General features: G+C 38.3%; 6 protein-coding genes across 8 annotated transcripts; 2 read left to right on the top strand and 4 right to left on the bottom strand.

Moving 5' to 3' along the window:
• Positions 1-25,781: 25,781 nt before the first annotated feature.
• On the bottom strand, positions 25,782-33,575 carry LOC114666029 (small integral membrane protein 26-like). The gene is made up of 2 exons (XM_028820733.2): positions 33,394-33,575; positions 25,782-26,113 (listed from the first exon to the last, which is right to left on the bottom strand). Exons 1-2 carry the CDS (start codon positions 33,527-33,529, stop codon positions 25,950-25,952), a joined length of 300 nt encoding a protein of 99 aa, XP_028676566.1. The 5' UTR covers positions 33,530-33,575; the 3' UTR covers positions 25,782-25,949.
• Positions 33,576-48,050: 14,475 nt separating this feature from the next.
• On the bottom strand, positions 48,051-69,967 carry sec23b (SEC23 homolog B, coat complex II component). 2 transcript variants are annotated; one of them, XM_028820116.2, is made up of 20 exons: positions 69,811-69,967; positions 61,243-61,467; positions 61,092-61,149; positions 60,919-61,005; positions 60,481-60,717; positions 58,623-58,705; positions 57,834-57,978; positions 55,413-55,571; positions 54,968-55,083; positions 54,587-54,710; positions 54,099-54,179; positions 53,834-53,923; positions 53,574-53,680; positions 52,397-52,550; positions 51,603-51,680; positions 50,395-50,556; positions 49,992-50,078; positions 49,593-49,748; positions 49,397-49,462; positions 48,051-48,394 (listed from the first exon to the last, which is right to left on the bottom strand). In XM_028820116.2, exons 2-20 carry the CDS (start codon positions 61,461-61,463, stop codon positions 48,305-48,307), a joined length of 2,301 nt encoding a protein of 766 aa, XP_028675949.1. In that variant the 5' UTR covers positions 61,464-61,467; positions 69,811-69,967; the 3' UTR covers positions 48,051-48,304. The 2 variants fall into 2 exon arrangements, with proteins under 2 accessions (XP_028675949.1, XP_028675950.1); XM_028820117.2 differs by lacking the exon at positions 69,811-69,967 and adding an exon at positions 64,067-64,147.
• A 10,535-nt stretch (positions 69,968-80,502) lies between these two features.
• LOC114665890 (cystatin-like) lies at positions 80,503-85,331 on the bottom strand. Its single transcript, XM_028820546.2, has 3 exons — positions 85,094-85,331; positions 83,935-84,033; positions 80,503-80,755 (listed from the first exon to the last, which is right to left on the bottom strand). The coding sequence occupies exons 1-3, from the start codon at positions 85,289-85,291 to the stop codon at positions 80,669-80,671; spliced, it is 384 nt and encodes a 127-aa protein (XP_028676379.1). The 5' UTR covers positions 85,292-85,331; the 3' UTR covers positions 80,503-80,668.
• Positions 85,332-94,563: 9,232 nt separating this feature from the next.
• LOC114665805 (cystatin-like) lies at positions 94,564-98,292 on the bottom strand. Its single transcript, XM_028820425.2, has 3 exons — positions 97,934-98,292; positions 97,760-97,864; positions 94,564-96,241 (listed from the first exon to the last, which is right to left on the bottom strand). Exons 1-3 carry the CDS (start codon positions 98,108-98,110, stop codon positions 96,155-96,157), a joined length of 369 nt encoding a protein of 122 aa, XP_028676258.1. The 5' UTR covers positions 98,111-98,292; the 3' UTR covers positions 94,564-96,154.
• Positions 98,293-108,190: 9,898 nt separating this feature from the next.
• LOC114666013 (cystatin-like) lies at positions 108,191-124,053 on the top strand. Of its 2 annotated transcripts, none has more exons than XM_051919322.1 (5): positions 108,191-108,283; positions 114,690-114,739; positions 115,826-116,036; positions 116,108-116,209; positions 123,411-124,053. In XM_051919322.1, exons 3-5 carry the CDS (start codon positions 115,827-115,829, stop codon positions 123,495-123,497), a joined length of 399 nt encoding a protein of 132 aa, XP_051775282.1. In that variant the 5' UTR covers positions 108,191-108,283; positions 114,690-114,739; position 115,826; the 3' UTR covers positions 123,498-124,053. The 2 variants fall into 2 exon arrangements, with proteins under 2 accessions (XP_051775282.1, XP_028676545.1); XM_028820712.2 differs by having other exon boundaries at positions 108,196-108,279; positions 114,687-114,739.
• Positions 124,054-129,123: 5,070 nt separating this feature from the next.
• LOC114665780 (cystatin-like) lies at positions 129,124-143,173 on the top strand. Its single transcript, XM_028820396.2, has 4 exons — positions 129,124-129,470; positions 140,266-140,473; positions 140,548-140,649; positions 142,696-143,173. Exons 1-4 carry the CDS (start codon positions 129,421-129,423, stop codon positions 142,780-142,782), a joined length of 447 nt encoding a protein of 148 aa, XP_028676229.1. The 5' UTR covers positions 129,124-129,420; the 3' UTR covers positions 142,783-143,173.
• Positions 143,174-144,179: the final 1,006 nt, after the last annotated feature.

Raw genomic sequence — 144,179 nt, 5'->3', positions numbered from 1 at the left:
TAATGTCTTGTAGTGGACATGTTGCCTACTAGAACTAAGTCTACGGTGTAAACCATGTGACATACAAGTGCAATCCCATTTGTTGTTCAGTAGAGCTCCTCAATCACAGAGCTGCAGAGGTCTGCAGTTAGACCCTTCTCAACAACATTGTAGAAACAGGAACAAAATGGCATCACAGGAAGATGTTATAATACTGTATTATTAAACAAAAATTTAGATGAAAATCTGTTGTCAAAATGAGATTCTACTCAAGTCATATCATTTTCTAACCTGCTTAATCCAGGCCAGGCTCATGGGAGGGACTGGAGCCTATCCCAGCTAGCAGAGGGCCCAAGGCAGGAACAAACTCTGGACAGGGTGCCAGACCATCGGAGGACAAACACACACACCCGACATACACTAGGTCCAATTTAATAACACCAATTCACCTGACCTGCATTTCTTTGGATTGTGGGAGGAAGTCAGACCACCCGGAGGAAACCCACGGAGATACAGGAAGAACATGCAAATCCCACACACGGAGGACCTGGGACACGATCCATGGAGTCCTTACTGTGAGGCAGCAGTGCTACCACTGCACCATTATGCTGCCCTCTACTCAAGTCCAAACCATAACATGGAAAAGAAAATCAAGGAAAAAGTATGAAATAAAGTTATAAAAAATGTGAAACAAAAATAAACATGATGTTTACTCCTGTGTGCACAGAGGGGCCTGGGTGGTCTCGTGGCCTCGGAACCCCTGCAGATTTTGTTTTTTTTTTCTCCAGCCCTCTGGAGTTTTTCTTTGTTTTTTCTGTCCTCTTGGCCTTTGGCCTTACTTTATTCTTTGTTATTTAGTATTGCCTAATCTTATTTTTCTTTTTATATTTTTATTTTTATAAACTTTCTTTCTTCATTTTATAAATTACTTTGAGCTATATCATTTGCATGAAAATGTGCTATATAAAAAATGTTGTTGTTGTGTATTTTATATGGCTCAATTTGTTTTTATCTGAACATATTTCAAAGGGTATAATTAAAATAAAATATAAAAACCTAGTAGTCTGTGAATTTGCAAAATGTGATTAGAAATATTCAATCAGTCATTTTCTAAACCACTTTGTCCTGATCAGGGTCACAAGGGTGCTGGAGCCTACCCCAGCTAACAAAGGGTGCAAGGCAGGAACAAACTCTGGCCAATCCATCAGAGTGCAATCGTACAAACACACACATAGAGAAATGCACACAGACACACTCATGCACACACAGTAGGCCCAATTTAGGACCACCAATCCAATTAACCTTCATGTCTTTGGACTGTGGGAGAAAACCGGAGCACACAGAGGAAACCCACAAAGACACGAGGAGAGAACCCACGCAGGGAGGGTCCAGGACAGGAATCGTGATCTCCTTACTGAGAGGCAGCAGTGCTGCCACTGCACCATGATTAGAAGCATTACGTATATTTTCATATTATTACAGAGAGGTTACATATGAAGTAAAGGGTTCTTTATAAAGTTTAAGAAGCAGTATAACCTAGAATGAATTAGTTAAATACCTTAACTTTCAAAACTTGTGGAAATGCTCCCCACACCTATTGAAAATTTACGTGACCTCTCCTCCACTTCTGCCAGTGCTAGTGGAACATAAGATGATAAGGAATTTGACAAACAAGAGGAGACCATTCAGTCCATAAGGTGTGTTTGTTAGCTGATAGCTAAGCTGTCGTAATATCTATTCCAGATATTTCTTAAAGGATGTCAATATTGCTGCCCCAAATACATGTCTCGGTAGTTTGTTTCAGATTCCCACAACTCTTTGTGTAGAGAAGTTCTTCCTGGCTTGAGTCATAAATACATATCCCACTAATTTCCACTGGTGTCCTCGAATATGTGACTCATCCTTAAGCTAAAAGAATTCTGCTGAAACTACTTTATTGATGCCTTTGACAAATTTGAAGACCTGGTATGAAGTCCCCATGCAGTCTCCACTGCTTGAGACTAAACTGGTGTAATTCTCTGAATCTGTCACAGTATGACATGCCCTGAAGTTCTGGAGAGCACATAGTTGTTCTTTTCTGCACATCTTAAAGTGCTGCTATGACTTTCTTGGAGTATGGAGACCAGAACTGCATACAACACTCCAGAAACAGCTTTTCTAGTACATTATATAGTTTAAACATAATGCCCCCGATCTACATTCAGTAGTGTTTATGATAAAACCTTTTATTTGCTTTTTTTAAATTGCTTCGCATATTGCTTAGATGATGAAAATGTTGTGTTAACATGGACCTGTGAATCCTTTTCAGAGGTTGTTTCCTTTAGGACAGTGTCCCCCATCTTCTATTTATAATTGAGGCTCGTTTTGCACATGTAGTAGCACTTTGCACTTTTCTACGTTAAACTGATTTTTCCAAGTGTTCATTCAGTTCTACAGCTTGTCCAAGTTTAGTAGAATTGTTGTAGCTACCTTCTCAGTGTCTGCCATTCCTACAATTTTAGTATCATCTGCAAGTTTACTAACTATACCAAATTCTATGTTATAAATATAAATCAGAAAAAAGACAGAACACCCTGGAGAAGTGTCTAGCTGCAGTCAGGACTGTTTTAGGCCGCGGACAGATCCGAGCACTTCAGACACTATGAGGTCCATAAATTGACACCCCCTTCTGGAGCCACTCCCCTGTTTCTCTGGTGAACTGACGCCTATATTACACGCCCTCGTGACGACTTCAGTTCCCTTTAGTTCATACACTCAAACGTGTATTCAGCATTTCTTAAACTCTTAAACTGTCAAGGCCTCTCATTTCTGCATCTGATGCAGTTGTTTTAGTGTCATATATTAGAAACAAATTGAACAAAATGTCTTAACATTTTGTATTTTATAGTAGACATTTTATATCTGCGTTTGCCATGTCTCATTCATGAGACTACACTTTTTAATATGTTAGTTATATGCTGCACTCAATGGAGTAGTGGCTCTGTGGCTAGGGATCTACACTGGTAATCAGAAGGCTGACACCATATACAAATTGGAAATGCTAAGGAAGAAGATGAAGAAGAATTATATGCTGCCCTCAGCTACGATTAACACAACATATTATACACTCTGAATTGAATAAATCATATAATTTGTGTAAACAGTCAAAATATGTAATACTACGTGCCGGATGTTTAGGAGCTGTTTAGAGTACTGTCTTTGTGGTCCTACTCTCTGTATTATATCATTAGTACTGTATTATTATTGGTGTACAAAATTTTAATATTTATATTAACGGTGCATTAATTGTGGTGGAGTTTATGCTCCAGAGGAATGATGCACTCGCTCTCAGAAGCATGAAGAGGTATAAAGTAGTCATTTGAGTCACCCAGCTAAGACCTTATCGGTTAGCCGAGCGACTTTGCATACCTATTTGTTGATGGTTCACGACCTCGCAGCAGGTACGAAGAAACGGTTATTACATTAGCATGACAGTTTATTCCAGTGAAGCTTTTTTATTTATGATAAATATTTTTTGCACAGCCCTGCAGTGGGCTGGCGCCCTGCCCGGGGTTTGTTTCCTGCCTTGCGCCCTGTGTTGGCTGGCATTGGCTCCGGCAGACCCCTGTGACCCTGTAGTTCGGATATAGCGGGTTGGATAATGGATGGATGGATGGATTTTTTGCACACACATTCAGTTTGCTACCATTATTATAACAGTAGATAGATAGATAGATAGATAGATAGATAGATAGATAGATAGATAGATAGATAGATAGATAGATAGATAGATAGATAGATAGATAGATAGATAGATAGATAGATAGATAGATAGATAGATAGATACTTTATTAATCCCAGGGAGAAATTCACAAAAAGTAGCACAAAAGTGTACCCCTAACATGGGGATGGAGGCGTGAAAAGTGGGTGGAGTCAAAAGAGATTCAGCAGACAGAGGCGTCATATTACGGGCCTCAGAATGTCTCAGGTCGCTGAATCTGTTCGAGGCCTAAAACTGTCCTGACTGCAGCTGGACTCTATTGGACCCCTGAGGGGCTACACTGATGACCTCACTCTATGTGGAGCATTCTCCTCTTATTTATACTTTTTCTCTCCTACCAGTTAACCAACATAAGATCCAGTTTTGTAGGTGACAGATCCTACAAAAGAAGCAAGCATTAGGCCCAGAGGGATGTGATGGTCTAAGCCCACATCCATTGACATCACTGGTTTACCAGAGCATCATTAGTTGGTAGTCAAAGATAGATTCAGGCAAGTGAGGACACAGCAACAAGTTCAAATGCACAAAGTTGCAAAGTGACTGTTTATTAAGCAACAAAAATTAGTGTCCAAAAGTGCAGTGCATTCAGAAAAATCCTTAGTGAATAATGATCCAAAAAACTACAGTACCATGAGGAAGTTATAAAACAAATAAATAAGTAAACATGATAAATAGTTAAAAACAGGAATCAGTTTAGAGTCAGAATCAGTTCCCTTTTCTTGTCCCCATTGCGTCTCTCTCTCACACTCTTGTCTTCCCTGCTCACCCTTAAGACCTCTCAGCCAGACTGAGACACAGACGAATACAGTCCTCAATCCGGCTCTCATACCAGCCACCTCTTTCAGTACTCAATGAGACCTAACCAAGTCCAGCTTCCTCTTCCTGCCACCATTTTCACTCTATACAGGACCCCCAGAGACCACAATCTGGTTGATTCACCCCTGGAATGCCATTCTCTTCACTCCACCTTTCCCTTGCACTGCATCGACTACCTGATACTGCTCTCACACTCTCCTCTCCTCGATTTCCTCTCTTCTTTCATTTCTCCCTTTTCCCTGACCCATTCAGACCTTTTATAGTTCTACTAGTGTAGCTGCTTCTGTAAGTGAGCCGCAGAGTGTTAATGAGGGATGGCAGCGCTGATTGTACATGTGAATAACCAACCAGCCAATACCCTTATTAAGAGCTGCATGGCTGCACGTCTTTCCTTGCTAGTGTTCACCTGCTCTAGTATGTGTGAGCCACACAGTTTTTAAAAACCTGTACCAAGCCAGACCCACCATGGACTTCTGACACGCAGTACCACAAGGGACTGCAGAAGGCGTGAATTTCTTGCAAAATGAACTCAATTTATTTCTTTCACATTCATTCTCCATTTAGCCAAAATTACTAACCTGTTAATATATATTGATAAGGGACAAGCACAAAAAGTACATTACCGGTGGATGTTCATCATTTCTCTTCTCTTGTCGTGGAAACAACTTTCTCTGGAAGCAAAAAAAACAGACTGAGCTGGAGAAAAAGGTTGCATTTCAAAAAGTAGCAGCATTTTAATATGAGTCATAAATGTTTGTCCAATGTGACAAAGTAAATATTCGTGAATGAGCAGAAGCATGTGCATGGTGTCAAAATTGAGCTTGAATAGTAAGCTGCTGAGCAATTTAAATTCTGCATACTGACCTGCTATACACTGCACAAAATATCACTTTTAGAATAAACTTCCAGTTCCATTCAACTGCCATAGCTATTATATTCAGTTTCTCCTTGCAATTATTACATGGACTTGTATGATTCATGCAAAATAGAAAATAAATCAATAGCATCCTAAGAAAATATTTTATTGGAATAAATAAAACCTGATTTTTTTTTTGTCATGACAGAAACAACAAAGATGGTGGATTTTTATTTTACATTGATAGATTCAACTTTATTTGTCCCCAGGGGAAATTTGGCTTTTTACAGAAGCTCTTAAATAAATATATAAATTCAGAGAAGAAAAAGAAAAACAGAGAGAAATACAGAGCTTCTTTAAAAAGGCTGCTTTTGCACAGTGCCGGGACATAAGATCCAGATCATTTTATTGTGATGTTTCTTGTACAGTATTAATATTAGAAATGAAGACTTGGTAGAGGTGTAGCTCGGGGGTACTCAGCTCCATTCTAGGAGGGCTGCAGTGGGTGTAAGTTGACATTTCAATCATATTCTTAATTTGTTTTGCTAATAATCAGATATTTATATGAGTTGGAGACAAGCTAAAGTTAGAAAATGGGATTTATTAGAAAATGGAACAAACCTTAACAAAACTGAAAATGTAATTTCTTCTTGCAGTCACCACTCTTCTCAATGCATTTGTGCCACCTGCCTGGAAGTGCCAGGATTCCAGCAGAATAAAAGTTTTTTTCTTGTCCTTGCAACCACTCGTGCACCCGAGTTATTGTCAAACACTGCATGCTGAGGGGCACTACAGTCACTGTGACTTGCTGGAGATCAATGTGAAGCCTGCAATTCGATCCAAGCGGTGGGGACTGCTGTCTCAAGGAGTCCTTTTGCTGCAAGACTATGCCCGCCACACTCTGCTAAGAATGCCAAGAAACTGAAGTTTGAGGTATTGCCACATCCTCCTTATTCACCAGATTTGGCGCTGTGTGATTTCCACCTTTATGGACCACTAAGCTTCTGCTGGAATCCCGGCACTTCACGGGCAGGTGTCTCAAGTCCATTGAGAAGGGTGGAGACGACATTCAGAAATGACATGATCAGTTTGTTAAGGTTCATTCCATTTTCTAATAAATCCCATTTTCTAACTTTAGCTTGACTCCCCCTCGTATTTTTTGTTTTACAAAGAAAATGAACAAAATGTTCGAGGGAGTTAAACCCCTTAATCCCTCAAGTTTTTTCAAAGGATTTTTTAAAGACCTAATGATGGGCACACCTGGAGACAAAAGAAAGCATCAGTGAGGCTGGTAACACTGGTCTGCTCCAAAATCATCCCATGCAAAACAAATTGGTGGACTTTATAGATTTAGGTGGACTGAATCCAATTTTAAAATTGAAATTTCTTTACTACAAAACAGTTCAGTGAGATATTAATTATAGTGAAAAACAACATTTTGAAAAAAGAAATTGTCGATTTTTTTCAAAATTAGTTACATTTGTTTTATATCTTATGCTCATAATATTTTATAAAGTATATTTTGAGCTGAAAAATGACTGTTCTATTCATTCTTAATGTTAGTGTAGATCAGTGGTGGGCACAGTCATTCCTGGAGGGCCTCAGTGGCCGCGGGTTTTTGTTCCAACCCAGTTGGTTAATTAGAAAACTATCCTTGCCAATAATTACATTTCATGGCTTGTCAGTGCTTTAACTCTGCTATGTCAATTCATTCTCATATCCTAGATTTTTTTTTCCATTCTAAGGATATCATCCAAATACTCTGAAGTGTAAAACGGACGGGTAATTCTCAGTCCTTCACTTTTTTCTCTTCTCTTTCCTTCCAAGTATTTAATTAAACCAAATAGTGCACGATAAATACACACTGGCGTAAAGGGTAACAAGCAAAATGGATAACTGCTGGTTTCTTTTGTCATTAGCATCTTATTGCTAATAAGGAGCAATTAAAAACCGAGAATGCATCTGTTTAAGACTTAAATAAGCGATAAGGGTTCAAAATCTTAATGAGGGAGATAACTAAAATGAAGCAGAAGTGTTTCTAGAGGAATAAGTGCTTCTTATTAAGCAATTGGGTTGGAACAAAAACCTGCAGCCACTGCGGCCCTCCAGGAATGACTTTGCCCACCCCGGTGTAGATGGATACAACCCAAAGTAAAGCATTTGTTACAATTTCAGTCAGTCAGTCAGTCATTATCCAACCCGCTATAACCTAACACAGGGTCACGGGGGTCTGCTGGAGCCAATCCCAGCCAGCACAAGGCGCAAGGCAGGAATAAATCCCCGGGCAGGGCACCAGCCCACCATATTAGTTACAATTTGTTTGTTCTAAATCAGTATTTTTTTCTCTCTCTCTTCTTATTTCTTCAAAATAGACAGGAATTTATATTTAGAAGATTAGAAAGATGCCTTTTTTTCCAGAAGGGGGAAATTTGTTGCATAAATGGTTTTTACAGCAACAGGCAAGGGTCGGTTTATCCAGCCATTGTCTTGACCAGGTAAGCAAATGGTCAAAGAACACACAGCCTTCCTTTACTTAGATGAAAGTTACTGTTTTTTTCTTTTACAAAACCAGGGGTAGATAGACAATAAAAGGAAGTGGACGCAAAAAAAAAGAAGGCATCTTCACTGGACCTCAAATCTGGAAGCTGTTCAAAGACACAAATTTCAAATCCAAGCTGAATGCAAAGGTAAAAGAAAACTAAGAGGAATGAGGTGAGGAACGTCTCTCTTCTTACCTACCACTCGGGTGCAATATGTCCTTAAAAATTAATTTCCTACACTCTCATTGGGATTTTTCCCCATGAACATGGGCACAGTCTGCACTGTAAATGGGGAAAAGGCTCCACCAGGACATTGCTCAAATGTAGATACGTTACAGTGGAAGGTGCAGTGAGTCTCTCTTAGCAGATTTCCATTGGTCATTCCACCATGGAACCCTTTCAGAGGATTATAAGAGGGAAAAGCTACCAACTGACTACTTTTTTCAAGCTTTATTTATATTTAAAACAATTATATGTGTAAACGATCATTTTGTCAAGTCTAAATAATTCATTTTAAAGATATATGTTTCTCTAAAATAGTGTTTTGTTTTTTTCATTTTAAGTAATCGCGTCTCAAAAACTGGATGCGAAGCTGCCCCAAACCTTTCTTTGTGTCAAGGCGTATTCTTTCCACACCCTCTAAAACCATCAACTACCAATAATACAAAAAAATGTTGCCACATTTGGATTCAACACCCTCATATCTACAAAGAACACTGAAAATTTCTGATTGGAAAGAGAAAAATATTTTTTGCAGAGCAATGTTAGTTGTTATCTCCCTTGATAAATGTGATTTCTGTGTAATTGTCTTCTGGTTAGTAAGAACAAAGACAAGCCTCGACAAATGAGTTTTATAAAGTCGCAAAAATCAAAGTACAGAAGGTAGAGCCTCCAGCTACAGGAAGAAGAGTCTTTTTAAATTTCAGACTGAAGTCACGTCTTACTATTAACTGTGAGACGGCAGAAAGAAATCTAAAACAAGCCTTCTTGTCCAATTAGGAATTTGATTACCAACAAGAAAAACATTAAAAATTAATGTAATTGTAATGAAAATCTGCAGAAACAGAGATGAGCAGCCTGATATAAATTAGAGTGGAAAAAAAGCATTAAATATTATATTTTTGAACATAAATATAACTAACAACTGCATTGATCATTTGTTTCAACTGAAAACAAACCAAACATTCTCTGCATCAGCCTGAGAATATGGGAAGCACAACTCACCAGTAAAGCCATTGTGTTCACACAGTTGTACACTGTTGTGTAGCTGACTATGCTCAGCTGTGACCATCATAACTGTCACTTATGACACGCATGGCTGATCAGCCTTTGCAACAAATATCACTAGGGAAAGACCATCTGTGGTAACGGGGAGGAAGTGTTGACATACCCTCTTGGGTTTCCATTGTGACACGTTCTGTATTGACTCCTCTAACATGGTAGATGTTTGCAAAGAGTGTTCTCCGTAAGTATTAGAGCAGAGAGTGGTGACAACATTCTGTTCCAAAATCGGACTGTAGACTACTACACAGCCACCCATCCCCTTTGATGAAGTGTTCAGAAGTCTCGCTTGTATTAGAATATCACTTGTACACCTACAAGTGCAAATACAATTGCTGTAGCTTCTGCAAAAGGAACACATTAAATTTGAAATATTACATGAGTTATTTAAAAAAGCAGCACTTTGGGGACCTTCAGATCTTCATTTGATGATATTTTAAACATGCTGAATGAATAGGGATTGAAAAGCTTGTTGGGTTTACTTTGTCAAAATTGTTCAAATGTTCTTAAAAGCAATTCCTCTCTTTAATTTGCTTGAGTTAATATCTGTTAGCACCAGGCAATAATCCCATAAAAGAAAAAATACAAAACACGTTGACAGAATCTTACAATCTACAAACTCAAATTTGTTTGTTTCCAGCCATTGAAGAGCCTAATTTGATATGGTCCAGTAACTTCTTGTACATTAAAGAAGTGCCTTTTTTTGGCTAAAATGCATTACTTTATTGCAAAAAAATTTGATTAATTAGAAGTGAGAATGATTACCCATTGATCTGTGAAATTGGCTGTAATGCAGTGGTTCTCAACCTGTGGGGCGGCCCCCCCTAGGGGTGCGCGAAGATGTGAAAAAAAGAAAACAAGAATCGAAAATATGAAAAATACATCTATTGAAACCAAAACAAATTAACTTAAACTACATTCTGGTACTAGAAAAATAAATATAAAGTTAGATAAATTTTGATAAAAGTTAAGTAGATATAATAAAATATGCATCTATGACAGGGGTGGGCAAAGTCATTCCTGGAGGGCCGCAGTGGCTGAAGGTTTTTGTTCCAACCCAATTGCTTAATAAGAAGCACTTATTGCTCTAGAAACACTTTTGCTTCATTTTAGTTATCTCCCTCATTAAGATTTTGAACCCTTATTGCTTATTTAAGTCTTAAACAGCTGCATTCTCGGTTTTTAATTGCTCCTTATTAACAATAAGATGCAAATGACAAAAGAAACCAGCAGTTATCCATTTTGCTTGTTACCCTTTACACCTGTGTGTATTTATCGTGCACTATTTGGTTTAATTAAATACTTGGAAGGAAAGAAGAGAAAAAAGTGAAGGATTAAGAATTACCCATCTGTTTTACACTTCAAAGTATTTGGATGATATCCTTAGAATGGAAAAAAAAATCTAGGATATGAGAAAGTGCTTTAACTCTGCTATGTCAAGTCAAACAAGCCATGAAATGTGATTATTGGCAAGGATTATTTTCTAATTAAGCAACTGGGTTGGAACAAAAACCCGCGGCCACTGCGGCCCTCCAGGAATGACTTTGCCCACCCCTGATCTATGATAAATCATTAATTAAAAAAGAACAAATTGGTATTAGTGGGCTCCTTTCAAAAAAACGTTAGGGGGATGCGATTAAAATTGTTATGAAAACTCGGGTCGCAAATACTTAAAGGTCGAGAAACGCCGCTGTAATGAAAACCTGTAGTCAGTGCTTGAAGTGGACCGATATTCTTCTTAACGTATTGTTGAGTATGTTACACCTGTGTTGCTTGAAGCTTCACAGGGGGGCAACTGAGCTTTGATCGAATTTTATTGTATCGCGGTGCCTGAAGTTTCAAGGGGTACCTACTTAGCCTTTCCCGTAACAGTGTAGCACAGAACTTGAATTTTTATGAAGACCCCCCATGCCCCTTTACAATCTAATGTTATTGTATCGAGGCACTTTGATCAAACAGAGTGCCATCGGTAATTTGGTTCTGCATCAAGAACCCTAGAATTTTGGAAATCATTGTTTAGGTTTATAGGGTCGGTATGTCACATGTAGAGAAATTACATTACATTTACTTATTTCGCATGCCGCCTTTATCCAAGGCGACTTAAAATATTTATGATACAATTGGTTACATTTCTTTTGGTTTTCCAATAGGAGCACAGACAGGTCAAGTGACTTGCTAATGGTCACTCAGCGTCATTAGCAGGATTTGATGTCCAGTCGATCCGGCTTGCCACAGGTCGACTCCACAGTCACATTCTAGTCATATCTCAGAGAGAATGAAAGCAAACAGGACACACCTAACAACAATTTGGAGTGCCAGAGCAAAGAGACTGAATACTTATATGAATGAGAGATTTCAGTCTTTGATTTTTAATAAATTAGCAAGGTTTTCTGGAAGCATGGTCTCATTTTGTCATTATGGGTTACTGAATGTGAACCAATGGGCAAAAAATGGCATATTTATAAATTTAAAATGAAATCAACAACACATTGCTCTGTGGCTAAGGAGCTGCACTGGTATCTGGATGGTTGCCTGTTCAAATCCTATTAGTGCCAAAAGGGAACCTACTCTGTTGAGCAAGGCCTTTAACCTGACGATTACTCCGGGGGGCGCTGTACAGTGACTGACCCTGCACTCTGACCCCCAAAGGTTATGCGAAAAGACAAGTTTCTCTTGGAGATTAATAAAGTTGTATCTCAATAAAAGTGTGTAGAAAGTGAAGTGGTGTGAATATTTTTGAATTAACTATGGAATGTCTGTGGCCTTGGAGGTGGAAGCACAGAATTTACAAATGTTTCAGTATGATTTGACGTGTCCACACATCCATCTATCTACCTATTTCCTACAACTGCATTTGCCTGATAGATAGATAGATAGATAGATAGATAGATAGATAGATAGATAGATAGATAGATAGATAGATAGATAGATAGATAGATAGATAGATAGATAGATAGATAGATAGATAGATAGATAGATAGATAGATAGATAGATACTTTATTAATCCCAAGGGGCAAGAGTTGCAGAAGGTAAATGGACAGACTTAAAATGCAAAAACATTGTGCATTCTATAATTGTTGTTTTCTTCCTTCTAATTATTGAACAAAAGACTTAGAGTTATTTTTTTAACATGAGGAACAATTCTTATCTTAAGTTCATCTGCACCACATCATAGCACATTTCTTACATTAGGAAATGTCACCGTTTATTGATGTTGAACTCATTGGCATTTAAGTAAGTCCTGGCTTACATTCCACCAGTGGAAACCACCTGAGATATTGAAAGGGTACAAATGCCTAAGACATGACAAGAACAGGAACAGGGAACAGGGGTTAAATTCAAATTAAAAAGTCTATTCTTTGTATTCTGTGTTAGTAACCTTTTCAGAGGCCATAAATACTAATGATATCTTATGATATTTTGGCATTACTGTGCAAGTTAGAAAATGCATGCATTGTGGAACATGTTTATGGACTTGGTTAACTGTTTTTTTTTATTTTTGTTTATTTACTTCATGAAAGATATCACATTTTTGTTTACTGTAGCAACAAGTCACATCTAAAAACACAGTGATAATAGATTGCAATTATACATATTAGTAGAGTGCATATAATACATGCATTTTAGTAGTATTTTACAGTATCATGTAGTTCAGGGGTCCCCAACTCCGGTTCTGGAGGGCCACAGTGGCTACAAACTTTATTTGACTTGCTCTTGAAGACTCAGACTCCTTAATTGTTTCATTTTCCATAATTAGCAGCCAAACAATAATGAGATACAAAATGAGCCAAAACAGGACCAGCAAACTGTGCCCATCATACAATATCTGAAAATAAAGAAAGATGAGGGTCTCAGGAATGTCGATTTGCTCAGATCCCCAAAACGTTTTAACAGAGCTGTTAGAAAAAAGAAAATCAACTTCAGATATGTCTGCTATTGCATAATGAGAGCAGCAACAAGCCATGGAATTAAAGAACAAGTTTAATGAACAACAAGACTCGGCGCCTCATTAAGACACTGATTGGAGTAAAATTGGTGGGAGTTTGAGGGCCTGACTTAGTTGGTCTTCTGTTGGCTCCCTCACTTCATATTTCATTTCTGTTTGTGTGCCATTGAAGGAAACAAATGAAGCAATTCAAAGGAATGATGAAGAAATTCAGGGGAACAAATCTTAAAAAAAATAAAATTAAAATTAATTCAAAGGAAGTTAATTAGCAGCAAAAACAGGTCACTAATCAAGAAAAAGGTTAGAATGAAAATCTGCAGCCATTGGGGCCCTCCAGGACCGGAGTTGGGGACCCCTGGTGTAATTTAAAAACTATGCCCATATAGGCTTTGTGGACGCTAGTGGTCGCAGTTGCCCATTTTTATACCCAACAGACAGACACACAGGACACAGGTTGAAAGCACAAAGAAGTATTTTTAATTCTTTTCTTCTCCAATAGTACTGCCCAAGCACCATAAACACAGTAAACAGGCAAGTAAATAAGTAAAAAACACAAATCTCTCTCTCTATTTTCTCCTCCACTCCTTCCAGCAAGCTTTGTCCACCTCCACCCCACTCTGGCTCACTTGCTGGGTCTTTAGCAGTCCTATTTATAGTCCTTGATCCAGAAGTGCTTCTGTCCTTCTTTTCACGTGACTTGCTAACACTTTCAGGTCAGAAGAATAACTTAAGTTTTCTTCTGCCTGAAAGTACATCTGGGCTTTCGTCCCCATGACTGGATAGTACTTCCGGGCTATGGGTGAGATGTGACTCTCCAGGTTCCCAGCAGGGTTGTGGTATTAAACTACATGTCCCATAGTGCCCTGCAGGAATCCGTGGCCAGGGAAGCTGCAATCTAGCGTCTTGTGGGAAATAGTGTCCCAAAGACACAGAAAAAGGTTTGGGGCAGCTTCCTGTATACTTGAAGTATAGCTGCCAAAAAGGCAAAAGAAATATAAATGCAAGGTTGTTTACAGATACAAGTCCAAAACAGAACTGATTGGCAGAAGGAAAATGGAGGTTTTTAATGTCAGGCAGGGGACGTCATCGGGTCCAGGCAGGATATCCCTAGTTTAGTCTGCAGGGACCAAAGAGAAAGGATTACTGCACTCTGCCATCCACTGGTTTGACATGGGGCTACCTTCTTTTTAGCCCCTGAGCTGCCTCCAATGCGCATGTGAGTGACAAGGACTTAAGGCCAATTGCAGTTCATGTTTCTTAAACACCAAATTTTTGAAAGATTACTTGATGAATAGTTCAAATCTACAGTGCCCTCCATAATGTTTGGGACAAAGACACATTTTTTTTCTTGATTTAGCACTGTGCTCCACAGTTTAAAATTACAGCTCAAACAATTCAGATATGATTAAAGTGCAAATTGCAGACATATTTGCATACATTTCGGTATCACCATGGCATGGTATCTACATGTATCTACATCTACAAGTGTGCCAGTACCTGTGGCAGCCATACATGCCCAAGCTATCACACCCCCACCACCTTGTTTAACAGATGAGGGGGCCTGCTTTGGATCTTGGGCTGTTCCTTTGCTCTTGCCATCACTCTGATCAGGTTCATCTTTGTCTCATCTGTCTACAAGACTATTTTTCCAGAATTCTGCAGGCTCTTCTAATTCCTTTTTTCACAAATTGTAATCTGGCCATCCTGTTTTTGTGGCTAGGTTGTGTTTTGAATCTTACAGTGTGGCCCCTATATTTCTGCTCAATAATTCTAATAACAAAAAATCTGTTCCCTCTTTTCTGAATGCTAATTTTATGACAAACAAAAAAATTGTTTGATTTAATTTTGTTTAGGGTTAAAAAAAGCAAGCAAATATCTCATTTGTAACGAGATCCATGCTTGTCCTGGAGTGAGACAGTGGGAGTAAAAGGATGTGGACACTTGGTGAGGAGGAGGAGGGTGTGTGTGCCGCTCAACTCTCATTTGTCTCTCAATGATCAAGTTGTAAGTTATGACCGGGGTGCATTCTATATTATGATTGAACTATTTAAATAATTATTATTACTATTCTACAGATTGTTCTTTGCTGCAGAATGACTTCAGTTTCTCTCTCTCTCACACCTTAATTCACAGAAACATTTTGCAAGGGCTTAATAAGCTCAGACCTGATGGTAAAACATATTAAAACATAAATGCTGTTCTCTCGATATGAGGAGGTCATACAGTCATATGAAAAAGTTTGGGAACCCCTCTCAGCCTGCATAATAATTTACTTTCAACAAAAATGATAACAGTGGTATGTCTTTCATTTCCTAGGAACATCTGACTACTGGGGTGTTTTCCGAACAAAGATTTTTAGTGAAGTAGTATTTAGTTGTATGAAATTAAATCAAATGTGAAAAAACGACTGTGCAAAAATTTGGGTCCCCTTGTAATTTTGCTGATTTGAATGCATGTAACTGCTCAATGCTGATTACTTGCAACACCAAATTGGTTGGATTAGCTCATTAGGCCTTGAACTTCATAGACAGGTGTGTCCAATCATGAGAAAAGGTATTTAAGGCGGTCAGTTGCAAGTTGTGCTTCCCTTTGACTCTCCTCTGAAGAGGGACAGCATGGGATCCTCAAAGCAACCCTCAAAATATCTGAAAACAAAGATTGTTCAGTATCATGGATTAGGAGAAGGCTACAAAAAGCTATCTCAGAGGTTTAACTGTAAGGAATGTAATCAGGAAATGGAAGGCCACAGGCACAGTTGCTGTTACACACAGGTCTGGCAAGCCAAGAAAAATACAGGAGTGGCATATGCACAGGATTGTGAGAATGGTTACAGACAACCCACAGATCACCTCCAAAGACCTGCAAGAACATCTTGCTGCAGATGGTGTATCTGTACATTGTTGTACAATTCAGCACAATTTGCACAAAGAACATCTGTATGGCAGGGTGATGAGAAAGAAGCCCTTTCTGCACTCATGCAACAAACAGAGTCGCTTGTTGTATTCAAATGCTCATTTAGACAAGCCAGATTCATTTTGGAACAAAGTGCTTTGGACTGATGAGACAAAAATTGAGTTATTTGGTCATAACAAAAAGTTTTTAGGATGGCGTAAGAAGAACGCCGCATTCCAAGAAAAACACCTGCTACCTACTGTCAAATTTGGTGGAGGTTCCATCATGCTCTGGGGCTGTTTGGCTAGTTCAGGGACTGGGGCCCTTGTTAAAGTCGAGGGTCAGATGAATTCAACCCAATATCAACAAATTCTTTAGGATAATATTCAAGCATCAGTCACAAAGTTGAATTTACGCAGGGGTTGGATATTCCAGCAAGACAATGACCCAAAACACAGTTTGAAATCACCAAAGACATTCATGCAGAGGGAGAAGTACAATGTTCTGGAATGGCCGTCACAGTCCCCTGAATTGAATATCATCGAAAATCTATGGGATGATTTAAAGTAGGCTGTCCATGCTCGGCAGCCATCAAATTTAACTTAAGTGGAGAGATTTTGTATGGAAGAATGGTCAGAAATACCTCCATCCAGAATCCAGACACTCATCAATAATAATAATAATAATAATAATAATAATTCATTACATTTATATAGCGCTTTTCTCAGTACTCAAAGCGCTATCCACACAGGGAGGAACCGGGAAGCGAACCCACAATCTTCCACAGTCTCCTTACTGCAAAGCAGCAGCACTACCACTACCACTGCGCCACCTATAGGAGGCGTCTAGAGGCGGTTAGATTTGCAAAAGGAGGCTCAACTAAGTATTGATGTAATATCTCTGTTGGGGTGCCCAAATTTATGCACCCATCTAATTTTGTTATGATGCATATTGCATATTTTCTGTTAATCCAATAAACTTTATGTCACTGCTCAAATACTACTGTTTCACTAAGGCATGTCATATATTAAAAGGAAGTTCAACCAATGATAAACAAAAATATAAAGAATTAAGAGGGGTTCCCAAACTTTTTCATATGACTGTAGGTGTCAAATCTGCTTTTTATTTATCTACTTTCAGCATGAGTTCAGAAGAGGGAGGTTCGGTTTTACTAACATGCTGGAATTCTATGAGGAAGCAACAAAAGGATGTGATCAAAGTGGAGCATATGGTATTATTTATCTTGAATTTCAGAAAGCATTTGGTAAGGTGCCACATGAGAGGTTGGGCATCAAATTAAAAGAAGTGGGAGTTCAGGGTGATGTTTTTAGATGGGTGCAGAATTGGCTCAGAAACAGGAAGAAGAGGGTGATGGTGCGAGGAACCCTATCAGAATTGGCCGATGTTAAGAGTGGTGTTCCACAGGAGTCAGTGCGAGGGCCGCTGCTATTTTTAATATATATAAATGATTTAGATAGGAATATAAGTAACAAGCTGGTTAAGTTTGCACATGATACCAAGAAAGGTGGATTAGCAGATAATTTGGAATCCATTGTATCTTTACAGAAGGACTTGGATAGCATACAGGCTTGGGCAGATTTGTGGCAGATGAAATTTAATGTCAGTAAATGTACAGTATTACATGTAGGAAGTAAAAATGTTAGGTTTGAATACACAATGGGGGGATCTGAAAATCGAGAGTACAACTTATGAGAAGGATTTAGGAGTCACAGTGGACTCTAAGTTATCGACTTCCCGACAGTGTTCAGAAGCCATTAAGAAGGCAAACAGAATGTGACATTAAATAGCACCCTGATGTGTGGAGTACAAGTCACAGGAGGTTCTGCTCAAGCTTTATAACACACTGGTGAGGCCTCATCTGGAGTGCTGTGTGGAGTTTTGGTCTCCAGGCTACAGAAAGGACATAGCAGCACTAAAAAAGGTCCAGAGAAGAGCAACTAGGCTGATTCCAGGGCTACAGGGGATGAATTATGAGGAAAGATTAAAAGAGCTGAGCCTTTATAGTTTAGGCAAAAGAAGTGAGAGGTGACATGATTGGAGTGTTTAAAGTTATGAAGGGAATTAGTACAGTGGATCAAGACAGTTATTTTAAAATGAGTTCATGAAGAAAGCGTGGATACAGTTGGAAACTTGTTAAGGGTAAATTTCACACAAACATTAGTAAGTTTTTCTTTACACAAATAACAACAGACACTTGGAATAAGCTACAAAGTAGTGTAGTAGACAGTAAGACGTTGGGGACTTTCAAAACTCGATTTGATGTTTTTTGGAAGAAATAAGTGGATAGGACTGGTGAGCTTTGTTGGTCTGAATGGCCTGTTCTCGTCTAGAGTGTTCTAAAGTACCCCATCCGTCATCTTCACTATCAATGTCTCTGCTCTTCAATAAGTTATTCATTTTATGTACAGTTGGAGTCCATTATTGTGTTATTTCCTTACTATTTTGAACCATGAATGCTACGTCTTTGTATTTCCTGGTTTACTTGAGTTTCATGTTTAATCCGACATTAATAAACTAATTGGCCTATAACTGATTTATTGATGCCGTATGTAAATTGGGTAAAATGTTGGTCCCTCTATTGAATTCCTATTCATGATGAAACTTTTGAAACTCCATAAACTCTCTACCATACGTTGGTTTAAGTGTAATAAACATGCAAAATGTCAGGAACATCCACTTAGCCATGTGAGTGTAATACAAAGTTTTCGTGGTGTTGACCCTCCCATTCCAGCTACCCAATGAAATTGTTGAAACTCTATAAGCCTGTATTTTAAATTTCATCATCTATAATGTAGATGGAAAATGTAGTGGAAGTAAACATAGCTATTTTGGAGTGAATCAGGATTTTTGTGTTGAAATCGAACCACTACCTCCACTTTTTACAATCCTACCTCCTCAATGAAATTTTTTAAATGTCATATAGTTTATATTTTTAGTACACCATTTGCATGTATTTGGTTGATGCCTTTATCCAAAGCAACTTACAACATTAGAAATACAATCGGTTACATTTCTTTTCTTTTTCCAATTGGAGCACAGGCAGCTGAAGTGAATTGCTCAGGGTCACACAGTGTCAGGGCTAGGAATTGAACCTCTGGGCTTAAAGTCCAAAGCCTTAACCACAGCACCACACTATCTACCTACACCAGGGGTGGGCAAAGTCATTCCTGGAGGGCCGCAATGGCTGCAGGTTTTTGTTCCAACCCAATTACTTAATAAGAAGCACTTATTGCTCTAGTAACACTTCTGCTTCATTTTAGTTATCTCCCTCGTTAAGATTTTGAACCTTTATTGCTTATTTAAGTCTTAAACAGCTGCATTCTCGGTTTTTAATTGCTCCTTATTAATGATAAGATGCCAATGACAAAAGAAACCAGCAGTTCTCAATTTTGCTTGTTACCCTTTACACCTGTGTGTATTTATCATGCACTATTTGGTTTAATTAAATACTTGGAAGGAAAGAGAAGAGAAAAAAGTGAAGGACTGAGAATTACCCGTCCGTTTTACACTTCAAAGTATTTGGATGATATCCTTAGAATGGAAAAAAAAAATCAAGGATATGAGAATGACTTGACATAGCAGAGATAAAGCACCAGCAAGCCATGAAATGTAATTATTGGCAAGGATTGTTTTCTAATTAACCAACTGGGTTGGAACAAAAACCCGCGGCCACTGCGGCCCTCCAGGAATGACTTTGCCCACCCCTGGCCTACACCATTGTACACCAATGACAACTTACATTCAAACTTAAATTAATATCAGCTCAGCTATTTTTGCATCACTGGAAAACAAACAGACAGCCTGCAATCTGTAATTGTGAAAAGGAAGAAGTTTGGAACCACCAGGAGTTGGATGTCCAGCTAAACTGAGTGAGTGAGCAAGAATGGCCTTTGTCAGGGAGGTTACCAAAAACCCAATGGCCAATCTATCAGAGCGTCAGTAGTCTGCTTCTGAGATTGGAGAACAAACACCTCAGCAGCACTCCATCAATCAGGCGGAATGGTTAACTCCCATTTGGAGTTTACCAAATGGCACTTAATAGACTCTGAGAGTGTAATGAAAAAGATTCTCCGGTCTGATGAGACAAAAACTGAACAATTTGGGCAGAACGCCAACCACTACGTTAGGTGAAGACTGGGCACTGCTCATCACGTGCCTAATGCCATCCTTACAGTGAAGCATGGTGGTGCCAGCATCATATGGGAATGCTTTTCAGTGGAAGGAACAGGAAGACTGGTCAGAATTACAGAATGCGGCCAAATACAGAGAGGTCCTTGAAGAAAACCTGCTCCAGAGTGCACACCACCTCAGGCCGGGGCGATGGCTCACCTTTCAGAGTAGCAATGACCCAAAGCATACAGCCAAGACAACACTGGAGTGGCTTTGGGACACGTCTCTGACAGTCTTGAGTGGCTCAGCCAAAGCCCAGACTTTATCCCCTTGTGGAGAGACCTGAAGATGGCAGTTTACAGACACTTCCCATCCAGTCTAACAAAGCTTGAGAAGATCTGCCAGGAAGAATGGGATACACTGCTCAAATCCAGATGTGCAAGGCTTGTAGAGACTTAACCAAGAAGACTCAAAGCTGTAAATGCTACCAAAGGGCTTCTACAAAGAACTGAATCAAAGATCTGAATACTCATATGAATGAGAGATTTCAGCTTTTGATTTTTATTAAAATTGCAAACCTTTCTGGAAACATCTTTTCATATTGTTATTATGGGTTACTGAGTATTAATTGATGGGCAAAAATGAAAGACTTATCTATTTAAATTTAAATCTACAACACAATAAAAGTTTGCAGGAAATGAAGGGATCTGAATACTCTTTGAATCCACTCTAGATTATAAAAGGTACGTCATTCCTGGACAATTATATTTCACTGTAAAAAAGTCCATATTCCTTCATAGGGATACATGGTAGTGTAATATGTGGTAAGTTGTTACAAATAAAATGTAAGACTCACAAATTAAATAAACATTTTGAATTCAAATTTAAGCACTGCACATACTGTTTTAAAAATAATTATATGTCATTTTTAAAAGCATTTCAGACCTTCCCTCATAATCCTTTCAAAATGATGCCATGGAGTTCAAAATTTGACCGATTAGGTAAAATGAAATACAAATTTTAGCACATTAGATTCAAAGCCTCCAAGAAGATTTAGCACTTAATTAAAGAGGGGCAGAGGAAAAGGTCCAAAGAATTAGGAGAAAACGTATGTGAGCAAAATCCAAGATCCGAAAAAATAAATGACCTCAAAGACTGAAGAAGTAGGAATACTTTTCACATAGTAAGGTTAGATAGGGAATACAGGGTAAAGATGTCATCCATTTTCTTTAAAAAATGTGATCCACAGTTTTTCTGATATGCACGACTGATAGGCACCCCTGGTAGAAAGGTGTCATAGAATTCCAGGCCATTGACTCTGGAATTCCTAACCTACATTGATTGTCAGATAGTTCTGAAGAAAGTGAGAAAATCCTCTAATCTAGTTTTTCATGGGTAGAAAATCTGAATATATCCCAATTTCAGCCTTACTATCACTGCTGCCAGAAAAGCTATGTCCCCTGTAACAAAGACAGTGTGAGAGACAGGTTTGCACCCCTTCCTTTTATATCATATCCATCTTGAACTGCCTGCTGGATTGGAATGAGAAGTCAAGCAAAATTATACTTCTTATTGGCTAACTGAATAGATTACAATATGCAAGTTTTCGAGGCAACTCAGGTCCCTTCTTCAGGCAACTTTACATATTGTAATCTGTTCAGTTAGCCAATAAATGGGGTCATTTTGCTTGACTTGTCATTGCATCCATTATGGCTAATATGGTACAACACCCTAGCACTCCTGGTTTGGCAAATATAACTTAAGATGAACCTCTTATGTCCATCAAGGTTGTTAACGCCTTTCAAACTACCGGGGTCCCCTTTTAATGCCAGGATCCATCTTGATTTACTGTATAAGTACCTCTTCCAGATTACTGGGATCCTGAGAGGTCCTTATCAGTGGTTCACTCTCCTTTGTGTTAGCACCTAACAGCTCTTTTGCTTGATTTTGATCACCTATGTTTGGTTGGACTCAGAGAGGTTTGAAATACAGACTTTCTTCTTTAGTCTCATCCTGCTGAGAGCTGAGAGCCAGTTATTTTAAACCTGTGCCATCCTTCCTGGCCATCACTCTCCAGCTGTCATGCTGTTTCCTTTTCTAAATGTAAAACATAAATTAAATTATTTAACACCCTTCTTATGTTAGTTCAAGACAGAACCTTTGAGGTAAGGTAATCTTACTTGCTCATCATTACACAACAAGACGTTGGTGATGTGTTGCATGTTAATTTGCATATGCAAGTAAGAATTTCATTGCACTCTGTATAGGTCATTATAATGGCTGTATGAAGTATAAGCTTAGGTCAAGATTCTTCTGAAGTAAATTGAAATGGGTAAGGAAGACAAATAAGTATTATCTATGTAGCCTATACAAGCTTTAACTAACTTAAATCACTTACTTTTTTGTTATTATTTCTTAAATATCCCTGTGAAATGTTTTGATAAACATCAACAGGAGGTAAACTTGTGTAACAAAGATTTACATTGGATTTTTATGTTTTGTTCATTGTGCATCTTTTGCAAATAATTAAAATTATTTGTATTTTAATTATTGTAATACTGTACAATTGAATGTTTTAAGCATTGCATTTGCTCACTGCAGTGAGTATGACTTTTCAAGAGATATTCCAGATAAGGTAACTGACTGCAGTTTTGAGGCAAGGCTGGCATATTCAACTAATCATGGCGACAACATATTGCAAGTTGGTTAAGAATTTCAATTGTGCTTTATCAATGTGAGAAAAAGAACCCTAAAAAATTTCTGTTTAGATGTCTGTCGAAGAAGCAATGTGCATTTGTACCATTGCACTTCCTTCTGGTCTTGACTTTGAAACGAAATGTTATTTTTGGAAGAAGCACGCCCTCGTGTGGTGAACTACAATATGAGCTGCAGATCACTGCTTCAAGAACTGCCGCAAATTCACTACTGCTGTGAAGCGCAGCATTCGGAATGCCCCATTCCCGGTGTACCACAATACATTGTTTCTAAAGGCACACTTAGCAGGGTTGTGACCTAGAAATTGTGAATTGGTGAAGTAAATGCATCTATTCCAGTTATTAAGAAACAATTCTTCACAAAATATTATTTTTTAATTATTAAGTGTAACTGGTTTTGTTGAGAATTTTTAAGTAGTTCAAAATAGTTCAAATATAGTTACCAGAAAGGCATTCCAGCAAAAGCATTTTTCTTCTCCTACATGAAGAACTGTTTAAAATTAATTATGCCAATGGAGAGTTGTGAAGTATTGCATGTTCATTAGCATGTACTGTACATGCAAGTAGGAATTTCCCTTTACTCTCTGTATGTGACAGTAATGACCCCATAAACCTATAAAATAAATCTAATCCTTTTCTGAATTGAACTCCTTTATAAAGAATGTACTGGAGGAAGGTCTGGTTATGTTAGATTTTGTCTTGTTGTGCCCCGTTCCTCAGGTCCACAGCAGCATCCTCAATTTCCTGGAAGTTTCATTCTTTTTCACAGTGCTGGGCACGGTTGGTTCCTTTGTTGCCGTTAGTTGTTACTGTTTAGGATTATTGTACAGCACTTTTATAACTTAGTTTTAAAGGAACTAGAATTCTACGTCTTTCCTTGGTGATTTTACAACATGTCAAAAACTTCAGTTAAAAATCCTTTTTCGGGATTGCACTTGACAGTAAACATTTCAGAAGTTGTAAAAACTGAAAATAAAAGTTTCCCACATTAACCACCAGCCTTGTATTCTGTATCAGGTACCAACCATGTTACTGTTTTCAAAGAGAATTAGAAGGGGTATATTTTTTAACACTTTTAATTCTTAGTATTTCTTTGATTATTAATTTGCTTGAATATGCATTTATCCCAGCATCCCTTTTTCACTGAATATACTTGTTTTCTTGTCTGAGTGCATCTGTTAATTTTGCTGCTTTCTTTAGACTAGTTAAGGGCATTTTATGTATTTCAAGTTTAAACCAAATGTCTCCTACAGAAAGGAAGTAGGCCTTGGATGAATCAGAAATAAATTTAAAAAAAAAAAAAAAAACTTCACAAAAGAAAAAATACTTCTAAATTCTCAATGAAATTACTTATATAAAGGAATGTCTACAATAAGGGCTTATGGTGGAACTTATTATTTCTGCCTATAAAAAAATGAGCAAAACTACATTTCATCAGCAGTGAATCACATTTGTGAGAAGTGAACCTAGTCTAAAAGCAGTGGCTGATATTTACACATAAACTGTTTTATGTGGAAATGGCATCCATTTAAAAAAGGAGACACAACTTCAATCATTATTCCATGTGAATGGCATTGTCGGAGAGAATCCATGGAACTTAAATTAGGTCAAAGATGACACAGCCAAAGTAGAGTTAAAATATCCTTGTCATCCATTTAATGTTCAGGGTCAGGTCCTAACTAGATAAAGCCTTAGCCCCCGGTCAAAGTGAGTACAGACAATGGGCAGACGGTGGCCTTAGAGGCAGAGCTTCAAAGGAAAAGACATTTCTGAAACTGACCTAAAAAATGTAAAGGTTAAAGTAGAAGACTTGAAAAGCATATTATGGTCAGCATTCTGGAATTATCTTTGCTCTGTTGCAGATGACACTGGTACTTGGCGTGTATTTAAGGAAGAGGACCTGTAAAGAGTCCGATTCTGAAACTACTAACTCTGATGTACTGTACTTATACACTTGTGCAATTGTCCATATGGGCTGTTCCCCTCTTTTTCTATACTGGTTAGATCTACTCTGTCCTCTTCTCTCCAGGTAGTAACTTACACCTTTGTATGTAATCATCAGTTTCTTGGTAATCTGTCACAAGTAATAACCATTATTCTGCAAAAAAAAAAAAACAACAGACCCATGTGTGTCTAGAGAAATGTGTTTCATTTTGGCCATTTCTGAACCCAGAACTGAACTTTAGGAATAGCAGTACCTTCCAAAGCAAGTGAACACAATAACAGGTTTCAGCGTTCCTAATGCAATTACATAGGTTTCTCTAATAACCAATTTAGCATGTAAACATAATAAATTTAGGATAAGCTAAGGAAGTTGTCCATTACGACACAGATGTAATGGCTCCTGAAAAATAGGCTTTGCAGTCATATATGAATAATTTATTAAAGATCAGTCATTTCTAGCCATAGAAGTACTGTCTTGTCTATATCTTTAAACCAATTTAATGGTATCTTGATTTAAAAAAAAAAAAAAAAAAAACATTTTTGGATGTGGCCGTACTTTTGGCATGTATGTGTACATTCAGCTGTAGCATGTTTTGAAAAGCTAAAACTGTTGCAAGGTTTCTGGGCATTACACCAAGCAATGTCCATGTACAGATAAAGCCTTGTAAGAAAGATTCCTAAAGTGCATATGCCTTGTTCTGATGGTTTAAGTAAATGATCGTGTCTAATATACAAATGATTCCAAAACGTGACATGTCATTAAAATCCCGTTGATAGGTCACAGTTATGAATTACCTCTTGTGCATATTAATTTTTCGGAAGGAATAAACATCAACGTCACCATTGAGCTGCTGGTACTGCCAAAGTCCTGCTGCTCTCCACAAGACCCTGTGGGCTTTCTGACTTAAACTGCAAAGAACATTTTAAATTCATAGTTTTATTATATACAGTTGTCTTTTGTAAAAAACTGATCAAACTGAAAGGACTGTTATATACAACAATGTGAGTTTATCTGAATATTATCCATAAATATGTGAACAACACAATAGAGTCTGGCTCCTTTACATACAGTACAACTGGAAAAGGTCTTTACTTTTCAGAGACATCGTCTTCAGCACTGTTTCCAAATGATTTCAGGTACTTGGCAATTCTGCTTGTAAGTGGTACATAATTTTCCTTGTATGTTGCGGTCACCACAAAGTTAGGTGATATTTTCATCACTTTCAAATTATCTGACTCTTCAGCTTCCATATCTAAAGCATGAGAAAAAGTCATGATTAGTAAAAACAGAATGAATGTGCAGGCAAGCAAACTTAATTCGACAGTATCTTACAAAGACATCTGCAGTAGTCACTGGCCTGAAAACAAAAAAGACAGCAGCACTAGAGATTGTGCAGTAAACAGCATCAGTTTTATCAGGTCTAAAGGGATAAAAAGAACAGGCTTAGGGACCTGATAAGCATAGGCCATGTGTGGACCCAATCCAGCTCTTGAAAAATCACAAAGAAATAAATAAAAGCTAGTCATCCAGAAATCTTTTAGATGGTGAATAATGTAATTCAAGACACTGACAAAAATTAAGATGATGTGCAAGCAAAACTAAAATCGATGAGCCACTCAATGTAATGGTTCATGATAACCTGGATGAAGCTACTGACCCACGTAGCTAAAGCTGAGACCCTTACAGCCGGATTACTATTAAAATATTGTCTGAATGTGCTTCTGGCTTTCCCTTTACATTTGCGTTTTTTTCCTAGTGGACCTGTTTGGTGCCAACAATGACACACTTTAAAAACTTGTTTTTAGAGATGTAATGGATATTGATGCATCTCTAAATAAAAATGCTATATTTAGAGATCAGAACATGTAACAGCACTACAACTAGAAAAGAAGTTATAGCTATTATAGGGCATATGACTACTGCTCAACATATTAAAGCCAGCATGAAATGGCTTATGGACTTGATTAGGATGTGTCTTATAGATCTTGGCCTGCTGATCATAAAAAAATCACCTTTAAATGTTCCTATCATGTACCATTTTATATTATATTTTATACTAGCTACCCCCTGCAGCTTCGCCCTCATAGTAGTGAAACAGGACAAACTTTAAAAATCAATAAACAAACAGGTATCACGGAGGCAAGGTACACTCCAAAATGTGGCCATAGGTAGACCAATTCGAACGGAGACTGGCGCGTGTGTGAGGAGGGCCCTGCTCTGTCCGGCTCCCCACTCCTTACGTCACGCTTCCCCCTCCCTTCAGCCCGCAGCCTCTGTCTCAGATTAGCGCGAATATATCACTCCTGCAAGCGAACTATGATACTTAGCACACTGAGAGAAGTCATAAAATCAACTGGAATATTCAAGCAAATTATATAAAAAAAAACCTGATCTAAATCTGTCAAGCAGTTCCTTCTTTCGCTAGCTTAGCTGGAGGCAAGGTATGCTCAGAGGATGACGCGTGAGTAAGGAGGGTCCCGACTGGCTCCCCACTCCTGACGTCACGCTTCCCCGTTCCCTTGTCCTGCAGCCTCTCTCTCGGATTCACGCAAATAAATCACTCCTATAAGCAAACTAGGATACTAAGTGTGAGGACAGAAATCCCAAAATCAAACAATGTTCAAATAAATTTTGGAAAAAAACCCGATCTAAATCCATTAAGTAGTGTTCTCATGAAAAGTGGACAGACATATATACATACTTACAGATAGATGTTAGATTTTTTCATTTGTGAATGGTGCAATCATGCTGAAGAGGCTCATAACATTAAACAGTATTTGGTTCCAGGGCAGAAATGTGTTGCAAATAAACCACTTGCTAATCCAACAAAGATATTTTTGCTTCCTCTAAATTATACACGTTTATGCATTCAAGGGTTGCCAACCAATAACATATCAGCCGGAAGTACAGTGTATATAATGCAGCAACGAGGCATAAGGAACGTGGAGTTTTTGGACCTTGCAAACAGGATTGAGACTTCTCTGTCTGAAGTAATATGCTTCTTAGTATGACAGAAGGGATAAAAAGAAAAAAAAAGGGCAGAGTTTGCAGCTGAACTCACCATATTTGTAAAGTGTTAACACTAACCATTATTGGCTGACAAAAAAAAGCAGCAAACTAGTGATACTTTTGAAATGTGAAACTGTGCTGGAAAGTCGTCACATTGTCGTGCAACTTGACCTGCCCTGCAATTTTTTGTTGTGTAATCTGACATACTCAGGTGACGAGGTTAGCAACTGCTGTTGTCAAGTTTAACATCCCCTCTGACTACAAGTTGTATAATGTGACGTCGGTTATAGCACCTCAGTTAATACTCAGTCTGCCTCTAGTTATTCCCTTTTAATTTGAAAATAATTAGTGGACAGATTGCTGCCGGGCATCTTCTGGTAGAGGTTTTGGGCATTCACCTGTGACATAAAAAAAAGATAACTGCAGGACAACAACTGCATACATGTTGAATTCACCTTTACAGCGAGACGGACTGTACTGCAAACAATTCCAATGCCTACAGTCGATCTACTACCAACTTTTATTTTTGCTGAATTGATTTTCTTTGTGTTCTCCTAGATATAAAAAAGTGATTTTAAGCAATGGTGACAGAAGATGGACAGTAATTTTAATTATCAGTAATTTCATGCATTTAGAGAATAAATCAGTCAACAGGAAAATAACATATTCAAACAGTCTTACTCCATTTCAGGGTTCTAGGGTGTGCTAACACACTTCAGGTGCCAGGGTATCAGTCCACCACAGGACCCAAAGATATTTTCCTTTATTAAAATAAGGCAGTGTAATCCACCAAGAGATAGGAAATATGTCTGTTTTTAAAACACTAGCTGAGCAATATACAACTGGGTCAGTATCCTGAAATGTATTAAAGTTCCAACATCAAACACCTCTGTGCTGCAAAAGAAAGGATTACAACTTTCTAAAATCACTTTTGAAAAAGGGGATGCTTACTCATGAAAAATGTACTTTATTTGATATTTTATATAGTATATATGCTATATATTGATTGCAGCTGGCAATCATCTCAGGGTACACATGCAATTTTGATCTGTTTGTTAATGCCCAACTGTGTGACAAAAAAAATATCTGTTTTGCAACTGTACAAACATATTTTCTATTAGGATTTGAGTATACCAGTTCACAAATCCAACGCACCTTTTATATTCTTGCTTTAAACTTCATTCTTGTGTGATTTAAAAATGCTTTATAATATGTTAAAGTTGCTGTATAAAATCATTTTATTAGGTGCAATGAGGCACTGGCAATGGAGGAGGACTGTATTGTTATACTGCACTGTCAGCCATTTATGATTCACAGCTTGAAAAGTTAGGCTGACTTGCAACTCTAAAAAGTGTCCTAAAATAACTCGGCACATATATGAAGGTGAATGTGGCAGTGGACGGCACTTCAAGGAATGTAATTCTGCCTTGAGCCCACTGCTGCAAGAACAGACTCCAAACACCTCAAATGCTGCACTGGGCAGTTTAAATTTACAACAAAAATATTGATTACTGCAAGATGTACAAACATATGAAATTTGACAAACAAGACAAGACCATTCAGCCTAATATTGCTAAGATGTCCTATAAACATTATGTTCTATCATTGGATACTGCTCAATTTAATAATCCAATTTCTGTCTGTTCACTTTTCACAGGAGAACTACTTAACGGATTTAGATTGGGGTTTTTTTCTATAATTTTGTTGAATATTCCGGTTGATTTTGCAACTTCTCTCATTGCTCTAAGTATCACAGTTCGCTAGCAGGAGCAATATATTCACGCTAAACAGAGAGAGAGGCTGCGGGCCGAGGGAAGGTGGAAGTGTGACATCAGGAGCAGGGAGCCGGGCAGGGCCCTCCTCACTCATTCACCAACCTCCATTAGCGTTGGTGTACCTCTCGCCACTTTTTGGAGCGTACCTTGTCTCCACTTACCTAGCGATACCCGTTTGTTTATTGATTTTTAAAGTTTGTCCTGTCACTACTACACGGGCAGAGCCACGGGGGACAGCTAGTATCTTATAAAATCACTCATTTTAAAATGTGATTAAACACATCAGATATTTTCTGTTGAGCTACAATTACAGTTAGGGATGGCATAAATTTTATATTTGACATCAACTCAAAATGATTGTGACTGGCTCTCTTAATAATAATAATTCTTTACATTTATATAGCACTGTCCTCACTACTCAAAGCACCTTGCACACTCCACATGGGGAGGACTTTATATATTTTTGGGAATCCAAAAAATGAAAATCATTTTTCTCCATCATATAACATTTTTTCATTAAATACACTTTTTAGCTGTCAAGTATGTAGTTAAAGGTCTGCACACTGTAATTATTTAAATAATATTTTAATGGTAATCCATCCATCCATCCATCCTCTTCCGCTTATCCGAAGTCGGGTCACGGGGGCAGCAGCTTGAGCAGAGATGCCCAGACTTCCCTCTCCCCGGCCACTTCTTCTAGCTTTTCCGGGAGAATCCCAAGGCGTTCCCAGGCCAGCCGGGAGACATAGTCCCTCCAGCGTCTCCTGGGTCTTCCCCGGGGCCTCCTCCTGGTTAGACGTGCCCGGAACACCTCACCAGGGAGGCGTCCAGGAGGCATCCTGATCAGATGCCTGAGCCACCTCATCTGACTCCTCTCGATGCGGAGGAGCAGCTGCTCTACTCTGAGCCCCTCCCGGATGATTGAGCTTCTGACCCTGTCTTTAAGGGAAAGCCCAGACATCCTGCAGAGGAAACTCATTTCAGCCGCTTGTATTCGCGATCTCGTTCTTTCGGTCACTACCCATAGCTCATGACCATAGGTGAGGGTAGGAGCGTAGATCAACTGGTAAATTGAGAGCTTCGCCTTGCGGCTCAGCTCCTTTTTCATCACAAAAGGCCGATGCAGAGCCGGCATTACTGCGGATGCCGCACCGATCTGCCTGTCAATCTCACACTCCATTCTTCCCTCACTCGTGAACAAGACCCCGAGATACTTGAACTCCTCCACTTGAGGCAGGATCTCACTATCAACCCTGAGAGGGCACTCCACCCTTTTCCAGCTGAGGACCATGGTCTCGGATTTGGAGGTGCTGATTCCCATCCCAGCCGCTTCACACTCGGCTGCGAACCGATCCAGAGAGAGCTGAAGATCACGGCCTGATGAAGCAAACAGGACATCATCATCTGCAAAAAGCAGTGACCCAATCCTGAGTCCACCAAGCCGGACCCCCTCAACGCCCTGGCTGCACCTAGAAATTCTGTCCATAAAAGTTACGAACAGAATCGGTGACAAAGGGCAGCCCTGGCGGAGTCCAACTCTCACTAGAAGCGGACCAAGCTCTGGCACCGATCGTACAGGGAGCGAACAGCTCTTATCAGGGGGTCCGGTACCCCATACTCTCGGAGTACCCCCCACAGGATTCCCCGAGGGACACGGTCAAATGCCTTTTCCAAGTCCACAAAACACATGTAGACTGGTTGGGCAAACTCCCATGCACCCTCCAGGACCCTGCTAAGGGTGTAGAGCTGGTCCACTGTTCCGCGACCAGGACGAAAACCACACTGTTCCTCCTGAATCCGAGGCTCGACTATCCGACGGACCCTCCTATCCAGAACCCCCAAATAGACTTTTCCAGGAAGGCTGAGGAGTGTGATCCCCCTGTAGTTGGAACACACCCTCCGATCCCCTTTCTTAAAGAGGGGGACCACCACCCCGGTCTGCCAATCCAGAGGCACTGTCCCTGATGTTGATGCGATGGTAATTTGTTTGAATTTAAACACATACCTTAATATTAGAAAATATCAAATTATACAGTTACTGCATTTTATTTGATAATATCAGAATACAGCTGGAACTGAACACAGTGATGAACAGTCAGGGCAGATATTCAGTACGAAAATCTCCCACGTTTGCTCTGCAAGTGTGGCAGGAGGACCAAGAATTGACATTGGTCGGGTTCAGAAGTAAAGGCCAGCTGGTTAAAAAAAAAAAAAAAAAGGCTACAGCTGGTACCAGAAACATCATCAGAACTAACTCGGTGGACCCAGATAAAGTGCTGCTAATACCCTTGCCTAATAAGCTTAGTTTAATTAACTTGTTTGTCAAATCCTTATCAAAAGATGGGAGCCCCTTTGGTTTGTGAGGAAACTTTCTGGGTTTGTCTGAGGCTAAATTGAAGGGGAGCATTTTTGCTGGACCCGATATTAATAAAAAGTGAGGCAATCCTCCGAATACCGGTCCCAAATTATTTAACAACTCTTTTCCTATCGAGTGGACAATACTACACTGAAAGCCGCGAAAAAACATTTATTGCAAGGCAATAACATGTATTTCCAATATTTTGTATTAATTCCAGCACAACAGTTGCAACGTCTCTTAGTGGTAACGGATTGCCACGCAATCTTTTCGGCAATTATATGCATTTGCTCAGCGATAACTACAACATTTAGTTGCTCCGTGTTGAACCGTTACCACTAAGAGACGTTGCAGCTGTTGTGCTGGAATTAATACAAAATATTGGAAATACATGTTATTGCCTTGCAATAAATGTTTTTTCGCGGCTTTCAGTGTAGTATTGTCCACTCGATAGGAAAAGAGTTGTTAAATAATTTGGGACCGGTATTCGGAGGATTGCCAAAAGTGATATATGATGCATAATTTAATGGTGCAATGAATGACCTGGAACAAAAGGCTTGGGCATCATTCAAGAAGGCTAAGTCTTTAGGTAACATTTTGAAACTGTGAAAAACTTAAAATGATAAATTTATGGAAGTGGGTTGCTACTCGAGTGTCAAAGTTCACTTTTTTGATTTACATTTGGAATTTTTCCATGAAAATCTTGCAGCGGTGAGTGAAGGATTCCATCAGGACATGGAAAAAAGGCACTTGAGACGTTGAAATGTCAGTCTGATGACGGACTACTGCTGAACGATTCACATGGGCGCAAAAACTGTACACACGATAGGCCATCCAAATAATATATATATATTTTTATGCTTGAATGTGATGTGATTAAAACGCCCTCATATTATTTTGTTGTTTTTATGAATGCAAATAAAAACTTCACAACCAAAACCATTTTATGAGTTTAAAATTGCAGCCTGTGCTACGTGCTGCCAAGAACACAATTTTAATGAAAAGGTCAGTGGAAAAATGAGCAGCAGAGACCCAGCCGCTAATCAGCAAGCGGTTCGCTAACGGGCGTCAACTTTTCTCCGATCGGGGTTAATAACAGAATGTGAACCTGTCCTTGGCGGCCACGCGGTGAAGATCAAGGCATTTGAAAAGTCATCTTCATAGAATCCCGACGCTTCCGCGCACTGACTCGTGAATTTGTACCTCAATAGACGCTTTGAATGCTACCTTTTTGTACTTCAGTTTTCGTAAAGCTCAAACAACTGAAGCAAACAACGAGACGAGCCTTTAAGAAGTTCTGCCCAGTCATTTTCTCCACACTGTGTTAGCCGTAACATTAGAAATAACATACAAAATCATTTACTAATAGTCAAAATGATAATAAACAATTACCAAATGGTGATTTCTTCCCTTCATCGGTATTCCACTTTTTACCGTAATTAAAGTACACCATTGATCCAAACATTGTCCAAATGCCTATGGCGTAAACTAACGAGGCGCGCACGTTCCATTTAAACGCACTTTTCATGTCCACGGCTGCCAGACATAAACCCAACAACAACTCAACTACGTCTTCTCCTCTTCATTGGAAGTCTTTACACTCTATGGTGCATTACTGCCATCTTCTGTCCTGGAGGTGTTAATATGCCTTCTGTCTGTTCATATAATGCCGACCATTTAAAAATGCATAATTCTTCTCTTTTTTTGACGTTTCTAATATATTTTTTAAACTTAGGTTTTGGATACCTGAAGACATTAACTACTTTTTCAGCCAGGTTCTCTCTATTTCATAGTTTTTAGATTGCAATAAGACATATGCGACAGATTCCGTTGCAAACCTTCCTCTCAGTTCCCATCTGGCATTTTCCCAACTCATTTTAGATTGCCATTTAACCCACAGTGACTAGTTCTTAATCTGTTTATAACAATTTCATCCCTTCCGTGCTTCTCTGTAAAGATATTTCCGTAAACTAAATTCTATATCTTGTGTAGCAGCCTAGCTAGGGTTGCCAGATTAGAAAATTAGAAATACGGAACACTTAAAATCTCTCTCTATATTACTATATATATAAATTTATACATGCCCCCTAAACACCCAGACCAATATATTATATAAAAGCAGAGACATGAGTTAAAAACATAAAGCAAGGATTTTAATGGGCTATGAGGAAAACAAAAGTAAAATCATTTGAAAATTATTTACTGAAAGTGCAATTACATACACCACAGTTTGCTTCAAAAAAGCTTCTACCTTGTTTGATAAATGTCCATTCGCTGGAATATTCATCACGAAATTTACACTTACGTTTTGGCATCTTGAGATGGATGGATGGATGGATGGATTAATTTTTAAGTTAGAAAAAAGTGGGCCGTGACAAGTATTGTAACAACACACTTAGTTGACAGTCACTGTATGTTGCAATGCTGCCAGAACTGCACATCAGCGCGGCTGGAGAGCAAAACGGTAAAAGTGTCGCTGTCCTCAGCCAACCATAGCAACTGAACAAGTGGCAAACAGGCAGCAAACACTCGTTTCCTCGTTACATTTGGGTTGTTCTCATCAAGAGAATCTGAGAAAAGAAAGTATAATTACTTATAAAGTTACAACTAGGTACCGTAAGAAGGTAGCAAAAATTTTTATTACAAGATTTGAAAATAAACTAAATACGGGACATTTGGGTGGCCCTGAAAGGTCAGTACAGGACAGAGGACAAAATTATCAAATATGGGACATGTCCCGTATATAAGGGACGTCTGGCAACCCTAAGCCTAGCTGTTTTTCCCAATTCCATTCACTCTTACCAGAATTTCCCTTTTACACACAGTGATGGCTGTGATACCTTTATCTGTTTCATTTGAAGCTTTCCTAGAGAGTCTATCAACCGCTTCCCCTCCCACTATACCTACATGTACTGGAACCCACAAAAGTCCTTCTGTAATACCCTGGTTGCAAACTACTCTTAATGTATGCAATAATCATATAGAGTCTTAATTTACTGTCCTCATTTGGACTGATATTAAAGCAGCCATTGAATCTGAACAAATTACCACTTATTAAGGTATTATTTCTTTTACGCAGACTAATTTGAAAAGTCAATTCCACTGAATAGGGCGGCACGGTGGCGCAGTGGGTAGCGCTGCTGCCTCGCAGTTGGGAGACCTGGGGACCTGGGTTCGATTCCCGGGTCCTCCCTGCGTGGAGTTTGCATGTTCTCCCCGTGTCTGCGTGGGTTTCCTCCCACATTCCAAAGACATGCAGGTTAGGTGGATTGGCGATTCTAAATTGGCCTTGGTGTGTGGGTGTGTTTGTGTGTGTCCTGCGGTGGGTTGGCACCCTGCCCGGGATTGGTTCCTGCCCTGTGTTGGCTGGGATTGGCTCCAGCAGACCCCCGTGACCCTGTGTTCGGATTCGGCGGGTTGGAAAATGGATGGATGGATGGAATTCCACTGAAAAGACTTTTTATGATGCTCTTTATGATGTTTATATTGAATTGAGGAATGCACACGGCTCCCACTCTTCCGAAACCTGGAAATTTAGTATACATCTGTATATGGCAAAACCAAAATGTCTTAATGTTTTTCAAAACTTGTTCTTCTACATTCACCCACCTTACGTATTCCCGCTATGAAGAGATCGACTATAGGCTTAGGAAACAAACAGGGTGGACACTTTGGCCTAATAAATTCAACTGCATACTTCTCCTCCTATCTTTCATTTTTTAACAGCTCTTCCAACCTCACCTTCACATCTTACAGCTTCTTTACTATATTGATGCTTCCATCTTTCTTGCAGTACTTTGGCTGCCTTGATGTACATCCTGATCACTCCCTGATGTATATTTACTGGTCAAACTCCATATACATTTCCCATTCAAACTACCAGAGAACCCAAACTAAATAAATAAAGGATGTTTAATTTCTTCTTCTATAAATTTTTGTACCTGCACCATTATTTATACAAAATAAATTTGCCCAAAAAATCGTCTGTTATCCAATCATTTTCAGTTTTTTTCACTACTTCATAATATATTGTGAGCATTAAAGTCACCACACCAAATGACTTTCTTTTCTTTATGTCTTGCCAGCTTTTCTAGTTTATCTAACTGTAAAGGTTTAAAAGGATTATAAAAATTAATAATTATAAAACTGCCTTTTCTAAACCATACCTCTCTTGTAGTGTCTTCATTAGTATTAATAATTTTTTACTGTGTATTTTCTATCCCTCGATCTATTTTATAAAAAAAAATCCTGGGAGGGAAACTAGGGAGACAAGACCTGAACTTCTCAGAAGACAATGTGACATCCTGCGATAGACACTTTAACATCACGCGAGACAATTTAACACCTCCCCCAAAGAAACACTTTAACATCACGCGAGACATGGCAGTGAGACATCATTTAAAACAAGTTCACAGACATCTAAACAAGCAGTTGTTGGAATGCTTTTGGCAGACAGACATCATGTGCTCCCAGTTCTTAAAACAATGACAAGCGACAAGCAGAACACGCAACTTGCCAGCAGCAGCAGCAGGAAGCCAGCAGATGATCTGAACGCTTTTCCTAAGCGTGCGTTCAGCCACCAACCCCCGCCCTTTTTCACAATGCGAGCGGAAGAGTCACAAAGTGGCAAAAGAACAGCTGCTGTACAGGCTTTGAAATGATCAACATGCAGCGCTACACCAAAAGAACATGCAGCTCGCCAGCAGCAGCAGAAAGACAGCAGATGATCCGATGGCATCTCCTTACTGTGCGTTCAGCCGCGCCCCTTTCACAACACGAGCAGCTTTATATGTCCTGCGAGAAAGATAAAGGACAAGTATCCGTCCATCCATCCATCCATTTTCCAACCTGCTGAATCTGAACACAGGGTCACTCGGGTCTGCTGGAGCCAATCCCAGCCAACACAGGGCACAAGGCAGGAACCAATCCCAGGCAGGGGACAAGTATTGTTTTTACGAAAGTAAAAGTGAAAATAATGCATATGTAACAATTCCCATGAAAATAACAATCTCTTTAAATTGTATATCCAGTGTAACAGATATCACTCCCTTGAACCCTTGTTCGAGATGCCAGACACCAGATAAAAGTCCAATATGACTTTATCTATACTAATTAATAAAAGGCAAAGCCCTCACTGACTCACTGACTGACTGACTGACTGACTGACTCACTCACTCATCACTAATTCTCCAACTTCCCGTGTAGGTGGAAGGCTGAAATTTGCCAGGCTCATTCCTTACAGCTTACTTACAAAAGTTAGGCAGGTTTAATTTCGAAATTCTACGCGTAATGGTCATAACTGGAACCTGTTTTTTGTCCATATACTCTAATGGAGGAGGCAGAGTCACGTATCGCGTCATCACGTATTACGCCTCCTACGTAATCATGTGAAGTGAAAACGAGGAAGAGATTTACAGCACGAGTCAAACGCGGGAACGAAGGTAAATGACGTTAATTGTTGAGTGTCTTTTAATACTGTGTAATTGTTGAGTGTCTTTTAATACAGTGTAAGCATACATATTAACAGATGTGCAATTAAACGTGTGCATTTACGGGGTGATTTCTCAGGCTTAAAGCTCGAAGTGATCACTCGAGTGAAGGCAGCTTCACAAAAAAACAGATCCTTAACAAACTGTTATTGGTATATTTTACCTCAATTTTAAAAGGTTTTCTTTTCTTCTTAATAAAAATTTAAAAGCAGAAGTTCGCCGGTGCGAACCGCGGGGATTTGAGCGACTGACGCATACAGACATATTCATGAGTGCAGGTACTTCGGAAACAAAGCACCGTGTAAACCTAAAGTTTAAATTAAGTTCATAGACCTACAAAAGGTTGCCATTGATTTCAGCAAGATTGCTTTTCTCCTGTACAACTATACGTTGCATTCTCAAGAGTGTGCTTGGTCATATTCCAACCGGAGTGCTGAACTGACAATAGATAGATATATATATATATATATATATATATATATATATATATATATATATAGATAGATAGATAGATAGATAGATAGATAGATAGATAGATAGATAGATAGATAGATAGATAGATAGATAGATAGATAGATGTGTATGTATGTAGATATGTATATATGTGTATATATATGTAGATATGTAAATATGTATATGTATATATATATATGTGTCTGTATGTGTATATATATATATATATATACATATATGCGTGTGTGTATGTATGTATGTGTGTATATGTATGTGTATATATATGTTGATATATGTATATATATGTGGATGTGTATATGTATATATATATGTATATGTATATATGTAGATATGTGTATATGTAGATATGTATATAACCATTCTATGATCTGCTCTTCACAAACTGAGGGCACCGTGGCGGATGTTAGCAGATTGCTGGCCAACCACAAAGCGTTACCTGGTAGGTAACCACCCACACTATCAGATTGTGACACAGACTTCGAATGCCGTGAATGTAATTACCCCGATCTACATGCTGTCAAATAAACGAACCACACGCCGTGGCGCAACGTTAGGGGCATCGCCTCTGACGCTGACGTCCGAGGTTCGATTCCCGAAAGGGAGTGCAGTGGAGTGTGTACACCTGATGAGCCCAGAATGAGGGCGAAACACGTGTCGCGTACTCTTTGCATTTATTTGACAGTAAACTATTTCAACCATAAGTATATATGTTTATGTATATATATGTTTACATAACCTCTTTAACACACTACTTCTCCACTGCGAAGCGCGGGTATTTTGCTAGTTTTATAATAATTATGTGCACCAAGCACCCTCCACTCCACTATACTCATAAATATTCCAATAATACAATCAATAATCAATCAATCCTCCACTCCCAGACGTGGTGCCACCCTTCAACCCAGCTCAGCTCAACGTCTGTGATTTCCCACAATCCTTTTATAGTCCTTGACCTGGAAGTGGTTCTGTCCCTCAGTCCATGTGACTTTCTATCACTTCTGGGTCAGGTAAAAACTTCTCCTTTTCTTCAGCCTGGAAGTATATCATTTCTTCCGTTCCCATGACTTGGAAATACTTCTGGGCTATACGGAAAGCATAAATCCTTGGGCCTCCCTGCAGCGACTCCTGGCGGCCCCTATGGTATCCAGCAGGGCTGTGAAGAAAAACTCCAAGGTCCATGATTCCCTGCTGGCATTCGGGGCACCGCCATGCTGCAAGGAGGGCTCCATCTGGTGGCTTGGAGGTGTTGGCCAGAATATATGGCCGGCAATCCCTCACACCAGTAAACCAAACCCGGGGGTGGGCAAGCAAAGCAAGTAGGGGGCAGAGTCCCCTAGTTCTTCCTTAATATCATAAACCCACTCTTCTGACTTTACTCTTCTTTAAACTCAAGTTTGGGTCTCAGCCATGTTTCTTGTATACTTATTATTATTATTATTTTTTTATTCATATCCTATCATTTTTTGTTTTAATTTACAGGATATCTATTTGTAATTGACTCCTCGTGTTCCATGGTAAAATGTTAAATGACATTAAAAAATGTAATGACCTATTGATTAATTATTTATACTCTCAAATGAAATATCTTGACTGTGCAGGTATTTTTCTGCTGCCTTAACTATCATTTTCATTTTTCCTGTTTTGCTTTTAGTTTTAGCAGTACACTTTGTTACCTCAACAATAAATGCTATCAAATTGACTTTATTCATTAGCACAACATCTGCAACCACTTGTTCTTCATTTATATATTTTTTAGTTTGTTTCCCTTTCTGAAAAAATTATTTCTTGAATTTTTGACGTTAATCTTGTTCCTCTTTACCTTTCTCCCAATACTTTACCTATAGTCTACCTATAATCTATACTCAGTTCTTAAGTTTTTTACTTCTTTTGCCTCCTTATACTTTGGACATCCATCATATCCAACACTATGACTTCCACTGCAATTGCAACCCTTTATCTCATTCTCAACCACTTCTTCACATTCATGCTCTCCACCACATCTACCACAGCATTTTTACTTCTACACGCTGCTGATACATGCCCAACTCTTTGACAATTAAAGCACTGAAACAGCTTTGGAATAAATAACATATCATAACATAAAGGAAAATCTTGAAAGTTATAAATTTATGAGGGGTACCATACAAGTCAAAGGAGGCTGTGCTTAAATTATTAACACACTAGTGAGGCAGTAAGAGGCCTGAGTTATGAGGACAGACTGGAGGAGTTGGATCTTTTCAGTTCAAGCAAAGGCAGATTAACAGATGACATGATCAAAATGTTTTTATATTATGATAGGAATCCTGTTGTGTTTCAGCCAGGATTCCCTCCATAGCTGGAGTTCAAATATCTCTTTTATGTTTGTTATATTCATTTTTTACATTCGCATTGTTTTTCATTCAGTTTCTTATTGTCAAAGAGTCTTCACTGTCCATTACTGTAAGAGACCGCCCTCAGCCCTATGAAGGCTGAGGAAAGCCCACAGTCCCCTGCGGTTCATTAAATGAGCTGGCATTGGTGAGTTTTGTTGTATTTTGTGATATTTGCTGTACTTTTGTGATTACTGGATTTTTTTACCCCTTTTGCTGTGTTTTTCAGCAATTCTTTGTCCTTTTGCCTCTTGTGCTTCTTGAAGTTCAATTTTGATTACTGAACATTTTTTGTAAAATAGTTGCCTTATTTGTGACTAGAAGTGGTTTGCTGATCCCATATGTGGGCATTTTTGAGTAATTTTGGGACTCTGGTGCTTAGGAAGTCATTAGTTCACACACCCTGTGTATGGAGTTTGCATGTTTTTCCCTTGCCTGCATTTGTTTCCTTCCACATTCCAAAGACATGCAGGTTAGGTGAACGGACTCTAGTGTGTTGGAGTGTACTGTCCAGATATTGAAATACTGTATATGCAAGATGTTACATTGGTTTCTTTTTTCCATCATGTCTTTATGTCACTTTTGTATAATGTGAAACAAAATAATTTTGATGTATGGAAAAGCCCTTCCAAATCAGTTACTTTGGAAAATTACAATTGTGTTTGGGTAGATATAATAAAAATGTAATGTTAATTTTTCATAAGTTACATAGATATTGGAAGGTTTTATGTGTATCTGCTATACATTTATATCCTGGTAAAATATTTTAAAGACTGTTGAAAGCTTTACTTTATAAGGTGGATCTGTACTTCTGGATTATCTGTTGCCAACACTTACAGCACTGATTTGGGACTCTCTGACCATAAAGCAGTACTTTTCAATGTCTCATTATCTCTCCCTCCTCTTATCTGTAAACAACAAATTTCTTACTGAAACCTTAAAAATACCTGTCCCACTGTCCTTTCTGGATCCATGTCTGATCTTTTACTGTCTGCACCTATTTCATCAACACTACATAGTCTTGTTGACCACTATAACACAGCCCTTCATTCAGCATTAGATAAAACAGCTCCTTTAAAACATAAGGAGGTTTCCTTTAAGCATTCAGCTCTTTGATATAACTGAGAACTGCGATCTATGAAAGCAGCTGGCCGACGCCTTGAGAGAATGTCACATAAGGGCGGAGTGGTGGCTCTGAGGCTAGGGAGCTGCACTGGCAATCGGAAGGTTGCCGGTTCGAATCCTGTAAATGCCAATATGGACTCTGCTCTGTTGGGCCCTTAAGCAAGGCCCTTAACCTGCAATTGCTAAGCGCTTTGAGTAGTGAGAAAAGTGCTATATAAATGCAAAAAATTATTATTATTAAATTAAGTCTGGCATCACCGTGCACATCCAGGCTTTCTCTGACCACCAAAGAGCTTACAGAGAAGCACTAACTGCTGCCAAGAACACCCATTATGGCAGAATAATAGAAAGTGGCCACGATAACCCAAGGGTTCTGTTCTCTGTAATTAATAAACTACAGTAATCCCTCCTCCATCGCGGGGGTTGCGTTCCAGAGCCACCCGCGAAGTAGGAAAATCCGCGAAGTAGAAACCATACGTTTATATGGTTATTTTTAGAATGTCATGCTTGGGTCACAGATTTGCGCAGAAACACAGGAGGTTGTAGAGAGACAGGAACGTTATTCAAACACTGCAAACAAACATTTGTCTCTTTTTCAAAAGTTTAAACTGTGCTCCATGACAAGACAGAGATGACAGTTCTGTCTCACAATTAAAAGAATGCAAACATATCTTCCTTTTCAAAGGAGTGCAAAGCAAGCAGTCAAAAAAAAATCAATACGGCTTTTAAGTATGCGAAGCACCGCCGGTACAAAGCTGTTGAAGGCGGCAGCTCACACCCCCTCTGTCAGGAGCAGGAAGAGAGAGAGAGAGAGAGAGATAGCGAGAGACAGATAAAAAAAATCAATACGTGCCCTTTGAGCTTTTAAGTATGCGAAGCTCCGTGCAGCCTGTCCTTCAGGAAGCAGCTGCACACAGCCCCCCTGCTCACACCCCCCTACGTCAGCGCAAGAGAGAGAGAGAAAGAAAGTTAGCTGGATAGCTTTTCAGCCATCTGCCAATAGCGTCCCTTGTATGAAATCAACTGGGCAAACCAACTGAGGAAGCATGTACCAGAAATTAAAAGACCTATTGTCCGCAGAAACCCGCGAAGCAGCGAAAAATCCGCGATATATATTTAAATATGCTTACATATAAAATCCGCGATGGAGTGAAGCCGCGAAAGGCGAAGCGCGATATAGCGAGGGATCACTGTACTCGAACCCGCATCTGGCCCAACTACCTCTTCTACTGAAGTCTGTGAGGAATTCCTCCACTTTTTCTGTAACAAAATTAAAGATCTAAATAATTCAACCAACATAAATACATCATCTGTTTATATCTCTCCCTGTTTTCCCACTCCATCCAGCTCCTTCTCTAAGTTCTCACCAGTCACATCTGCATTTGTTAATGACCTGCTTTATAAGATGAGGCCGACTACTTGTGTACTGGACCCCATCCCCACCACACTACTTAAATCCTGCCTTCATGCCATAATCCCGACTGTTACAACAATAATAAACTCATCCCTTGACACTGGCTCTGTGCCGCTCACTTTTAAAATTGCTTCTGTAACCCCAATGTTAAAAAAGTCTGGTCTTGATGCTGACAATCTTAACAATTTTCGGCCTATTTCCCACTTACCTTTTCTGTCAAAAGTTCTTGAGCGTGTTGTAGCTTCCCAACTCACCAATTACCTAACCTCTAATAATTTGACGGAACCCTTTCAGTCTGGTTTCAGGGCGCGGCACAGCTGTGAAACTGCTCTGCTATGGGTAACCAATGATTTGCTTATGGCAGCAGACTCTGGACAAACCAGCATATTCATTCTGTTAGACCTCAGTGCAGCATTTGACACTGTCAGACATGACATCCTACTGTCCAGAATGGAGAACATGCTGGGTATCTCTGGCACTGCTCTCCAGTGGTTCAAGTCCTATCTGACTGATAGGCAAGAGTTTGTTAGTCTTGGCAACAGCAGGTCCAGCTCAGCGCCAGTCACACAAGGAGTTCCTCAGGGCTCTGTCCTCGGTCCTCTGCTTTTCTGTATTTATATGCTTCCCCTTGGCCATATTATCCGTAGCTATGGACTGGGTTATCATTTTTATGCAGACGATACTCAACTCTATTTCAATGTTAAAAGTGGAACTTCATCAGAGCTTTCTCAGCTCACAACCTGCCTTAGTGAAATTAAAACCTGGATGGAGCAGAACTCTTTAAAATTAAATTGCAACAAAACTGACCTCCTGCAAATTGGGACTAAAGTGCAACTTAATAAAATGAGCTCCTTCCCAGTCCATCTTGGCGGTAATCACATCAGACTTGCCTCTACTGCAAAGAATCTTGATGTCATTTTTGATTCCTCCATCTCTTATTCCGCCCACATAAATCACATTAAGAAACTTTCCTACCTTCACCTCCGTAACATATCCCGTGTTCTCTCCTTCCTCTCCTTTTCTAACGCTGAGAAACTTCTCCCTGCTTTTATCACATCCCGCATCGATTATTGTAATTCCCTACTGGCAGGTGCCCCTTCTAATCTTATATCACAGCTCCAGCTTATTCAAAACTCAGCTGCAAGAGTCCTTACTCGAACCAGCAGCAGCGAGCACATCACACCCATCCTGCTTCACCTTCACTGGCTCAATGTGTCTTACAGAATTTAATATAAAATCCTACTAATAACCTACAAAGCCTTAAATGACCTTGCGTTAAACTACATCAGTGACCTTCTCCATCACTATGTGCCTGTCTAAGGTCCTCTGATTCTGGCAATTTTGTTGTACCTCACACTAATCTACACTCCATGGGTGACAGGGCCATCAGCTGTATAGCGCCCAGACTGTGGAATGACCTACCAAAATTAATCAGGTCAGCTGACTCCATGAATTCTTTAAAAAAACAACTCAAAACTCATCTGTTCAGGAAGGCTTTTAGCTCTACTTGACTTTATTACCCATCTCTCAGTTTACATTTATGTCAAGATGCTAATGTAACCTGTATATGTGTGTGTGTGTGTGTGCGTGCTAGACTATCAATTATGTTGTCTGTTAGGCTTTTTTTCTCTGAATTTTCTGTCTTAATCTTCTTTATTTATCTGGTTTGTACAATGCTATATACTGTATACCCTGCCGTTCTATCTTAAACTCTGCAAAGTGCCTTGAGCATGGGAAAGGCGCTATATAAATAAAATGCATTATTATTACTTAAATAATTTAAGGGACTTTATGAAAGGAAAAGGTTTGTATGCTGTGTCAATGTGTCTGAGGCGATCACTTTTACAAATGGTTTAAATCCTGGGAATAAACAAAAGAAGGGGCTATCTGCTTCTCCACCTATAGGCCCTTTTCAGTATCTGAATATTGAATTTTATACAAATGCCACCCATCATGGGTTTTTCTCTTATGTCCTGGTAGAAGTGGACATGTCTTCTAGGTGGGCAAAAGCAGTGCCCCATCGGAGACATGATGGAGCTGCTATAGTAGAGACACTATCAAAATCAATCATTACCCACTTTGGGATTTCAGTTTAGATTTCTTAAGACAGAGGCAATCATTTTGTTGATGAACTCACACAGTGCCTCACTGAAGAATTACAAATTAATTAATTGCTTCACTGTGCCTGTTGACTACAGGGTGCAGGTCTGATTGAGCACAGGTTGCTGAAATTTTGTGCACAAATGCATTTCTTTTAACATCACTAAAGGTACCCAAACAAAAACGATTGGCACAATACCTTATATATTACTAATGGGACAACTAATGCAAGAAAATGTACCCTGTCCCCTCTCCCATTGGATTGTCAAACAGTTTTTGATTAAATATCTCTATATTGCTTACTAATGAGAAGAATCTTAAGTCTTTTATCAGCAGATGACTGTTTCTCAGGACAATGCAGAAATTGCAAGAGAGAACCAGTTGACCTCACAGAGTCCATGCATTCTATTATAGGGAAAAAGGTTTCGCCTTCAGAGGAGTATAATCATGCTCTTAATTGAGTAACAACTAAACCTCCATTTATTGCATTGGTTTTAACTTCCAGCATCAAGTTATACCTGCCTCCTGGGAAGAGAAGGAAAAAACAAGACAGGCCTTCCTGAAATGACCCAGGCAAACGATGAAGCAAGCTTTTTTTGCAGATCAACTAGGCCATCCACCTATCCATCCATTCATTCATTTTAAAACTCATTTATCCTGAGCAGGGCTGTAAGGAAGCTGGAGCCTATGCTACAACGATCATGGAGCAAGGAAGAAACAATCACTGGACAGTCCATCACAGTGTGAACACACACACACTCACAATTACACATTAAACATCACCATCTATCCATCCATCCATCCATCTAACTGATTTATCCTGAGCAGAGTTGTGAGGAAGCTGAAGCCTGTCCCAACAAGCAGATGGCTCAGGGCAGTCTCTGGAGGGTGAACACACATGAACACACACACAAAGCATACACTAAACATCACCATCAGACAAATGACCCGCAATTTCATTCAGCAACATTTCAGGTATTGACTGAACAAGCTGAAAATGTGTAAACAGATTTTCTTACATGATAAAACAGTTAAAATAGAATAACATAACCGGAAATAAAAATAAATGCGGTCTTTGACAGGAAATATGGAGAAAAATACACCCAACATTTTCACCTCTATGAATGAGTTTCATTTAAATGAGATCCCACTGCCCCTGTACCAGTACTATTTGATTGATGGCATCCTGCCATGAGACTATCACTAAAATAAATAACTGCAGTGGTAAACCAAACTATAAATGCTGCTGATTGTAAAAAAAAAAAAAAAAAAAAAAGATTAACATCAGATCTAAATGCATTTTTTTTTTAATCATGTCTACTTTTTGCTCTCTCTATATGAAAAACATTTTGCTTGCTCACCTTACAGCTGGATGAATTAGTCTCACCACTAGATGGCAACAGAATCCAGCCTTTTTTTTTTGGAAGTACAGTATAGCAGTTTAAGAGTGGGTTAAAAGGGTACAGTGACTCAAAAACGTATGTCCTCAAATGAGCATATCCTGTCTGAATAGGGGTAAAAGAACCCTATAAAAGGATTTTAAAAACAGTTTCACAGACATTACATCTGTCATCTACTGTCCCTATGCTTGTAATCATCATAGACTGCAACAGCTAAACCTATAGCCACCAGACTTGAAGCTTGCTGTGTGACCCCCATTTGAATTGTTCAGATTGTATGTTTTTTTATATTTAACACAAATGCATATTTTTCCTGCAAATAAACATAAGTAATGATTGAAATACTGCGGTGGGCTGGCTCCCTGCCCAGGGTTTGTTTCCTGCCTTGTGCCCTGTGTTGGCTGGGATTGGCTCCAGCAGACCCCTGTGACCCTGTAGTTAGGATATAGCGAGTTGGATAATGGATGGATGGATGGATGATTGAAATAAAGTTTGGGTGCTACTTCGCTAAAGTTGTTCTGCTGTTTACTTACATTACTGATGTGTGTTAATATCGCAAGCTGTTTGCACATATTGAGATTTTTCAAGGACAGTGATTAGAGTACAGAGTGCCATATCCGTGAATCCTGATTTTAGCACAAGGCTGAAAAATAGCAAAATGTGAAAAACAAGAAAGGGTCTGAAAGGTTTCTGAAGCCACTGTGTTATTTAAAATTTGTCCAGGGCATTTTCCAACTTCCACTTTAGATGGAAATTCCAACAAATCTATTGAAAAATGTAATAAAGGTTTACTAGGCAAATATGGTTTCATTTAATGCGATGTTTCTTGATAAACCTGCTTGCGCAAATGTTACTCAGATGATTACCCAAATTAGTGTGTATAAAGTACTTAAGACATATTTCTATAGGAAAGTTTTTCCAGTTACCTGTAAAATATACTTCTGAAAACACCAAAATCATTGTAATACAAACTAAAATTACAGTGCAGCTTCAATTAATGGAATAATTTATTCCAAAAAGAAAACATACACAAAAAACATTAATACAGTAACACACAACAGACTTTACAGTTGTTAACTGGACTTTAAACAGTACTTTTACAGTTAAGTTTACATACCAAAAAAATAAATTAGATCAATATGACCCTTTCATATTACATTTTCATTTGAGTTTATCATAAATTTGGATTTAAAAATTAGTAGCTAACTAAAAGGTCTACAGCAGAGTGTGAAACATTTTAATTTAAAAATGTACACAATATAACAAGAGTAATCAAATTTTGCATAATGTATAGAAAATAGTTTATTGCTCGATTTGAATTTTCTAAAGAGTGCTGAACTTCAAAAAACTATCCTTAACATAAATTTTAAATAGCTAAACGCTTAGCAAAGATGAAAAGTGGTTTGATACATGCTGTTCGTAACATTTATAGAATTTCTTTTTCAATTATTCTATAAATCATCATTTTTACCATTTAATGTATTGGTATTTCTAAACAGTGTAGTAAACATCAGAATAAATTAACAATTTTCGAATTCACATATACATGAATAAAATGTTTTGTATTTATTTCAGAACATTTATAATTTTTCAAACATTATGGTTCAAGATACACTTTGCAAACAACATAATTTATAATTTGAAATTTCAAAAAGATGCTGTTATACTTCTGTACCAGTTTAAAAAAAAAATAGACAACATGGAATGGAAAAACCCAAGGAACAAATGATGGAATACTATTGAAGTTTCTTACCCAAAGCCACCCAATATAAACAAGACTCTTCCCAACAGTTTATTAGCTTTTAGTACTAAAAGAATAAATAATTTCACAGTTTATTGTGATTAGGAAAAATACATTACTGTAGACTTTGAAATGTTTATCCAAATCTCAAAACATGTTTTAAACATATTTAATACTGCATACAGAGAGGCTTATGATGCACTCGACACTGCAAGCTTCTTCAAATGATCCATGAAAACTTGTAAGCTGACATCATCTGTTAATATAGGAGCTCCAGTTTCCTGTTAAAATGATAAAAAAAAAAAAAAAAAAAAACTGTTGAGATTTTGAACATGTGGAACATCAGAGATATTCAAAATGCACTGAAATTAACGTTTAAAAGTAACCACTTTTTTGCTGTGCACACAGATTCCAATGTACTGAAATGTTGAGACAATGAAAGCTAATTGTCAACGAACTAATTCAAACACACAGACTAAAATGTTGTTAGTCAAAGGTTAACTCCTGATTTGCTTCCGTCACTGATTTTAGTTTAAAAGCCATGCTTTCCTTTGCTAAAGCCTGAACTCTGGACATCAGATAGTATTGAAAAGCACTTCAAGCTTCTATTCCGTTGCAGTTTAAATGCAGCACTAGTTTGACACACTTTTAGTATCATATAAAAATAGGTGAGAATTATTAAAATATGAGACATCAATTATCTACATTTTCAAGATTATTTTGTTTTGGTTGACCATACAGCTTTCCCTGAACACATTTGGAAACATGATGTACCTGAGGTCACAGTGGTAAAGTTGTGACCTTGATCAATCAGTCTTATTTGTTGTTTTCTAGAAGTAAATATGGCCACCCACAAACCCTCCCACTCCAAAATCCCCCATCCATTTGTACCAAAGAAGAGCAGCAATTAGCTTGATATGGCCTAAAGGAGTACTGGGGTCAAAATTCTCATCAGTCATGGTACAGATTTGCTCAGTGTTGTTGTCATAGTGGGCATGCTCTTTGACTTCGTATTTAACACTTGTCTGGCCATTTTTATACCATTTTAAACACTTTGCTGTGATAAAGCACCATCTCCACATTTTGCAGAAAGCCTTCTATTGATTTATTTACACCTTCAGCTGTACAGCCACCCAAACAAATTTATCACAAAAATGAAGGCAATTATTGACTTGCTCTCATATATATTATCTAGTTACTAGCTCTTAGAATACTCAACATTTTAATGTAACTAGTCCTATTGAAAAATGATTCATTTCAAAAATAAAATTGCACCAACTTACCTGCCCCCAAGAATACAAGTTATTATGGGTCTGTGATGGATTTACTTTTGACAGAAGGAACCGAGCCTATTTATGGGAGAGGGAGAGAAAAAAAACACATGGTGTCAGTTGTCTTTTGAATAATCTTAATTGGAACTTGTCTACTTTAAAAACCCAAGTTGCTTAGAAAGATGTCTGCAGTGTATACAGTACATACTTGACTTCCTCCATGTTCTGTATCAATGTAACGGGGCATTGGAAATCGACTCTGTAGAATTTCCTGTGCATCATCCAACGGGGCTTGAAGAAGCTGTTTAAAGTTCTCATACTCGGCCATATCTTGATAGCCAGCTTTACGCCACTGTGCAATAGTCTAATAAAAAAAAAATAAGTCAACAAAAATGTTTTATTTAAAACAATACTGAAACAAACACAATACCACTAAACTAATTAAAATTTTAGCAGCACCTATAACATACGTTAGTAAAAAAATATTAACATTTTTATAACTTGGGTTAAAATGTTCATTTTTTGTCTACTGTAGCTTTGATATTGGTATCATCTTTCAATATAATTCAACTGAAGAAGCATTAAGAATTAAATTGCCCAGACATACCTCCCCATGATAGATGACGAGCTGAAAGAAGGTGTCCATCAGTAAGATTCTATCAGGCAAAATACTGCTACTGTCGAGCAGTACAGGCTGTAGGATGATGAATAACAAGTAATTACCATCTATAACTTGTATTTCTACAGACTAAACACACTTTTTTAGCCTACCAACTATCAATTATTTTTCGTGAAAAACACTCCAAGTCACTTTATAGTTACACCCAATTCTTAATGCATCTTATTTTCTTAAATTGTGGAATAGGTAAAGTCACAGAGTCACTAATTGAATAAGAGCTGAGAACTTACGCAGCAAGAAAACAGTTGACTATTACATCAAAAATGCTAAACACAATTTCCTTTTCAGAGATTAATACAATTCCAAAATGGTTAAAAATATGCATACAAACCTCAGGTGGCCCATAAAAAGAATAGGAATACAGAACTGGCTGAATCATGATCAATGATTGAGTAAGATCCTGGCGCATAAAGTGATGGCGATAATATGAAGACTCGTCTGGACTGTTATTAAACACCTGAAGGAATGGTGATCTCCTCAAATGAAACATAAACTGGAAATGGAGAAAACAAAATCCATATTGAACATATTCTGAAATTCTGTTTTCCCTCCATTCATCTATCCATTTAATAATAATAATTCTTTACATTTAAAGGGTTAAGTTCAAATTCAAGGAGGCAGAAACTATCCTTCACCTTGGGTGAGGTGCCAGTTAATCATAGGATACCCACATTCACATGTGGGTAATTTAGAGTCACAGTTAAACTTAAACTGCATATCTCTGGAATGTCAGGGAAAACAAAACTACATTAAACAAACAGATGCTAAAAAACATGTAAACATATTGACAGTAACTGGGTGAGGTTTCTAGTCCACAAGAAGCTCTGAGGTAGGAGCATTATTCAGAGTGTTAACATGCCACTGATAAATTACTCAAATAAATATAATACCAATTGTGGTAAACACCATGTGTGTAAAACAGTGTATTTTTTTTATTAAAATTAAAATACAAAATTACAAGCCATTAATGCTTCACAATTATTAGAAGGATTTTTTCTCTCGATCTTGAAATACTCATTTAGTCTCATGGTTTTTGAATGAGACATACATTTTCAATAGCTCAAATTACTGCAAAATGTTAGGTTTATCAACAATTACTTTTTAGTTTAACTTTACATTGATTCTGCACAATTCTTATAATAATGTTACTCTACAGGCTTATTTTCCATTTCTACTGTTACAAAAGGTCACCATTGCTAGGAGAAATGTTACAAGTTTTTTTCCCCAGGGAGAAAGTATCTACTTTATTGTGAAGTGTCAGATTGGAAACAAATGAATCATTCTTCTACTGGCTAGTGTCTACATTCTGAAGAACAAAACTGACTTGAATGACTGAATGAAGTAGGTTTTTGGAATGCAAAAGAAATGTTAAAAGTTAAGAAGTACCATTAAAAAGGGAAGTTAAGTCAAATTATGCATTATTTAAAATCCACACAGTTGATATACTGTTAAGCATCATAAAATAATAAATGTTCTGAGGTGTAACGTTTTAAACCTCTGGTTTTGGGAGAAGAAATCTCGATTACATAAAAGTTTTACCTGTGGGTAAAGGGAAAAGGCTTCTGATAATCTGAAGGAAGAAGGATCGTCTTTATGAAATTGTCCAAATTTCTGACACTGTAAGTAAGCGATTTAAAAACAAATAATGAATGCATTAATATAAACCTATTTACTTAATTTTACATTTGCACATTTTACTTCCTTTACTAAACCACCCATAAAACTTCAGCTTTCTTGGTTTCTTCTCAATAAGCAGAACGACTGCTGACGAAAGTGCTTTTCTAAGAGGTGTTGTGATGGCAAACTACTTTCAGTTTGCATCACATTTTGCACAAGAAAGATTTTGATAAATTGTTGCCCTGGTAATAATTTGATGATTACAGCTTTCATTTGGAATCATCAATCCATAACATTTAGATGTACAGAAGTAAATTGTACTGAAAAAAATAGAAGCCAAGAATGAGAAAAAGGTGAAAAAATAAATTTGGAACCACAGTAACTAAGTTCTTCCTGTTTTTAATGAGGATAAATAGGCATTACTTATATTTATTATTAAATGTAGACAATGGGTATTTGCATATTTTCGTGTCCCTGCCTGCAAAGGAAAAACACTTGGAATCAGACTGTTTGTCTAGGTCTGGTTCCTGGAGATTCATGGAATTAGGGAAAAAGAATAATAAGATAACCAATTTGCTCAAAATACCATATTATTAATTGATGCATTATAAAGACTGCAATAATGCTTCTTTTGTCAAGTAATCATACAACATTCACATAAAAGCTATCTGAAAAGTACAATGGCTCAAGGAAAGAACTTGCACATGAAATCTTACCAGTCTAATTAGCTGTCTGTCAAGCCACCTTAGCACATCAGGTCCTTCCTCAGACTCTGCTCTATAAACTCCAAGCCTAGCCATTAACACAGCTGATGCTTCCTGATCAAATGATGCTTCAATGTGTTGAAGCTGAGACTGCGCATCTGCCCAGCTATAAAGGGGAGAAAAACCAAACTCTCTTAAGTACAATAACATTTTCAAAGACTTAATGTTAGCATAAAGAGATACTCCTCCCTATATTTAATTTTATCACACCTTTCTTATTTCTTTAAGAATGAATATCATTAAAAGTCAGCATTGAAGTGGCCAGTAAAACGGCAGATTCAGTTCCCTCCTTTAACTCACTGTTTATGACTCTGCACAAGTCATCTAACCTATTTATTAATCTATATAAATAGTCCTATGCCAGCAGTTCTGTGATATTTGTAATAGAAAAGAGTATATATGTATTTTAAATGTATAAAATGAAATAACTTTGTCACAGTATATAATTCTACTCAATATGTTTTAAATAAAATAACGGCAGAAATTATAGAATGGAGTAACACACATAAAACAAAAGCTACTACACAAAAACATATAGAAAATTAGAATGTTACCCCCAAAAAAATAATATAGTCCCAAATTTAATATCCCACATGTAATGCGTACACAATGTGTAAGTATGTACACTCAGCAAAACAAAAGTCAATAATAAATATTGTAAACTTGTCAGCGGATGATACCATATATGTACTTTACAATTTTTTGTGAATACTTTATACTTCTTATATATGAACATCGACGCTTGGAAGTGTGTGTGTGTCTGTCTGGGCTGAAGTGTGAGGCTACAGCATGAAGCTCAAAGAGCTGGCAAGGCGGCCCCAAGTCAACAAGTCGGAAGAAGAAAGAAGTACAAGGCTCAGTGGGCACTAAACTGGTAACAGTGCAATATGTTAACTTGCATGGTTTTAACTCTGATAATCAGGGGGAAAATACAATTTCAAAATTATTATATATAAAAAAGGTTTTCAGGTAAATAAAATTATAGCAAAAAAGAGTATATTTGTTTATAATGTTAGAATATTAACATTGGCTATTAGAAATAATCATTTCCTATAGCTTTGTTTGGTTTTACATTTTGTTAGAATACAAACTAAATTCTCATAAGCTTACTAAAAAAAAAAATACCTACCTCCTGGCAATTGTGGTCACTCTTATTCGCCTTTGCGTGCTTGAATGCTGATACTGTGTAATAAATTGAATCGCTCCTCTCCCACCCTGAGGAACGGGCGCATTATGCTATGTAACAAAAAAATAAATAAATAAATAATGCATAAAGATTCTAAAAACACTGGAAGTTCCTTTTTCGCATATTGATCATATTGATATGTGCATTTTCTCTGGCTTTACATTGATCAAGCTTTTCACAATAAGCACTAAAAATAAACTTACTTGATTTACAACTTCAAAATATATTCCCAGTGTTGTGAATGGATTCAAACCACAGACTTTCCAGTGAGTTGTGCCACCAATTCCAACTTCCTGATGGACCAAAAAAAAGCTTGTCTTAATGGCAAGGATTTTTTGTTCCCCAAGTGTGATGCTTATATTGGTTCTAACAATTAGGCTTTTACATATTACAGCAGTTAAGTAATGAATATTTAGCTATATACATTTATTTACTCTATTTAAATCAGAGACAACTGAATAAACCTACATTTTCTGACACACTTTGCCCCTTCGCATTTAGGGAAATGCAAGGCCCAATAGTACCAGATACTTTAAGCTCCCTTGAAACCTGTAATTTAAAACATTTAAAAACGAAATCAAATATTAGGCATGCATTCATTCAAATAAGTTTGCAATTAATAATAAATAAATAAATAAATAAAAAGTAGTATTTTAAAACTTGTTTCTATTTCAGTAAATCCTAACCACTTGTTTTGGGTAATTAAATTCATGTAACTTAGGCAAAAACACATTACAACACTTGACCAAAATATAGTGTGCTCAGAAAACAAATAAAACATTGGTGTTTTATTTAAAACAAATGGTTATGCTATATTCAGTTAGCAGAAACAAATAACAGAAAGCAAATTTGGAAAAAAAAATTAACAGAAATCTTTGAGAAAATGTAATGTTTCAGATGAAAGAAATTAAGTCATAGTATTATAGTATTAACCCACTCTAAACAGATGTCCTTACCTTAACTTCTATTACCCCTCCAAAGGCCATTTGGAAGTGTCCATTGTAGTCTTTCGAAAAAACTCTCTGGAATGTTTGTTTGAAGAGAGAGGTGTTGAAGGAGTCACCCATCACTATATAACCCCTAAAAAGAAACAAGTGCAATGTAAATGCTTTCCATTTCAACACATACACAAAACTGTTTTGAGGCAAATTAAAATAATCCAACACCAGATCACTAGATTTTAAAAGTGGTTTCCTTATTTAAAGAAACAACTTGCACAACAGATTATATGTGCCACAAAACATCGACACAGTATATTTAGTATCAAAGATAACATATAAAGAATATTAGAACAGTGTCTCAAAATTAACAGTTTAAGATTACAACTAAATTTTTACCCTGTTAGGTTGGCACAGCATTTCATTTCAAGAAGTCCAGTCTGATCCAAGGCACAAGCATAAATATCAACACAATGACCATTGGCAGCTGCACGATTAGCCAAGGCTTCATAATACTGCAGACAAAAAAGAAAAACAAAATATATAAAGACAAGTCTATTCCCAAAAACAAGAATGAGTCATCAGTAAGTGACACATTGCTATCATTTTAAACAAAATTAGCCTTGTGAAGTTTACACACTGGGCTATAGGCATTGTCTGCAACTCAATGTGCCCAAGATCTTCCTTAGTACTTGTATCAACTCTCCCCAGCGGGAATCTGTAATTTTGTTCAGCACAATGGATATTTCAGGTTGTGGTAGAAGAATTGCAATCCTTACTAATACAAGTGTCTGAATGAATTTTACTAGTAATCAAAAAAATAAATACACTTTAAGCAACATACCTTTGTTGCCTTTTTTAAGTGTCGTGCATTGTCTTTCTCAATATCATGCCATGAACGAATTGGGGTTTTAAGTTCATCCCCAACCACCATTCCTGGTCCCTGGGTGGGCGGACCTCCAGTGAAAAGCATTATCCGTGCACCTGTATTTGGGAATGTACCCTTAGAAAAAAAAAAAAAAAAAAAAAAGTGTAACATTGGTTAGCAAACATACAAGTTACTTACTGAAATAAGTTCATAATCTTGTAGTGGAGGTAGAGTTGGGAACTAGAAAAGTAAGACTGTACATAACTTACAAGTACCCTATTTAAAAGTATGTCTAGCAGATTGGTTTCTGGTAAACAAAGAACAGCAGCAAAAAGATTCAGAAAAAATAATTAAAGAATTATATCATTGCAAGTCACTTAAAAATTGAGCAGTACTGCAAACTCTAGCGGATTTCAAAGTGTGGTCTGCAAAGTGAGTCATCAGGACAAAGGGACTTTTAATTAGTTCAAATGCTAAGGAGATGCGGTCGGATCAGCTGCTCGCTCGCTACTGCTACTGAGCTGCATGTTCTGCTTGTCGCGCTTCGTGTCTTATCATTTAAAAGCTTGTACAGCAGCAGCTGTCCTTCTGTCTCACGTGACGTTAAAGTGTCTCAGAGAAAATCACATATCGTCTCCTTCCAAGCCATTTTTGTTTTTTTATAATAGAGATTTTTTTTTAACAAATCAAGGGTGCTAGACAAAATTAGCACTATTAAATCAATACATCTTAACACATGAGAAATGGAGCTAAAACTTCCACCATGGACCATATGCCTATCTTTCTTACACACATTAACAGCTTTTGCTTCAATTTCACACATTTTTGTTCTGCTTCTTTGCTTGTACTGGCCTCCCCCTTGTCACTCTCACTTTTACATCCAACATTTCTTGAACCTTGGTGTCTCTGCAGTGCAGTCAATCTCAGTCAATGCACTGGACTCCCTTCTAAACTCACTTTGATGTCAGCCAGGTCAATTTTATGTTGCTAGTGATCAGCACATTAGTGTGGACAGGCTTACTGCTGTTAATCTTCATGACTGAGTGGTTATTAGGAGTCTCTGCCTGAAAAACTAGGTCTTCAAAATGCAAATACAAAAATGCTGGATCTTAGTATTTTTAAAAAATATATTTTTTTCAAATTTACTTTGGAAACTTAGAATTACACACTCGGGCAGTCTGCTGTTGGATTTGATTTTAGCAAAGTGTTCCTCAATCCAAAACACTTTGAGAGACACATTTTTTTATTAAATGTGTCAGCATTTCTTGTCTACGTCCAGAATCTATATCAGAACCTTTTCCAATCCATCAATTAGAAAGCCGATTATTCAAAGCACAACACACTGAACAAAAAAGGCTGCGTAGTCTTTTAAGATATTAAACAAGTAAAATTTTCTTTAGCATTGTTATGTGCTTAAGCTGTACCCCAGATTAAAGTCTTTACATACTGTTATATTAAGACATGCACTTTTATTGGACCTCCCCATTACCATTTGTTTTTAACTAAAGAAAGTCAAAAATACTATTATTTCTGCACATTTCAACAGGACAGAGTCTTAGACATATTTTTTTCAATTCATTGATATAAAGGATATTAATAAAGGTATGATGACATCTATCCTCATGACAAAATGTACAGAAGTAACTTTAATAATAATCAAGTACTGTACACAAAAACAGTTAAATCCACCACTTATCAGCAGAAGTGGTTCACTTATTAAGAATATGTAAATCAGATCTTGTGCAGGAAGGAAGAGAAAATAAAAGAAATTGAAATGGCTTAAATTAGCCAAGAACCAGTCAGGTTATCATTGGAACAGGGTACTATTTTCATACGTGACCAAACCTAAACTCTATCGTGACTGACACAGTCAGTATTTTGAACATCTGTTGAGGAATGCATGAAAAATAAAGAAACTTTTACCCAATGTGAAATGTAAAATTGGTGGCGTTATTTCATCCAATGTGTTATCCATGCTGGTTAAACATTATAAGTAAAGAACAACATTTCCTATTTTTGAGGCTAAAATGCATTATAACTCATTATCCAAGGCATTTCTTTGATGACCTTTTTTTGGCAATCTTCTAGGGTGACATTAATTCTTGAAGTCAACATACATGCATCAGTTAGGACGTAGCAAGAAATCTTCTTAAATCCTCTAATCTTTTGAACTACTATGCAAGGATCCATAATAAACATTTTAATTGTCTGTACTATGAAAGACAGAAGTACAATCAAAGAATATTCAAAACATAACTGTTGCGATTTGATTGTATTTGTGAACCATCCATGCCTTTTTTCTTTTGGTTAAACAGAGTGTAACCAATAGGATTTCAGTTAAACATTTACAGCTAATGGATGTAAAATAAAAACAATACATATATTAAATGAAGTTACCTCAAGCAAACCAACAGCAATAGATAATGCAATTCCAGTAGATCTCAGTGGCCTTTTTCCTTGAGGTACTGGCCATGGGTCTCGCTGGAGCTCCCCAAGAAGGTCAGTAAGGTTCATGTCAATCTTATGTACAGGCTGCAAGAACCTAATAATTTACACAACAATGTCAAAACAAGCAATTAAAACATAATAAAATAATCAAGTCATATAGTAAGCAATAAGTTTAGATAAAGCTGAAAACATTTCAGGAAAAACTGACATCGAAAGTAAGAGTTTATGAAAGTTTTGTGAGGAGGAGTAGTAAGTACTCTGGAACTGAGATGTGGGCAATGAAGCTAGAATATGTAAAGGTGGAGAAAAAAAAATCATGTGGATTATGTAGTGTCACAGAGTGAGGAAAAGGAATGCAGAGTTAAAAGACTGCGTGTGGAGGTGATAGTTGGTCTGTCCTCTGCATCATACCTAAGGTGATTTGGGCAGTGAGAAAGTGAAAGGCAGAGAATGAGTGGGTGAAGAGGTGCACCAAAATGGGAGGTGGAAGGGGTGATGATGAATGGAGTTAGGTGCTTTTAGATGACAGGAAAATAATGGTCCTCTACTCACAGAATAGCCAGAACTGAGTAAAGAGGAGGAAAAATGATTTCATGGACAACTGGCTAACCTGGGTAAACTCAGGAAAATGTCCATTAAACCAGTGATAATGATGATTTTGGTGGAAATGTGAAACTATTAACTCCTAAAAATGTATCAAGTAAAATATTTTTTATAATATTTAAGCAATTACAATACCTGCTGGTACACGTTTGATCTGGAGGCTGCAGTGGTCGTCCCTGTTGTGCAGGAGTTGATGCCTTACTCAGACCTAGCATTTCCTGTAAATGAGTATCAACATTTAATTGCTAAATAAGAAGTACTTGAGACTATTTTTATACAGTTACACAACAAAACATTTTTATTTCTTGTTTAGGTAATATTAAAAGTAAAATGTCATGTATTAAATAAATTTCATGCATTATTTTTACTTTAACATTTCTGAAAGTAAGGTGATAAACCAACAATTTTGTATTTACTGATCCAATAACTAAACATGGTTTAATTTCAGTTTAGAGCCATTGGGAGCCAGGACTTATCCCAAATGAAATTTTTTGTTATGTTTTTTAACACTATCAGTAATGTAAATTCATTCCCAATAAGTAAATGTCAAAACACCATAAGGTTAATTTCTTCCTCATCCTTCCACTCAACCAATTCATTCAAAACATAGTATTGGGTAATTTAGTGCTCTTTTCTATTGTAAAAAAATCTGCATATTTGATTAAAATATTTAAACAGTTTCACATACACATACAATATGTCTATTCACATAGAAACAGAAAAAGAAAGTCAACCGATTTATCCGAGGTGAAATACTTTTATCAACATAATAGGGTGTTGTACCGTGTGAAGAGGTCCATTACTTTTTTACATTTAAGATGTCTCACTTAAAGATTTACCAATGTTGTTACTTGTCCTAGTGTGTGTGTGTGTGTGTGTATTATATATATATATATATTATATTATATACACACACACACAGGGAATTCCAGTTTCTTGCCTGAGGAAGGGACCGGAGTTGCCTCGAAAGCTTGCATATTGTAATCTTTTTAGTTAGCCAATAAACGGTGTCATTTTGCTTGACTTCTCACTATTATCAACGTGAAAACAAGTCCAATTTAGTCATCTAGCACAGAGGCTTTAAAAAAATGCTTTAACAGGATACTAGACAAAGCAAATTAATGTATTTATGGGTTAGACTTTTCTGTTCAGTACTGCCAGTAAAGAACTGGCTTTATCACAAATTAAGGCAAGGTACAGCCCCAAATTCACACAAATACTACACTGATAGCGGTGTGTATGGTATAAATCTGTAAATCCACCATTTCTGGCATCAGTTAATGCTCAAGTGCAAGACTGGGCAAAACAAGTGACTTTAGTGACTTTAAATGTGGCATGATAGTTGGCAATGGGTGTGCAAGTTTTAGCATCTCCAATCAGTTGTCATTTCATATTTTAACAAGAATGCAAAATGCAAAAAACTACAATTGATATGTGATCCTGTGGACAACAGCCGTTTGTGGATCAGGAGTGCCAAAAGAAAATGGAGAGAAATGTACAAGCAAACAGACGGGCCATAACCAGGCAAGTTAAATCCAAATTCAACATAAGTCCTGCATTCTGCACACCTATTTCATAATCTAGTATATAGTGGATTTCATGAATCTGAACAAAATAATGAACTTAGAGATTGTGGGTATGAATCCAACAGTTACATTACACACACACAAATGTTTAATTTGGAATACATTTTGAAAAATGCTACAATCTCATGTCACAGTTTTAAGAAAAAACAAATCTGTGTGTAAGCTTGATCAGACAAATAATTTCTTTGTACTTGACACAAACTGCACAAAGGTATACCAATGCTATTAAAGATGTATAATATCTGAATGACTGCTACACAGTAATAGTTTCACAGTGAAAAATGTGCGTTATGACTAAAGTAATATGACATTAAAAAGTGTTCAACTGTAGACCCAGAGATTTCTTTCTATCCTTGTAAATATAATATAAAAATTAAAACAATCAGGAAGACTTTAAAGGAACAAACCTCTATCTGTTTTGCAGACAAATCTTTGGTTCCCCTGAAGACAAAGCTCTTGGAAATGCCTTCGCAACTCAGCTCATGGACCTGAACCATTCTTCCAAATGTAATAAGACCAACAAGTGCATCAGGAGGTAAAAGACTCAGAGACATCTGAAGAGATTCCTTCAAGGCCTGTAGATCTTCTTCTTCCAAACAAGTATCCACAACATACAAAAATATAAGAGGGGTTTGTGGTCCACGCTTAAAAGGAAAAAAAATTGTAATAATCAGCTTGCCGCTATGATGTAACTGTAATACATCAAGTTTATTATGACCAAAACAAATTGTCTGTATAAATATTAGAAAGAGCAGAAAGACAAATATGAAAAAATAAGTGTTAAAACTGGTGATAAATTAGCACTCAATTCGTTAAATACAAAACTACTACAGCATTTTTAGTACCTGCATTATATATTCAATTGTGGAAAATTGTGGCATTAGCTCTGCTGGCTGATTAACTTCTGAAATGCCGGCATATGCAGGAGGGAACTATATACAAAAAGAAAAACATGAATTGAAAATACCACATCTACAAATTATACCATTATTTAACAATTCAGAAACTACAAACTTACTGGATTCCTCTGAAAACAAAAATTGCACGTCCAAAGTTTTGCACGGAAATCAACCTGACTGCAAATTTAAAAAAAAAAAACTTTATTAACATTTTAAGTACAGCATGCCACAATTGTTTCTCCTTATAAATTAGAGCACTAATGAGCTTACCACAATGGGTTCAATACTGCTTTGCAAGTTGTTCTGCTACAAAGGACTGGTTCATACTGCACTGGTGGAAGATCTGGACGTTCTTTCAGTGGTGTGTAAAGACAAGAAAGGGGTACCACCATCCTGGTGGCTTCAAGTCGACTTGATGGCCACACATTCCAACTGAATCGAACACCATCTCTCTCCTCATTCTGTTGTATGAACTCCTGGTATGTTGCCATAGAACTGCAAATAGAAACAGCATATTAAACAAGTTAATGGTGACATCTCTTTGCAATGAAAGTGACTCTTCAAGATGTACTTAAGAGTGAACCATGTTTATATTTTAATCATTTTAAGAAAAATGACTATTTTAACTGTCACAATTTTAGTACAATGGACATATGCTTTAAAAAACAAATAAGCAAACTTTTAGTATCCTGATCTTCAGTTTAAAGAGTATTGCATTATTCCAAGATGTTGTATGTTGCCTTTGGATGTCAACACAAAAAATCTTAAAAGGAAAGAATCGGGAGTAAATTCATGGAAATAAGCAGTACAGCAAAATCCCTGAAAAGGAAATGAGGAAAGTAAGAAAGCAGGTTATTGGGACAACTGAAAATCAGATGGAAAGGAGGACAGAGCATCTACCAGTGTGACAGTGCAAATGATTATTAGTAGTTAAAATGAGAAAGCGGAAAAGCACTTGGCAGGGTCTGCCAGAAAGCTGAACCAATTAAAATGGGGAACTGGAAAAAAAGTGAGTATATACCTAATGGTAAATATACATTTTGAAGTTGATAAAGCTGAAAAGTTAAAAAAGTGTATTATTTTAATCAATAAAAGGAAAAAAAACACTATACAAAGATATTAGAAGATAAGGTCAATATTGCCAGAAAAGCAAAATAAAACAGTATATAGTGTTGAAGAAATTAAGGGAAAAAAGTCTTATCCTGATGTGCAAAAAGACATGGATTACAAACTGGATACACTGAGAGCAAGTTTGAAGAATAACAAATCATCCAGCAAGTATAGGATAAAGAAAGAAAAATGTGAGCAAAAAAGTGTGGAAAGAGTTCAAGAGTACACAAAAGATGACAACTTGGGAATTGCAAAATGCCAATGGAAAATTTTGAAACAGACAGAAAGTAACCAATAAAAGAATGAAGAAAACATTCAGAAAAAGACAACATGGTTGATGGGGAAAATGACTAAGTTATAGATGAACATAAATGAGGAAAAAAAAATGCTTAGAACACCACCAAGATACAGAAGTGACTGTGCAGGAATAGGAACAAATACATATAATAAGAGAAAGTAAAGATAAAACTAGGAAGAAATGGTGAGGGAGCAATATGCACAAAACAGAAGAAAGAGTAAGAATACTGGCCAAAATGAAAACATTCCATTGGAAATATTCAAGGTAAAAAGAAAAGCAAAATAAAAACTGGTAAAAAATATACATGAAATCCATTAGACTGGTTTCTTCTTTATGAAGATTGTGACCAACACAACAAACCACGGAGAGCATGTTAGATGGCCGACATGTACATAGAAGACTGTCCTGAAAATAATTTTAAGAAGGGTATTGACGGAGGAGATAATATGTATCCAGGGAGATTGTCAGTTTTTGGAATAGAAGAGAACAAACAATAGAACAGGGGCTCTGATTATCCAAGTGTGTATTATATACAGCAGCACTGAAATGAAAATATGTTTTGGCCTATCAAAAGGCTTTCTACAGAGTTTAATGGATAACATTGATAGAAGAATTTAAAGTTAGCACATTGGGACCGGAAGGACTGAGTAAAAACTGTGTTTGAAATGGATAATCTGGATGACGCAAGGAGAGGATGCTAAGCAGGAAATTTTGTTAGACAAGAATGTCTCCTTTTATCTTCGATTTTCACCCTCTACAGAGGGAAACACAGGAAAAATGTATGAAACAGGTAAATAAATAATAAAATTATGAAGCTTAGCAGAGGTGTTCAAATGATTAAGAAACAACAACAAGCTATTTCAAACAGCTAGAAATGATGAACCAACTAGAAACACCCAGGAAGAATCAAAAATACAGAAGCAACAAGCAATGTAAGTCGAAATAAATATAAACAGAGAAGACAGACAATATGCTGAGTAACAATAATGGAAAAATTGTACAAAAAGTAAAAGCAGAGGCAGAAGCAGCAAATGGTGAACATTATGGTATGGCAAGGTAACATAACAGAAGACTGGAGGTATTTGTGATAGGCAAAAGGCAAAGCATAAAGAGAAAATTAGCTGAACAGAACCCAAGAAAACTGAGGAAGCAGAAGCACTAGAAATGATACAGAAGGATTAGTAAATCATTATGATATAGTATCAAAATAGATCATGTTCTAAGATTAGAATCATTATTGAGATTATTTATTAAAAAACAGGTAGAAGTAAGAGAAAGACTAAAAATGAAGATGAAAACTGAGTAGAAAGTCCCAGAGAATAGTGTCACTAAATAATGAAAACCTCCTGAAGGCTAGACACAAATTGGTGATGGTGAGCAGAAAAACCTTCTAAAACACCAAATCTCACAAGTTCTCCAGGGATTCAAAGTCAAATTCTCTATACCAGACAAAAGAGAACCAGCTGTAGCAGTGAAGTGCTACCATGCACTAATTTACGGGGTCATAAAATAAAAAATAAAATTTAAAAAGAAGAAGAGTTAAGAAATAACGCCACTTCAAAGCAAAATTTCATCACATGTTAACAGTTAAAAACAATCAAGTTAAACAACTCACTTATTTTCTTCAATATGTTAAGCAGGTAGTAAAGATGTATGCTTAGTTTTATAGAAGAAAATTACACTTACCAATGCCGAAAAACACAAAAAATTGATTAAGAAATTTCAGGCACAAGCAATTTTTAACCTTCCCTCTATTGCTACTCAGACCTTTCTGAATAATTTAAAAAGGAATCCCTAAATTCTGACAATCTTATACCAGGTAACACTACTCATGACGTCAAAGAAAAAACCTGTTCCACAACATTAACAGATTCTAAAGATAGTTTAAGTAACTTGAACCGGAAAATCGTGCGTCATTTCAAATTTACACACCCTTACCCACGCATAAATAGAAGGAGATGCTTTTCATTTACTACAGGAGTGGTCAGAGTTGTACATTCTTTCTCTTCCTTCACCTCAATGGTACTTTCATAGCCAGCATATGCATGGGAGAGTAAGCATTTCTGTCATTTAAAAATCTAGAATTCACCAACAAGTGAAATACCATCCATTCATTCATTGCAAAAATGACAAGGAGAAAGTAGAAGTACAATATTGGAACTTGTTTATCCAACTAATCTGAACTCTGTTCCAACTGAGTGTCTCTTTAACACTACATTCTTACTTTTTAATCTACTAAAACACAATCATTCTTAAAAGAATGAAAACTGCATACTGATTAGTGCAGTCAATTTTCTTAGCACAACTTTTAACAAGTATAGATACAGACTGTAAAGAACTGCAACGTAAAAAGTGCCAAAAATCAAACATTTGTTTATGTAAAACATTTCATTCAATGGAAATGTCAAAATATTGCTTAGCACAATACAAGTAGGGCCTCTTACTACATACTGAAAACAACAGGTTCTCATTTGCAAGCTAACCTTAACATTTAAGCGGAAAGTTTTTGCTTAACAAAAAACTCCCCTGCCATGTTGGCCTAGAGTGGTTACATAATGTGACATAACTGCTACCATTGTTTACCTATACCAAAATTCTTCATTTATTGGTTCTCTGTACATTTGGTTTGAACTCTTTTTTTTTTGGGCAGCACAGTGGCACCATGGTAGCACAGCTGCCTCACAGTAAGGAGGCCAGGGCTCATGTCCCAAGTTCTCCCTGCGTGGAGTTTTCATGTTCTCCGCAGTTCTGCATGGGTTTTTTCCAGGTGCTCTGGTTTCTTCCCACTGTTCAAAGACATGCAGGTTAGTTGAATAGGCAATACTAAATTGGCCCAAGTGCGAGTCCAGTGTGTATGTTCATACTGCAATGGAATGGCACCCTGTCCAGGGTTTGTTCCAGCCTTGCACCCGATGCTAGCTGTGATAGGCTCCAGCTACTATCCCCGCAACCCTGGTCAGGATTAAGCAGGTTAGAAACTTTTTTTCTTTTCTTTCTTTTTTTTTTTTTTTTTTTTTAAAGAAAATGTTTATTGAAATGTCAAATACAACAAAAGAAGAACTAGATACAGCTTATGGCCACTTACTTGTTTTACTGATCACCAGTGAACCTCCAGATAATCTCAATCTTTATAAAAAAAAAAAAAAGGGGTACACTGCGCACAACTATGAAATGAAACATTTGTCAGTTGTAGCAACTTTTAACTATAATAGGGGTGGGCAATGTCGGTCCTGGAGAGCTACAGTGGCTGCAGGGTTTTAATCCAACTCAGTTTCTTCATGAGAAGTTAATTATTGCTGATGTAGCACTTATTGCTTAAGTGACATTTGATGCTTCATTTTAGTGCTCTCGCTCATTAAGGTTCCCCAACCTTAATTGCTTATTTCAACCTTAAACTGCTGCATTTACTGTTTTAATGGCTCCTTATTAGCAGTAAGATGTAAATGACAAAGCAGCCAGCAATTACCCATCTAAACTGTTTCCCTTTACATTTGCATGTGTTCATGTACGGTTTGATTTAATAAACAACATTTATATAGCACATTTTCATACAAAAAAAGTAGCTCAAAGTGCTTTACATAATGAAGAAAAGAAAAATAAAAATTAAAGTCAGAAATTAAAATAAAACATTAACCTAGAATTAAGAGTAAGGTCCGATGGCCAGGGAGGACAGAAAAAACAAAAAAAAAAAAAACAAACCCAGACGGCTGAAGAAAAAAAAAAAAAAAAAAAAATCTGCAGGGGTTCCAGGCCACGAGACCGCCCAGTCCCCTCTGGGCATTCTACCTAACATAAATGAAATAGACCTCTTTATATTTAGGGTTCTCACAGAAGGACTTGATGATGATGGTCATGCAGACTTCTGGCTTTTAATCCATCAATGTTGGAACATCACAGTGCTTTGAGTAGATGGTGGTGGCGCAAACCACTTAAGAGAAAATGTAACAGACTGAAAATTATACAATTTAGGCTTCAAATCATTTCGATGATATCCTTGGAAAGGAATAAAATGTATGATATAAGAACCTTACATTGCAGACTAACAAGCCATAAAACTAAATCAGGTCTGAGATTGGCAAGAATTGGTTTCTAATTAAGCAGTTGGGTTGGAATGAAAACCTGTAGCCACTGCGGCTCTCCAGGACTGACATTGCCCACCCCTGAAATATGGCAACCCATTAGTCGTTGTAGTGCAGTGTCAACCTCAAATCTGCAGACCTCTGTGTTTAAACCCTGGCATCTTCTGTGTGGACTGCACTGACTATGTGCTCCAACCTCTGCTCAAGTCCCAAAGATTAGACATCATGAATGATCCCAGCAATGGACTGATGCTTCATATGGGTTTTTTTTTTTTTTTTGCTCTTTACAAAATATTAGATGTAGTTTCCAGTCTGCCATGAACATGTACTGGAATAACCAAGGCCAAAAAAATTAAGCAAAAAAACGTATTTAGATATTGAAAACCTTTTCAAGAAAAGGAAATAAATCTAAACATCAAAAGTGATTCATGGACGGATCAGATGCTGAGAAAGTTTCCAGATGGTAGACATGTAAATTCAGTAGAACTAAATAAACCAAAAGGCAGAATACAAGTGCAGCGTGTACCACTGCTACCTAATAGATCTAGCATCCTGAGCTCAAATCCAATTATTGTTTGTGTAGAGGTTGCATGTTCTACTCATGTCAGCCTGTAATCCATTTTTCCATTGACCTCCCCACAGACATGCAGGTAAAGTTAACTGGCAAATCTAAACCGGCTCCCATGATAGCAAGTGTGGGCGCCATGTGTGTACGCCGTGCACTAGCCCGACATCCTTATCCAAGGCTGCTCTGGAAGGATTGGGCACAAGGTAGGAAACAGTTTCTGGTAATCCCATTATGCTGCTTTATAAATGTATGTATGTATATGAGACAAAACTTACCATTCTGCGTTTTGTTCGGCCGGTCTCAAACGTAAGCTTACAAATGTGGCATAACTTTATATTATTAAAGAATGGTGGTGCTTTTCTGAATAACCTGAATGCTTTTATCTAACTATATGACGGAAAGCAGCACATTTGGGCATCTTCAATTTTCATCTCAAAGTAACGGTTTATATATCAAGTCAATACAAACTGACAACAATGGGCTAATTCAACTGGCCAGCTATATGCAATAACACAAAAATCTTTGATGCTAAGGAGAATGTATATGTAGTATCAATTAAAATAACCACTATTAATTATAACAGCTACACAAAACATACACCCAAAAAGATAAAATCATCTTAAATGGATATCTGGCAAAATAAACCAACTAAATTTCATTTGAGGACAGCACAAGAAGTTGCAACTTTCAAACAAAATCAATTCCATATGCAATTCATTACATTTGGTTCCTTGTTCTGTGGTTCAAGAATTCTGTACTTTGCCCATTACACCAAAAGCCTTAAAAACAAACTGTCAACCATGCAAAATAATATGATGTGGCAGTGTTGCATAACCGTGTACCTCAGTTATCTCATTATTATGTAAGCAGTGAGCTCTGTTTTCCACCAAAGTTTTAACAGAGCTGATTATTTCTTAGAAATGACCTTTGTTTAACTGAAAGATTGTCCTGTGACATTTTACCTTTAAAAATGTGCATAAAATATGTCACATTAATAAAGCATATTCATTTTAATTTTCCAACAGAAATAGTCTAGTTAGATCTACATCTCAAATAAATATAGAAATTACTTTTAAAGAATAAATAAATACAATAACTACTTTTAGGAATAATCAGCTTTAAGACAATTTCCACTACTTAAGTTATTTATGGGTAACTGTTACTGTGTAATATAAACTTACATTCTCAGCTCCACTTAACCATGCAAAGAGTTGTGCATTGCCCATTTGTGGATTTTCCATATTCTACATTCAGGGCTTTCCTCTGTGCTCCAATAGTCAAAGTCATGGCATTATATTATGGGCTATAGCATAAATCGTGTTAGTGTGAGCTTTTGCATGAGTGTAACCTCATCTTCTCCAATGTGGATTCCTGAGGTGCATCATTGCTGGCAAAACACACTTCATTGACCAGGACTACAAAAATGAAGAAATCAGATAAATATACTAAATCGCATCATTAGATACAGCAGTGTAGTTCAGGAATTTATACAGATGCAGAATGGATGCTGTATTGTCATGTCTATAAATACCTTCCACCTTTCTTCTTTGTATTTACTGGATTTATATTAAGATCCAGCTCTTGGTACCTCTCCCAATAACTGAAATACAAAATGTTGAAAAACTGCTCTTTTCTGATATGACTGAAAAGAGACAGTTCTGTGTCAATGAACAATGTTCCACCACAATGTTGAAGACATTAACATGCTCTACATGCATCATTATAATTTCTTCCAACTTAGAAGAAAATTTCACCATTAAAGTCAATTGACTCATGTTCACGTTAAAGATGATAATATCTCACCCATTGTTTGCAAGCTAACTGTAGGTCCCCCATCCTCAACACCATTTGTGCAATTGGATTAACGAGGGGATTGTCTGCCTGTCTGCGAGTTTGTGTGTCAAACTACGCACAGGATACAACACAATTTTCACACAGGTACTACACGCTGGGTGCTGCTAGGAACATAAGAAATGGCATTCAGCCAGTGGGTGAAACGATGGATTCTCACAGCTGGTTTCCTATGTTAAACCGACCGAGAATGTCACTTCGTGTATAAGTTCATCACATTTATTACTTGAAAATGACACAACCTGCCATGTGTTACAAAACTTTACTACATGCAGAATTAAATAAAACGAATACATTTGCAGTTAATAATTACAAAGGACTATTATCAAAGAATTTGTTGCCTCTAAAATGAAAATGGCATAAAACAAAATGTAAAAGCAGTTACATATAATCAGAGATAAATCGTACAAATCATACATTCAAAGACCTCAAAAAGCCAAGCAGAAAAATATAGATTGACGAGAATCAAAGGTATTTATTTATAAAAGGTTTATCACGGAGTCACATCTAGCTTCGTGTACAAAACCAAGTAATAGGATTTAAAGCAAACTTTATAAACTTGTTTATACAAATTCCATTTCGACGTTTTCCTGATGTTAACATCCGACGTTTAAAAGACAATTAATCCATTGCTTTAAATCAATGAGAAACATGAAATTAGGAAACCTAACAAAATGTCCCGGCTCAAAAGTAAGAATTTCAAAAGTCAGAAATTTAAATCTGAATGAAAGGGAAGTAATTCGTTCTCTTATCCTTTTACTTTGAAATTTTTCAAAAGAGTAAAAGAAACAAAAATGACCATATTTCAACATCAGTACATCCGAGTGAAGACGCCGACTAACCGGATCCTCCAAGTACCGCCGTGCCTCTTCTTAACATCCCAAAGCTGAGTTAGCCTTAACCTATAATAACATTAATTCAAATGAACTTACCTGGATTAAATCGATCACGTAAACTGATCGATGTATAATGCGTCTAACACAAATGTAAACTTAACAAAGGTATGTCAGATATGAACGGTTAACTCCAAGGAGCCGTCTAGAGTGGTTGTGAATGACGTGAGTTGCGCACCGCCCGGAAGTCCGGAAATCAGCGCACTGGGGATTTTGATTGGTGCACACTGGTCATGACGTCAGTGGCCAATGGCTTTGCCACGTCGGGGTAGGGAAATCGACGATGACGCGCACATTTGGGCTAAACTGGCGCTACCGGCAAGGGCGCTGCCGGTTTGTTTTTTTAATACTATAGTCGTTGCTATGTAATTCCATCTTTTCGTTTCCCATTCCTACCTGTATTATAATTAGCTGGGATGCCGAAAATCATAGAACCACCAACACACTCGAAATCACTCACTAGACCTATTTAGATGATTAGATCAGGCCCGGATCTGGATTGCTGATGTCGGGTTGGGGGTGGGGAGGGGTCAATAAGAAATTTTGAAGGGGCACCTTTTCTCACAATTGACTATAGAATAACGCAGCTTGTGATCAAAGGGTGGGGCATATGGACATATTTATTTCTAATGTTTCATTGTAATATTTTTAACTCGGCATTATGCTATTATGGTCATCTCTCCGATAAGAAAATGCATATTAATATTATTACTGATTTCTCTAAGGTGCTTCGAATAAATAGATTGATAGATACATACTGCTAATCAGACATAAACTTTGACTTATCAACTGGCATATGAAAGGCAAATTTGGAACTCGTACAGATAAGCTGAGAAGAACAGAACATGTACCATGAGCAGTAATACGGTATAGTGGAAGGCTCATCCCCAAAGAGAAAAAAATAACATTAAATTGGCCAAACTATAAACAATCTGGTTTTTGAAAACAAAGGTGGGAACTTTGTTTATTTGATAGGAAAAATTGGGGGAAAAAACAAAAATGATCCTGCTGCAACCTCTAACCAGTCATTCAAAGCATCAATCTTCTTTATTTTTTGGGCAAAAGCTCTAACAAACACTTCCATGTCTATGCCTTTTGTTGTTAATTTTTCATGAGCCAAATTCACTAAATTCTTCTACCTGTTGTGTAGCTTGATGCAACAGAAAGGGGCCTGGACATGTGACAGCATAGAGAATGATCTTTCACATGCAGTTGAGGATACACCCATCACCAATGCATACATTGCATGAAGTTTAGGAAATGCTTCCTTACAGACCAGTATATGCTGGCACAGTGTTGAAAGGCTTACATAATGTCAGGGGAGAATTTCTTTAGCAGCATGGCTTTTGCTAGTTGAATTTCATGCTGCAGACTATTAGTTAAAGCATCCATATCAGTGAGGAGGGGTGCCAACAGTGTCAAATCTGGAAAAGAGTTTGACTGAAGAAGAAGACAATTTACGGATCTAATGAGGTCAAGATTTTTCTTTGAAAATCTATTTTCCACTTCTTCAATAACTCTGTCCAGAATGTTCAGAAGGGATTTCTTCAAAGACTGACTGGAAGTGCTTAAAGAATCTGAATTAGTCTGACCAAGAGTGGAGAGAACAATGCTGACTGTTAGTAGTTTGGTCAAGGTTCTCTTTCTCCTTGCAGCAGGGGGAATATCTGTTGATATTTCAAAATCATCCCCTGATCCATGTATTCGGATACCTTTCAGTGCTTCCAGAGAATCACTGATAACCTCCCCAGCATGACACACATCTATAGACTGGGCTTGCAATGTGGAATTTACAGGCTTCAAGACACTAAGAATTTTTCAAGGAATTTTCCAACCTCAAAAAAATGATGCTTCCTCAACTGTACCAGAAGCCCTGCTGTCTCTGTGCAAATAGCCATCGTAGCCCCACTGTCTTCAGAAACCTCAGACAAAATGTTCAAAATATTCTTCTGATAATAAACAAGGCATGGAGTCATATCATAGTGACTTGTTCACCAGATTTCCAGTGGCCTTTTAAGCGAGGGTGTATTATAATTCTGGGCTACATATTAATGATGCAAAATAGAATGGCGTGACCAACAGAGGTCAAAGAAGTTTTTTGCTCATGGCTCTCCCTGAACTGCATGAACCACTGCTAAGTGCAGTTGATGGTTATAGAAGTGCACATATGTAATGTGTCTACCAATCTTCTGTTGCAACAATGCCTGCACCCCACCCTTGTTCCCACTCATGATTGATGCTTCATTATAACATTGGCTGATTATATTATCAGGATTGTAACCCTCAGTGGAGAGGTGTCTGATCATTTCTGTGGTTATATATTCAGCATCTAGCTGAGTCAAGTCCACCAAACCAATTAAATGATCCTCTGGAACAGAGATGTATACAAACCACATCACTATTGCTAAATTTTCTATGTTACATCTGTCTAAATTTAGATCACTTTTGATACAGAATCCAGGAAAATCTGCCTTTTCATATTTCTTTTTCATTTCATGCAAAACTAAACTGGCAAGAGTGTCAATAATCTCATTTTGTATGTTTCTTGATATACGTATACATTGCATTTTGAGGAATGCTTTTTTGCTCTTTCAGGAATCCTTGTGCAATATATATTCAAATAAATTAATGAAAAGACCATCAGAGATGTCTTCATAGTTACTTGTGCAAGACTGAGTGGATTCAGTGCTCCCATGAAAAGAAAGCTCATTCACACAGAGAAACTCCACTACTTCCCCTACGCTGATTAAAAGCACGAGGCTTCTGACTAAGCATTCATTCAGGAAAAGTCATTCAGGAAAGACTTTTAGTATTGGTTGGGATGGCTCACTATTATTCAGATCATTTAGATAATTTTCAACTGCAAGAACTACACTGCTACCTGCACTGTGTTGTTGCAAAGTGGAGAGGGAACTGCTTGGACTGCCCACTTCATCTGAAGGCACTGTTCCTAAAGGCAGAAAGTTAGAGCTAACAGCAGCAGTGCCCTGACTGCCAGTAACAAGGGAACCAAAAGTCGATGCATGGTGTTTATGGCTTCTGTAGTAAGGGTCGCCCAGCACAGACTCTAACCAAGTAATTTTATTTAAACTGAGTGCTAATATCAACTTTTGTAATGTGTAATTTTAAATACTTAAATGTTAAATAGTGTCCTAGTGAGCTAGCAATCTAACAATAATGATAAACAATAAGGATAAAACTTAAAGTAAGTATTCTTATTTAACCCAACACTAAAACAAACTACAGCAACAATAACAGAAATTTTAACAAAAAAAGCTTCCTTAAGAATACACAAATATTTTCTTCCAAATAACAGGCACCCACAAATGTTCCGCAAAATGACTTTGGAAGGTCAAGGCAACAGCATTATTTACTCTGCTCAGTCAGCAAATCAAAATTAGGAAATTGTGACAAGAGCAGAAGAAATAAATGTGATTGGCATTTTCAAATGGGGCAAAACATAGTTGATCAATTGGGTGGGCAGAGCATAAATTTGGGTGTGCATTGACCCACCCTGTCCCTTTCTAAATCGTGCCGTGGGTTAGATTAGATTAGATTAGATATATTTTATTTATCCCCATGGAGAAATTCCTGTGACAGGCATAAGGCAGAAAAATATAAAGTACAAATATGTGCACTCGAAGTACAATATAATATAGATCAATAGAATAAAAACATGTAATGCACTGAATATTATACTAAAATAATTTTAGTAGATAGGTCTAAACTATCTTCTTATAGCTTTTGGCTGAAGTGAAAGGAAAGGACATAAGGAGGAAGCGCTGAACTGCCTAATGTCAACAGGTAAGAAAAGATCCCCATGGAATGAATGGGCAAAATTATTCATGATAGCATCCAATTTTGCCACTATCTTCCTTTCCACAACAGCCTATAGAGTGTCATGGGTCAGTCCACCCTGAACCCAGAGCTGGCTTTTCCAATACGTTTGTTCAGGACTTTTGCGGTGCCTGAACTCTATTTGCTTAGCAAAAAGACGCTAGCATAGAATTATCCACTAGTTAAAGCAGACTGGTAAAACATTTCCAGCATTTCCTCAGAAAGTACGGTCTGCTCTGGCCTTTCTTATACAACTCAATTGCGTTGTCAGAGCAGCCCAGTCTGTTGTACATATGGACCCCCAGGTACTTATAGCTCTACACCACCTCCACTTCTTCCCCCTGGAAGATGACTGGTCTCAGTGTCTCTTTGACATGTCAGAAGTCCACCGCCAATTCTTTTGTTTTGTTGATGTTGAGCTTCAGGTTGTTTTCCCTGCACCACAAGGCAAAGTCCTCCACCAGCTTCCTGTGCACCGACACATCTCCATTATCAATACAATGATGGAGGAGTCATCTGAGATCTTCTGTAGTTGGCAAGAGCTGGTAATATACTGCAGTGTTGTTGTGTACAGGTTAAACAGAAAGGGAAACAGGATGGTTGCCTGTGATGTCCAGATATTACATACCACCATCTCTGATACACAGTCCTTGAGCCATCACAAACCACTGTCTGTTGGATAGTTAATACATGATCCCGGAGACTGTGTTAAGAATCAAAGACATTTTTCTTTATTATTTGGTTGTAAACACGAGTACCTGGACAAACCCCACAGAGGCACAGATTGAATGGGCAAATGTTATCCTGTCAGTATCCTGTAATTTACAGAGCAACCATACAGTTTCAAATTGACAAATCTCGCAAGCAGAATTAAATAAAAACTAAAAAAATACAGAGAAAGAAGTGCTCTGCACTAACAACCACCAAAATAACACAGGCATGAGCATGACTCATGTTTGTTTTTCAAATAGAGCATTTTTTTGCTCAATATACTATAGTGGGCCGATGAGGTGTCTAACAGCAAGGAGAGTGGAGTTCAAGTCCCAGGTGCTCACTGCATGGAGTTTGCATGTTTTCCCTGTGTCCATGTGCTTTCCTCCAGGTGTTCCAGTTTTCTCTCACAGCCCAAAAACATGCAGGTTAGGTAGACTGGTGATGCTGAATAGGCCCCAGAGTGTGTGGTTTTACCTTGCAATGGGTTGATGTCCTCTCCAGGGATTGTTTCTGCCGTGTGCTCAATGCTTGCTACTTTGGATTAGCAGGTTTAGAAAATGGATGGATGAATGTATGAACTGAACCAACAATATGAGCTGGCATAAAGACTAAAAATCTATTTTGTCAATGCTGGCATGTGCAATGCAGTCCTACAGAATATTGCTGTATTAATTGTTAATTGCTATTGCTATGCTGTTGCCTCTAGAATATAGGAGACATGCAGGTGAACAGATTATTATATCGTGTACATATTACAATGAACAAGAAGAACTTTGGAAAAGGGCTGATTTTAAAATAGGCAATAATGCACCATTGAGAGTGAATTGAAACAACAAAAGCTGCAGTCTGTTGAAGCATTGAACAGTTTGTTTCAGAAAAATAATACAGAAGACAAAAAGAGAAGAAGCTTTCAACTTTAGTTGTTAAGAGATGATAGTGCCTCATAAAAAGGCAAAGGTTTACAATTAGTGACAACATCAAATGAACATGCTCTATGTATTGTCCAGTGGGGTACAGTATACATGAATTCTGGGATGCTCTTTGTTCATAGCTCTCTAAATTGGTGTCAGAATTCCCCTAGTGATTCTAATAGTGAACAAAACTAAAGCTGTAGGATTCATCAGCTTTTGCAAGGCATTATTCTTATTTTGAGTGACCGCTCAAAATGGTGAATGTGATCATTGAGTCTGGCATGGGTCAGGACACTAGGGGTCAAACTTTGAGCTTGTCATAGAGAAAATTGTAGGAATCCAGATGATAGGTGATTAGACACAGATAGGTAGGGACCCCACTGCCATTACATAAGTGTCAGGGTAAAGTCTTATCTACAGACAAGATGCACAACTCAGAATGCATGTTAAATATAAGTATTTGAGCTAAGGTGGTTATTTATGGTAAGGGAGACAGAAGTTTTGAGGTAAGGTAGTTATACTCACTTATCATGGTGCTGTTACCAACGTGTTGCACATTAATTAGCACGTACAAGTTAAAAAAATTACAAACACAGAGGCAGCTCACAGAGAATTATGGGATGAGGTAACCAAATTCAATATACTGTATTCAGGTTTCTTGAGTTTTTGCATAGACCCTCCTCAAAGGAATAATGCCTTAATAAACTAATGTAGGAATGTTTCTAGGTTTTGATGGTATCAGAGTGTTAGCCCCCTTTTATAGGTGTCTTGGTCCATCCTTCTCCAAACTCTTACACTCTCATTTAACTTCAAAACATATTTTAATCAGTGGTTGAATCGGAACCTAATTATTGCCAGTACTCTGTGTTTTATTGGCATTTTGTTCCTCCTCGCAATGAGTTTCAAATTTACACTTAAACTTCATGTAAGCATCATAGCTGAGTGTCTGTCCCTCAGGCACAAATCTATCAGGGGCTTAAGCCTCTGAGGTCCCTTTCCTTCCAACTCCACTGTTTTTGCATTAATCAAAACTAATGTTTTCAAGAAAGGTGGTGGCTAAAGCACATCCCAAAGTAATGTTAATGACAAAAAGGCATCATCAGCAAGTAAGTGGTGCTTATGGTAACCCATTGAATGCGTCTAGAAACTGAAAAACAGCAGAGTGAGCATAGAAACCTGAGTAATTGCAGATGTCATGCACAGCAGTGAACTAAAATGACAATTTAGGAAAATAAACTGCATATCAAGCAGTCCTAGTAAGTTTTTAGATAATCTGAGGCGTAAGCATCAGTGAGGTCAAGGAGAAGTAATGCAGAACAGAAAAATAAAGCATTAGCATTCACACAGAGGTTGTTCACAACAGAGACATTTTGCACCACAGTAGCACATTGGTTAGGACTGCTGCTTTATGGATCCGATGTCCTGGATTCAAATCTTGTGCCTAGCCATTGTCCCTGTGGAGTTTATGTGTTCTACACATGTCTGCTTGAGTTTCCCTTCCACCTCACAAATGTCATACTGGTTAGGTTCATTTATAATTGTAACTTTGCCCCGGCATGTGTGTTTGTGAGCCCTGTGACAGCCTGCGGTCACTATTAAGGGCAACTTCCTGTCTTGCAGCTGGTATGGACTCCAGGAATCCACAGTCCTTAACTGGATTAGGTTGATTTTATACTTAATGATTGACAATTTGGTGAGTATGCAAAAGGCAAATATCATTAGAGACATAGCAAAGGACCTCTAAATAAACAGATTGTATATTGTAGTCCTAATAAGACTTTGTGACACTTCACTCATTTTCATTTTTGTCTCACTTGGTTTTGAGAGCGTAGAGATATGAGGCAATTATGACAATCTACTACAAAAAAGTGATTTTTTTGTTGTAATGCCAGTAATTTCAGATGTGGCAGACTCTGCCAGACAGTTTAAATTAAAATCTAAATGTTCTTTATATTTTTTATTGTAAATATCTCTTAATTAGAATTCTATTAACCATTATATTTGCACATTTGAGGGATTGGAGCCTTCTCCCAGGATTGTTGCTGCCTACTTTTTTCAGTGCATGTTATGTTTTATCAATTGTTCTTTACAATATAACTTCAAACTTCAGTGATGAAATAAAGTTGGTCATAAAGTAATAAAGTGATGTGATGTTATAATGTGGGTAATAAAGGTAGTGGTGCAGTTCATATACCATATAATCAGTAGGTGGTGCTGTTGCCTCTTTTATTGCCTTGTAAGGAATCTTCCTTTCATTAGATAGATAGATAGATAGATAGATAGATAGATAGATAGATAGATAGATAGATAGATAGATAGATAGATAGATAGATAGATAGATAGATACTTTATTAATCCCAATGGGAAATTCACATTATCCAGCAGCAGCATACTGATACAATAAATAATATTAAATTAAAGATTGATAATAATAATAATGCAGGTGAAAAACAGACAATAACTTTGTATAATGTTAAATGTTAACGTTTACCCCCCCCCCCCCGGGTGGAATTAAAGAGTCGCATAGTTTGGGGGAGGAACGATCCTCTCAATCTGTCAGCGAAGCAGGACAGTGACAGCAGTCTGTCGCTGAAGCTGCTCCTCTGTCTGGGGATGATACTATTTAGTGGATGCAGTGGATTCTCCATAATTGATAGGAGCCTGCTGAGCGCCCTTCGCTCTGCCACAGATGTCAAACTGTCCAGCTCCATGCCAACAATAGAGCCTGCCTTCCTCACCAGTTTGTCCAGGCGTGAGGCGTCTTTCTTCTTAATACTGCCTCCCCAGCACACCACCGCGTAGAAGAGGGCGCTCGCCACAACTGTCTGATAGAACATCTGCAGCATCTTATTGCAGATGTTGAAGGACGCCAGCCTTCTAAGGAAGTATAGCCGGCTCTGTCCTTTCTTGCACAGCGCATTAGTATTGGCAGTCCAGTCTAATTTATCATCCAGCTGCACTCCCAGATATTTATAGGTCTGCACCATCTGTACACAGTCACCTTTGATGATCACGGGGTCCATGAGGGGTCTGGGCCTCCTAAAATCCATTATATCCAGTACAGTCAGGGGCGGCCTTAGGCATGTGCAAACTGTGCACCTGCACTGGGCCGCCAAATCCCAGGGGCCGCCACGCCAATATATATTGAATATAAAAGAGAAAGAGAAAATAACGACACAGTTGACGGCAATGTAACCGATTCTTTCTCTGCGCAGGGCCGCCACGAGCCTAGAGCCACCCCTGGTACAGTACATCATTATATGAATGAACTTCTCCAGGTTTATCATCCATCCATCCATCCATTTTCAAATCTAATTAACCCAATTTAAGGTTGAGGGGCTGGAATCTATCCTGTTAACAACAGACACAATGCAAAAACACGATGTGGATAGTGCAAAAGCACATCATAGGACATGCTCATGCTTTGTCCTAGTCTAGACTAATTTGGAGTTAACAATTAACCTGACATGCACCTCTTGAAGACGTGAGAAAAAGAAAAAAAATGTGTACCTGGAAAAAATCCCAAATAGGCTTAGGAACAATATGCAGACTTCACACAGAAATTTACAGGATATATGTAGACAGAATTTGAATTTAGGATATTGGAGCTATGAGCCTGCTGTACATGCTGTAAATATCTCCATCCATTTGTACATCTGTTAACCCTCCTATCCAATTTAGTATAAATTGTGCCAGTGTGTACCCTAGCAGAATTTGGTGCAAGGTTGGAGCCAATCATGCACAGGCAGTTTTTCCATCACACAGCACACATCCCTTACTGAAATACACAGGGACATTTTATAGTAGCCAATCAGCTTAAACTACACGTGTTTGGAATATGGGAAGAAAACAAGATTACTTGGAGGAAAACCCTAATAGACAAAAGGAGAACACACACTTCACCTAGAGAATGCTTGAGAGTTAAACCCAAGAGTCTGGAGCCATAAAACAGTCATACTAAATACTGTGTCACAATGCCATCCTACTAGGCCTGACCCAAGGCCTGGCTGGCCTTCGTCATTGAAAATAGAGGAAGATGTTGCTACTAACGCGTGGAGTGAATCATAATGGAGTAATGAAAAATGACAAAATGGGATAGAACACACTAAAGGAATTAGTTATCTCTCAGTTGAATAAAACATTCTTTATGAACATTTAAATATGAGCATATTCTGTGCATGCTGAGACTGCATATTGTTGACTCTTGAACCATCACTGCATCCAGTGGTCCAAGCAGAATCTCAAGATAAGGAACTTTACCTGGAAAAAATTTAAACAGCCTATTGTAGTGCTCATTCATGTGAACATCCAAAGTCACATAGATACAATTTACAATTTCCAGTGAACTTAACATGCATGTCATTGAAATGTGGGGGGAAAACCAAAATATGTGGGGAAAAAAATCCACATAGACACACACAATCTCCACACAGACAGCAATGAGGAATGGTATTCAGACGCAGAACACCGGATCCAGCAGTGCTGATCAGTTGTGTGCACCCTCTGTGTTACTTCTTGCTGTACAGAATGGCAGACTTACAACTCTAGGAGCCCAAACTTACAACTCTCAGGCTTGTCATTTTCATTGTGGAGTCTTCGTGTTTCCCCTGTATGTGTTTGGGTTTTGCAAGGGTACTGAAGTTTCCTCCTACATCCCAGTGATGTGCAAGTTAAGATTATTTGGTGTATCTTGCACACCAGTCTATCCTGTGTGCGCTCTTCATTGGTCTGGTAAGCAATCCAGAGCTGACTCATATGTTATGTCAGATGCTAGCTGACTGGTATATTTCCAGGGTCCTCCTGGTGTTAGTCAGTGTTCATTTGTTAATTTTATGGCTTTTACGGTGCTGATATAAGATATTGTTTTATATTCATGTTTGACTTATTATCACATTCTGATGGTGCATGCCATCTTCACTCCATTAGCAATATATGAGATTACTGTATACATGTGTTATTTGATTAGATAAATTGTTTACCAGATAGCTACATTATAATATATGTTAAGCATTACTATTTATCTTGTTCCCTTCCTTCCAGTGGGTCAGCAATTTAAAACAAATATTGTCATTTTCAAGTGTATTTGCTTAATTCTTTAATTTTTTTATTCTGCCCCATCATACACCTGAGTAGTGTCAATCTTTTTTTACTGAGCCATTAAGCAGCTGAGCCCTGATACCGAAGACATTTCACAATTCTGGTTTACAGATTCATTTTACTGCTTGTACTGAATGTGACATGAAGAAATACCCATTTTCATGACAAACTGTTCATATTCAATTATCTTTATTTTCATTTCATCCAATATTGTCTCAAGTTTTTATTTTTCATTTTCAATGTAATAATTCTTCATTGAGGTGGTAATTTCACCAGCTCTGCAGTAATGTCAAGATTTGTTCCCAACTTGAATCCTTTTGCTGGCCTCTTACTGTTCTTTACTGACTGGCCTGACAGTTGCTTTCCAAAAGCTGGTTATAATTTCGCCAGGGTTGCGTGAAAACAACAAACTGGCAGTTGAAGGTCTGCAGAAAAGAACACAAATACAAACAGCCTTATTAGAAAAGAATTATGAATTGGTTAAGACCACAGAACATATTTCTCAGAAGTATCTAACAGAGTATTCACAGTTTCTTTTCCAAAACTATTTAAAATGTGCTTCAAATATTAGCAATATAGCATTAAATGCTTGAGCTGTCAAGTGCATAGTTGTATGCATACATTTAAAAATACCAAAGAAAACTATTTGAATGGTTGAATATCGAAGAAAATTAATTATGTGGCATCAATGTAAGTATTTTTGGCATTTGCCAGCAGTAATATATTAGATTTGTTGTTTAGGTAATGGATTTAATTCTTAAATTTTTAAATGTTTTTATATTCATGGTTCTTCCTCTATTTTTTTTTTTTTTTTGTAATTTGTTGCTTTGCTGAAATTATTTTCACATTTTTCCAGTACCAACTTATGCCTTACCTTTCCCATTCCCTCTTGTATTAAATTATGTTTTTTTTTCTAGATCTCAAGTGCTCCATGAATATTACTTGAACTCAAGTCAGTCAACATCAGAGACTTTTCAGTTGAGCATACTGTTGTTAGAGGTGTTGGTGAGGAAGCTGCATTCAGTTGTAACAGTTTGGTATGTTTGTTTGGTATTAGTACTTGAAGTCAATGCCATTTTGATCAATATGTTGTCACCAATAATGGACCATTCTTGGAATTTAGTTGTATTTTAACACGAGAATCAATGTTGATCTGCCGCCTTGATTATATTCCCAGAATGGCAAACCCACCAAGGGCACCTAGATTTTATGTAGACTGAAATGTAATTTTCTTACTTCCATTCCTTAGCTGAATGTATGGAGACCATTTGATTTAATTATTGTTAGACACATAAAGAACCTAATTTATTAAGAAAGAAGTCTACAGATATGGCATGTTGTTTTTGTGTTCAGCATTGTCCAGAGATTAACACTTTACCTAGCAAACCTTTATATCAAGACATATTGACATTTTTACTTAGACCTCTTTGACAAATATTGCATTAGTAAAATGATCTTACAGATTGATATCTTCTGCAAAGCACCTATGAGATATGCTCACATGGCTTCACCCTCAGCCAACCTGCAATTCTAAGTGTTAATGCTTCATAGTTGTACTAATGCTGACAGAACTTCAGGATTGTACCATGAGATCGCTTTGGTTTGTTCACAATGCAGCTGCCTTCTTGGTATACAGTCTACTATTACATTCTTAGGTCCACTCCACAAATGGCTACCAACAGTGACTTCATCAGATTCATACCCTTGCTTTTTGCTAATTGATCTGCCATTCTGGACCTGGCTTCCTATCCATGGTTGCAAAGTATTTACTAGTCAGGTATTTGTGGTCAGGCATTCTGTGCTAATCTGAAGGACATAGACAGATGAAAGACCGGAATTGAGTTGATCATGTTCCTCAGACTGAGTCACAGGCTGACTCCATTGACGCTGTCTCCCTAGTACACACAATGCTGTGCCTTATTTAACAAAGAAGAGGTGGATCAGTTCACCATCAACATGGGCATTGTTTTATGTGTTGCCTACTTTGTTACTCTGTCTGTTTACACTAAGGAGCTAGATAATGCATATGAGTATGTTACAAGTGTGTTAGAGCATGCACTGGACTTAGACACACACCCTAGGCCGTACATTGATTGTAATTAAGCAGCAATTTAAATTCCACCTCTTGTTTTCCTTTGGGTCCTATCAAATGATATTTTAATTATTACCTCCACTATGTGCCACATGTCTGCTTAGAATTTTGTATGTACTGTATTTATATAAATGATTGCAAAACAGCTCTGAGAAAACATAAATTTAATTTCATTCATCCATTTTCTGATTCTGTTTAGTCCACCACTGGATACTCCCATATCTTTTTAGGGGTACCACCAATTAACCTAACACGTTATTAGTCTGTAGGAATAAATTGATAGTTTTGACAATCTCCACAAACATGGGGCCAATTTACAAAGCCAGCACAGGCAGTGACCGTGGTGAAAATCAAACCCTGTCTCCCAGAGCAGTGAGACAAATGTGTTAACCATTGTGTTATCTGATTCTATTGTAGGTTTGGTAAAGACAGTTGTTCTCTAGTTAAGAAAGGTATATCAGGAGTTAATGATGTTTCCTCAAGACTCAAAATTCTTAGTTTATAAAGTTCTGGGAATAACTGATGAATGTTTTATAGGGATTCCTATGTTCTGCATGCAGCTGGATAAAATGTACATTTAGCACAGTTAACTGAGCTAGTCAGACAATCTATGTATCTCTGAACTTTTCTTTTCCTTTGAACCCTTTATCCAGTTACTCTCGATTTGTCTTTTACTTCTAATAGGAAATTTGCTCTTTGTTACAAATCCAGCATTTGTCTGTCTGTATATCTGTCCCCTTTTCACGAGAGAACTACTTAACAGATTTAGATTGGGTTTTTTTCTATAATTTGCTTGAACATTCCAGTTGATTTTGCAACTTCTCCCATTGCGCTATGTATCATAGTTCGCTTGCGGTACCAATATATTTGCGTAAATCTGAGAGACATACAATGTGCCGAGGGGAGGTTGGCGGGGACCTCTTCATTCACGTGCCAGCCTCGGGGTATTTCTTACCTCTGCTTAGCTAGCGAACGAGAGAACTACTTAATGGATTTAGATCATTTTTTTTTCTATACTTCACTTGAACATTCCAGTTGATTTTACAACTTCTCTCATTGCGCTAAGAATCATAGTTCTCTTGCAGGAGTGATATATCCGCGCTAATCCTGAACAGAGGCTGTGGTCCTGATGTCAGAAGTAGGAAGCCGGGCAGGGCCCTCTTCACTGTCCTATTTCACTTCTACGTGGGTGGAGCTGTGGGGTGGCGGCTGATTTATTATAAAATACAGAGATACTAACCAATATCATAGCAAATAGACTGACCCTTAAATGTAATCATCTGGTTTTATCTGTGTTTACATTTTTAACACCTCTGCTGTTTATTGGAACCAAAGAACAATGACATGGGGATTCCAATGTTGCTGTAGAGTAAATCACTATCCTGTGTTCATGCCACTCTCCTTCTCTGGAGTTGAGAGGCAGCACCACCAACTACTGTCATAACCATGCTGCCCACCAGTTTAAAAGATGAGTTAATAATATGACCTACCCATACTAGACCACTAACTTACCTTATTTGTCAAAGGACATGACTCCACATTGCTGCTGCCCTTTTTGCACTGTGTTTCACCCACTTCCACTTTCAAGAAGTATTTCAGTCCAGCAACCACCTATTAAGATTAAACACAAGTATTTTATGAGCAAGGGTTGCCCAGAATGTTTTATAACACTATTTTGTTAGTAGTTAATTCCTGAATTGTTTGAACGTAATCGTAGGATATCTAGGATTATTTACTGCATTTACTACATTTGCAATTTTTCTAAATAATCCCTGTCAGTGAGAAGAAACAACATGTATGCCCTTCATGAATCCTACACTTCTTTCCATTTCCTCAATAACTTTCTCAACACTCCCAATTTTTTTTTCCATTTTATTCTGAGGGCTCCTGAGAAGTGCAAATCTGATGAACCCAAGGCATGGTGGTGTAGAGTGAATGGGGAGGTACAGTCCATCTGAGTTTATGGATTACTTTCTATGTCTTTAAATTTGTTTGTGGTCTTTTCTTGTTATTTTGAAGTAATTTTAGCAATATTTTTGTGAGGTTGAATGCTCATGTAAGCTTCTCTGCAATGTTTTAAAAATTTAATTTACAGATCTGAGTTAAAGTTTCATGACAAGACATAATATCTACTCAAACCAGTCCTTCAGAATCCAACCAAATAGTAACCATGATGTTACTTATTGAAATAGTAACCTTAAACCTCTTCCTCAACATTGGATGATGCCACTTTGTTGACTGCTTTTTGACCTTCAGTTCAAATTGATGGGTTGATGTTTTATCCTCAGTGACATGACAAACACCATTCACCCTCAACCTTTTACCAGTAGAGCAAATCTGAGTATACCTCTTTCTACATAGTTTTGTGATGCACGGTTAGGCTTAATAGAGCCCAACTTTAACATACTTTTGAATATCCAACTATCATTCATTTCAACTTGTGTTGCAAAGACTGGATCCATAAAAAAGATGGATTATCCTAGGATATTTTTGAGTTTTGTCAGTTATTCTACACTATGCCTTTACTGAAGCCACTACAGATTCGCTGGTAGCAATCTCTTTGGACCCCATGTCACTCAAAACATAATAAGTTTAGATTTGACTTCAAACCAAACATTTAATCATGTTAAACAATGTTTGAAAAGTGAACAAAAATAAAACTCATATTTACCTGTTCCTTGGCAGCGATAACCTTCAGTAGTTTGTAGTCGTAATCATTTGAAGAAATTGTGTTGTATGTGGCAACAGCATAGCGAGCGGCATCTTGCACATCTTCTCTGGTTGGAGACACTTCTTCAATTTCTCCTGTTGCCAAGACCACAACAACAGTGGAGAGAAGGAAGCACAAAGTCTGACACCAGGAAGCCATTTTCTCTTAACACAGCAGATGTTGGTGAAAAATCCTCAGGCTAGTCAGGCTTATATAACACAAATTATCGCCTGCTTGTATGCACAAGAAATTTGCATGCTAAAGTAACAATCAAATTTTCACAATTTACAGATATGATTAAAACTAAAGTTTACACTTATGACTTAATATACTGTTGATCAAGATTGGCAGAAATAAATGAAATCAGCTTATAGAAAAGGATTGTGCAAGTGCAAATTTCAGGGCTAGCAATGCAGAAACAAAGGATGAAAAGATCTGCTGTTTTCTTTGGTTTCTATAATCTAATCTTTGTTATATTCATTTGGACATTCTTAAAATAATATTCTTATTTTGCAAACACCAAATAAAACATGCTGTAAAAATAATCAGTTAAAAGGATTTGCTTTTTGCAGTATCTCTGATAGAGCGTGTCTAGAGCTCTTGGCTTTTGTTGGGATGTGATTGCCACAGTTATTGCCACATACAGTATAGTCTTCTTTGGAATAAAGCTTTGACAGCAGTTTTAAGACTTTACCAAAGTTCCTCCTAATTCCAACCATCTGTTTTGTGAACCTACTTTTTCTACTACAATGTTGTGAGATGCCAAGATCTCTCTCGGTTAAACAAACCTCCTATGAAGAAAAACAATTTTGGACGGCGTTTTCCCTTGCCCGGACGCGGGTCACCGGGGCCCCACTCTGGAGCCAGGCCTGGAGGTGGGGCTCGATGGCGAGTGCCTGGTGGCCGGGCCTGCACCCATGGGGCTCGGCCGGGCACAGCCCGAAGAGGCAACGTGGGTCCCCCTTCCCATGGGCTCACCACCTATGGGAGGGGCCAAGGAGGTCGGGTGCAGTGTGAGTTGGGTGGTGGCCGAAGGCGGGGACCTTGGCGGTCCGATCCTCGGCTACAGAAACTGGCTCTTGGGACGTGGAATGTCACCTCTCTGAAGGGGAAGGAGCCTGAGCTAGTGCGCGAAGTTGAGAGGTTCCGGCTAGATATAGTCGGACTCACCTCGACGCACAGCTTGGACTCTGGAACCAATCTCCTTGAGAGGGGCTGGACTCTCTACCACTCTGGAGTTGCCCCCGGTGAGAGGCGCCGAGCAGGTGTGGGTATACTTATTACCCCCCAACTTGGAGCCTGTACATTGGGGTTTACCCCGGTGGACGAGAGGGTAGCCTCCCTTCGCCTTCGGGTGGGGGGACGGGTCCTAACTGTTGTTTGTGCGTATGCACCGAACAGCAGTTCGGAGTACCCACCCTTTTTGGAGTCCCTGGAGGGGGTGCTAGAGGGCATACCTTCTGGGGACTCCCTCGTTCTGCTGGGAGACTTCAATGCTCACGTGGGCAATGACAGTGAGACCTGGAAGGGCGTGATTGGGAGGAATGGCCCCCCTGATCTGAACCCGAGCGGTGTTTTGTTATTGGACTTCTGTGCTCGTCACGGATTGTCCATAACGAACACCATGTTCAAGCATAGGGGTGTTCATATGTGCACTTGGCACCAGGACACCCTAGGCCTCAGTTCGATGATCGACTTTGTGGTCGTGTCGTCGGACTTGCGGCCACATGTCTTGGACACTCGGGTGAAGAGAGGGGCGGAGCTGTCAACTGATCACCACCTGGTGGTGAGTTGGCTTCGATGGTGGGGGAGGATGCCGGTCAGGCGTGGTAGGCCCAAACGTGTTGTGAGGGTCTGCTGGGAACGTCTGGCAGAGCCCCCTGTCAGAAGTAGCTTCAACTCCCACCTCCGGCAGAACTTCGACCACATCCCGAGGGAGGTGGGGGACATTGAGTCTGAATGGGCCATGTTCCGTGCCTCTATTGTTGAGGCAGCTGACCGGAGCTGTGGCCGTAAGGTGGTCGGTGCCTGTCGTGGCGGCAATCCCCGAACCCGCTGGTGGACACCGGCGGTGAAGGATGCCGTCAAGCTGAAGAAGGAGTCCTACAGGATCCTTTTGTCCTGTGGGACCCCGGAGGCAGCTGATAGGTACCGGCAGGCCAAGCGGAATGTGGCTTTGGTGGTTGCTGAGGCAAAAACTCGGGCGTGGGAGGAGTTTGGGGAAGCCATGGAGAATGACTTTCGGACGGCTTCGAGGAGATTCTGGTCCACCATCTGGCGTCTCAGGAAGGGGAAGCAGTGCAGTGTCAACACTGTATATGGTGGGGATGGTGCGCTGCTGACCTCGACTCGGGACGTTGTGGGTTGGTGGGGGGAATACTTCGAAGACCTCCTCAATCCCATTAACATGCCTTCCAATGAGGAAGCAGAGCCTGGGGACTCAGAGGTGGGCTCCCCCATCTCTGGGACTGAGGTCACCGAGGTGGTCAAAAAACTCCTTGGTGGCAGGGCCCCGGGGGTGGATGAGATACGCCCGGAGTTCCTCAAGGCTCTGGATGTTGTAGGACTGTCTTGGCTGACACGCCTCTGCAACATCGCATGGACATCAGGGACAGTGCCTCTGGATTGGCAGACCGGGGTGGTGGTCCCCCTCTTTAAGAAGGGGGATCGGAGGGTGTGTTCCAACTACAGAGGGATCACACTCCTCAGCCTCCCTGGAAAAGTCTATTCAGGGGTCCTGGAGAGGAGGGTCCGTCGGATAGTCGAGCCTCGGATTCAGGAGGAACAGTGTGGTTTTCGTCCTGGTCGTGGAACAGTGGACCAGCTCTATACCCTTAGCAGGGTCCTGGAGGGTGCATGGGAGTTTGCCCAACCAGTCTACATGTGTTTTGTGGACTTAGAAAAGGCATTCGACCGTGTCCCTCGGGGAATCCTGTGGGGGGTACTCCGAGAGTATGGGGTACCGGCCCCCCTGATAAGGGCTGTTCAGTCCCTGTACGATTGGTGCCAGAGCTTGGTCCGCATTGCCGGCAGTAAGTCGAACCCGTTTCCAGTGAGAGTTGGACTCCGCCAGGGCTGCCCTTTGTCACCGATTCTGTTCATAACTTTTATGGACAGAATTTCTAGGCACAGCCAGGGTGTTGAGGGGGTCCGGTTTGGTGGGCTCAGGATTGGGTCACTGCTTTTTGCAGATGATGTTGTCCTGTTTGCTTCATCAGGCCGTGATCTTCAGCTCTCTCTGGATCGGTTCGCAGCCGAGTGTGAAGCGGCTGGGATGAGAATCAGCACCTCCAAATCCGAGACTATGGTCCTCAGCCGGAAAAGGGTGGAGTGCCCTCTCAGGGTTGGTAGCGAGATCCTGCCCCAAGTGGAGGAGTTCAAGTATCTCGGGGTCTTGTTCACGAGTGAGGGAAGAATGGAGCGTGAGATCGACAGGCGGATCGGTGCGGCATCCGCAGTAATGCGGGCATTGCATCGGTCTGTCGTGGTGAAAAAGGAGCTGAGCCGCAAGGCGAAGCTCTCAATTTACCAGTCGATCTATGTTCCTACCCTCACCTATGGTCATGAGCTATGGGTAGTGACCGAAAGAACGAGATCGCGAATACAAGCGGCTGAAATGAGTTTCCTCCGCAGGGTGTCTGGGCTTTCCCTTAAAGATAGGGTGAGAAGCTCAGTCATCCGGGAGGGGCTCAGAGTAGAGCCGCTGCTCCTCCGCATCGAGAGGAGTCAGATGAGGTGGCTCGGGCATCTGATCAGGATGCCTCCTGGACGCCTCCCTGGTGAGGTGTTCCGGGCACGTCCAACCGGGAGGAGGCCCCGGGGAAGACCCAGGACACGCTGGAGGGACTATGTCTCTCGACTGGCCTGGGAACGCCTTGGGATTCTCCCGGAAGAGCTAGAAGAAGTGGGCGGGGAGAGGGAAGTCTGGGCATCTCTGCTCAAGCTGCTGCCCCCGCGACCCGACCTCGGATAAGCGGGAGACAATGGATGGATGGATGGATGGATGGATGTTGTGAGATGCCAAGATCTCTCTTGGCAGGACACAATTTATTGATAAGACTTAGAAAAATAGCTTCTGATTATACTACTGCACTCAGGTCCCAATCCAGGTGGTTCGTTGTGTGGTAGGTGTGGCAACGCGCTATCAGCAAATGCTCCCAACCTCCCCCTACTGTTGTCTATGGAAAAAGACGAAGAGATAGATGGAGCTTTGGAAACCAAAGATGCAAAGGCCTAATCTTTAAATCTGATGGCCCATAACATAAAATATATTTAGATGTAGAATGCGAAGGAGGAAGTTGGTGGCCAGTTGACCTATGTCACCAGAAGTGTGACTTTGTATTTTATAACTGGCCATGGACTATCTTTTCAGGTATGCTGTTAAGTGGAGTTACAGTTTTTCAGAATTTTATCAATGGAGTTAATGTCATAAATTTAAGTTAATGTCCGACCTATTTTCTGTGCTTGTCTAAATAAATAATGTCTGTTTTACATTGTTCATTATTATTTTATACCTTTAAATTTGTTCTGGCAGTCTATAACTGCACTTAGTGAAGAGAGCTACCTCTCAGCCATCTCAAACGTGTCATGCAGATTTATGTCTACTTCTGTACCATAAAGGACAACATTAAAATTCTTCTTTTTTGTTTACCAATGGAAGCTGAGAGGAATGGTTTATATAAAAAAATGTATCTTATACCATATGCTCAAATTTCACATATACTTTGAGAATATGAAATATAATATAAAATAATTAAAGCATAATAGAAATGGTACTGTGAATCAAGTGGACATGGTCATGAGTAGTACACAGGTTCCACAGGGGACTGTGCTGGCTCATTTTCCTGTTTACCCAGTACACCTCAGACTTTAGATACAATACTAAATCGTGTCATCTTCAGATATTTTCCAAGCGCACAGACATTGTTGGGTGTATCAGCAGTGGCAGGAGAATAAATACAGGACACTAGTGCAGGATTTGTTGAATTTTGTAGACTGAACCACCTGCACCTCAACATCAATAAGACAACAGGAATAATCATTCACTTCAGGAGGGTCAAACCCACTCTGTCCCTGGTACTTATTAACGGCGAAGACTTGTAGGCGGTAAGGACATACAGACATCTGGAGGTGCATCTAAACGACAAGCTTGAGTGGAGGACATATACAATTAGGGTCAGAATCACCTCTCTTTCCTGAGGAGGTTGACATTGTTTGGTTTATGCAGGCCACTCTTACATGTTTTCTGCAAGTCTGTAGTAACCAGTGCATTTTTCTGTCTGGTAGGTACTTTGCCAGGGAAATGGCATTCAATGGCAATGAAGGGGATGCCAACAGACTAAATAAACTGAATAAAAAGGCTGTTCAGTCTTGAGAGTCAAGCTGGACTCAGTGGAGGAAGAGGTAGAACAGAGGTCACTCATGAAGTGGCTTACTATCCCGGACATGGACTCTCACCTCCTGTATGACGTTTTGGCTGAATAGAGGAGCACATTTAGTAACAGCCTGAGACAACTGCTTTGCTCCAAGGAGATCTGTATGAGGTTGTTTTTACCCTCAGCTATCATGTTCTATAATAAGTCACCAGATGGCTGAGGTGGCCTTGTTGCCTGTGTATTGAAAGTAATAAGTTGGTCTAGCAGACATCTTAACAGACAATGATGCCATGTGCAATATACTGTGCCAATGACTGACATCCTGTATTTGGAAGTGTAACGGATAAGTATGTGCAATTCTAATCACTTTACACTTAATTCTGTATTTGTACCATGTTTGCATACTTAAGATTATGATCATTCTTCTTATATGTATATTTGTGACATTTTTGTCTGCTGCCTCTAACTCTGTAATTTCCTCCATGATTGAAAAAGTATCTATCTATCTATCTATCTATCTATCTATCTATCTATCTATCTATCTATCTATCTATCTTTGACTGTTTTATACACTACTAAAACCAAAATTGTTCTTCAAAACAATGCCATAGGGGAAAAATTTTAGCTATCAATAGAACCATCCATTCAAGATTCTAGAAAGAACCTTTTTATTCATATCTGAAACATTAAAAACATGAAGAGACATTTATTTGTGAAATACCAATTATCTCATATTTTCAAAAGATCTCTTGCTGCATACAATACTGTAGTAAGACTAAGTTCAGGGTCTATTAATCTGTTATGATCCTGTTAGGTAGTCTGCTGTACCCTAAAGTTTTCTATTCTTTGTCCACATATTAGGAACCTATTCAAAGCCCAAAGAATCAATTTTATATACAAAGAACCATTTGACAGAAAGAAATGGTCCTTTGTCAAGTAGTGCTTCTACAAGAAACCACACAATTCATTAAAGTGCTTTTAACAACAACAACATTTATTTATATACCACATTTTCTTACAAATAATGTAGCTCAAAGTGCTTTACATGATGAAGAAAAGAAAAATAAAAGACAAAGTAAGAATTAAAATAAGACAACACTAATTAACATAGAGTAAGAGTAAGGTCCGATGGCCAGGGGGGACAGAAAAAAACAAAAAAACTCTAGATGGCTGGAGAGAAAAAAATAAAACCTGCAGGGGTTCCAGACCGTGAGACCGCTCAGCCCCCTCTGGGCATTCTACCTAACATAAATGAAAGAGTCTTCTTTGTATTTAGGGTTCCCACTGGAAGGACTTGATGATGAAGGATTTTAAAGGATTTTATTCTATTTTTAAAAGTGTAGCTCTGGGAGACTGGGTTGGATTTCAGGCCAAGTAGCTGTCTTGGGTAAGTTTACACATTTCCCATTTACCTTTCCAGTGAGACTACTCCTAATACTCAAGCTTTTCCTCAGCATCCCAAAGATGTGTACCGTATTATTTAGCAAAGCTTAATTGGTCCAGTAAGTGTGAGTGTGCCAGTGTATTCTTCCAGGGTTGGTTTCTGCCTTGCATTCTTTAGGAGAGGCATAGGCTCCAGTTCTGCATGAGCCTGAAATAAATTGTGTTTAATAATGGATGGAAGGATAATTTTATAGGAATCACTAGCAGGGAAATAATCTGTTCTAAAGACACCATTGACTGTGTATAGGTTTTTATCACTCTTAAGTAATATCCGTTACTCGAAAGTATTCTTGTGGTAGAATATAGTAAACTGCTTCAAAGCCCTAATCCAGGACCAGTGTTCAGTCTGTCTTAACAGTTTTACTAATTTGTCCTCTACCAAACCTTCCAGAGACACTTATTTGTACACCTTTCAAAAATACAAACTAGGAAACAGAAGATTAATCATTCCTGAAATGTATTGGAAATGTTGCATTGACATTTACAAGGATGACCTGGTAATGTTAGAGGCTGATCCTGTTCACACAGATAACGTGGAGTGGCTAGTAAAAGCTTCATGACACCCAACCATCACCTGGCGAATGAGCAGAAGTGGTCAAACACTGTGTCCATTCTATTATGATGATTTTTTAAGCAAATACATGTTTACACAATATACTCAAATTAAAGTTAGTTTATAATATTGAGTATATGGTCATATACTATTTAACATTATTATTTACTGAAAGATGAATAAACAGGAAGGTCCTTAGTCAAGGAGGTAGCCAAGAACCAAATGTTAATTCTAACAGAGTTTCAAAAGTCCTCTACTGAGATGGGAGAAGCTGTCGGAAGGATGACCATCTCAGCAATTCTGTCAATGAGGCATTTGTGGTACAGTGGTTAGACAAAAGCCACTCTTGAGTAAAAGGTATATGACAGCCCACTTAGAGTTTGCCAAATGACATTTAAAGGACTCTGATGGCATTGGGAAACAGATTCTCTGGTCTGATGAGACAAAACTTGAACTCTTCCAGCAGAACTCTAAGCACTACCCTAATATTATCAGTATGGTGAAGTATGGAGGTGACAACATCATGCTGTGTTGGTGCTTCTCAGCAACAGGGACAGGGAGAAATGGTCAGAATTGAGGGAAGGATGAATGCAACCAAAAAGAGAGAGATCCTTGAAGAAAAACTGCTCCAGAGCATATGCAGCCACAGACTGGGACAATAGTTCAAGTCTCTGGAATGGCTTCAGGACAAGTCAAAGCCTAAAGACATAAACCCCAGAGAATATCTGTGGCAAAACCTGAAAAGGTCAAGTTTACAAATGCTTTCAGAGGATCTGCTAGGAAGTTTGGGAAAACTGGCCAAACCCAAGTGTACAGTATATAAGGAGTGACCCAGGTTTTTTGATTAGAAGACTAAAGGTAAGCATGGCTTATGTACACATTTGCTTCTTTCCCACAGTGCAGTGTGGTTTTATTTGAGAGCTTTGTTTGAATATAAGGAAACGATAAGGAAACCATATGAAAGAATAAAGGTCATATTATCTGATCCATTGTGAAACCTCAAGTCATAAAGTTTCCACAACAGATGTGTTGGGAAATTTTTACACAAAAAACTGCTAGGCACTGGAATCAAACACAGGAATCATGTGTTACCATACTGGTCTCTGATATAAATCGTTTTAAGTAAATACTTCAGAATATATGTATACTGTTTATATTATATAAACCAAAATCCCCTGAAGAGGCAATCTGGATCATCAGCCACCAAACACTCAGCCTTGCACTGGCCTTCTTTCAATTGGTGCTCATAAAGATGAACACACCAAACACACACACTCATGACAAAGTACATAGAATGTTGACTAGTTTTGATACATTAATTTATTTTTATCTTTGTCTTACTCTTAGTTTTAATTTCATGTTCTGACCATTGTGTAAGTCATTCTTTAATGGCCCAATGAAGCATTGACTAACCAATTCAGATCTGGTATTTGGTTTCAGCTACTCTTTACCAGCTTGTCAAAATGGAATGATTAGTTATCTCTTCTTTTAGAACTTCTGTGTACTTTTAATTCTAACATTCTCATTAGAGAATTAAGAAGCACAATGCTTCAGAAGTAAAAAGATCTTTTATTTTTATTAAACTTGATAGACCAGTTGATAACCTATTAAGATGCTGTTGGATTAACCAACCTGTTCATTACAAATTGTGTCAGTTGTTTCCTTGATTTTCAAGATATCCAAATTATTTTATGCCCAGTCTCTGGATTGTGGCTCTAATTCTTTTTTCAGGCTCCCCACTATTTATTTTTCTTTATAGAACATTCTCTAATTCATTACATTGATGTGGTCCTACTGAGTTAAAAGATCAAGACACAGTGTGAACAGTAATCCCACAAAGCTCCACTCTCCCAAATCCACATCTGCTCCTACCTTCCAGATGAGCAGATTGCAGTTTGTAGAGTTAGTGATAACAGACTCCTGCTAGTGAATAAACAAATTTCCAGGTACTGTGCAGGCCCTTTGCATTAAAAATAAAAAATAAATACTTTTACTTTGATAACAGCAGGCTTTATTTTCTTTTTAACCTGTCATTAAAAATAAAAAATGAACACTTTTTGATTACTTTGATAACAGCAGGCTTTATTTTCTTTTTAACCTGTCACCACAATACAGTTCAATCAAATGTATCAGTAATGCATAAAAGCCAAGATAAAAAAAACAAGCAGAAGCAGGTAACACAACGTTCACTTAAAGAGCCAAGAATTGTGTAATATGTAAATTCCACCTGGTACAGCATGTGAAAACTTAAAAGGCACAGGATGTTTCCTTAACCCATGTTATGAATTTGTCTGACAGCTAAATACCATTTTAACAATTATGTACAATACACCAAATAATGTGTGTTTCAAATGAGGTGAGGTCAGTGCAAAATTTTAATGAAACCCTATTTTTTCTGTTGAGCATGTTAGCAGTTCTGCTCAAATTAAAATGAAATAACTAGTAAATACAGAGCGAGGAATAACATATTTCCAAATATTTTCCTTAGTAATTGAAGGCTGTCACACCCCAGATTCATTAAGTTATGGACACTGTTCATTGTGATCATAACCAACTGATTATGCACAGTATTATGAGATTTACCAGTGCAAAGATTGCTGCATCTGTTCAGGCCTAAAGTGACCTGCTGCACTTTGCTTCAGTGAGGAAGTAGTGGGTGTAAAGTGGGGACTTTATAGATGGTCCATTGTCAGCATGAAAAAACAGCAACTTACAGTATATATATTCACACACTAGACATTAAGCCCGTTACAATAATGGGTGCTAGAATAGTAGTACATAAACATTAGTAGGAACAGTCTATATTAAATGGCAAAGGACCATCTATTTTCTGTTACAGTAATACTGGTTTGTATGTGGCTGTAATATGCGTCACAATTTTTTTATTTTTAATAAATTTGCAAAAACCTCAAGTAAACTTTTTTTCATGTTGTCATTATGGGGTGTTGTGTGTGGAATTCTGAGGAAAAAAATTAATTTAATCAATTTTGGAATAAGGCTGTAACATAACAAAATGTGGAAAAAGTGATGCGTGAATACTTTCCGGATGCACTGTATTTAGCACAGCCTTACTCTGCAAGATCAATAACACAGCAGACATGATGGACTCCTGAACTATGACTGGATCCTGCCTAGAACAAACACTCTCCGTAAAAAAATAAATAACATGCAATATAAAATACCTGTTGAATAACAGGAATTTTATTTATTTCATATTATAAACAGTTGTAATTAGAATTTATAATGTGGGTTAATATGCTTATTCTTTGTTGCTCTATGCTCGTCTTAGCAGACAGATGATACCTCTAGTGTCCCTATGCAATGGGGCCAAAGAGCACAAGCCAAAGTAAACATTTAGAGTAAGCACGGAGATCAAGTTCTCCTTAAACCATGACAGTCTCTGTAGAAATGTGGGGTCAGGTGAACCTAACCATGAAACCATACAATGAAGCTGTACAACTAAAATCTGAACAATTTGTGATATTTCTGTAGACTAAAAATTTGCTTATTTAAAACCAGACACTACATCATGGTTTGAGTCAATGTTGCCTTTAAAGCATTTTAATAAGCAATTTCCTGCTTATATAAACTAATTCAACAACAAGTAGCCATGTCATTATTCACGAAGTTTGTACAGAGATCCATGTGTCACTATAGGCCAGAGCTACAGTTTCTCTCCACGAGTTTGGTAATATTTTCACTGGGAACATTCACAACTATAAAGTGGCATATGACATTCTGAAAAAGAAAGAAAGAAAAAACAATTTAGCATTGGAAAACCCAAAGAACCCTTTAAATATTATATAAAATATTATATAAAAAACTATAAGGAACTTCCAATCTTGTAACAAATAAATATATACAGACGACGTAAATGATGGAACCGAGATAAATAATGATATATCTTATTTAATATTCAATGAAATACTAGCTGACTTACCCTGTACTGTCCAGGTGAGAATGTGTACAAGTAAATAGTAATTACTAAACTAATACTCTTAAACAAGTACCATTTAGGACAAAAACTATTGTTAATATTGTAAAGCTTCTTTCTATACAATATTCTTGGTTTCTTCTTATGCAAAGAACCTCAAATTGCAATACCTAATATCTAGAGACAATATGGCTCCACCTGAATAAGCTTGGGACACGACAAAAGCAGCAAGGTAAATGCCCGATTAAAAACGTGAAATGTAATGTGTGGGTACTGACACACGTATCAATTACGCTTGCTTCTGAAAATTACCAGTGCAATTCTCAAGCGAGAACAACCGGTCAAAAAATAAGTCATTGGACGCATGAGGCATTTGCTATTGTGAAAGAAGCAATCAATTGTTGTTACTGAAAGAAGAAGTTAGAAAGAAGTTATTTTTGACAGCGATCGTACTTAATACTTAGCCCCCTTACAGAAAAATGACACAATGAAATAAAAAGTGAGAGCATGAAAATCCTGAAATCTAACCTACATAATTTGGAAGAAAAACCCATTCAGACACTGAAAAGAAAAGCCAGAACAGACACTGAGACAACTCTACAAAAAAAGGTGCCTGACCATGATTAATATTGGACCATTCAGCTTGGGAAATTATTATCTGCTTACTATTAAAAACATATTAATTTAAATAAAACGTATTTTAGCATGTGATATCTTAATAAAATCTTTCTTTAAAAATATTAACTAACAATTTTTCATATCTTATTTTGTATGTTTAACCGGTTTGTTAGCTGCTAGTAGCAAATATCTTTATGATTCTGAGTCACTTGATCAATACTTATAAATTTTATACATTAATAAAATGGCACAAAAGATAGTGCTGTCACATAACATATCCCTCATCCTTGATTCAAATAATTTTTACAGTGATGTGACATCACAGGTGCTTTTTATTTTATTTTTTAAATTTTTGTTGAGCCTGGCCGGGCAAAACCCAACTGCAATTCAACAGTCACCTGATTCTTTAATGACACGCTGTATCCAATATTTTGCAACATATTTGTTATTGCTATTAACACTAAATAAGTAACTGGTTTGCAGAAGATGTGTGAACACGTAGCTGGTTGGAAGCGAATAAGTAGCTACCTTCAGCCACGACCAAACCATGCCGGTGTCCCAGTGTTGCCGGGATTGGCTATAAAGAGGCCTTAAGATATTTATAGGCGTCGCAAATAATTACACACTGAATAAATATACCAGCTATAAAATGGTTTCATGTTTTCAAACTGCTTAACTCTAAATGTAGAAGATTCAACACTTACATCGAAATTGCTTATGGGGCAGATATCTATATCCATATTGTCCATTTTTAAGCACTGTGTACGACCTATCTCCACAATCAGTATGTATTTCACGTCATCGTTCACCTGAGAGAGAAAACAAACAAGTTTAGAAAACGAGTGACTAAGAAAACACGATTACCGTAACATACCTACCTCAACTTTGGCAGAAATGATTTTGATCAGTTTGCTAGCGTACAAGTCGGTAGAGTCTTTGTTATACTCAGACACCGCAAACCTTGCCATGTTGTGCACAGGGCGACTCCAGATAAATTCTGCTGACACGGCAAGCAAACCGACAGAGAGGAAAGTGTAAATCCAGCCAAAAGCCATTATAACCACCTAAAACAACTCCGAGCGTGGGGTAATATGGAGTAAGTTCGCTGTCAAAAATAACTCGCAATAATTTAACTCAAATGTACATTTCACACGTGTCAATTACGCTTCTGCAAGTTACACTCGCTTTTGACCATTAGCAGTGTAATTCTCAAGCGTGAACAAGCTGTCAAAAATACGTCATTGGACGCACGAGGCATTTGCAATCGAGAAAGAAGCAATCGATTTTTGTTACTGCGCATGTGCACCAAAGGAAGCCATGAAGTTCTTTGACAGCGATTGTGCTCCATACTTATCCGTTTTACAGCACTGATGTGCGGTGAGGTTCATGGCTGGTGAGGCACTGACTCCTTTAAAGTCAGATTTACAAATATATGAACCAAAAAGTGTAGATTATTCACTATTCAATTGGCAACATGCACATTTGTCTGCTGGTTATGTTTCATATCTCAACATTCTTTGCACACACATAGGTAAGGTACATATAGGCCTATGACTAAGAAAGAGTGTTACATTTATAGCGGCCAAAGAGCCGAGAGAGCGCATTTTCTCTGCACTCTCCATGTTTTCTAAATTTGCCGTTGCAATTCCACAATTCATACTCATACAGAAAAAAGACACAATGAAATTATTTAAACATTGACAACATGCGATTGGAAATAAAAAGTGAGTGCGTGAAATTAACAAAAAGTGAGAGCATGGACTTAACAAATTGCGTTTTAAACTTTACACTAATGTCTTACCCTAGAAGAGCTAGATGCTGCAGAAGGCTCCCACCCTGATCATAGATTTTGAGTTGTGGTGGGATGCACGAAATTATTAACATAGGGAGGATATGAATATATACAAAACTAAAAAAACAGACGTAAAGATCGGGGACTTTGCACAATATAAACTTCTAAAACAGTCCTGTCGTGACCGCACTGCTTTTAAATGAGTTAATTTAACGCTCGGAGCTTTGCTGTGGATGCACTGATTTAGATTAACGACTGAGTGCCGAGAATGTTACGCACTTATAATGCAGGAATATTTAGGACAAAACTAAATAAGCAAAATAAATCAAAGAAGTGTGAAACATGATAATAAATACACAATAACATTACATATAGGACTTGCCATGTTCTAACCGTGTCTGCGGGGGTTTCCTCCCACACGCCAAAGACATGCAGGTTGGGTGCATTGGCGGTACAACAACAACAACAACATTTATTTATATAGCACATTTTCATACAAATAATGTAGCTCAAAGTCCTTAGTGCTTACTAAATCGCTTAGTGCTTACTAAATCGGCCCTAGTGTGTGTGTGTGTGTGTGTGCGTGCGTGTGTGTGTGGGCGTGCGTGTGTGTGTGCGTGCGTGTGTGTGTGGGCGTGTGTGTGTGTGTGCAGTGCAGGATTTACGTATAAGCTACACAAGCTATAGCTTAGGGCCCCCGCCTTCTTGGGGGCCCCCAAAACAAATTGTCCGAGTGAGCAATTGTCATATATACTTTGTATATTCTTACATAGAATATCTGGACTTATAAAGGGCCCCATGTCTCAAATAGCTTAGGGCCTTATCAAGTCTAAATCCGGCCCTGTGTGTGCGTGCGTGTGTGTGTGTGTGTGTGTGTGTGTGTATTCGTCCTGCGATGGACTGGAGCCCGGGATGGGCTCTGGCAAACCCCCGCGACTCTGTTCAGGACTAATCAGGTTTGAAAATGACTGACTAACATAAAGGAATAAAGAACAAAAAGTACATTTCGTGGCCCGTTTTAATTATTTATACTTGCATTTCATGTTGTTATTATTTACTTAGTGTCACGTTTCACAATACTTTTATTTAGTTTTACTTTATTTATTTATTTGCGTATTTATCCATGCATTCATCCAGTTTCTAAACCCACCTGAGCAGAGGCGGAGTCACAGGGAAGCTGGAGCTTATCCCAGGAAGCATATAGCACTTTTCTTTACTTTTTTTGTCCATGCCAATGTGTAACAATGTTGGGCTCAGAAAAACTCAACTGAAATTTTAAAAAGGCATCCATCTTGTCTTGTTATTAAAATTAGGATGACCCAGTGCCATTTAACGCTTTACAATTGCAACTGAGCATCACACTGAAACATATTCATTGGCTATGCCTAGTTTGCCAGCCAGTTTGACCCATGAACTCACATTGGACCAGGAAAATCTCAACTGCGACATAAAAAAGGGAATCTGTCTTGTCACAAAACTATGAAAATAAGGGTAGCAAAATGCTACACAAACCGCTTAGCACCCGTTAAAAATCAAAGTTTATCCTAGTCACGGGAAATGGGAATATAACAACTTTGCTAGTCAATCTGAGCCAGGTACTCACACTGGTCTGCACAAAATTTAACTGCAATTTAACAAAGGCACTGCATTTTCTCAAAACTGTGACAACTAGGGTGGTCCAGCATCATATAACCTTTTACAGTGCCCATTAAACATCACAGTTAACTTCTTTCATTGCCAAGTTGGCCAGTCAGTCTGACCCATGTACTGCACTGGAAAAGCAAAACTCAACTGCACTTTAACAAAGGTATTCACATTTCTTTCAAAATTAGGGTGGGTCAATGGCATCTAACCCATAATGCCAGTTGAACATCACGTTGAAACCTTTTCATTAGATATATGGGAATATGACAAATTTGCCAGTTCATTTGACACATGTACCCATGTTGGGTTGGGCAAAGTTCAACTGCAGTTTAACAAAGGCATCTGTCTTTTCTCAAAGCTAGTGTTCATTTCATGCCTTCACTTTCTCTTCACTTTACGCACTCCCTTCCTATTCCTTGTTTTGCTTTCTGGCTTTTAAATGTTCATTTCATGCCATGACTTTCGTGCTCTTTGCCTGCACTTACGCTTTCGAAAACTAGCTTTGTACTCTTCCTGTCGCACTGTTTACTTAATTCTGAGACCACTGTGGAAAAATGTCTCTTCCATCTATCCCACCTTCCATCTCACATGAAAGCAGTGACATTCGGCTTCCTCTTCTTATTGCTTGCTGTTTAGCTTGCGTCACCTACCCATTCCTTGTATCCTTGATGTCCCCGATGTGTCACGTTATTGGAATACCGAGTAGTGCTGACACGTGGAAGCGAGCAGCCTGACAGAGAACCACTGCTTTGGTTTTATTGAGAAAAGCGCTATATAAATGCAAATAATTATTATTATTAGTAGTAGTAGTAGTATGCTGGAAGATGCAGTGCAATATACTTAGCATGCGGTTCTTCGGATCCATAATCTTACAGCTGAAACGAAGTCCATCCTTCCCAGAAGAGAATAACACCGTTTGAATTACTTGAACAATTCGCACCGTCAGCCTCAGCTGACAGGTGGCCAAAACATCTGGTGTTCCATCATCCTTTTTACATGTGAATCGATAGATCATAATGGAATACAGACAAAAAAATCAACAACACGAACAACAACTACAACTTAAGGTAAATTAGTTTCTTTATTTTAGCATCCCCTTTGCACGGGCGATTCCTGAGCTGGGATTGCAAGCCAGCACTTCGGTCCTGTACGTGCAGCAAGTTACAAAATGACAAGCTATTCCCCATTCACTTTACTCTGCAAACGCAGATGCTAACGGCAGCAGAGGCGGCCTCGGACTCGCGCATACCCACTAATTTTTTTGCACAATCGCTTCATGACGATGGGTAAATATAACATTTTTTATTCCTGCTGAGAATTTTCCTGGGATTCTGGAGGGCACGTTTACGAACACTGGATAAGAAGCGTTAGGTTTTATGTGCTACTGCTATTACGGCGGTCGAATATCCGTTGCATTTAAATGACAAAAATATACATAAATTTGAAAAGAAAGCTCTAATTGTAGATAATAGCACACCAAATTACTTAAATCTAACGCAACTAGGTAGTAACCAAGTATTTAAAGGACCTGCATTTTCTTCATTTTATATTGATGGTTTATGAGTTGTTCTTCTATCTTCCAGTTTTTAATTGTCAAAGTCAACCCATATATACGTAATATGGCATAAGATATTCGCAGAAATAAGCTTACTTTCTTAATTCAATCTACAATGCAACAAAAAATTCAATAGTCATGAGTCCATTTTACCACCCTTCGTCTGCTTATGCAGACTAGGATATATTAGCATCCAATCAGTGCACGATTGTTTTTTTTTTTTTGTGGCGTCTCTTCGCACTTCGGGACAGGTTTTTAACTTCATAACTGAAATGATATTTATGTTTATGCATAGGACGTGCATAACCTTTAGGAAGGAGTTTACTTACCATAAATACTGAGAAACATACAGATCGTTTTAGTCTTTCGTGCTTCAGCGTGTCGGCCGCAGCTCAGATGTCATAACTCTAGGTTCTTTTCAGTTCAATCCTGTGGCGCTTTGTTGGGCAGAAGCAAATTCTTTTTTCTTTAATCTGTTGTGGAGACGCCCTCTGAAAGACGCACTGTGGATCGCTTGTAACGTGGCATTTATCTGGCTTGCTTCCCACCCTGTCCTAAAAATCCTGTACTCCCGTGCTTGGCTTGACCCGCCGCTGCACCAGTGTAAAAGCCCATGAAATAAACGAGAGAAAGTCTATCCCTAGTGGCGCTTCCGCTGGGCTTTTAAGCTAACGACTTGGATTCGATCGATTTTTCTTTAAACTTCTAATGTCTCAAATGAATGTTTCTGGTAAACGTAGCGTTGAAGCAAATCAGTGCCATTCCACAGTAATCCAGCAGAGCTGCTGGACTTTTTCAAAAGAGGAAAGGAAGAGACATCGAGGAGCTTCACACTTGAGATTAATCTTTAAAGCCCCGTCCTGACAGTCCCGTCCTCCCTCATCAGCTGTGGTGCACACTATAGCATGGAAGCCGCTTCTATTGTCACGCCTGAAAGAGATTCGCAGAACAGAACAGAATTCAAAGCAAACAATAGAGATGCGTGAAAAATCTGTCGCGTGACAAAAATAGAACCCAATACAAACAATAAGAACGCGTTTAAAAACAGTTGCGCGCGTCAAAAAATAATCGCGCGCGACTAAATTCAGTCGCAAGCGTCAAAAACTAATCGCGCGTGACAAAAGTCTGCCGCGTGCGTCAAATAATAATCGCGCGCGACAAAATTGAACCTCCTGTTAATACACACCAGCCACCTCAAAAAAAAAAAAAAAAAAAAACGAACCAGAAAATCGAAAGACCTTCTAGTAATCTTCACTTGCACCAGCTGGAATACTTGTATGGACGATGATGTATGGGTGGTTGGCCCACATGTGCACAGGTGCCATGACATAACTAAGTAGCTAATTCAGAGTTTGCTCTCAGGCTGTGCCAGTTACCCCTGCTGTTTTTTGTCCTCATGTACATCAGACGTTAGTAGAGGTTTCGAAAACACTAAAGACCAAATTCAAGGGGATGAGGGATGAAGGCTCAGTTTCAGTCTTATCAGTAAAACAGGTGACACTGAGTGTTTAAAAGGAAAAACAAGAAAGGGTAATAGAGAATGGAAGGAGAAGAAATAAAACTATATCATCAAATAACATAAAGCAACGCAAGGTAAAAGTACAGTAGGTGTCTTTGGGTGGACTTCTTGGCCCATATCCAAAACAATTTGCCCACCAAATCAATTTGTAAAACATCATATTTCACATAGGTTTATAGGCTTTTACTGAACATGTTTTACTTATTAAAACTTCAAATAAATAAATAACCTGACTCAAATTTACTTCTTTTCAAGAAGAGTGAAATGTGTCATTATTTCTCCTGGACAGTAATTCCCTGAGATTATGGAGGACAACTTTCAGAGTGCTTGGTTTAAAAAGTGACAACAAACGATTTCAGCTTTAGGGTTTTCTTTGAACTTCTCAGATATAATTTGAAAAAAGTGTCTCAATTGTTTCATGTGTTTTTCAAAGCTTTTGGGTGCTGAATTCCCCACCAGAAAACATATTTTTACCGGTCAGTTAGTCATTTTTTATTGTTTTCACTAAGTAAACATCCATTTTTTTATTTTAAAGATGCTTTGTTTGAATTTTAATATTTCCGAATACTGAAATCTATTTTTAAAGCCAGCATTTTCATAACAGCTTTAACTACTTTGAGCAGCATTGGTTTGTGTGGAGACCTGAAATTTCTGCGTGTATCTTACCGAGTCCGCAGTCAGGATGCACACAATTCCCAGATTTTCTCTGGAAAGGGGACAACAGAGCTAAGAATTGATATTTGGGTTCAGAAGGAATGGCCAGCTAGAAAAAAAAAGTTACTGCTTGGTGCCAGAAATAGCATCAGACTAGCTTGGTGGACCTAGATTAAGTGATTCTACCATTGCTTCATATTTAGTTTGCTACAATGAAGCAATGTGTGAAAGTCCCATCAATTGGCGGAGCCTGTTTAAATTATTTTTGACAAACGTTTGCAGGTTTGTCTGAGGCTAAAGTTAAAGAGGGTAGTTTTGCTGGACCTGATAGTCGAACGCCGATTTCAAATTCAGAACTAGATGGTTCGATAAATGATGGAGATTAAAGGGGGATTGTGTGTGTCCCCTACTGCAGATCCAGTTAAACACATGGATCGCTCAGGTGTCCCAATATAAATCAATGGTGTTCAATTAATTCAGAGCAACAACACTGCCAATGCAGTGTAATGCAGTAAGGAGTGAAAACGTCTGTACATGGGAGAGATGAAACAACCACTAAGCAAATTCATGGCCCATAAATAGGAGGGCTAAATCCTGCGGCCCACACTCCTTTTAGCCTAAAGTTGGTGTCACCCTACTTGAGCTCAAATGAATTACAGTTAGAGGGCCTGTCATATTTAATGATGGCAAAATAAGTAAATGCAACTCTGCCTGTCAATTTGACCAGTGTAACCAAGTTATTGCAAAACTCAACTCAGATATAACAAAGACATCCGTTTTGTCACAAAACAATGACAATGTGGGCTGCCCAACATCACTTCACACTTTAATGTGCAAATTAAACATCAGAGTACATCTTATTCAAATGGTTTGACAGTGCCACGTTTACCATTGAGCTGAGCAAAACTAAACTGCCATTTACCAAAGAGGCCTGTCTTGTCACAAAACTTTGAAAATGAAGTTGGTTCAACTTGATGTAACTCCTTTGTATCCGATCAGGTACAAAATGTGGAAAAGTCTTTTTTTTAGTGACGCACGTTAATATCTTTTTATGCTGCATAATATTTTGACTGGCTGTTAACGTTGAATAAGTAACTGCTTTGCACAAATTTTGTGAATGAGGAACTGCCTGGAAGCGAATAACCTCAGGCTCGCCAGAAACGATCACGGTCTCCTCATATCTCTGTGGAGTTAAAGTCAGATCTCCCGAGGACTTGCATGTACAGTAAATTGAGGGTCCAATGGCGCACCTCCATAAGGGATTAGCGTCACAGCCTAAGCTGTTTAATGCTGTTTAATGTTTAATTTAATGAACTTTCGTTAAATACTGCTAGGGATGGCTCCGGTCCCTGAGACCACCATTTAGATCACAAACACGCAACACCGATGACAAGTTCTTTAGCCCGTGGAAGTGGATGCACTATCAAAAATAACTCCACATTTGTGGCACATGAGTAGTAAAAAAAATCGATTGTTTGTTGTTTGATAGAGAATGCCTCGTGCATCCAATGATGTATTTTTGACATTTTTCACGCTTGAGAATTGTACTCGTAATTTCCAAAAGCAACCGCAATTTTCAATTGCAAGCGTAATTTGCAGAAGCGCAAGCGTATTTTTCAGAAGCAAGCTCCACCAGCCGTAGGGACCGCAGTCACAGAGAGCTGCAGTCCCGTTACCCTTTAGATCGTTGAATGTGTTCTTCCATGGCTAAGCCACTTCGACCATTATTACTGTTGTTTTGTTCTTGCAATTTGTTTGATCCTTTGCTTCATTTTTAAGCCCAAAGCCCCGTGCTGATGACGAGTCGTGCAGGTTTTAACTCATATGAATATTTTGCTTTTAAATGCACGCAGAAAAGGGGGCTTAAAAACACGTCACACTGCCATTTAAAGCATGGAGAGTATACTTACTTTATTTTTTGTATGCATTTTCCTTTTATATGTTTTGCTTTGCCCCATTTTAATTTTCATTCTACTGTAATTATTCTTGAAAATGTCTTTGTGTAAAATGTTTCAGTAGTAAGATCTCAACTCGAGATGTAGGATATCTGTTCTATATTTGAAATTATATTTGTGTGTCATGTATTGGCAATGGATACATCGTTAGTCACCCGAGTTTCCATCCCACGACTATTGAAAAAGCATCGATCGCCTGTAGCAAAGGACTACTGTATCTGTGATTAGTCCAGGACTTGTAGTGTTTACTTCGGAGTGTCGGTCAGGACACTGGGAAATGAGGCAGAGAATTCCACACAGCAGCTTATAATGAAACTGACTTATTTATTAGAAGTATTTGAATAGGTATATGTGTTTGTGTATGGTCTACAATAAAAAAGAATACATCAAACCTATTGGTAAATTACACAAAAGTCCACTAGATGTCAGTATTACTCAAATTAGGCACTAGCTTATCGGCAGGGTGAGATCCGAATTGATAAAGTTTATCAGTAAACAGTATCAACAAACTTATAGTAAAGTACATTGATGTAACAACACATTGTACATTGTGTTTCAGTGAAGTTTCTGATTATAGCAGGACTGGAAGTTTATTTCAGAGACTTTCATGTCTCTGTCATGTTCATTTTATATATTTTTACACTACGGAGTTACCTGATACGACGTGATTGAAAAAATGTTTTTCATTTTTGAATTCAGCACCAAAAAATTATAAACATCATACGAAATAATCAAAACATTTTTTTTCAACTATATCTGTGAAATGTCAACCGATGCCCTAATGTGAATGCATTTGTTGGACAAGAATTTTATCCAGCACTCTTAAAGGGGTCTGCTAGAATCTCATTGAATTGCTGTCAAGTTTACAAAATGCCACATTTTACCCTTTAAACCAAATAGTAATTTTTAGGTTATTTTTGTTTTTTAACTCTTATTATTTAAATATGTAAAATTGGTTTATTTTAAGAAATGGTGAAGGGAGCTAAAAAGAAAGAAACCTCTGACCTGACACCCTCCCCCATATCCCAGCCCCGCACCCAACCTCCGACTTGGGTTTCAATTTGTGTTGATACGTGCCTGAAGACATGCTTTATTTACTTCTCCTTCATTCCCTTTTGTCCCTTTATTTTGATTCGTCTTACAGAACACTCATTGTCACTCGTCCCCTGAGACGATTGAAACTGTGTGTTCTTTCGTCACCCTCTAGATCGGGTCTTCAGTGTTCAGTGAGTGCTTAATCGTCTCATGGACCCTGTACACATACGGGCCAGCATTCTGCGTGAAAAGTAGAATTAATTTTGTCCTTAACTATTACTGCACGGGCTAGGTCGATTTTAAACTTTTGTATTCATACACGTGTCCGTGGCGCAGTCATTCACCAAACTGCGTCGCCCCAGCACAATCCGGTGTAGAACAATGGTCTTGAGTTGTGAGATGCTACATAATATAAGATACAGTACTGTATATTTATATGTCAGGATATGATTATCCATTGTCCAGTCAAACTCTTTTTAGTACCGACGGTAAATTTAAATTAGTAATAGATTATACTAAACCGTTTTTTGTATTATTGATAATCTATGCTTATTTCCATTTATGCACGTTCTAAACCCGTTTATCCAGAGCTGGCTCACAGGGGAGCTAGAGCCTAACCCAGTTAGTACCCAGAACATGTTAGGCTATAGCTGTTTACGTTTTAACGTATTTTAATCTGTCCATTCGTCCACCCATTGAACCCTATTATTTATTTGACAGTCTTTCCTTGTTATATATAAATAACATAAAATTGATCCTCCTCAGGTTTCTTCGCTAGTATAACCAGAAATGCACCTATGTCGTATTTTTTAAAGTATTATTAACCACTCATGTTCCAACTCAAACATCTCTCGGGACAGTTGCCCCCTGCTCCCACATCACAAACAGACATGATCCAGGCTTTCCGCTTGAATACATTAGCGAATAGTTTGTCACAGTTTATTCGGCACGTAGCAAGTGATGAGTTTAGGGGTGTGTCCGAAAGTCAGTCAGTGTCGCGACACACTGTACAGGCGGAGGAGTCTGGATTTGCAGGAGCTCAACTAATCATTTAAGACGCAGCCTTCCAGGTGAGTGTGCCTTAATGGGAGAACTGGATGGGCAGATGGATAAGCGTAGATGAATGGGTAACCCGTGTGGCTCTTCAGTCAGGGGGCATCGTATTTAAATATTCGAATTGAAAGGTGATTTCGAGGTACGGCAGGATAGTTAAAATATCACGCGCCTCTTCTGGTGGGATTCGGTCGGTTGCTCATTAAACGGAGGCGACACAGCACGGGGCATTTTGGTTCAGATTTCTTCGACCCCAGATTGATTTCTTGCCAAGACGCTGTGTCTTTTATACTTTATTGTTGACTCCTTCATTACGAAGGCTTGTAACTTTTGTTTATCTTATGTAAGTTGACCTGGGGGTGTGCGTAGCAACGAACTGCCACCACTCGACGTTCAGGAGTATGTTTAGTGATGCATTCCTGCATTAAAAAATAAAACTAGATTTTGGGACAGGGGAATTCTGGGGCAAAGAATATTTAAAACTTAGCTGTTATGCATTCATGTATGTAATTCTATTTATTGTCACCATGATGTCGTTCTACAGTATATAACATCATATCTATAGGCATATTGCAGATTTAGGGTGGAGTGGTGGCTCTGAGGCTAAGGATCTGTACTGCTATCCCGAAGGTTACCAGTTCGAATCCCCGTCACTGCCAAAAGAGATCCTACTCTGCTGGGCCCTTGAGCAAGGCTTTTAACTTTCAATTACTCCAGGGCCGCTGTACAATGGCTGACCCTGTGCTTTGACCCCAAGGGGTATGCGAAAACTAACAAATTCCTAATACAAGAAATTGTATAAGGCGAAATAAAGAACAAAAAAAAAAAAGATTACTATTGGATCCAAGTCTTTTTTTATAGGCAGTGGAGTCAGAAGGTATTTAGACCTTTTCAATTTTGGCACACTTTATTGTGTTTCAGATTTAATTTTAAGCTGATAAATTTGCCATTTTGCCCATCAAGGTATACTCAATACCCCATAAAGACTAAAATGAAAGGTTGGCAAGCTTATTAAAAATTCTCATTCAGAGGTTTTCAGAACCTTTGGTTGCAATTTCAGCTTTGGGTCTTCTTGGTGAAGTCTCTACAAGCTTAGCACACCTGGATTTGGGCAGTTTATTCCTTTCTTATTGGTAGATCCTCTCGAGAGATTTGATTGGAAGTGTCTGTAAACTGTCATCATCAGGTCTTTACAGATGTTCAATGGGTTTAACTTTGAGCTTTGTCTGGACATCTCAAGGGCAGTCATGCAGAGACTTGTCTGATAGCCACTCCAGCATTGTCTTAGCTGTATGCTTGTGGTGCTTGTCATGCTGAAAGGTGACTTGTTGTCCCAGTCTAAGGTGATGTGCACTCTATATCAAGCTTTCTTCAAGGGCTTTTCTGTATTTGGCTCCAGTCATCCTTCCCTCAATTCTGACTAGTCTCTGTGTCCCTGAGAAACACCCCCATAGCGTGATGCCACCACCACTATACTTCACAAGTTCCTGGTCTTCGGCAAACATAGTGCATGGAGCTCTGTCCAAAGAGTTAAACTTTTGTCTAATCAGACCAGAGAATCTTTTTCCTTCTGCTTTCAGAGTTTTTTAAATGCTGTCTGACAAAGTTTTACATTCTGCCAGCAAATGACTGATTGATGGAGTAGTGCTCAAATGGGAGAACCTGTGAGAAAGATGATGATGGCCAACTCTGATGCATCCCGGTGGTTTCAAACTTCTTCCATTTCATAATTACTGAGACCACAGCATTCCTGGGAACACTCAAAACTTTAGAAATGTTTTACACCCTTGCTTGATCTATGCCTCACCAAAATTTGATGACGGAGGTCTGCAGAGAGTCTCATTCTACTTTATGACTTGATTTTTGTCCTGACATGCAGTGTTAAATGTGGGACCTTATATACTCTGATGTGTTCCTTTACTAAACGATGTAAAATCAATTGTATTTGCCACAGAGGTAGGCTCCGGACAAGTTCTAGACTCAAGCAGAATTAAGGTAAACAGCATTTACCTGACCAAAATCTGGAGTTCCACAGCAGAGAGTCTAAATACTTCTATTTCAGCTGGGGTTTTTTTAATACATTTAGAAGATTTTCTGAAAAAAATGTTGTTTTTCACTTTGTAATTATTGGTTATTGAGAGTATATTTATGTACAAAAATGGCAAATGTATTCACTTAAAATTCAATCTACAACACAATAAAGTGTACAGAAAGTAAAGATGACTGAATAATCTCTGAATCCTCTGTATATATGCTGTACTAGCTCTTCTACCCAACTTTGCCAATAAGAGTGATAAAATATATGCTCTGTAACATGCATAAAATAAACAGCAGATCTGACATTTCTGAACTCTTCATCATGCCAGAAAGATGTGCATTTTTTAAGTATTGTTTAACAAATAGTGCTTCTGAGCTTAATAGATGCATGTAAAATATTCCCGTCAAATCAAGTGTGAGATTTTGTAGCCATGAACAGTTCATAGAGCAGTAAAAATAATTATCTCAATACAGTAACACTGAAATGTTATAGAGAGTGTAGAGTGCACCACAGTCATAACATAAAAATCATTGGTGAGAGACAAATGAGGGCCAAGTGGCACACACACCCTTCTCCATGGGCATCACTCCTGGTTGATCACTACAAAGTGTTCACATCCCCTGACTCCTGCCGTCTCAAAAGACTTTTGTTACTCCGGCTCAAGCATGGATCTTGTCATAAATGGGTCATTTGCTCGCTTAGTTGCCCTAAACAAAAATTGATTTAGATCTTTTCTATTTATCATAAAATGACAAGAGGGAATGGATTTTTGATTTGATCAGCCGTTAAAGAGTCATTGAGCTGTAAATGTAAAAATCTCATTCCTTATCAATACGCTTAAATATTTAAAAATTCTCTATTATCGTGGTTAATATACTGTAAACACCTGAAAGATGCATTGTTTTGCTACACACTCACGTAAAAATCATTTTATGTTCCGGAGATATGATGCAAAGGTCCAGAAAAATAGGCAAATATGAAACAACTTGTCTGTTTTTTTTATTTGTTTTTTAGATATTTACTTGTAAAACATATAAAATTTTATTGGCCTATGCTCATATTTAGAATATACCAGAAGTAAACGCAGACGTTTGTAGAAATAGGTGTAGAGATTTTCTCTAAGAGACAGACTGAATTAAATTATATTTATATATACAGTACATCAGTGGTTCTCAAACTGTGGGGCGGGCCCCCCTAGGGGCGTGAAGTAACAAAAAGGGGGGCGCAAATATGTGAAAAAAAGAAAACAAGAATCGAAAATATGAAAAATACATCTATTGAAACCAAAACAAATTAACTTCAACTACATTCTGATACTAGAAAAATAAATATAGAGTTAGATAAATGTTGATAAAAGTTAAGTAGGTATAATAAAATATGCATCTATGATATATCATTAATTAAAAAAGAACAAATTGGTATTAGTGGGCTCCTTTCAAAAAAACGTTAGTGGGGCGCAATTAAAACTGTTATGAAAACTCAGGTCGCAAATACTTAAAGGTTGAGAAACGCTGCAGTATATATTATATTATATATATCAGAACTTGGGACGGCACGGTGGCACAGTGGTAGCTCTGCTGCCTCGCAGTAAGGAGGCTTGGGTTCGCTTCCCGGGTCCTCCATGCATGGAGTTTGCATGTTGTCTGCATTTCCTCCGGGTACTCTGGTTTCCTCCCACGGATTCTCAATTATCCCTAGTGAGTGCTTGGTGTGTGTGTCCTGCGGTGGGTTGGCGCCCTGCCCGGGATTGATTCCTGCCATGTGCCCTGTGTTGGCTGGGATTGGCTCCAGCAGACCCTTGTGACCCTGTGTTAGGATATAGCAGGTTGGATAAATGGATATCAGAACTTTAAACCCATGCCCATAATTTGGGTGGGCAGTGGAAGAAGAACCATGTCTTTACCTTGCAGGGTTATTGTCCCATCTTCAGTGTTAGAATGGTGGTGTTGATAAGCCTCCCCCATCAGTTTCTCACTGTACTTTTCTTGTTATGGACTGTTGTTCCATGCAGGGCTGGTTCCTACTTCATGGTCAGCACCACCAGAACAGGCTCCTACACCCACAATATGCCATAAACCTGGTATATAGTAATTTGGCAGGAAAGTCTTTCTAGTCTTAAAACAATTTCTTTAATACATCCATTGATTTCCAAGTGCATACATTTATAATGGTTGACTGAAATATATACCCATAGAATAACCGGCAAGGGATAACCCCGAAGCGTTTTTTTAAACAAAAAGAATTCCACTTTCATGTCATGTTTCTGAAGCATAATGAAACTAGCCATAATTGCAGACATGAATCATTATAGTCTTGAATATGTACAAAAATATGGTATAATAAAAATGTATTAAAGTAGCTTGATTAAATCTCAGCTTCATTACAGTCAAGTGGAGGAGTCTGCACATTACCCCAATTTGTGCATTTTCTCTGGGAATTTTGAATTGCTTCTAACATCTTAAACACATATATTAAGGTCATAGACATCCCAGTAGGAGTGTGAATTTGCCATCCAGTGTGCTGGCACAACGTTCAGGGTTGGTTTTCTCCTTCCTATTTCTTCTGGGTTAGGGCCGATTTATATTTCTGCATCAAGCCTACTCCATACGCTACACCTTTGAAAATAGGTTATAATTGTGTGCCACATGACACTGCAGGCACATGCCCAAACACTACTTAGCGGTGTTTGTAGGAAAGGCTCCATTGAAATGAAGGCAGTTTTTGCCCTCCAGGATCACTGCTCCTCTTGTTACACATTGTCTTCCACAGGTGAATGTATTTGTCCCTCAAAAAATTTTTTTTTTCATACATTCATTGACTTCTTAAAATGAAGTTAGCCGATATTTTGTGCCATGAATTGGCTGCCATCTGCGATCAAGTATCATATAAATGTGTATATTTTTTTTAACTTCTTCAACAAGTCTTTCCTTGTTCTTTTAATTCAGAATAGCAGAAAAGGAAAGGAAACACGTTTCAGGAAATATGCAGTCACCAAACTGGCCAATCACAGTTGTAGGTGTCTGCTTAAGGTCTGCGTCAATGCATAGTCACATTTTTGAGGAGGTGCAAGGCAGGCTACAGAGTAGCAATGGCGTAGGCTCAACACATACAGTATGTATAAATCAACCTTTAGGTCCAAACTCTCTGCAACCCAGAGCTTCATGCTTGAAGATATCTAGTAAATATGCACAAAAGGTGTTTTTGTTTTCTGTCCTACATTCCTGAAATTTCTGTTTCTTTAATTGCTCTTTACTGGATTGTCCTCATACAATTATTGCTTGACCAAAAACTATATAATTCTGTGAAGTGTTCTTTTCAAATGAAATCGGCTCTTTGGACTTTGAAAAGACTCCTAATGTGGACAATACAGTATGCTACTTAAGCATGATGCAAGAGATCAAAGAAACCTGAACTTAACTTGTATGATTTTATGCAGCTAGAGTCAAATCATAAACACATTGGTGTTTCATAAATCTGTTTGTGGATATTTATGGAGCCTGTTACAGTTCTAACTAAAGAGAGTTTCCTGAATTGTCTTATGGATGTTTCTTTTGGCAACCAAAAACTGTTCCCCAGTGGCACTGCTCTGAAGAATCACTATTGCTCCTTAATTTTCTGGTATGCAACCCAAAGATATTGATTAAAGTGTCATAACTGTCCAGGTGTTTGTGGTCTGTCCATTTGTTTTGAGCCAGTTCATCACAGGACATACTAATGTACTCATCCATACTCACACACATAGAACCATTTTAAAGGTTCCAGTTGGGCAACTTTGGGATGTGAGAGAAAAACAAATACAGATGCACAGGGAGAGCAAACAAACTCAACAAGAATTTGGGTGGGCCCAGGACTCCAAACCAATATCCGAGATTGTGAGGCAGCAGTATTAACCAGTTTCTCACTCATTATTTTAATGTTATTATGATTTTTTTTTTTTTTTAAATAAAGTTTTCTTTAATTATCCATCCATTTTCCAACCCGCTGAATCCAAACACAGGGGTCTGCTGGAGCCAATCCCAGCCAACACAGGGCAGGAACCAATCCCGGGTGCCAACCCACCGCAGGACACACACAAACACACCCACACACCAAGCACACACTAGGGCCAATTTAGAATCGTCAATCCACCTAACCTGCCTGTCTTTGGACTGTGGGAGGAAACCAGAGCGCCTGGAAGAAACCCACGCAGACACGGGGAGAACATGCAAACTCCACGCAGGGAGGACCCGGGAAGCGAACCCAGGTCCCCAGATCTCCCAACAGCGAGGCAGCAGCGCTACCCACTGCGCCACCATGCCGCCTTTAATTATCCAGTATTTGAAATATAAGAATGAAAAAATATTTTAAGCTGAAAATGCAAATGTAGTAACAAATGTATTTTTGCAGGAGTTTTGGTGTGTGAGTTCAACGTGAGCAGTTCTCTTCCAGATCCATTTGGAGTAAGTATATAATACAATATGTCTATCATTAGATTTTGATCTCTCATCCCATTCTTAAACTGACACGGTCACCATCCCATCAGCACTAAGGGTGAGAGGGTGGAGACAGTTCAGAGTTTCAAATTCTTGGGAGTCCACATTAGCCAGGACCTGTCATGGACAACTAACACTATAGCAATGGCTAAGAAAAGTCTTCAGAGGCTTAACTTTCTGAGGAGCCGGAAGAAAGCACAACTCCCACAATATCTGCTGGTTAACTCCTTTAGGGGCAGCACAGAGTCTGTCATCGTGTACTGCATTACATTGTGGTACTCTGGTTGCACCTCTGAGAGCAGGAAGGCCCTCCAGCATATCATCAAAACAGTTCAGAGAATTACTGGTGCTTAGCTACTGTCACTGTAAAATATCTTCACTACCTGCTGCAGCAGAAAAGCAAAGAACATTTGTAAAGATCCAACCTACCCCGACTATAGCATTTTCACCCCTCTGAGCTCTGGCAGGTGCTTCAGAGCCCTGCATGCCCACACTACCAGGCTGAAGAACAGCTTTTACCCCAAAGCAATGAGCATATTAAATGCACAGCAATCACTGCCCCTTCATATAACAGAACCATCACTGACTGAAATGAACTTCTGCATCAGCCACATACAGTCACACACTTATACATGACCCATGTGGAACTCATCACCATTACATTGACTGTAATTCTCACTGTGACTTCATTTATTATGTATTTATTTATGCTTACATATTTACCTTTACTTTTCTCTGTTTATATTTGGAACTGTTAATAGTAACTGTGCTTCTCATAGTGTAATGTTTACTTTTAAATGTATGCTTATTATCGTTTAATGTCTACTATTATATACCTCAAACTAAGATATCTATAGGCTTGCTCGAAACAATATTTCATTGTATTGCCCACTAAAAATAAAGGTATGTTACCTTATCATTATCCAATTTGGTCATTTACAGAATCAGGATCTGTAGCAGGAAAAACCACTGACAAGTGATGCTTCTCAGAATGTTTGTATTTCATAGCACTTGCTAATGCCAAAAACCTATTTTCTCCATTCTTCTCATCAGTATGGCTTACATCTGGCCCAAAGTTGGTCTACTGCTGCTTTCTGGCCTTCTGTCAGTCTACTGTCAAAATCCAGGAAGTCCGCAGCCTGTTCCAGTGAATGGGACTGATGTGGTTAATGCATCTGAATTTGCTGTGCAGGAATTCAACGACAAATATAATAAAGATGACTATATTGTCCTACAGATGGAAATTTTGAATGCAACACAACAGGTAACAAATAACTCTTTTTTTCTTTCCTAAAATGATTGTTTTTTCATTCTTCTGAATATGTGTTTTAACAGGTTGTGTCTGGGCTAATGTACTACTTAGAAGTTGCGATCCAGTGTACATATTGTAAGAAGAGGGAACCCATCAACTCTGCTTGCACCTCCTGTAATGGCCAGGTACCCACTTTCTTTCTTGATGGTTAAGTGTTGTAATGTAAAGTTGAAGTTTTGTCTTATGACATAAAGTTGTTATGTGGTTTCTTAAAAATCACCATTTGTATAAACTGCAAAAAAAAAAAAAAGTTAAACATCATCACCGGCTACAATGAATCTGAAAACAAGCATCAAGCATGAGATAATTTCCTTGTGTTTTAAAAATACATTTAGTGCTTCATGTGCTGTGAGCTAAATAACATCCATCTCCTTTTCACATCAACCTGAGCCCTTGATAATTCACAATATGAACACTGGCCTCTGTGTCACCTGATCACAATGGACTGTTTAAACGTATCTATAGTAGTAAGGTGTGGTACAATTTTAGCCATCATGGATGCAATGAAAAGTCAAGTAAGATGACACCCTTTATTGGCTAACTGAACCGATTACAATATGTCAGCTTTCAAGGCAACTCAGGCCCCTTCTTCAGGTAGGCTGTAATACTGAAACTGGAGTTCCCTGTGTTTATATAGACACCAGGGTCTCCAGCTCCACTACTGGAGAGCTACTGTGGCTTCAAGTTTTCATTCTAACTCTTTTCTTAATTAGTGACCAGTTTTTGCTGCTAATTAACTATTTCCCTTTATTTTAATTGACTTTTCTAGAGACTCTGACTGCTGAACTGATTCTTTTTTCCTTAAATGGCACCTAAACATAAATGTAATGTGTAGTGAGCCAACAGATGATCAACTAAGTTGGGGCCTCCAACCAACTTCACTTTATTCAGTTTCTTAATTTGAAGCCAGTTCTCATTGCTAATTAAACCCATTATTTAATTCCATGCCGCTCATTCTGCCATGGCAGACATTTCCAAAACTGTTGATTTTCTTTTTTAAGAGCGCTGTCAAAATGTTTTGTGGACCTGAGCAGATCAACATTACTGAGGCCTTCACCTTTCTTTATTTTCAGTTATTGTGGGATGGATGTTGGTTGTTGATTATGTGTTGGTTCATTTTGTGTCTTAACTTTGTTTGGTTGCTAATTAAGGAAAAAATAAATAATTAAGGGGCCTGAGTCTTAAGTTGTACATCAATTAAAATTAAGGCAAAGAGTTAATTAGCAGCCATATCTGGTCACTAATTAAGAAAAAGGTTAGAAAGAAAACCTGCAGCTACAGCAGCTCTCCAGGACTGGAGTTGAAGACCCGTGATATAGACACTAGGATTGAGACACAGCATTGAAAGACCTTTAACTGGGACATCTTCAACGTAAAAAATTAACAGACCTCTCCAGCTTAAGATTCATTTAGCAGGAGAGGAGAACAATATATAGTCAAGATTCTTTGATAAGATAACTGTCCAACAAACTCTTTTGAAGATTTTGATGAGTTTTCCATATGATGTTGATCTGTAGTCAAACTGTCTGGGTCAGTCAGAGAGATGTAAACAATCCTCATATCTGGACATAAAACTCTTGTCTTTATTTAAACCATGTTGTGAGAAGTTAAGCAAAATGACACCTTCTATTGGCTAACTAGAAAGATTACAATATGAAAGCTTTCGAGGCAACTCAGGCCACTTCATCAACTTCCCTGGAAAAGAGAATTGCTTTGAAAGCTTGCATATTGTAATCTTTCTAGTTAGCCAATAAAGGTGTCATTTTGCTTAACTTCTCACTACATCCATAATGGCTAACACAGTACAGCACTTTAGTACTTTAAACAATGTGGTAATGTGTTAAATTTTAGCATCAGTTTAACTTCCCATTCCTTTCTCCCTTGTGTCTTGAAGTTGTCCATAAGCACTGTGATTTTAAAAGTCTTCATCACAGTATCCATTGCTGTTGAAATGAGCTCCTACAGGAACATCCCTATTGCCATGCTTAACTCTTTGAGGGCTGAATATTTTTTCCAAAAAATATAGTTTCTGAAAAGCAATCATTTCACACAGAAATCAACATAAAACATCTGTTGCTGCATGCTGTGGCTGACAGTTTGACAAGAATGTGTGGCATGGTTGCTGCCAGGCTGTCTTTGCATGGCTGGGACATGGTCGCAGTGCATTGCAATCTGGTTTCTACCTCTTATCATTGTTAAGTAGCAGTCCTCCCTGGAGAACATTGTCAGTACAACGATTAGCTGGGGGCCAATCAGCTGAAGCTGGAACCTCACATTTGTTTTCGATCACTTGTTTCAAAATCTGAGTTCAACAAGTCATAGTCCAGTTCAGAGATAATAGGCAAAACGTCGTCCATGGAGTATTTTGCTTTACTCATTCGCTTTGATCTCTCGTTTAATGTCAGTGCCATTTTTGCCGTTGTTTGCGCCTTGTTACTCACACGAGTGCAGGAAATCTCGGTCAAACCAATGAATCTAACTTTCCTTCTAGCAACAAGAGTCCAACTTAAACATAATGGTTGGTTTTGTCACAGTTTACAGTGAATTACCATCGTCAACTCCTCCTTTTGACAAAAGTCGACGTCAGCCCTGAAAGAGTTAATGTGGAACCCATGTAAATTCATTCTTTGGCAGAGTGTTTGTCCAGTTTCTCCCACATAGAGTGCAGTGCTGGAACTTTTCTTACACAGAATTAGGTAAACCACATTGGATGATCTAACATGCATCACACTCTTTTCTGCTTGTCTGTGCCAGTTTTTGATTTTGAATAAATTTGCAAACCATTCTGAAAACATGTTTCCACTTTGTCATTGTGAATTACATAGTGTAGATTCATGCACAAAAATAGCAAATGTATTGATTTAAATTTAAATCTACAACAAAATAAAGTGTGCAGGAAGTGAAGGGATCTGAATAGAACATTAGAACTTTACAATGGTGGCAGTTTGTAATGCAAAGCACACGGGCGTCTCACCCCCTCCAAATATTTTAAAAACTCTACTTAAATGAAGGGCGGCACGGTGGCGCAGTGGGTAGCGCTGCTGCCTCGCAGTTGGGAGATCTGGGGACCTGGGTTCGCTTCCCGGGTCCACCCTGCGTGGAGTTTGCATGTTCTCCCCGTGTCTGCGTGGGTTTCCTCCGGGCGCTCCGGTTTCCTCCCACAGTCCAAAGACATGCTGGTTAGGTGGATTGGCGATTCTAAACTGGCCCTAGTGTGTGCTTGGTGTGTGGGTGTGTTTGTGTGTGTCCTGCGGTGGGTTGGCACCCTGCCTGGGATTGTTTCCTGCCTTGTGCCCTGTGTTGGCTGGGATTGGCTCCAGCAGACCCCCGTGACCCTGTGTTCGGATTCAGCGGGTTGGAAAATGGATGGATGGATGGATACTTAAATGAATCAAGTAAGGCAAAATAATCGTGAAATAAATGTGTTCATTTGCTCAGCATGCCTGGTGACAGCATATGTCAACATCTATTAAAAATTGGTTCCGACTTGTACTTGTCTAATATCTGTGTGAAAACCTATATTTCCTGAGTGAAATACGCCAGCCAAATGAAGAGTCAATGTAAGTCCTTGGTCTATTGGCAAGCAGGTGGCGCAAAGCTGCCCTTTAATTGGTTGCTTTCACATTTTTCCAGGGACACAGCTCTCTGTGCCCCAGACAATCCCACATTTATTTACAGCAAATTAGCATTGTTTTAGGTTTTTTAATCTAATGTGATTGCACAATCATTGACGCACTATTTTCAGATTTACATCAATGGTTCACAGTTCACACCCACCATTAACATAACTTTAGGGAGATGGCAACTTCAAGTGAAACTTCAGAAATCAAAGAAAATTCAGTTATTTGTTTAATGAAACACCCCTTCATAAATTGCTCACTTGAAGAAAAAAAGAAGATAAATTAACGTGGACTGGACTGATCTGACTTAAGAATTCAGCAGCAGGCAAGTGATCGAGGATGAGCTTACACACTGGCTTTTTCCCACTCTTGCTATGACAAACACAGTTAACTGGATGTGATGTAAGTAATGCCTTGTTTTTGCTATCCCTGTTTACTGTTTCAAAGTATCTGTACCTAAGCATTGTGGACAATGACAGGGGTACGAGAACTTAAACATCTTTCTGGAAAATGCAAGTGGCATGAAGGTAGATTCAGTCATCTAGAGCAGTGGTCCTCAACCTTTTTGACAGCAAGGACCACTTTATTAGATGCAAATTTTTCCACGGACCGGTTTGGGGGGTTGGGGGTTGGTTGGGGGGGGGGCAGTTTTATACACAATTTACATAACATTTCTTTTATTATTAAGTTATTAAGCAGTTCGCATACGTTTGCAACCTGAGACTTTTCTTCTTGTTTTGCATATAACAAAGACATATGCTTTACATTTGCCAATCCAACAGATTGCACATCACAAACATTAACACTGCAATCTTTTTTTCGTGTCTGCCGTTTCTATAGGAGGGTGACAATGAGTTAAATTCCAATGGATGTTTTTCAAATGTTGACAAGCAATAAGCAAAAGGAATCACTGAAAACCACAGACAAGAAAAACAGAAAGAAAAAAAAAAAACAGTACGAGGAAAGTTCAAAGAAAGAGATTTTTTTACAATGTTTCTGTTTGGGGATCGTTGTGCAAACGTGCACATCTGAGCTGCGACCACAGATCTAACTGCTCTGTGGATGATTCGTTCAAGCATTTCAAGGTCACTTCGTGGTAATGAAAGCATCTGTTGAATGTACGTCGTAGTAACGTGATTTCTATAGACTCATGTCATATGGGGAAACTGTCGGGACCATAAAAATACTTTGTTGTAATAGTCTCTCACCTCGGTCTCTCTCCTCTCTCTGCGCTGCTGCAAAGCCCCGCCCACCAAGCGTTCTGAAAAGTCTGAGTGAGTCGCCGTTGCCGGCAGTTCTCACGCGGCCCGGCTGTCAGACGGCTGCGGACCGGTAGTGGGCCGCGGACCGGGGGTTGGGGACCCCTGATCTAGAGCAGTGTTTTTCAACCAGTGTGCCATGAGAGCTACCTAGGTGTGCCATGGAAATAATAGTGTAGCTCACCTGGGTCTGAACCTGAGAGGGACAAGCTCTTCAAGAGGTTGACACTTGTCTGAAGAGGACAGGCCTAGCTAGAGAAGCTGGCATAAAAGCAACTCATGATTCCTGTGTTGCAGACCCAGCACTTCAAGCACTTCAGATGCTAGACACCATCTGCCTGGGTGTGTGGTTTCCAGCGGGTCTCACAGGATCAGTACATAGTAGGCATACGAGTTGCCTATGAGGCAGAGAGGGCAGGGCAAGGGGACAAACCAGCAGGGAGATGCTAGCAAAGTGCTCACTAAGTGCCATGTCTGTGAATGCTGATCTTGGAGCTGCTTTTTTACCAGCTTCTCTGGTAGTCCTGCCCCTTTAGAGATTGTTGAGCATATGTAAGAGATTTAATGTGTTTATAGTTATTAAGATAGTGCTATGCCTTGGGATGTTTGTGGTTGCAAAAAGTGTTTGCCACCAAAAAAAAAGGTTGTGAATCACTGATCTAGACAATAGCATGAAGGCCACATTTTTGGCAGGCTTAGTGAAAGGACCCTCTTTAAGGAGAAAGCAACTGAGAGGTTTACAGGCCTGAAGAAATGGAGGGCAAAATTTATGTTCAAGGAAGTATAGGTATCCTGATCGTAAAGGCAGAATAAGATTTAGATTGGACTTGTCCTGTGGGTGTAGTACAAGACAGTTTGGGGCCAAGTTATGTTTTAAGACATGGGGATCTGTGCCCAGGTGAGGTAAGCCTGGTAAACTAACATAGGACTGGGCAGACTGGCAGCACTGGGATGTAAGACTTAAAAACATCAGAGAACTACTGATTGCATGGTGAGGATTTATGGAATACAGTGGGAATGGCCAAGGCCTGGGCACTCTATTAGTAGAGGTAAAATAAGATTTGGATTGGACTGAATGTATTTTAGGACAGATGGAAGTGCACGTTATTTTAAGATTACAGAGGTGGGGTGCGGACATTATGGTGTGGATTTTGGCAGAATGAGGAACTGGGCAAGTTGGCAGAGGATTTAGCATTTTAGAGACAGGTGTAGTATAAGATTTGGGTGGCAGGTTGCGCCTATTCCGTTCCACATCCATAGGGCAGGTTTTTGGAAGACTAACAGGAATGTGGATATCACGGACTGAAGTTTTGGAGCACAGTTGAAAAGGGAAAGCTGACATCATATTGGGCAGCATGGTGGAAAGGGTATAATACATTTTAGGCTATGGGTCTGGTACTGCACAGACAAAGATGTGCATTGACACTATGACAATGGCCATGAAAGTATGTGGGTTGACTAGACAGATAGATATGAAAGGCACTATATAAAAGGTAGATAGAATTGAAAGGCACTATGTAATAGATAAGTGCTGCTTCAGTTTGTCCCCCCAAACACTGCACCCCCGCCCAAATTGTTTTCACCAGCTGCCATTACTCACCTGTCCAATCCATTTAATTTTTCCAACATAACATTAAGTCTAGTTGTGAAGGTCCCTAAAGTCCTACTGTCTACCACACTACTTGGTAGCTCATTCCATGTGTCTATGGTTCTCTGTGTAAAGAAAGACACCTAATGTTTGGGCGAAGTTTACCCTTAACAAGTTTCCAACTGTGTCCATGTGTTTGATTGAACTCATTTTAAAATAACAGTCTTGATCCACTATGTCAATTTCCTTCATAATTTAAACACTTAATCGTGTCTACTCTTAATCTTCTTTTGCTTAAACTGAAAAGGTTCAGCTTTTTTAATCTTTCCACATAATTCACATAAGTCACTCTTCTCTGGACTCTTTCTAGTACTGCCGTGTACTTTTTGCAGTGTGGAGACCAAAACTGCACATGGTACCCGACATGAGGCTTCACAAGTGTGTTATAAAGTGTGAGCATAACCTCCTTTGACTTGTACTCCACACATCAGGGTGCTATATAACCTCACATTCTGTTAGCCTTCTTAATGGCTTCTGAACACTGTCTTAATAGATGATAGGGTTGAGTCCACTTCAACTCTTAAATCCTTTGCATAAGGTGTATTTTCAAGTTTCAGAGCCCCCAAATAATTACTAAATCCACTGTATAGGTGTACCCCGCAATGCACTGATGCTTGTTCCAGGGTGCTTCTTGTCACATGTCACCCTCCATCACCAGACTGAGCTGATTTAAGAAGGATCCATGATGGGATGGATGGCATTCATGTGAAAGAATATGCAATTTGGCAATCTCAACAATATTAACATTTACACATTACTCCAAGGTTGTATTTTTAATATAAAAATTTCTTTCTTGTAGAAGGTCTGCCATTTCCAAGTATGGGAACAAGCCTGGTTGGACTCAATAGAGCTGGTGAAAGCTGATTGTCCTTCTGACTGGAGCTGAAGAACAAATGTGTAATATGTGCAAAATATTTTGGTGCACAACAGCTACACTAATTCATCATTCTGTAAAACCAAACATTCTCAAAGCATGAATATGAAGAGTTTTGGAATAAAGTGATTTAACAGATTTGGCTCCAAAGAACAACATATTCCAAAAGTAATACGTAGAAATAATGTTGGAGCTTAGGTGGACTTGTGCTTTGTCCAGTTCCATGGGTTCTATTGATTAACGTGATACTCCAAATAAGCAAGCTAACACATCACTATTAAGAAGTCATTAGAAAAGACACCAAATGAATGATCATTAAAATTAAAAGTGTATTCTAACAGACAAAAAGTTAAATTGTGAAATATGGAAAATACTTTTGTTCTTCTAAGCTTTTTTCTTTTTATATATTGTGTTCTCTGATTAATTTTGACAACTGTCCTTTTAAATAAAGTTATCTTAGTCTGCTCTTGCGCTATTAGGAGCTTTCTTTACTTGACTTTCTAGAACACTAGTCACTCAAAATCTGTGAAGTTGTTCAACTACTACAATAAAGGTTTATGTTGTTGAAGTGTACAGTCTGACTGATTTATATCCAGAAGTTTCCAGAGTTTAAAGTGTGGTACAAGCTTTCAAAAAACAGGGTCAGTCCAGTAAACACTGAAGCTTCAATCTTGATCAAAAGGAAGAGGAGCCATCCCTTGGACCCCACACATCGAGTTTTGTTAAAGCTGTAATTTTTCACCTCTGGATCAGTTTTCATTGTAACAGTTATATATTATAAAGGTATGTGAAAGCACTGTTTTTGGTAAACTTCATAGAGTTGCAGTAGCTATTGCCTTTCTGTATACGCCATGAATGACTACACCAAACATCGAGAAACAATAGGGTACTGGCATAGTTTGCTCCCTGAAGCTGATGCTATTGATTGTGCACAGATCACCATTTGTATTCACAAGCTAAAGGACAGATTCAGATTACATCAACAAACATGGATACACTTCTACAGATGGTGTGCGACCATGGCGAATGTGCTAAATAATGACGACTGAGGCAAGGCACATATTTGCTGCTAACTCCCGACATAAATATAATTAGGCATGAATAGATACACTTAATCCTTATGCAATATGTATCACAATATAGACTTCATAACAAAATACTATCACAATATAGTGTATCCTCTGAAAATGGGCAAAATAATTCATATTAAATGTAAAAAACATTAAAAGGATTACCTCAAAAATCAACAAATCACACAAAAAAGGCATTAAAAACAATGAAAAATGTATAAATTCTTCACCCCTTTTGTTTGATCCAAATATACATTATTATTGAAATTTGCGAAGGCAAAATTGATTACAAATCAGAATGTTTTTCTCATCCTGTACCATTCTGTAAATACCCTGGCAGTTTCAAAACTCTGTCCTGTAAGTTAAAAGATGCCTGCTCAACACCAAGTTACTACACCCAAAAATAATATTTTGTTATACAGTATTACTTACCCTGTGTAGTTTGTAGTGGCTGGGAAAAATTTTTGATCTCATGTTTTTGTGGAGAACTGACATAACAAAGTTTCTGATAGAATGGGACCAACAGTGACCAACGATGGACAACCGCAAAACAATATTAAAAACAACCATAGAAAAAAATTTCTCACGTTACTCATGTCATCATACGAGGGACGTTCAAAAACTTTCTGCACTTTTATATTTTCATTGGAAATGGTGAAGATGGGAGGAGCAGTAATTGGACATTAAAAAGTTGGTAAAGGTGACTGTAGAACAGTGATCTAATTTGTTTTTGAAATTCTTAATAGAGTTTTAAAAAAAGTGCAGAAACATTTTGAATATCCCTCATATAATCAACATGTCAATTATCAATCATATGCTCAAAATGTTTAAAACAATTGCTTTTTTGCTAAAATATTGTTAAATAGTTATGGAATAAACAATGCAACTCATAAACAGGAAATCAAAACCTCATAGAATCGACTTTTTAAATTGAAGGTAGGACTCTTGACCAATGAATGAGGGGAGAGGGATCTTAATTATTTTAATTATCTTTTAACTCTAAATAAAAGCAAAACTCCAACCCACTACCCTGACTTGCAAGGAGAGGTCAAAAGAAAAAGAGAGCCAGAAGTATCAAGACTACCATGAGACATGATTGAAACTGGAAAGCAAATATTAAAAGCCAAAAACATAAGGAGAGGTCCACATCCCTGACCAAAAGCCATCCTGTCCCCAACTATAACACACAACCAGTCGTTAGTGCTGGGACCGGATTTGTTGTTCAGGAAGCACTAGATTATTGAATGAGAGCCTAGAATGAAGAATGAATGTCAATGCCCGCTTAGCAGCAACAGAGTCCAGAGTCCAAGAAGAAATTTTTCTATTTCATAGGGGTGGGTTAAACAGTAAAAAGGTCCATGAGGAGAAAAAATATGATGGGGAAGAAGTTTTTTCTTCTTTTAATAAATCCATCCATCCATCCATTTTCCAACCCGCTGAATCCGAACACAGGGTCACGGGGGTCTGCTGGAGCCAATCCCAGCCAACACAGGGCACAAGGCAGAAACCAATCCCAGGCAGGGTGCCAACCCACCGCAGGACACACACAAACACACCCACACACCAAGCACACACTAGGGCCAATTTAGAATCGCTAATCCACCTAACCTGCATGTCTTTGGACTGTGGGAGGAAACCGGAGGGCCTGGAGGAAACCCACACAGACACGGGGAGAACATGCAAACTCCACGCAGGGAGGACCGGGGAATTGAACCCAGGTCCCCAGATCTCCCAACTGCGGGGCAGCAGCGCTACCCACTGCGCCACCGTGCAGCCCCTTTTAATAAATCTTTTACAAATAATATTCATTTTAAAATGTCTGAAAAAATCAAAATCAAAATGAAAAACAAAACATACAAATGTTGCACATATACCGTATGCATTGGTGTATTTTGTAAACGAATAATATTAAAAGGTAAATTTGAGTTTTTTCAAGTATTTTTGTTTGTTTGCTTTTTGTTTTTTTCCTTTTAATGCATTAATATAGTGAGCAAATTCAATTTTAAATTGTGTAAAGTGTTTTTGGATCATTTCCATTATGAGTGTGAAATGTAACATTGATAATAAATAAGTTTAGAATATATATTTTATAGTCCACGTTCTCGTTATAAAAGAAAAAAATACCATTATCCTTTAAGAAAATATTAACACTAGTCATCTTAAAGAAAAATTCATGATCGCCCCAAAACAATATATTGTACATATATTCAAAAATAAACAAACAATACATTTCTTCTCAAAGTCACAAAATTCACAATTTAAACCAATGTCATTTTAAAACCTTACTAGAGCACCTAATTTACAGGGTAAATGCGATTTTGAAAGAAACCACTCTAATTTTATTAGTAATACCGTCTTCTTCCAATTAATTGCCTCAAAATGAGAGACAAAAAATTACTGAAGGGGTTTTAAATTTCAGGCAATTTTTCTAAAGATTATTGTTATTTTTTTCAGTTATGCTCATATCTTCCAACGTTAGATCAGAGTCGATATTTACCTTTTAAAATGGCCGTTATTGTGGAACACCTGTGTTACCAATAAAATATCGTTTTAGGTCATTTGCCGTGACTTTATTCTCAACATTTCCACTTTAATCTCGACGCTTATGACGAGAATAAAGTCAACATTTCCACTTTATTCTCATAGTTTATTTTGTCATTAAAGTAGAATATCGTAAACTAAACTTCATCTTAAAATCAATGTTTAATTTACTAGATTTTCTCAACCCCCGTCATAAGTTAATGTAGCACATTAAATGCTTTGTGTTAAGTGTTCCCCGACCCAGTGGTTAATCGATACGTACTTCTTAAACTGACTTCCTCTTACACTGTGGAGGCGCAGGCAGCGATCGCCGCACAGAATCCATTCACTTCATGATATTCCTGCTCTCTGTACATTTAGAATGCTAAGATAAATACTTGATATCATTTTCATGATGAAATGCATTAAAGCAGGTATTAAACATGGGTGCCCGGGGGGTACGGTGGCGTGGCGGTAGTGCTGCTCCCTCGCAGTAAGGGGTCCCCAGGTCTACGTTCAATGTAGTGAACTTTATGGCAGGTGTGACAAGGCTCCATAAAGCTTTATGTATGAATGGGTATCGCACAGGTTTAACTGAAGTATTGTGCAAATATTGGGTTCGTGATCTGGTGGCCGGAGACACGAACACAGAATTCAATGGATGTTCTTCTGAGTGGGCTTTCTTTATTGCATGCGTGCTGTCTCTATCTGATGTACCAAACCCCCAGTTCCTATTCTTCCTTTTTCTTTCTCCATATAACCAATCACCACACAATAAACGTCTTTGTGAAATTAAAACTAGTTATAAACTTAGACATAGGAGTGTTCAGAACTGTAAAAAAAAAATGCGTTATACATGTTTAATTAATGCCATCCATCCAGGGTTGTGCCGATCCCAACAAGCATAATGCGCGAGGCAGGAGCAAATCCTGAACTGGGCGCCAGCACATATCACAGTGAATACGAGTAACACATACACTAGCAGGGTCAATATAACATAACAAAACCCCACATCCTACATGACTTTGAAAGGAAACTGAAGCACGCCGAGTAAACCCACCAGAAAAAGACTCAAGGCAGGGAACACCCGGGACCCCCTTTGTTGCGAGGCAGCAGAGCAGCCTCCACGCCACCGTTCCCCGACGTGTTTAATACATGCTTTAATGAATTTCACCATGAAAATGATACCAAGTATTTATCTTAGCATTCTAAATGTTCAGGGAGCAGGAATATCATGAAATTAATGTATTCTGTGCTGCGATCGCTGCCTGCGCCTCCTCTTAGTGAAAAACGAAATCAGTTTAAGAAGCACTTACCGATTAACATGGCTCGGGGAACACTTAATACAAAGCATTTAATGTGCTACATAATTTATGACGGCGTTTGAGAAAATCAAATAAATTAAATATTCATTTGAAGATGAAGTTTAGATTATGACATTCTGCGTTAGATGTGGCACGGTGCCGCTGCTGTCTCGCAGTAAGGAGATCTGTGTTCGCTTCCCGGGTCCTCCTTGCGTGGAGTTTGCATGTTCTCCCCGTGTCTGCGTGAGTTTGCTCCGGTTTCCTCCCACCGTCCAAAGACATGTAGGTTAGGTGCATTGGCGATTCTAAATTGTACCTAGTGTGTGCATGGTGTGTGCCCTGCGGTGGGTTGGCACCCTGCCTGGGGATTTGTTCCTGCCTTTCGCCCTGTGTTGGCTGGGATTGGCTTCAGTAGACCTCCGTAACCCTGTGTTAGGATATAGCGGGTTGGATAATGACTGACTGACTGACTGACATTCTGCTTTAATGACAAAATAAACTACGAGAATAAAGTGGAAATGTCGATTTTAATCTCGACATAAACGGCGTGAATAAAGTGGAAATGTCGAGAATAAAGTCAACATGTAGACTTTATTCTCGACACAGGTTGTTTTTCTTCACTGTGTCCGTATTGTTTTTCTTCACCGTTGCCCTAGTGGAGGGAGAAATTGTGTTTGTATGCAATCAGGTTGGAAATACGACTTTTAATAGAAAGGACAGAGGAATCAGAGATGAAGGAGTAGAAGAAAGTGCCAGGAATTCACAAGTAGTCGGTAGGACTTCCGACGTATTTGCAACTCTGTGGTGACACGAAACAGGTTAAAGAAGGAAAGGAGACGGATAATACCCCAACTCAGTAAAATTTTAAAAACACAGCACACTTTTTAATACAGTACTTCCTTTATTGTGTTAGTATATAGTATTGCAGTTTAAACGATTAATGTCCCAATGACTGTAAAAGCCAGAAACTCTACTTCTGTCACCGTAAGCCAATCAGCAGCGACAAGCAGGTGAGACTGTCGGAGCGCCCTGAAGGCAGTAATGTTTGCGATGCGTTGTCATCACAGCTACGGCGAAACTTCACTCAAAAGGTAAGCTTCTACAGTATACGGCGTTTCATCTGAGAGTTCAGTATGATAGTAAAATAAACTCGGGCAGGGATGACATTTCAATCTCAAGATAGAATTCCGGGACAGTAATTAATTTTAATACAGTAAACGACAAGGGGTCGAATGTGTGTTTCGCGTTCCTGAGCAAATCGCCCTGTATTTTTTGTAGGGGTTGATTAGGTTACTCGTCGTTGACGTTTATAAATGCGTGCTGGACTCGATCATCGGTTCACTTTGAAAAACCCTGCCAGAGTGCGGATGTGTGTGAGTGTGTTAAACGATAAGCTGCCGTCTTCCTTTTTTTAATTCCTGTCTTGCGCCCGATTGTACCCGGACAGACTGTATGTTCTGTAGCGCCGCTCTGCCATAAACGAACTTGAATTATGCGGGTTGACACTGGATTGAAAGTGGATTTTATTTTTTGCGCCAGTTTCAGGAGTTATAATTAGCTAGAGACATAGCCTACAAGGTTTATTTTCATTTCGTTTATCAAGAAAAGACAAGGGAATATATTTTACACTTTATATTAAACGTTTCAAAAGTATAATGTACCAGGTCTGGAAAATTGTTCACGGAAATAAGTACGAAACAGGGCGAAACAAGTGGTTTTGAAAGAGGTATGCAAATTAGTTTTTCGGCCCCGTAGAGATGTGCCACGGTTACCATTGTTCTTACAAGTGACGGATGTGAATGCGGGGGAGATTTGATGGAGGGATTGGGTGGGTTGTACAGTATATGGCCCCCTTGAAGACGAGCGCTTTACTTTAGTTCGCCGCGTTATACAGTATATGCTCCTTATGGACCCCCCAGCGCTTTGTGCTGCTATCGTTGCCTTATTTGCGCCACTAGTGCGGAAGGCATACGGAAAATAGTACATCTGGACATGGTGCGACTTAGAAATGAAAATCGACTTAACGAAATGAAATTACAGCGTTGGCCGTGTTATTTTGTAGCCCTTGCAGAACAGGTTTTTTGGGTCGTTATTGTTAACGTGTAAAGAGTACAGTGACATTCTTACGCTAATCAACATACAACACACTGCCATTCTTCGGCGACATGTATAGGCCTACTACCTTACCCCGAAACGTTTGCTATCCCTACCCGAAAAATATCAGAACAATCTCAGCATTATAGTAGAGAACTCCACATCCTTCCTTTTCAAAATCAGGGCTAATTTACCATGACTTGTAAAAGTTAATATAATGTGACAGATGTAACGGAGAACTATACTCTTAAGAATAAAGGTGCCAGAGTGGGTATTCAGAGCGATGCCATAGGGCAGAAGTTCTCAAACGTTTTAATCTGAGGACTCGAATAAGAAAATCACATCATACTGTGACCTAAGAAGAGTATTACCATAATGACAGCTGAACAGTACATTGGCAAATGACAGCATTGACAATAGAATAAAAAACATTTTCAATTGTTTTCCTATGACCTTCAGCTGTAAGTACAAATCACCTCAACTCAGTTGGCCATTATCGACTCATTACTATATTTACGTGACATAGAAATGAAAGCTCTTTGTTAAACGCCATTATTTTGCATATTACAACAACTGGTAGTATTCTTAATAAGGGACAGTGCATCATTTGCCACAGAACTGGCACTTGGATGAACTCAGCTAATTTTTCTACACAATTATGTGGCAACCCATAGTTTAAGAAACAATGGCATTGGGGGACAAAAGAACTATGAAGGTTCCAGAAAGAACCTTTTGTTTAGGAACCCAACAAGTTCCAAAAATAATTGTGAATGGATGATAACAAAGTTGTGAAACACCAGTGGTTCCTGATTTTAAACAGATTCTTGCCAAATAACACAGTCTTTTTCGATCTGTTAGTTTGCTGCTCGGTAGCCTAAAACACATTAAAGATTTCTCTTTTGTCCTCCTATTTAGAGCCTTTTCAAAGCCCAAATAACCACATTTATATGCAAAGAACCCTTTCCAGAATTAAATGACTCTTTATCACACAATCCAGTAAAGTGCCATGATTTTTAAGAGTGTACGGGCCTATGGAGAGGGATTTGGGATAGTGGGAGAGTTCTGACTGCAGAATATGATGGATGGGATTTAATTAGAAGGTAAGGGAATGTCAAAAACTGAGAAAAGTAACAAAATATACCTTATGCTGAATCAGGAAACCACTTGAAGTCAACTGAAAAAAGGAATGTGGATGAACATGTTAGGGTGTTAACGGACATACAAGAAATCTGATAACAATGATATTTTAAGTCATGAGTAAATCTGCATTTGTATCACGGAAGCAATAGACTGTACTCCCCAAACTAGAAAAAAAATATATATATATAAATAAAAATACTATATAAGGCTGTAGAAACGTACTTAGAAATTATTCTGTGACCATGGAATTTGTATTCATGTTTTGAAGATGAAAAAAACAGTAAATTTGCACTTTCATTTTACAAAAGGACTAGCTAGTGGTAAAAAGCAAAAAAAAAGAAAATATGATTTGCATTATAAGTCAGAGAATTTGTGTTCAGGAACACATACTTGTGTTCACATTTACAATTTGCTCTAAATAACTACTTCAAAATTACTAAAGACAGGAGAGAAGGTGTAAGTGCTGGGCGTGCCATTTTACCCAAGGCATACAGTTAATTATCAGCTCATTCAAATAGAAAAGGCCAGGAATGTTATTGAATTATGGCTACAAGGGAGAAGCTAGGCAGTGTTGTCCTTACGTATTTCAAAAACATAGAAGAAGTAGAGAAAACTTTGACATTTCTAAACAAGACAATCATTGGGTGTGCGCATTTCAGTGGTCAAATACTAAATAAGGAAAAACAGAATTTGTGAAGAATAAGGGAGGCATGGCTGCACACTGGTAGTGGAGTTTAAACGTTTTTCCCTTGTCTATTTGGGTTTCCTTTGGGTGCTCTGGCTTCCTCCAGCAGTCCAATGACATGCAGATAAGTTGGACTGGTTTTGTTAAGTGGGCCATAGTGTGTGTGTGTTTATCTTGTAATGAGCTGGCAACCTGTCCAGGGATTGTTCCTGCCTTGCACCTGATGCTTGGTGGAATATTCTCCAGCTTTCCTGTGAATCAGCTCAAAATAAGCGGGTTGGCATATATGAAAAATGAAAGGGTCCATTTCAAATATAACTTCAGTTTCAGAGAGTTTACAAGATGTTATTTATTTGTAAATGATCATTTTCCATTCAATCATTTTCAAGTTTACAGCAGAATTATATTCAAGGCAGGAGCCAGCCCTGGATAATACACCAGTCCATCACAGTGGGGTAACTAGAATTTTAAGCTCCTTAGTTCACAAATATTAATTAGGCCTTCTCATGTGACATTAAATGCAATTAAAAGAATGAACACCATCTATGTAATACATCAAACATATGCAGTAAGCTACAGAAAAGGTTGATAGTCATAAGTAAGCTTAATGGAGTTGTTGATATGATATTGGAATGATAACACAATTAACATTTTCATTCCGATGTCAACCCTTTCAAAACAACAGCCATGCTGTCACTATGGTCCCCTTGGCCCTGGGGCACTGCCTATACTGGACATACACACACACACAGCAAGAGTGGGCTGGTTTAGACTGCCTAAGTAACTAATATGTTTGTGTTTGAAATGGGGCAGGAAACTGGAGCATTTGGGGAAAATACAAGAAGACATGAGGAGAGCATACAAAGCACACAGAGACAGCAGCCAGGTTTGGAGATGTAAGGCAACAAAACTAACAACACTCTTAAGAATAAAAATGTTAGTTAGAGCCAAAATTGCTCCTTCACGGGAACCATCCACTTGAAGGTTCCAGAAAGTTCCTTTATTTATTGAGATCCAATATTGGTTTCAATAAGTAGTCATGAATAAATAATAACAGACTTGTGAAATACCAATGGGCTCCTGATTTTAAAAGGCCTATTGCTACATACGAGGGTTGTACAAAAAGTTTCTGCACTTTTTTAAACTCTATTTATTAAGAATTTCAAAAACAAATTACATCAATTTTCTACATAGTCACCTTTGTTTGTGATGCAATTTTCCCGGCGTCATACCAACTTTTTAATGCCCAATTACTACTCCTCCCACCTTCACCGTTTTCAATGAAAATATAAAATTGCAGAAACTTTTTGAACGTCAGAGAGATAAACAGAGAGAGAGAGAGATGTATGGAAATAAAGGCAAGTTTTCCATAAGATGTTACCTTTTTTACTCATAGAAAATGGTAACACTGCTCGCAGCTCTTTATCAACTCTACTTAAATTTAGTGACTTGCAATAAATGGTCCACAATTTCCTGTGTAGACTGAAGGAACGTGTGTATTACCCTTAATGGAGTGCTTGTGCTACTAAAAAATGAGAATGATGTCAATATAGTTACCTGTTCATTAATTCTGAAAGTTGGTGAAGAAATTGTTTAGAAAGCATTAGGCACAGACAAAAAAAAGGAAACAGTGGTATACCAGTGTAATGCTGAATTTACAAAAGTGTTGGCTGGGATTGGCTCCAGCAGACCCCCGTGACCCTGCAGTTAGGATATAGCGGGTTGGATAATGGATGGATGGATGAATTATAAAAAACTAACAAGGCTTTTAAATGTATTTATAAATATTGTAAACTTTTTCCCTAAGGGTGTTATACAGATAATTACTAAACACCTTTAACAAATACTGGTGCAAATTTTCTCACAACTGTGATTGCTCTTTTTATCTTTAGCCAAATCAGAAGCTTTTTTTTCTTTTTAGTTTTCTTTCCTTGTAGTTATTTTGGTGTGTCTGAAAGTGGGGTTGTTGTTTGTCATAGCGTGATAATATTTATTTATTGAGCTTCTGTAAAAAGTAAAATTTCCCCCTGAGCAAGTTAGGTTCTATCTATGAGCTGTGTATCTATTGCCTAAAATGTGAGATAGAATTTGAAGAATCTAAAAAAGATTTACAGACAAACCTGAACAGCTGCTTGATACAGCATGGCTGGAAGTCACAGGGACAAAAATAAGACAAATCAGTGAAGTTGGCTATTTCCGTGATTATTTCACTTTGCCTCCCACATCCCAAAGATGCTTGTGTTTGATTCATTGGAGGCTCTGATCAGCCCAATATAAGAATTTGTGTGTCCTTTGTGATGGATCTGTGCCCCAGCTAGGGTTGGTTCCTGCCTTATGCCCATACAGCCTAGGAAGACTTTGGCCCCAGTCAAATTGAATTGCATTAAGTAAGTCTGATGATGGATGGATGGTAAACAGAGAAGAGGAAATGTTGATTCAAGATTGTTTCAAGAACATTTTGTTAAAAAAATATTGACATCATAGAAAATATGAAAACTCTTTGGCAATAATAATGTTGTTTTATACCTGTTGAAGAAATTAATCTTGTTATTAAGTCCACAAATACTGCTCTGTAATCAAGTGTAATTTCTGAGATGCTCACACTGTAGTTAGAACTACTATCTCACAACCTTAGTGATTCAGGTTCTTCTCACATTCTTGTGCGTTTTCTCCAGGTACTCCACTTTCCACTCGTATCTCAACCTGGACCTGTTCAGTTAACTGGTGACAACAAACTGAGCTATAGCAAGTTTGGACGGTTGTGTGCCCTGTGATAACTGGTGTCCATCCAAGTTTTTATTTCTGTTTGTTTCCAGGTCTCATGTAAGCTTCATGTATGCTGGAAAGCAGGCTCAAAAAATGTATGGAGATTTAATAATAATAATAATAAAACATTTTATTTATGTAGCACCTTTCATACACTCAAGGACACTTTGCAATTCAATAAACCGATTAACAAGACAGTAGAAATTACATACAAAAAAATGAATAATACCAATTAAAAGGAGGTGTTTTTAATAAGAGTTTGAAATTAATAATTATTTTTTTTCCTCGCAAAGGCTGAGAGGAAGAGCGTTCCAAATTTTAGGGGCTATCACACTGAAAGCGCTTCCACCCATAGTTACTAACCTGTATTTACGTACAGTGAGTAAGTTAGCATCCTATGATCTTAATGCAAGAACAGGAGTGTAAGGAAGCAGTAGCTCAGACAGATAATGAGTGGCTAAACCATGAAGGGTTTTAAAGGTGAGAAGAATAATTTTATATTTGATTCTTGAAGAAACTGGTAACCAATGCAAATCATAGAGGACAGGAGTGATGTGAGCAGATTTTTTAGTGTGTGGAAGTAAACAAGCAGCAGAATTCTGAACATATTGTAATCTATTGATACAATTAGTTGGGAGGCCATAAAACAGTGCATTGCAATAGTCCAGACGGGTAGTGATGAAAGCATGAATGAGTGTTTCAGTATCTTTCACACTGAGGAAAGAATGCAGATGAGCAATGTTACGGAGATGAAAAAAAGCTGACTTATGGATAATGAGAATCCAAAGATATACAGTACAATGAATTCAGAAAACATTCAGACTCCTTCATTTTCTGCACTTTACTGTGTTGTGGATTTAATTTTAAAAGATATATTTGCCATTTTTTCCCATCAATCAACACTCAATATCCCATAATGATAAAGTGGCAAGATGTTTTCAGAAAGGTTTACTAATTTGTTAAAAATCAAAAGCTGAAGTCCCTCATTCATATAAGTATTCAGACCCTTAATTCAGTACTTTGTAGAAGCCCCTAGGTTGATGGACAAAAACGGCAAATGTATCTATTTTAAATTACATCTACAGCACAATAAAGTAGGCAGAAAATGAAGCTTTCTGAAACCACTGTAATAATGATGTCCACTGTCTTATCAACCAGTTGCGTCAACCTTTAATAAGGTTAAACCTCTATAAAAGGTTATCAGATAGAAAAGCGTTATCTAAGTGTAAAATTGCCTAAAAGGCTAGAAAGTACAAAAAATTATAGTAATAAACTGCTGAAACTGGGAGGTATAAACAATGGAAAATGCAAAATAGCAGATATATGAAAAATATTAAAAATACAAAAATAAGAAAAATAAGTAGGAATTTTTATGAAAAAAAGACTGTTCTTCAGTGGAGTTGAGGTTAGTAGACCCAGGAAACTATATTCAATTTCTGCCCGGTCAATGTTTCTGTGGCAATTGCATGTTCTCACTATGTCTGTCTGTGTTGAGATCATAACACCCCCCCCCCCCCCCCCCCCGCCCCCAGTTCTCTAGTTTTCCTCCCACATCCCAAAGATGCTCAATTAATTGGCAACTCTAGATTGTCCCAGTTTGTGTGAGTGTGGGTCAGTATGCTATGTGATGCCCTGCCGTCTCATCCAGGGTGGGTTCCTATATTGTTACCTGGGCTGCTTGGATAGCCATTGACTTTACTCTGAAAATGGGCAGATCAATAGCCTGTTTATCCACATTTTTACTTAATTCTGTAATAGAAAATATCAATCACAAATAACAAATAATATCTAAACAGATAACCTAAACATTTATTTATATAACACATTTTCACACATTGTAAAAGAAGTGGTAATGGAAGAATCTCTAGTTTGTAAGTTTCCAGTAATGAAGATAGTAAAAGCCAAATTCCAAAAAAAAAAAATTAGGGTTAGGGTTAGGCTTAGGGTTAAATTATACATACAGTACAATATGCAGTGAAATGCTTAGTTGCTCAGCTCCAATGACTGTGCCTTTAAGAACCATGTGAAATTACAATACGGTAATACATGATTTTATAAATATTCAAAAATCATTTTGATTTAAATTATGTGATAAACAATAAATGATAACTAAATAGCTTAATAACTTAATGCAAGAGTTATCAATAGGGCATCATTTAGTTTTAGACACTTTCGTTATTCAAAATGTGTATGGACTGTGGACAGAAGTTCCAGCTCAGTCTCTGTGAATGGGACTTTTAGCAGAGGTAGTGTTTACCTGACCACAGCACAGAAAATGGGTCATTGTTGGCATGGGTAGAATCATTGACAGCTTTCTTTGCCCTGGTTCAACACTGCTTGTGTAGATGTCCTTGAAGTTAGGGACTGAACACTCAGAGGTGTGTTCTTCTGAACTCATTACTTTCTGCAGAACCTCACAGTCCTGCTACATGCTGTTTCCAAACCAGGAGGTGATGCTTCCTATTAGAATACTTTTGATGGTGGAAGTGTAGAAATTCTCTTTTATTTGACAAGGCAGCCTAAAATCCTTGAGTTGTCTGAAGTGGTAAAGACATTGTCATGCATTCTTCACCAATGTGTTAATGTGCTTGGACCAGGTAGGGTCCTCAAAAATGTGGAAACTGCCCACCCTCTCTACCTGAGTAACTGTGTCATCACCAAACTCGACAATGATATTAGAATCATTTGCCGCCATGCAGTCATTTGTGTAGAGTGTGCAGTAGAGGACTCAGAACACAACAGTGTGGAGCCCATGTGTTAAGAGCAAGGGATGATTTGATATTAATAACATGTGCTATGGTTATATCGCCAAAGAGTAGAATAAATCAAAAACATAAGCTGGCAAGAGATAATAAACCTCAAGGATTTCAAGGCTGAAAGACTACCTAGTGCCATCTGGACATTCTACAGAATTTAAATGTGATAAAGCGATTCGTTATTTTCTATAAGTTCTTGGAGACCCCCATGGCTGCGGGATTTTATTAACAGCCAATTTCACAATCATGTACTTTTAATTGATTTCATGGTTTCATTATCAGACCTACAAATATTTCTAAAACATTTCACAAATGTTAGTATTCTTTAAATGCTTCCGTTTATTTTGATTATTTTCTTCTACTTTATCCTTTCTGTAGGGGTTGCTCCTTTATTTGTATCCAAACACTGATAGTTAACAATGAGCAGTGCAGATACTGGTGTAAACAACACTGAATGCTAAGGGGAGCCATGCCTTCATTGTCATTTTCACTTCTCTGCTTATTGAGAAGTATTTCTTACACACAAGGAAACAAGTTAATATGGTACTAAAGTTATTACATCTCTTTAGTCTTCAGTGTTGTTGCAAGCTTGATACAATTAATACAGCAAACTTTATAGAAGAGGGTACATTAAAACGAAAATGTGTTTCGGCAAATATAAAAATATTTAGGAGTTTCTTAGAATAGGAAAATAAAAAAGAATAGTGAGATCAACTACAATTAAGAATGGTGCCCTGATTGTGAAATTGGTTGAAATAATAGCTCACAGCCACAGGCTTTCCCCAGGCCTGAACTTGGAATCAACTGCCATGGACAATTCAAAGCTGCAAGTATCATCATGGTGAGGTATCCTTCAACCATTCCAGCTTTAAAGTTAGATGCAGACTGTTTTGGCTAGGTGGCAGTGGCACAGAGCCACGCCACAGGATATTGATAAGGAAAAATAAAGACAAAAGAAGTTATTAGTAACTGATCATAATTATATCTAAATATTTAGGAATGGATAATAGTGATATTGTATGAAAACAGTCATATTCAACACTGTGGACAAAGGCAAAATATGCACTTATGCAGTACTAGTTTTAATCTTTTACACCATATAAATTAAATTGTGATAAATACAGTATGTATTAATTTTCATATATGGGTTAGATAGTAAGGGAGATTATTATTATAGGTTTTGTATAAATACAAGTTTTTAAAATCATACTATCCTGGAAAAATCAACATAAGTAGCAAATATGGACGAGCAAACCCCACTGAATCTGCTATCCGATGAAAACACAGAAAAAGAATTTCAGCAAACTTGATGAAATACACTGAAGTCCATGGTAAAAGAGGACCTGAACTAGTTTTCAGTAGATTATAATGTTGCTGTGGTACCTGAAGGCATCTACCAACAATGCTGGACCAATTATGATGGCCAAAAATGTGACCTGAGCAGTGAGGAGGCTATGCTAACCACTGTGCATCGTGACTCCCTGAGATAAAATTATACTCCAAATCCATAACACTCTGAGTCCTTTATGTCCCTTTGTGTCTCCCAAGCTTCTATCACTACAAATAACTAACACACGGAGCCTGTGATGCAAGGGATTAGAATCATATGCTCAGGAGGCTGTCCCTCTAACTGTGTGATTGATGCTGCATTCAGCGAGCAGCATAACATACTTAATCCAGCAGTGAAGACACAACATACAATGAATCTTTGCAGAATAACCAATTTTATGGACAGTTAATGTACCCCTGAAATGAAAATACTGTGAGTTTGTCTTTTTTTAAAACACACATGGTACAAATCTGACAGGAGTACTGATTGTGTAGTTGCATCACACATGCATGTATGCACCAAAAATGATTCACACATATGCAAAGCGCCGTAAATTTCTGTGTTAGTATGCATGCATGAAAGATCAGCAAGTGCGTCATGCTAATCAGGCAGGTAGCAGAGCTCCAGTAGTGACACCCCCACCAAACATTATTACTCAGCTCTTTGAGGTGACTCTGGCCTATCAAAGCATCATGGGGAGCTGGGGAAAAAACAGCTTGTCTAAACTTTTTTAGGGGAAATATTCAGCAAACAAGATTACCGGCGAACCCAGCAAATTTGCTGTGAAGTACACTTTTGCAAATTTTGTGAATCAGCACTTGTGGCATCATGTTGTATGTTGCCTAACATATACAAGTAAGAATTTCACTGTACTCTTAACGCATGTCATTATTGACTCTGCAACCATACAAGAATAAAACTAAAAATCGTAGTAGGAACATTACATCCTTATTTATTTAATCTTTGACCTTTTAGGCTGTTTGCTTGAATTTCAATGATTTGCTTGAACCAGAAGAACTAATCTCTATTTCAAGGAGTGTTTAGTATGTGTATTGCATAGCATTTGTTAATATCAAAAAATATACTGAACTTATATCTTCCAATCTTCTTATCAGTATGGCTTACTGGTGGCCCAGTGTATGCGTGCTTCTGCTTTTTGGACTTCTTTCAGCCTGGTGTGAATCATCTGAACAGATTGACCCTTTTGTAATGGCACGGGTTGATGCAATTGGAGCAGCAGAATTTGCTGTGCAGGAATACAATAATCAGTCAGAGGATGACTATGTTGTCTTAAGGAAGGAAACTGTAAGGACACGGATCCAGGTAACATATAACTACTTCTCAGAATAATGATTCTGAATTTAGCTATGCACTCAACTGATATGTGCTTTTAATAGATGGGTCCTGGGCTATTGTACTACTTGGACATACGGATCCAGAGGACATGGTGTAGGAAAGGGGAGACCATCGACTCAGTTTGTACTTCCTCCAATGAAATGGTATTCGTTTTTTTATTTTATTTGACTTTTACATACTATAAAATATATGTGAAGTTAAAGGGGTGGCCAGGAGGGGGCTTAGCCCACCCTAACGTATACACTGTGTTACTAAAATAAACCTCAAATAAAGTTTTTATTTTCTCAAAAGATCTTGTAATATCTCAGTTAATATAAATAAGATAATAATCAACAAGTAGAATTATTATTTTCCCCTGTGAACAAATAAAGTTATTATTATATATTATATAGTGCATCTATCTATCTATCTATCTATCTATCTATCTATTGTGGTAAATAATCAAGCCTTGACACACAAAGGGGTTTCCCATATACTTGAAAATTGGCTGCAAGATGCGAGAAATGATTAAGAAAATGGCCTTTACAGACAAGAGTACAAAACAGAACTGCACAGGTCAGTAAACCTGGAGGATATATAGTTGGATGGCAGGAAGAGGTACTGGAAATTAGGTTATTGGGCTGTGATTTATTGAGTGGTGGAACCAGAAGTGACATCTTCCTGGGAGCCAGGCGGAATTTCTTGCATTTGGTCTGCGGGAAGACAAGAGAAATGATTAATGCACTCTGCCACCCCCTGGTCTGATTGGGAATTACCTTCTTTTGAGCCCTTTAGCTGCCTCTCATACACACGTGTTAGATAGATAGATAGATAGATAGATAGATAGATAGATAGATAGATAGATAGATAGATAGATAGATAGATAGATAGATAGATAGATAGATAGATAGATAGATAGATAGATAGATAGATAGATAGATAGATAGATAGATAGATAGTCTATCTATCTATCTATCTATCTGTCTATCTGTCCCATCTGTTCTATTGTGGTAGTCTCTTTGCCACAGAAAAGAATGCCCATAATCTTATCTATAGCTTTTGTATGTTTATTCTTATTAGTCTGGTCACTGTCAGGGTTAACTGCTATTGTAGTTTAATACATCCCCATTTCTTTTACATCTATAGCCCCAGGCAATTTGGTGCAGTACCAGAACAGGCAGAAGAAAAAGTTCCACTTTTTATCCATAGATTAATTTAAAATTTCCAATTGTGCCCCTAATATGAGAAAAGTAAAAATGTTTGCAACATAATACAACAGGAATAATAAGCTGTTCATCTTCGTGCTTAGACTACCAGGCAGCTCTCTGTCTTAGTATAGTGATTGGTCTTGGCATGACCATTGGATGAAATGACAGAGACAAAAGCATGGCCCCTGTACAACGTCACCAACACAAAACCCGGTTCAAATAAAATATTTATTGGCACAACTACCTTACAAAATAGGCAAACGTGACATAAACACAAGCACAATTCTGTCCTCCACACCCAGCTCCTCTAGACTCCAGTTCGTCCGGATTAAGCCAAGCAGCTCCTTTTATGTTGGACCCAGGAGTACTTCAGGTGCTAAGGCATAGCCCATTGGAAGCACTTTGGTGTCAAGCAGAAGCCCCATAAAGTAGGGATTTCTAATCAAAGCAGCTGCCCCTGGCAGCCCCCATGGAATCCATCAGGGCTGACCCACAGGACTACAGGTCCCAGCATGCCTTTTGTGTGTCTGTGTGGGAATCCTAACCCACGGATGCTGTCATCTACTGTATCAGGGGAGCTTGTACTCTTGACAGGTTGTCTCCCCCATCCTTGCATCACACTGGGCTCCCGGCAAGGTACTGATCCTTGCTCCATCACAGCCAGGACCCTCACCCATGTGCGCCATCCATTATAAAAAAAAATTATATAAAAATTATGTATAATTCCACTTTATTTGTCTTATACTACATTCCTCTGTAACTTTTACTATATGTTGAAGTAACTTCATGTTCTGCTTATTCATCTGATTACAATGATAAAGTCATCTCATGGTAATTTTATTTACCATCTAAATTTTTAGTATCAATAAATCTTCAAATGATGTCTGCAGCTGGAGCTCTGCCAAAAATATCAATGATGAGGTGCAATATTTCTAGATATTTTTAAAACTGTAAATGTGTCATTCATTGGATTTATTTAATTATTTGTTTGTTTTTCTCTAGAAAATCTGTAATTTCATAGTGTGGACTAAAGTCTGGTTAGAAGGGATGCACCTAATGAGCTTTGAGTGTCCTGCCACCTGGAGCTGAAATGCAAACACTTGCTCAAAATAACTTACTGTAATAATTCTCAACTTGTTTTCTGTCTAGCTGAGTGTATTCAGCATTTCTCTACTTGCAAACTTAAATTTAATGACACTCGGCTGGTGTTGATGTATATTTATTCTTTAAAACATTCAAGATCATTATGTAAATGCTTCTTATCCTGTATACTACATAAATGAAATAACAATTGTTTAACAAATTAACTGTGCTGCCAGCAACTTCCACAAATTAAATTCAGTAAACATAAATTCATCAATTCTGTTTTGAAAGGAACCCTAATGTTATCATTTTTAAACAGCATGAGAAACATTAAACTTTCTTGAGGTTATAACATTATTTTTTATTCAATAAATATAATGAACTATTAATAACTATGTGCATTCATTCTTTAATCCTCACCAAATACAATTTAGTTTCCTGTTGGCACAGTGGCTAGTGTTGTCCCTGTCTTTGTCTCTGTAGAGTGTGCTTCTCCCCATTTCCCTGTGGGATCTTTCCCTTATGTCATGTATCTCTGGCTCCACAAAACAGCAAAGGGATGAGTCTTCCAAAAAGCTCACAGAACAAATCTTAACCAATTCCAGCATGATCCATGAAAATCGAAGGCTTAAGGTCCAACTAGGCCACAAAATGGAGATAACTTTTAAAATTAAAAAAATAGCAAACAATCTCATACTCTTGAAAATGTCTCAGCAGGTGAAAACAGAGCAGAGACAAGTCCTGTAAGGAATCTTTATAAAATTAAAATTTTATTAACAAAGGAGTGAAATACAGCAAAATACCCAAAAGAGCAAAAAAGGTGTTGCACATTAACCAAGTCCAGATATTTTAATCAAATGTTGAACTCCTTAAATAGAGCAAAAAATGTTGAAGAAACAAAAAATCTAAAAACCAACAATAAACAATAGGAGACAATATCTCCAAAACCCAAGCTAATACAAGGTACTGCAGAGAGACTGCAATTCCCATGAGCCCTTATAGGACTGAGAGCAGTCCCTCATTAGAGACTGATAGGGAACCACCCACAAAACACAACGCAGGACAAGAATCCACATATTTAAACAAAACAGTGAACAAAACTGGCATAAAATACACTATGCAATTAATAAACATAAATAACAACATTAACATAAGCCATAAGCAGTTGTAATAAAAGAATCAAAAATAAATAGAAAAGGCAAGAAAAAAGACATTAAGAATGGGAGGAAACCTGGCTAACAATAATACCAAGCACTCTACTTTTCCTCCAGCATTCCCAAAGACACACAGTTAATAAGCAAATTATTACAGCAGCATATTTCATGACAGGTTCTAGGAAAATTTAAGAAATAAAGTACTGTATATAAATCACAGCTAAATTCTACTTGAAATGGCCTAGTGTG

This window comes from Erpetoichthys calabaricus, chromosome 15 (assembly GCF_900747795.2).
Source record: "Erpetoichthys calabaricus chromosome 15, fErpCal1.3, whole genome shotgun sequence".
Classification (NCBI taxonomy): domain Eukaryota; kingdom Metazoa; phylum Chordata; class Cladistia; order Polypteriformes; family Polypteridae; genus Erpetoichthys; species Erpetoichthys calabaricus.
This window is presented reverse-complemented; position numbering and strand designations above follow the sequence as displayed.

Bases quoted from the DNA above. Each gene is read 5' to 3' on its own strand.
- LOC114666029 (XM_028820733.2), bottom strand. From the start codon at position 33,529: ATGAAAAGTGCGTTTAAATGGAACGTGCGCGCCTCGTTAGTTTACGCC. The intron at 26,114-33,393 runs GTAATTGTTTAT...CTCATGCTTTAG, and splicing joins AGGGAAGAAATCACCATTTG to ATATGGAAGCTGAAGAGTCA.
- sec23b (XM_028820116.2), bottom strand. From the start codon at position 61,463: ATGGCAACATACCAGGAGTTCATACAACAGAATGAGGAGAGAGATGGT. The intron at 55,572-57,833 runs GTAACTTCATTT...TTTTTTTCTAAG, and splicing joins TTGCTGTTGGTTTGCTTGAG to GGTACATTCCCAAATACAGG. The intron at 55,084-55,412 runs GTATGTTGCTTA...TTTTGTCTGCAG, and splicing joins ACTTAAAAAAGGCAACAAAG to TATTATGAAGCCTTGGCTAA.
- LOC114665890 (XM_028820546.2), bottom strand. From the start codon at position 85,291: ATGGCTTCCTGGTGTCAGACTTTGTGCTTCCTTCTCTCCACTGTTGTT. The intron at 84,034-85,093 runs GTAAATATGAGT...TAATCTTAATAG, and splicing joins TTATCGCTGCCAAGGAACAG to GTGGTTGCTGGACTGAAATA. The intron at 80,756-83,934 runs GTAAGTTAGTGG...TCTTTTCTGCAG, and splicing joins CATGTCCTTTGACAAATAAG to ACCTTCAACTGCCAGTTTGT.
- LOC114665805 (XM_028820425.2), bottom strand. From the start codon at position 98,110: ATGGCTTTTGGCTGGATTTACACTTTCCTCTCTGTCGGTTTGCTTGCC. The intron at 97,865-97,933 runs GTAGGTATGTTA...TTTCTCTCTCAG, and splicing joins TCATTTCTGCCAAAGTTGAG to GTGAACGATGACGTGAAATA. The intron at 96,242-97,759 runs GTAAGTGTTGAA...TTTCTTTTTCAG, and splicing joins GCCCCATAAGCAATTTCGAT to AATGTCATATGCCACTTTAT.
- LOC114666013 (XM_051919322.1), top strand. From the start codon at position 115,827: ATGGCTTACATCTGGCCCAAAGTTGGTCTACTGCTGCTTTCTGGCCTT. The intron at 116,037-116,107 runs GTAACAAATAAC...GTGTTTTAACAG, and splicing joins TTTTGAATGCAACACAACAG to GTTGTGTCTGGGCTAATGTA. The intron at 116,210-123,410 runs GTACCCACTTTC...TCTTTCTTGTAG, and splicing joins GCACCTCCTGTAATGGCCAG to AAGGTCTGCCATTTCCAAGT.
- LOC114665780 (XM_028820396.2), top strand. From the start codon at position 129,421: ATGTTTGCGATGCGTTGTCATCACAGCTACGGCGAAACTTCACTCAAA. The intron at 129,471-140,265 runs GTAAGCTTCTAC...TCTTCTTATCAG, and splicing joins GGCGAAACTTCACTCAAAAG to TATGGCTTACTGGTGGCCCA. The intron at 140,650-142,695 runs GTATTCGTTTTT...GTTTTTCTCTAG, and splicing joins GTACTTCCTCCAATGAAATG to AAAATCTGTAATTTCATAGT.